Below are 121,896 nucleotides of genomic sequence, written 5' to 3' on the forward strand. Positions count from 1 at the left end.
AATCCAGCAAAAACAAAACTTAATTGTCATGTGAAAATGGTGAAGCTGGTGTTAACTAGTTCCTAATTCTTGTATTGCTCTTTAGAACGCTTCTACAAGAAAAACTACAAACTTTGTGCAGCCAGTCCAACATGATATGATCGTGGTGTACTGCAGGAAGCAACTGAGGGATGGAACTGCCCAAGGTCAGTGTTACGTTATTGTTTTACACCCTGTTAAAATTAAGGACGCCAGCATAACTGAGATACTTTGATCAACACTGCCTGACGTGGCGGTGCTGTCCCTCCCAAGCCTCCAAAAACTGATGCCACAAAAACTGATGCCAGTTGGAGCACCCCTAATGCTGAGATCAACATTATACAGAGATCAAAGCTGGGACCTTACTGGTCTTCATACTGCATCATGATCCACAGAGCCGGAGGATAAACAAACTTTAGGGAATCCTATTTCTAAAACAGATGCAACGAGGTCCAATTTCTACCCCTTCATATTTTCGCCTGGAACATGGACTACGCATTAAATCGCATATTCTTAATCTGAAATGATTTGCTGTCCAAGTACAATTAGAACCATAGAACCGTAGAACCATAGAAAAGATACAGCACAGAAGGCGGCCATTCGGCCCACCATGTCTGCTCCGGCTCAAAGAACAACCAGGTGCCCATTCTAATCCCATCTTCCAGCACCCGGTCCGTAGCCCTGCAGTTTACAGCACTTTAGGTGCAGGTCCAGGTACTTTTTAAAAGAGTTGAGGGTCCCTGCCTCTACCACCAATTCGGGCAGCGAATTCCATACACCCACCGCCCTCTGGGTAAAAAAGGTTTCCCTCATGTCCCCTCTAATCCTTCCGCCAATCAGCCTAAATCTATGACCTCTAGTTCTTGAACTCTCCGCTAGGGGAAACAGGTACTTCCTGTCTACTCGATCTAGGCCCCTCATAATTTTGTACACCTCAATCAAGTCTCCCCTCAGCCTCCTCTGCTCCAAGGAAAATAACCCCAGCCTATTCAATCTCTCCTCATAGCTGCAATTTTCAAGCCCTGGCAACATTCTTGTAAATCTTCTCTGCACTCTCTCCAGAGCAATTACGTCCTTCCTGTAATGTGGTGACCAGAACTGCGCACAATACTCCAGCTGTGGCCTTACCAGCGTTTTGATACATGGATCATTGCCCACTGTACACATATGGGTGGCAGTGCCATCAGCTGTCAGTGGAACCCTCTGCCACGGGTGGCCTGTGAACTCTTATCTCATCAGCAATGCATAAATAACCTTTCCCGTGACAGAACAAGAATCCGGAAGCACAGAGGTGCAATGCATATTGCAACACTCTGGTATTCAAATGTGGAACTCACAGGATCAAATAACCCTTGTGGGCACAGGGAAATGATTACAATCTTTCAATCAGTGCATCTTCGCCATCAGAGCCTGCAGAGATGCTTCTAGTTCACTGTAGGCATGGACAGACAGGCAAAGCAATGAAGTCTTGCATCTAATTACTTTTTTTCAGCCTTGGCTTATTGGTAGCAATCTCGCCTCTGAGTCAGAGGGTTGTGAATTCAAATCCCACTCCAGAGACATAAGCACAAAATCTAGGCTGACACTCCCAGTGCAGTACTGAGGGAGTGCTGCACAACAGGAGGTGCCGTCTTTTGGATGAGATGTTAAACCGAGGCCCCATCTGCCCTCTCAATTGGATGTAAAAAATCCCATGGCATTATTTTGAACAAGAGCAGGAGAGTTCTCCTTGGTGTCCTGGCCAATATTTATCCCTCAACCAACATCACGAAAACAGATTATCTGGCCATTATCTTATTGCTGTTTGTGGGAGCTTGCTGTGCGCAAATTGGCTGCCACATTTCCTACATTACAGCAGTGATTACACTTCAAAAGTACTTCATTGGCTGTAAAGGGCTTTGGGATGTGCTGAAGTCATGAAAGGTGCTATATAAATGCAAGTCTTTCTTTCTTTAATAAGTGAAGTAAAGACGCTTTGGGTAGTATAGTCCGTTCGGGCGAAATCCCAAGAGGAATAGTGGTGGAAAGGGTTTCAGGCCTGCTGGAAGTAACGTGGGTTGTCCCCACCTCATTTTCCAGGGTCAGTTTCATTTTAATATTGGAGGTAAGCTCCCCTGATAACACCTCTGATCGAGAGCTCACCCTTTTGACGGTGGGGAGTTTGTGGGAAGTTGCATGCTGATGTAGGAATAAAGGGCAGCAGCAACTTAAAGGGACCACGCTGGGGAAAATATTATTGGGATTGGAGATTTGAACGGTATGATTAGGAACATCGGGGGTGAAATTCAGCTTCGGTGGGGGTGCAAAACGGGCGGTAGCAGATCGGCTGCCTGTTATACAGCCTACTTTCCACTAAATGGGAAGGAAAATCAGGCGGGGTGTATAATGGGCAGCCGATCTGCTACTGTCCATTTTGTGCCCTGGCCTGGGTTGAATTCCACCCACATTCGATAACAAGAAGCAATACACAGGGGAAAGTTTCAATATTGGTATTTTGTTTGAGTGAAAGAATCGATAGAAAACAGCTTTTCAGGCAGATCTCTTTCCTGTTTCCTTTCTTTTAAACTTGCATCTACTTACCTCAGGTACGTCGGTAAAGTCTCCAGGAGGGCTGAGAGGTCTCTTGGTCCAACGAGAAAGCAGTGTGTGCCCTTCTTCACCGCACTGGGCAGTGGAGGGCTGCACTGGTCACAGAGATGCTTGTCCTAAAGGACAACATCAGTAGCAGCAGGTGGCCAGAGCAATAAGCACACGCAACAACCTAGTTACACAAAAAGGTTTAATAACCTTACTCGGGTAAGGGAAGAGGAGTCACGCTTCCCATTCCCCCCCGCTCCCACCCTCCTCCTCAATCCCCCACGAGAAGGAGGACAGTAACTGCTAGGGAGGGAGGTACTAAAGGGAGGTGGGGATGAGGGAGTAGGATAGAAGCAGGTTGTATAACTCATTGACGGCTTTTTTGGTTCAGTGCAGCCTCTGCAAGTGCTGGTCCTGTGTCAAGTGGAGGTAGAAGGTGTCTGCCCATATCTTAACTCACACCAAGTCCCGTTCACCCCATCAACCCTGTGCTCGCTGACCTACATTGGATCCCGGTCCCCGAATGCTTCAATTTTAAAATTTAAATTCTCGTGTTCAAATCCCTCCATGGCCTCGCCCCTCCCTATCTCTGTAACCTCCTCCAGCCCTACAACCCTCCGAGATCTCTGCGCTCCTCCAATTTTGGCCTCTTGTGCATCCCCGATTTTCATCGCCCCACCATTGGTGGCCATGCTTTCAGCTGCCTAGGCCCTAAGCTCTGGAATTCACTCCCTAAATCTCTCTGCCTCTCCACTGCTCATTTCTCCTTTAAGGCACTCCTTAAAACCTACCTCTTTGACCAAGCTTTCGGTCACATGGCCTAATATCTCCTTCTTTGGCTCGGTGTCAATTTTTTTGTCTGATTACGCTCCTGTGAAGCACCCTGGGATGCTTTACTATGTTAAAGGCGCTATATAAATGCAAGATGTTGTTGTTATATCCTGACAGATGGGTGCCATGCATCTCCGCTGCTTAGGGTTTCCAACCCTCCCGGAATGACCTGGAATTTCCCAGAATCGGGGGTTCCTCCCCCGAGCTCGGCCTCCAGCAGCCCAGGATATTCAGCGATTTAAATTTCCCATTGCAGTGCAACCTCCCTCCTCCCCCCACCGCCATGGCATCACCAGCTGCTGTTAGAGAAGCCTGTGGCTCAGTGACGTTACCTGGAGGGGGCTGGAGAGTCGGCAATTGGGAGAGTGTCGGCATTCAGGGGAGGGTCTTAAACGGTGGTCTCTGAAATGGGGGTTGGTCTCTGAAATGAGGGTGTTCCTCAGTTTCCTCTCTCCCCCACCCTCGGTTTCCCCTCTTCCCCTTCTCACAGGTGACCTCCTGGTTCTTGGAACTTGTCGCACAACAGCCACTGATACGAAACCAAGAGCAGAAACATTCAGCTACAGGGGACCCAACCCTTTAGAAGGTAAATGCAATAACATTTGTAGAATTCATGTGATCAAATCTCATGTGGTTAGATGTCATGTGATCATGCATCATGTGGTCAGGTGATATGTGGTTAGATGTCACATGATCAAACCTCCAGGCATGCCTCCAACCAGAATTAGCAACCCAACTTGTGCTGCCTCTCTCCATTGCTCCTCCTCCTCTTCCCCCAAGGAGCGAGATACAGGATATTCCCAATGAGAAACCCATTGCGTCCTCTTTAGAATGGATGGCGGGGGGGTGGTGGTGGAGAGATGGGGTAAATAAAAGCCCAACAGCAAAGACACAAAGGTAGATGACAAAACAGTAGTGAGAAGCAACGACTAAACTGGTAATAAAGAAAATCGGTCCACAAATGAGCCTGTTAAAGATATTTAAAAAGTAGCTGGTGGGCCCTTTAAATATATTTCCGTTCTTTTGTCACTGCCTAACAAACACGGGATGCCTGTATTATGTGACTGTTCTTTACGTCAGGTGTCCTGTACACCAGAACAGCGGAAACTGGCTAGCACGCCCGTTTTGAGTGGGTGTTTCCACCCGCCGAATTGCCTTGTGGGCGCGACCCGCAGTAAAAATTAGAAAGGCTAGCCTCTTGTAAATTAGCCTTTTGATTTTGGTTTTGATAGCAACCTCACTCAATCGTTAACTGCATCTCTTTTTGAGAAAAGAAAATGTTCTGACACCATCGTAGCTGTAAATTATCATCGAAGTTCATTGTCAAGGCTGCTGTTTTTTTCAGTTTCTAAAGAAAAACGGATGGAATTGTGGACTGTGACCCCTAAAGTATTGATGGGACTCCCATATCATAAAAACAGAATGTGACATATGGGGTAGAATTTACAATTGGTGAAGTTCAGATCTGACTGCTTAATCATTTGTATTATATTCCTACATTAGCGCTAATGTTACACAGACATTAACCCATTTACAATAAAGCTCCCGGGGCCTTTATTTCACTTACTAAAAGTAAGTAGATGCGAAACTCCACTGTATTGGGTTGTCATCCAGAACAGTCCATGCCTACATTGAACTGAAACTCATTAAGCATTCAAATGCAAAATTCACCTATCAGAAGTTCTACCCTATCCAGTCACTGTAAGCCAATAGCCCTGATTATCCTTTTCAGGACTGTTAATAGTATTTCTGTGCTAAATATAACCCAAGTGTACAGTTTTTGGTTTACTCAAAGCTAACCGGGCTGAAGAAATGTGTGGATTGCAATATCTTTATGACTGTAGTTTTTGTATTAGAATATTGCATTAATTCATTTCTGATGGAAAACTTGCATATTCTGAGAGCAGCAAAAGGTTAAAGATGGATAATCTTACCATAAATCATGGAGTTGTCCAGAAGCATTAACATGCTACACATTGGTTCGTTATGAAGCTACTTGCCAGAGCCCTAATTCATTGCATGCCTCCTGTCAAGATAATCCAGTGTCACCAAGGGACTAGGTACAACTCTGGGAATTAGGTCATGTTGCATCTTTAGTAGAGGATGATTTTTTTTCCTCTGAAGAGCCACTTGTGAATCCAGCAGTAATAATATGCAGAAAATAATGGTTGTCTGGGAGTGATTAGGAACAGTAATCTAATCGAATGGTTCAGATAATATAATAAACCTTGAGAGCAAAGTCTGAAATGCAGCATCTCCTACATTACAGTGACTTTCAACTTTCTGGTTTCTGTTTGATTCCTCCTCGCATAGATCAGAAACGACGCAACATAAGGGATCGAACAGGCGGACCACATCGGACCTACTGCCAACTGTTGGCAGCAGGACCTCAGACATGCTTTGCCTTGAAACCGCTGTGGGGTATCTGCTGTTCATTATAATAGCTGGCATTTTAAAAAAAATGATAGCAGCATTGACCATTGTCCTTCTAGGTGGTAGAGGTCATGGGTTTGGGAGGTGCTGTTGAAGAAGCCTTGGCGAGTTGCTGCAATGCATCCTGTGGATGGTACACACTGAAGCCACTGTGCGCCGGTGGTGAAAGGAGTGAATGTTTAGGGTGGTGGATGGGGTGCCAATCAAGCGGGCTGCTTTGTCCTGGATGGTGTCGAGCTTCTTGAGTGTTATTGGAGCTGCACTCATCCAAGCAAGTGGAGAGTATTCCATCACACTCCTGACTTGTGTCTTGTAGATGGTTGAAAGGCTTTGGGGAGTCAGGAGGTGAGTCATTCGCCGCAGAATACCCAGCCTCTGACCTGCTCTTGTAGCCACAGTATTTATATGGCTGGTCCGGTTAAGTTTCTGGTCAATGGTGACCCCCAGGATGTTGATGGTGGGGAATTCGGCGATGGTAATGCCGTTGAATCTCAAGGGGAGGTGGTTAGACTCTCTCTTGTTGGAGTTGGTCATTGCCTGGCACTTGTCTGGCGCAAATTTTACTTGCCACTTATGAGCCCAAGCCTGGATGTTGTCCAGGTCTTGCTGCATGCGGGCTCAGACTGCTTCATTATTTGAGGGGTTGCTAATGGAACTGAACATTGTGCAATCATCAGCGAACATCCCCATTTCTGACCTTATGATGGAGGGAAGGTCATTGATGAAGCAGCTGAAGATGGTTGGGCCTAGGACACTGCCCTGAGGAACTCCTGCAGCAATGTCCTGGGACTGAGATGATTGGCCTCCAACAACCACTACCATCTTTCTTTGTGCTAGGTATGACTCCATCCACTGGGGAGTTTTCCCCCTGATTCCCATTGACTTCAATTTTACTAGGGCTCCTTGGTGCCACACTCGGTCAAATGCTGCCTTGATGTCAAGGGCAGTCACTCTCACCTCACCTCTGGAATTCAGCTCTTTTGTCCATGTTTGGACCAAGGCTGTAATGAGGTCTGGAGCCGAGTGGTCCTGGTGGAACCCAAACTGAGCATCGGTGAGCAGGTTATTGGTGAGTAAGTGCCACTTGATAGCACTGTCGACGACACCTTCCATCACTTGAGAGTAGACTGATGGGGCGGTAATTGGCCAGATTGGATTTGTCCTGCTTTTTGTGGACAGGACATACCTGGGCAATTTTCCACATTGTCGTGTAGATGCCAGTGTTGTAGCTGTACTGGAACAGCTTGGCTAGAGGCGCGGCTAGTTCTGGAGCACAAGTCTTCAGCACTACAGCCGGGATGTTGTCGGGGCCCATAGCCTTTGCTGTAACTCAGCCGTTTCTTGATATCACATGGAGTGAATCGAATTGGCTGAAGACTGGCTTCTGTGTGGGTGGGGCTATCGGGAGGAGGCCGAGATGGATCATCCACTCGGCACTTCCGGCTGAAGATGGTTGCAAACGCTTCAGCCTTGTCTTTTGCATTCACGTGCTGGACTCCGCCGCCATTGAGGATGAGGATGTTTGCAGAGCCTGCTCTCGTAGATGGTGGAAAGGCTTTGGGGAGTCAGGAGGTGAGTCACTCACTGCAAAATACCCAGCCTCTGACCTGCTCTTGTAGTCACAATATTTATGTGGCTGGTCCAGTTTAGTTTCTGGTCAATAGTGACCTCCAGAATGTTGATGATGGGGGATTTGGCGACGGTAATGCTGTTGAATGTCAAGAGGAGGTGGTTAGACTCTCTCTTGTTGGAAATGGTCATTGCCTGGCATTTGTCTGGGGCAAATGTTACTTGCCACTTATGAGCCCAAGCCTGGATGTTGTCCAGGTCTTGCTGCACGTGGGCACGTTCTGCTTCATTATCTGAGGGGTTGCGAATGGAACTGAACACTGTGCAATCTTCAGCGAACATCCCCATTTCTGACCTTATGATGGAGGGAAGGTCATTGATGAAGCAGCTGAAGGGCCTAGGACACTGCCCTGAGGAACTCCTGCAGTGATGGCTTGGGGCTGAGATGATTGGCCTCCAACAACCACTACCATCATCCTTTGAGCTAGGTATGACTCCAGCCACTGGAGAGTTTTCCCCCTGATTCCCATTGACTTCAATTTTACTAGGGGCTCGTGGATGCCATAATCGGTCAAATGCCTGCCTTGATGTCAAGGGCAGTCACTCTCACCTCACCTCTGGAATTCAGCTCTTTTGTCCATGTTTGGACCAAGGCTGTAATGAGGTCTGGAGCCGAGTGGTCCTGGCGGAACCCAAACTGAGCATCGGTCAGCAGATTATTGGTGAGTAAGTGCCACTTGGTAGCACTGTCAATGTCACCTTCCATCACTTTGCCGATGATTGAGAGTAGACTGATGGGGCGATAATTGGTCGGATTGGATTTATCCTGCTTTTTGTGGACAGGACATACCTGGGCAATTTACCACTTTGTCGGGCAGATGCCACTATTGTAGCTGTACTGGGACAGCTTGGCTGGAGGCGCAGATAGTTCTAGAGCACTACAGTCGGAATGTTGTCGGGGCCCATAGCCTTTGCTGTATCCAGTGCACTCGGCCGTTTCTTGATATCACGTGGAGTGAATCGAATTGGCTGAAGACTGGCTTCTGTGATGTTGGGGATATCGGGTGAAGGCCAAGATGGATCATCCACTCGGCACTTCTGGCTGAAGATGGTTGCAAACGCTTCAGCCTTGTCTTTTGCACTCACGTGCTGGACTCCGCCATCATTGAGGATGGGGATGTTCACAGAACCTCCTCCTCCCGTTAGTTGTTTAATTGTCCACCACTATTCACAACTTGATGTGGCAGGACTTCAGAGCTTTCATCTGATCCGTTGATTGTGGAATCGCTTAGCTCTGTCTATAGCATGCTGCTTCTGCTGTTTAGCATGCATGTAGTCCTCTGTTGTAGCTTCACCAGGTTGGCACCTCATTTTTAGGTACGCCTGGTGCTGCTCCTGGCATGCTCTTCTACACTCCTCATTGAACCAGGGTTGATCCCCTGGCTTGTTGGTAATGGTAGAGTGAGGAATATGCCAGGCCATGGGGTTACAGATTATGGTGGAATACAATTCTGCTGCTGCTGATGGCCCACAGCGCCTCATGGATGCCCAGTTTTGAGCTGCTAGATCTGTTCTGAATCTATCCCATTTAGCATGGTGGTAGTGCCACACAACACGTTGGATGGTATTCTCAGTGTGAAGACGGGACTTCGTCTCCACAAGGACTGTGCGTTGGTCACTCCTACCAATACTGTCATGGACAGATGCATCTGCGACAGGTAGATTGGTGAGGACGAGGTCAAGTAGGTTTTTCCCTCGTGTTGGTTCTCTCACCACCTGCCGCAGGCCCAGTCTGGCAGCTATGTCCTTCAGGACTCGGCCAGCTCAGTCACTCAGCCAGCTACCAAGCCACTCTTGGTGATGGACATTGAAGTCCCCCACCCAAAGTACATTCTGTGCCCTTGCTACCCTCGGTGCTTCCTCCAAGTGCTGCTCAATATGGAGGAGGACTGATTCATCAGCTGAGGGAGGGCGGTAGGTGGTAATCAGCAGGAGGTTTCCTTGCCCATGTTTGACCTGATGCCATGAGATTTCATGGGGTCCGGAGTCAATGTTGAGGACTCCCAGGGCCACTCCCTCCTGACTGTATATCACTGTACCGCCACCTCTGGTGGGTCTGTCCTGCCGGTGGGACAGGACATACCCAGGATGGTGATGGGACGTTGGCTGAAAGGTGTGATTCTGTGAGTATGGCTATGTCAGGCTGTTGCTCAACTAGTCTGTGGGACAGCTCTCCCAATTTTACATAAGAACATAAGAACATAAGAAATAGGAGCAGGAGTAGGCCAATCGGCCCCTCGAGCCTGCTCCGCCATTCAATAAGATCATGGCTGATTTGATCCTAACCTCAAATCTAAATTCATGTCCAGTTTCCTGCCCGCTCCCCGTAACCCCTAATTCCCTTTACTTCTAGGAAACTGTCTATTTCTGTTTTAAATTTATTCAATGATGTAGCTTCCACAGCTTCTTGGGGCAGCAAATTCCACAGACCTACTACCCTCTGAGTGAAGAAGTTTCTCCTCATCTCAGTTTTGAAAGAGCAGCCCCTTATTCTAAGATTATGCCCCCTAGTTCTAGTTTCACCCATCCTTGGGAACATCCTTACCGCATCCACCCGATCAAGCCCCTTCACAATCTTATATGTTTCAATAAGATCGCCTCTCATTCTTCTGAACTCCAATGAGTAGAGTCCCAATCTACTCAACCTCTCCTCATATGTCCACCCCCTCATCCCCGGGATTAACCGAGTGAACCTTCTTTGTACTGCCTCAAGAGCAAGTATGTCTTTTCTTAAGTACGGACACCAAAACTGTATGCAGTATTCCAGGTGCGGTCTCACCAATACCTTATATAACTGCAGCAATACCTCCCTGTTTTTATATTCTATCCCCCTAGCAATAAAAGCCAACATTCCGTTGGCCTTCTTGATCACCTGCTGCACCTGCATACTAACTTTTTGATTTTCATGCACTAGGACCCCCAGATCCCTTTGTACTGCAGTACTTTCCAGTTGCTCGCCATTAAGATGGCACAGGTCCCCAGATGTTAGTGAGGAGGAATTTGCAGGGTCGACTGGGCTTGGTTTGTCTTTGCTTTTGTCGTGTCCCATGCCTAGTGGTCCGTCCGGTTTTATTCTTTTTTTGACTTTTTGTAGCGAGATTGTACAATTGAGTGTGGCTTGCTAGGCCATTTCAGAGGGTGATTAAGAATCAACCTGGCTCTGGATTCACATATAGGCCAGACCGGGTAAGGACAGCAGGTTTCCTTCCCTGAAGGGCATTAATGAACCAGATGGGTTTTTGCGACAATCCGGTAGTTTCATGGTTACCATTACTGATACTAGTTTTTTATTCCAGATTTTATTTAGTTAATTGAATTTAAATTCTCCAGAATTACTAGTCCGGTAACATAACTGCTATGCTACCGTATCTAGAGACTGGAGAAGACTGTGAAGGAAAACACTCATGATAGGTGGGTCAGTTATACTAAATAGAAGAAGATGCTGAGGTTTTAGTCCAGCTCTCCACATACTGCTGACCGTCTCCTCAAGAGACTCTTCTGTAGAATTTTAAATTGCACCTTGTTCCTATTATCAGCACATTCTCAACACTGCACAATATTGATTTACGATCTCTGGTCTAAGCCAGCCTTTCATTTATGCTGAACACCAAATGTACTATTCCTAAAATAGCAAGACAGCTGTTAACGTTTGACAGAACTGATGTTCTTGTGATCTTTTTTAGCAGAATTATGAGGGAGCTTATCCAACCGTAGAAACACTTTAGATACCCCAAATTACAATGTTGACAATATGCTTGGTATATAATACCAGTCCTGTAACTTCCTTTTTGTTTGACTGGAAGGGGAATCTCTTTGGTTATTCCTGATACCTTGTATATATAATAAGATAGTTCACCAAACATAAATGCACCAAAACATCCACATTTCATTTCATTTAAAAATAACCTAAGCAGGGATCCCAAAATGGCCCTTGGGTGTAGTATATTGTGTGGGAATGAAGCTGACAGATCAGAAGGTGCCAGGTTTAGTATGTGATCAATGCTGAGTTAGGCGATTTCAGCGAGGCTGCAGAGGGAGCTTTGGTGCCCCTCGGCCAGGGAGACAAAATCAGTTTAAACTTTTTTCTCTATAGGTAGAATGGACACCTGGGCACAAGGAATAGTGGAAGGCTGCTGACATGAGTAAGCACCTTGTGGAAGAAGGAGGATGGCGGGGGGGAGGAAGTTGAGAAGAAAAGTTGCCTGAATAGTCATAAGGAATCTGCAAAATGATTTTGCCCATCGGCAGAAGGCTAGTTTTTCACTTGAGTGCTAGCCTTTTGACATAATGCCCCACTGGGCTCCATAACTCCTCCAAGACAGTTTCCACTGAGTACAACTAAGTTTAAATGAAAATATTCAGAGTTGAACCAAAAGTTATCTCGAGTTCCTTGTAACTATTTAAAAATATTGATATTCAAAATGGTTTTAGGCAATGACAAAACAGATAAATTGACTTAGTAGAAGCTAGCTACTTCACTTAGCGGCAATTCAGATAAGAGCAGGTTTGATTCATTTTCCTGTTTACCTCTCAAACTGTCTACCTAATCACTTTCTGCAGCTTTTAGAAAGAAATTCCATTGTGCCTTTAAGATTGCTTGACTTAAAGGGCATGATTTTACTGGGGAGCCGGGAAGGGTTCGGGGGGGGTGGAATTCCTGACGGGAAACTTGGAAGTACGGGTTTCCTGGACATCCTTACGATTTTGATGTAAGGAAGTCTTTTTTTTGATGGTTTCCTGCTCGACAGGCCAGCCCGATTGACAGGCTTAGTCATCGGGGATCGTCGGGGGGGTCAGTCATCGGAGGGGAGTCAGTGATTGGAGGGGAGTCAGTCATCCGGGGGGGGGGCAGTCATCAGGGGGGCAGTCATCGGTGGTCATTGGGGAGTCAGTCATTGGGGGTTCAGTCACCGGGGGGCTCAGTCATTGGGAGTCATCGGGGGGGTCAGTCTTCGGGGGTCATTGGGGGCTCAGACATTGGTGGTCATCGGGGGGCTCAGTCATTGGAGGGGATCAGTCATCGGGAGTCATCGGGGGGCTCAGTCATCGGGGGTCATCGGGGGCTCAGTCATTGGTGGTCATCGGGGGGCTCAGTCATTGGAGGGGCTCAGTCATCGGGAGTCATTGGGGGCTCAGTCATCGGTGGTCATCGGGGGCTCAGTCATTGGTGGTCATCGGGGGGTCAGTCATTGGGGGGCTCAGTCATCGGGAGTCATCGGGGGGCTCAGTCATCGGGGGTCATCGGGGGCTCAGTCATTGGTGGTCATCGGGGGGCTCAGTCATTGGAGGGGCTCAGTCATCGGGAGTCATTGGGGGCTCAGTCATCGGTGGTCATCGGGGGCTCAGTCATTGGTGGTCATCGGGGGGTCAGTCATTGGGGGGCTCAGTCATCGGGAGTCATCGGGGGGCTCAGTCATCGGGGGTCATCGGGGGCTCAGTCATTGGTGGTCATCGGGGGGCTCAGTCATTGGAGGGGATCAGTCATCGGGAGTCATCGGGGGGCTCAGTCATCGGGGGTCATCGGGGGCTCAGTCATTGGTGGTCATCGGGGGGCTCAGTCATTGGAGGGGATCAGTCATCGGGAGTCATCGGGGGCTCAGTCATCGGTGGTCATCGGGGGGTCAGTCATCGGGAGTCATCGGGGGGTCAGTCATCGGGGGCTCAGTCATCGGGGGGCTCAGTGATTGGGGGTTCAGGCTTTCACTGACCGACCCGCCTCCTAAGAGTGGGTTGGTCGCCGGCCCCTCGTCCCTTCTCCAATAAAACTGGAAATGGGCGGGTTGGGGGTGGGCTGGGGGTAGATTTAAAATTTTTAAAATTTTTACTGTCCTCCCCCTCCCCTCCCCCAACCTACCCGTTTTTCCGAGTTAAAATCATGCCCAAAGTGTTTGGCTTAGTAGAAACGTATTGTTATGGCTCAGCTAAACAAAGTCATCGATGAAAAATAATCATTCCTGATACAAGCTTTGTCCATTTATCACAAGGTATAACTGTAGGACATTATTAGAATTGTGGATTTTCATGTTTTGAGTTCCTATTAAATAGGATTGTTTTCTACAGAGTTAAATGCTTTTTATAGCATCTAAAGCCCTCAGTATGGAACAGCATCATTAGGTTTCAGAGATATATTGATTTTTCAGGAAAGCAGCACTGCCTTTTCTAATCAGAGTGGCTCAGAGACATGAGAGTGCAACACAATACAAAAATAAATTCTTCATCTTGTTGAAACAGCCCTAAAGGCCAACTAGATATATATCCTAGGAACACTTAGACAGGCCACTTTGCCAGCCAGCACTCTTCCAGGGGAGATCGGGTGTGTGAGATCGTGCCCAGAAATTGGTCTCCCTCTACACCCGCTAATTTTTCACCCAAAAAAAAATATTGGACGACCTACTCAGTTGCGTTTGTTGCCAGTTTATGTCCTCGTTACATCCGTGCCGGATTATTTTTCAAGGTGTGCAAACTTATTTCATATTTAATGTTCATTCTGTGAGTGGCTTAAGACTGTCCTCTCACCAACCAGGACATCAACATACTGTGTGACAAGGCCGCAAGGAAAATGGTCGGGCAGGCAGGACATTTTCTCTACCAATAATGGCAGGGTTCAGAGGTTTAAAGAGGTGAACGCGATGCTGTTCAGGAGCTTGCAAGGCACGAGGTGGGGGCACAGAGTGGTGGGAAAGTAGGAAATTTAAAAATCCTGCTTCAGGAACGTAATGCCCAACCAATGTCATTTTGCTTCAGGCCACATCAGTGTTTTCGAGCAAGCAGTTGATTAAGTGTTTTCACAGGTGTCCTCACGTGTGTGAGAGTTCACACAATACAACTGAGTCGTGCAAGCGATGAGCTACAGCAAAATGCCTCGTCTAGACTTGATCTGTGAATAAACAAATATGTCCTTGATGTTGCTGAGGAAGCAGATAGGCACTGACAACATGACAACTAAATCACAGTGTTTGAGCTACAGAGAGAGTGCCTGTACAACAAGCTGGCGTCAAGATCTACACATAGTCATTCTAACTATTTTCAGCCTCATTAAACTATGCCGTGTGCAGTACGTTTTAACTCACTGTTGAAAGCAGTGGGGGGGGGATGTTGGAGCCTGTCGCAACTGTTTTATCGGTGTAAAAGGTAGCATTGGTGGGGGGTACGGGACACGCCAATTTCTGGCCGCTCTCCCCTGGAAGAGCGCTGGCTCACAAATTGGTAGCTGCCAACTTCCAGGTGTCCAAGACGGCCCGTCTGAAACAGGTGTTAGGCCCTTTGAATAGGCAAATCAGGGGCCTAACGCCTGTTTCACGACCCCACTCCCAAATTCAGCATAAACTGGGCGGAGCACGTGTCACGTGTACTCCATTCAGTTGTACTGGGTCTACAGCAGCCTAACCAGGGCTCTTAAAGGAATCCATTGGGGGCCGCTGAGCAAAAGGTAAGTAATTCTTTTTTAACTGAACATTTATGTGGAGCCAGGAGGAGCAGGAATACTGCAGGCCGCAATGCTCACTACAGCTCACCAGTTTCATGCAGATATGGCCTGAGGCCCAGTTTGCAGTGCGCGTACCAGGTGCAAGGCCTGGTTTCTGGTGCCAAAGAAATTTCTTGACCTGTAAGTCAGTTTAACTAAGCAGAGAGAGAATTCAGCAGAGAAATGAAATGACCTTGGCTCTCTCAATTCTTTTCACTTTATTGGTAATTGGTCTGTTAACGCACGGCACATGCTGTATGGATATTCCTTTCTTGTGACCTTGATTCATCTCTTTAAGATCCTGGAAGATCAAGTAGTTCAATGTGTCACTGGAATATTTGAGTCCAGCTTTTCAAAGGGCCCCCCTCGCTGAGAGTGAATGGACGGATTGCAAAACTGGCAGTGTGATCTAATCTTTGACTTGGCCAGACCTTTTTCCACAAAGGGAATGATATGGCAGCCTCTATCTTGTTTCCTTTTTCATTATATATGTGTAAGAGTTTTTCTTTCTTAAAAAGAAACGATATAAAAAACGGTGACAAATGTTTTTTTTTCTGGTTGAAATAGAAAATTACATGTCCGCCAGATGGAAGGACTCTGATTTGAAATGGAAAACAGTCAATGCTTGTGCTACTGATCTCTGCACTCCAGGGAATCTCTCATTGATCCGTCTGCACGCAGGAAACACAGAGCTCAATGTGATGGATTATTCCACGGTGGTGAAATTGGACCATGTAAGACACGAGTGGCAAAGTGACAAACTATTCCACTTTACTAAATATATAAGGAATGGCAGGACATTGTGCTATATTCCCTTTATAGAATGGTTCTGATCAACTGTGATTAAAATGCATTTTTTTTAAATTTAAAGCAGCACTCTCGTTCATGTTTTTTTACTAACACGGTACACCAGAGACAAACATCACAGTGAAACATACTAGCATGTTACTTTTGTGCAGTTTTGCGATGAAAATAATGCACAGCACTTCTTGGAGCTAAAATTCTTGCTGTTGATAATTGTACTGAAAAAGTAGGCTTGAGTACGAAATGGGAACTCCTGTTTTGTACTCGGCAAATTTTATGCTAAAATTATCAACAGGAAGAGGTCCATCCCTCCCTCCCTCTCTCCCTGTTCTTCTCTTTCCCTAAAAAAAATTGTTTTTCTGTCATTTTACTTCCTTTTCCCCCTCCTCTCCTCAAGGTAGGGTCTCTTGCTAGAGTACAGTTCCACTGCTGCAGACATTCTTCTGGGACCTTGCCTAAGAAACATTCTTCAAGTCTTGAGTGTAGACAGAGTGTCGAATGACTATTCAATCAAGTTGGATCATCACAGCCAAGCATATAAGGAGTGGCAGGACATTGTGCTATATCCTCTTTATAGAATGGTTCTGGATGACTGTGATTAAAGTGGATTTTGTTTTTAATTTAAAGGAGCGCTCTCTTGTCCTCATTTAACATTCACACACCGATTAAAAATGCTTTATTTCATTTCATCTTAGCCCAGTGTCCTTGAATCTAATTGTGGCACCCCAGCTGAGATCAGCTAACCTAGCAAGGATCAGGGGTCAAATCTGGAACCTTTCTGGTCTGTACCATATCATATGATAAATTTACCGATTGAGGTAGTGGCAGTAGGGATGCTGCAATGGGCTTCATTGTCCCTGGGTTAAGGATAGAACAAAAATTGGCTAATGTTTTGTATCTACATCACTATCTGCTGGCCACCTACTGGATGTGTGTGTGTATATGGACATCACATGAGGATGGGATCATGGCTGTGATGCTGCAACAGTCAAATAGGCCACTGGCGCCATATGACCAGCCAACACATGAAGAATGAAGGCTTAGATGAGGCACCAGTGGGCTGACGCCATCTGTGCAGATATTCCCCAGCATCAGTCGCTGTGCTATCTTCAGGAGAGAATTAGAGAGGGAAAAAGAAATTTAGTTCTTCTAACCCACCCTCTTCTCCCTCCCTTCACCCTTCTCCCTCATTATGAAAACCACAATTGTACCCAGTAGTCTCAGCATAGGCAATGTTTGATTCACTGCAGAAATCAGGGCCATTTTATTTTTGGTAGGGGTATCAAATGTGAAACGTTTCCTGGTAGTTGTGTGTGTTTAGGTGTCAGCCTTGGTTCAGTGATAGCAATCTTGCCTCTCTGTCAGGTCATGGATTCAAGCCCTACTCCAATTATATGAATACATAATTGAGGCTCACACTTCAGTGCAGTACTGTCGGAGATTCTGTCTTTCAGATGTGATATTAAATCAAGGCCCTATCTACCCTCTCAGGTGGATGTGAAAGATCCCATACTACTATTTGAAGAAGAGTAGGGGAGTTCTCCTAGTTTCTTGGCCAATATTTGTCCCTCAACCAACATCAGTAAAACAGATTATCTGGAATTTTATCTCATTGTTGTTTGTGGGACCTTGCTGTGTGCAAATTGGCTGCTGCATTTCCCTATATTATATTGGTGATTACACTTTAAATAAATGTAACCAACACATAGCCTGATCCAATTGAGTTATGGGTTCAGTTCCATTCAGCCATCTCTAATTAGCAACAAGCTCAAAATCTATTATCGTAGGGATCAACATGATGCAGCTTAATACTATGCCCCTCTGAGGGATCTGTAACTTTCCATTGGCTGTGAAGCACTTTGGAGTATCCTACGGTTGTAAAAGGCACCATATAAATGCAAGTTCTTTCTTTCTATCTTTCTTTCTTTTAGGTTTGAGATGGAGACATGAATTAAGGTTTTAAATTTAGGTAAGGCGGACTTTGGAGGGATGAAGCCGAAATTGACCACAATAGACTGGGCAGAACTATTAACAGATAAAACTACAGACGAACAGTGGGAGGTGATCAAAGAAGTATTTGGTACAATACAAGACCTGCACATACCCCTAAAGGGCAAGACAACCTTGGTCAACAAGAGAAGTGAGAGATAGTATAAAACAAAAAGAAAGGGCTTATACGAATGCAAAGAACAGTAGAGCTCCCGAGGACTGGGTGAGATATAAAGAACAGCAAAGGGATACAATGAAAGTAGTAAGAGCTGCAAAAAAGGAATACGAGAAAAAGCTTGCGAGGGCTATCAAGGACAACACGAAAGGTTTTTACAAGTATATTAAGAAAAAGAGGGTGGCTAAGAATAACGTGGGCCCCTTAAAGACAGACGCAGGTGATACTGTAATTGAAAATGAGGGAAATGGCAGGCTTACTAAATATTTACTTTGTATTGGTCTTCACAGTAGAGGATGAGGATAAAGTACTAGAGATACAAAGAAAAGTAAAAATAAATCAAGGGGAGGAATTTACTAGATTTAATACAAGTACAAAAATGGTAATGGAGAAAATAATAAGACTAAAGGTATACAAATCTTCAGGACCTGATGGTATCCACCCCAGGGTATTAAAAGAAGTAGGTGAAGAAATTGAAGATGCTGTAGTCATGATCGTCCAAAACTCTCTCGAGTCAGGAATTGACCTCTTGGATTGGAAAATTGCCAATGTCGCTCCACTATTTAAGAATTGTAAGAGTGATAAACTAGGAAATTATAGGCCTATTAGTCTAACATCTGCTCTGGGAAAGTTACTAGAATCTATTATTAGGGACAGAGTGGCTGAGCATTTGGACAAACGTGAACTGATCAGAGAGAGCCAGCATGGATTTGTAACGGGTAAGTCCTGTCTAACGAACCTAGTTGAATTTTTTGAGGAGGTAACCAACGTGGTAGCTAAGGGAGTATCTATGGATGTTATTTATGTGGACTTCCAGATACATAAGAAACTGTTAACAAAAATGAGAGCACATGGAATTGGAGGCAACCTATTGACATGGGCAGGGAATTGATTAGGAGGTAGGAGACAGAGAGTAGGGATAATAAGTATGTACTCCAATAGGCAGGATGTGACTAGGGATCTGTACTGGGGCCTCAGCTTTTCACTATATTTATAAATGACTTAGATGAAGGAATAGAGAGCCGTATTTCCAAGTTTGCTGATGACACCAAGTTAAGTGGCACAGCAAATAATGTAGATGGGAGAAAAATGTTGCAAAGAGATTAAGTGAATGGGCAAAACTGTGGCAGATGGTGTTCAATATGGGGAATTGTAAGGTCATCCACTTTGGATTTAAGAAAGATAGATCAGAGTATTTTCTAAATGGCGAGAAGCTAGAAACTGTGGAGGAACAGAGAGATTTATGGATCCAAGTACAGAAATCACTAAAAGCTAGTGAACAGGTACAAAAAATAATTTAAAAGGCTAATGGAATGTTGGCCTTTATCTCAAGAGGACTGGATTACAAAGGGTTGGAAGTTAAGTTACACTTGTGTAAAGCTCTGTTTAGACCCCATCTGGAGTACCACATTCAGTTCTGAGCATCGCACCTTGGGAAGGATATATTGGCCTTAGAGAGGGTTCAGTGCAGATTCATCAGAATGATACCTGGGCTAAAAGGGTTAAATTATAAGGACAGGTTGCATAGACAAGACTTGTATTCCTTTGAGTGGAGAAGATAAAGGGGTAATGTAATTGAGGTGTTTATGATTATTAATGGATTTGATAGGGTAGATAGAGAGAAACTATTTCCTCTGGTGGGGGAGTACAGAACAAGGGGGCATAACCTTAAAATTAAAGCTAGGCCATTCAGGGGTGATGTCAGGAAACACTTCTTCACACAAAGGGTAGTGCAAATCTGGAACTCTCTCCCCCAAAAAGCTGTGAGGTTAGATCAATTGAAAATTTCAAAACTGAGATTGATAGATTTTTGTTAGGCAAGGGCATTAAGGGTTCCGGAACCATGGCAAGTAAATGGAGTTAAGATACAGATCAGCCATGATCTAATTGAATGGCGGAACAGGCTCGTGGGGCTGAATGACCTACTCCTGTTCCCACGTTCCTTTCTTTCTTTCATGCCAGTGCTACAAAGCAAAGCATTACCATTCTCAGGCTGCATTTACACTGCAACCGTAGTGTTGTTGTGAGGCAAAATTGCTGCATTTGTAATGTAAATGCAGCTTTAAAGATTTGTTTTTTGTACACACTCTGATATTTCAATTGCTGACAATCATTAATAATAAATATGATTCACTTTTTCTGCTTAGAAGACAGGTTTACAGTCACTTTAGTTTTCTAAACCCAATAGATTTGCACCAGAGTATCACATTACCAGTCCTTCCCACCAGCTCTGTTCAACCAAATAATTTGATAAACATTTGAAAGAGTCATGAATCCAAGAATCCAAACCTCAATAAGCCACATCTGGTGTTACGTCAACGCTGTTATAGGTACACAGCAAGTTTGTTTTGATGTCAGAAGTCAGTAGATCAGAGGACTGGTTATTGTTCTAAAATCACTCTGAATAAATAAGGATGTAGTAAATACCCTGAAGCACTTTTTTTATTACACCATGAGTACGTACCAATTTGGAATTACATTTTGAATTAGTTTATTTTTGGTTAATGGAGTGCAGGACCAGTCTCTGGACTTTGACTTTTCCTGATGTTATATCCTCTACAAATTTTAGAACAGTACAATATTCTCCATTACTTGAAATTGATCCTCCTCTCCCCCCTGTATGTCATCATTTCTTGGAGAACTTTATAGGTAGTTGTAATTGTGAACGTGCAATGCTAAGATAACCTTCTTGTACAATAACACATAAAATATACATTTACCATTTGCAGAATTGTGATGTTGAAGTATGCAAATTATATTATAACACATCTTCTGTTGCACAGAGATGCCAAATATTGCTGTTTCAACAGCAGCACTGGGAAGGCTTCATACCCTAGACAGGTAGTGGAGAAATTTACTTCTCCCTCTATTATCTTCAAAATGTGACGAGATTAGGTAGTTTCTAGCTGGGCAGGAGAGCAAGTTGGCGCTGGTCTGTTGATTCCATTGTTTGCAGCCGACGATATCCCTTTAAGGCGAGGCTGTCTGATCACCGGCGAACCAGGAAGAGCAAGTTCCAGATTTCTGCATTTAACTGCACATGTGCAGTCACCAGAACAACAACAACAACTTGCATTTATATAGTGCCTTTAACGTACTAAGACGTCCCAAGGCGCTTGATCTTCCATTTCACCACTAATAACGGTGAGCGCTGTTAGGCTCACCATTATTTTTGTGGCAATTTCTGGGCCAATATAAACTGAAATATAAAAATCATAATTTATTTTTATATATTTAATTCTAATTGAGCTTGATTCCACCCAGCAAGTGATCTTAATAAAATTATCTGGGGATTGAATGGCACAACGAGGGAGCACAATGAGGTAGCCTATTGTGCTTACACCTCTGGAATCTGGATTGGAATCTAGCCCCGATTAATGGTATGAAAGTTTTCCCTCTGTTGGCTGTAATTGACCGGAGTGAAACAAGCTTTAGCAATTTCAATCGGGTTCCTAATGGCTGGGTAACCACAGCAAAACTAAACTGTCTATACTTCAAAATCAATTGGCAATCTCATTGAGAGACCACAAGGATGATAACCGTTCAACTGCGTCCAATCTCATTGTTTTTCAACCCTGCATCTTCTCCTCAAAATTCACAGGACTGTTCTGACAGGTGCATTATTTCCTGTCCCTTGTACTCATCTTCTCTTAATTTGACTTCATTGGCTGGCTATTTTTATTCCCCATATCTACACAATTCTACTGATGCTTTCTGCCTCTTTAAATTTCAGGGTCTTTGGCCCCAGTTATCTTCTTCTTCATGGATCTCCAATTCCACTACACTTCCATGTATCAGCAGGGCAGAGAGTGGGAACCCTGCAACAAATGGCTCATCTCCTGACTCCTCAAGATGTCTCTACCATCTACAAGGTTCAAGTCAAGGGGAAGATGGAATACTCACCATTCGCCTAGGTGGGTGCGACAACAACTTGCATTTATTTGTTGCCTTTAACGTAGAAAAACATCCAAGACGCTACGCAGAGGCATAATCAGACAAAAATGGACACCAGGCCAAAGAAGGAGCTGAAATGAGGGGTGACCAAAAGAGGTGGGTTTTAAGGGGGGTCCTAAAGGATCAGAGGTGAAGAGGCTTAGGGAAGGAATTCCAGAGTGTAGAGCGTAGACGGCTGAAGGCACAGCCATCAATGGCGGGATGAAGGGAGTGGGGTTACACAAAAGAAAGTCTGCTTTCTATGTGCTTGGGACAATCTACCATTGTTGGTTGAAATGAGGCCAAGGAGAAGTCATTTTTGTACAACGTATTTCTTTAGTAGTTTTCCATTTTCTAAATAATGACTGCTCCTCAGTCTTACTGCACTTCAGGAAACACTAGTGGTTGGCCCCAGCTATGTAGTGTTCATACCAGGTGGCGATTGTTCCATTGCCCATTTGGCAGTGCCTTGGCTTCAATGGACTTGCTATTTCTCAGTATGCATTCACTGTGTAGTACTTTTATTACAATATCTATAGTTGTACTTGTTTCTAGAGGACCGACTATGTTGTCAGCCAATCCTGTCACCTTTTTGACCTTGGTTTGAAACTAGCCAGAAGAGTCATCACTGAAGGCTGGTAAAAGTCAGCAGATAAATGAAATAATGAAATAGGTTGCGTCAAAAAGGTTTGGTTATATATTTTCGGCTTTGGAATAATTATTCCAGATAGAACTAAAAGACTTGCTTTTTATAAGCAGTCACCCTCAAACACAGATTATGACCATTCTTTCACATTCCAGTATCAAAATAATACTGTATAATCTAATAAAAACCTGATAATATCATACAACAATGATTCATGCCACAAATTATCATTTAGCCTGTGTAAAAAGGGGGAAAAAGTTCATTTTTCATCCCATTTGCTGCAACAATGTTAAAAATACTGAGCGTTGATTCAAGCTGTTTCAATCATCAGTCTCGTCGTGAGTTTTTACCCTGTATTTGAAATCGTCACATTTTCCAGATTCAAATTTGTCAACTATATGCAAAGCAGTTGGAATATAATACAAAATCAATTTGTGCATGCTTAGTTACCCAGAGAGAAATACTAATCTGAAAGGTATGAGAATTCATTGGGTCACATTTTAGCAGTGTTTAGGCCACTAATTGCACCTTATGTCATGAGCTAAGAATAGAGTTAGTTACGACAGGCTCTTTTCTTTTCTTTGCACAAACACCTCCAGGATAATCATTGTATTTCTTATTACTGATTAACATTGTTGCAGAAAATGGGATGAAAATTTAACTTTTTCTCCTTTTTTACACATGCTAAATGGTAATTTGTGGCATGAAGCATTGCAATATATTATCAGGTTTTCATTATGTTATACCATATTATTTTGATACTGGAATGTGTAAGAATGGTCATAATCTGTGTTTGAGAGTGACTGTTTATACAAGGAAGTGTATTTATTAAATCTGTTTTCTCACATAAAAATGAAATTGCACATTGAATGTGTGGGAGACAGCTTAAATATCTTTCATTAATATATATTATATACTACTGAATGATATATGTTGGAAAGACAAATGTCTATATGCTTGCTACATGCCTCATCACTCCATGTTATAGTATTTTAAATGCTATAAAAGTAGTCTGGGTGCAACTATTTTGGGCAAAACACCCCCCTCCCCCTCCCTTAATATTACAAGTGACATTATCATTCTTCACACTGCCCATAACTCCAAAACATTTTGTCAGTGAAACAGAACTTCATATCATATGAGGGGGGAGCTTACACAAAATATCTACTCTCAGAGGTTCTAATGCATAAATCATAATAAGAGAGACTGGCACACACCAGTAAGTGTTCACATAGCTCCCTTTACAGCCTTTAGGAATTGTAGAGTAGTTCAGTCAGATCTACTTCTCCTTTAAACCTTTGGTCTTTACACCAGCTGCCATCACTTTATCTACATATACTACAGGGCTGTCCCAATGAAGCACATATCTCTCGAAGCAAGAGTTCAAAGTTTAAAGCCATATTGTCCCTTTATTAGGTAAGATGAGTAATGCCAGTACTAATATGGTAATGATAAATGGGCCCAACTGCATCTAATCTGAGGTATGCAGAGTGGATCAGGATTTTCATGGTAATAGAACTGAAGCTAGTATAGTTGCTGCTATCAGTGGCAAAAGAGGAGCCGATATGGTTCCAAATTAATTCCTTTTGGCAGCTACATTGAGTGCATCTGAGGCTAGATTCTGATAAGTGCTTTCAGATTGTTTTGTGGACTAATGGGCTATGAATTGGAGCTAATAAGCACAGTGTTTGGGAATCCTATCTCTGCAAGCAGGCTTTCTAATCATGTATGCCTACTTAGTACAATCTACTTGTGCTACACAAGGAAAAGCACAGAAACTGAGGGATTGTGACCCTCTGTAACAGCAACAAAGGCCTGTCCATCATATTTTCCTCTCATATTATCGAGTTTGTTTCACTCTGTTCGCTAATATACTCATGTTGACTTTTTTGTTTACATTAGTAAATAGAGGAAGATGTACCCACCATTTTTTTTAAAAGCATTTGGAATTAACCTTTATAAAGTCCCATTACAAAAAAATTGTTTATATCAGCAATACATGCTTATGTTGAATAACACTCTGTTTTGTATCTAATCAATACAGTTAGTAAGATGATCATGGCTCACTAAAATTAATATTGCTGCCAGATAATGCACACATTAGCTCTGATTATTTTTTATCCAATGGTGCAAACATTAATTTTGGTGCATGCACAATATATCCTACTTTCCACTGGCATGTTTATATTCTCTCTTCTAATCTGTTATTTTCATTAAAGCAGACTGAATTCCTCGTAAATTTCAGCATAATGTACAATAATTACATGTAAATAATACGCATGGTACATTTGCATGTAATTTGCTGAAACTTTTTCTGAAGTATTAATGGAAACAGAGACAACTGTTGAGTACCAAGAAGCAACTTGTTTCTGGTAAATAGAAATGGATCCAAAAAAAATGGACAGAAGGGATTTGGGTCTGGGTGGCTTAATGGATTCAATTTTCTGCTAGTTACTCTTGAGTCCTATATGAATGAGACACACAATTACATAGAATTATATAGAATCTACAGCACAGAAACAGGCCATTCGGCCCAACTGGTCTATGCCAGAGTTTATGCTCCACACAAGCCTCCTCCTACCCCTCTTCATCTAACCCTATCATCATATCCTTCTATTCCTTTCTCTCTCATGTGTTTATCTAGCTTCCCCTTAAATGCATCGATACTATTCGCCTCAACTATTCCTTGTGGTAGTGAGTTCCACATTCTTACCACTCTTTGGGGAAAGAAGTTTCTCTTTAATTCCCTATTGGATTTATTGGTGACCATCTTATATTTATGGCTCCTAGTTTTGGTCTCCCCACAAGTGGAAACATCTTAGCAACAGTTTCAGAACTGATCGGTTTTGCTCTGTCAACAAAAAACTGGGGTTAGGACTGGCAAAGCTGATTTTGGTTGGGGTTTACAGTTTTCAGACTGAGGAAGCTTCCAGCCTACTGATCTGATCTGAATTTAAAATTAGCATATTTACATACACAGATCAGGAAATGGCACACTTGAATACAGTGGAATATGTTATAGAGGGGGTGAAATTGGTCTTGGGCGGTTGTGCGAAGCAGGCGACAGCGAATCGGCAGCCCGCCACATTTTCTTTATGAGCGCGTGCATAGCACCCGCCATATTGGACCCTTGGGCGTCCACTTTACGCCTGTGCATTGGGTGCAGTGCAATCCAATTTCTAGGCCCGTATCTTTATGGTCCCTCTGCAATATTGCCTAATTAGACCCAATTAGTGTTGCCCCTGGGTTTGCTATGGTTTGTGAATCATAGGCCGGGAATTTCCTCAGACCTGGTCCCACTCCGCCACTACAACTTTGCTAGAAGTGCGGGGAAAACCCTGTTAATATGCATCAACGGGGTTTTCGCATAATTCCGGCGAAGTTATGGGGGCAGAGCGGGAACAGCTCCAAGGAAATTCTGGCCCGTACAATCATATCATGTCACAGCACAGAAACATTTGCTCACCAAGTCTGCCGCAGTGTTTTTTTCTCCACGAGTCACCTAATCTAATTCCGATCTCCTGCTTGTTCTCCAGGCCACAGGAAGCAAATCTGGACTGAGCTGGTGAAACTAATTTCGGCCAAGACTTGTTTCAGGCATCAGAAAGAAGGACCTCCCTTTGCTCGGTCTCTTCAAAATGAAAAATGTAATTGAGAAACATCAATAAAGTACCTGACCCCAGAGTGCAAGATGTTACCAGCTGAAAAGAGTAGGATAAAAGATTAAATAAATCAAGAAGCTGTGATGAGCTTGCACCAAGATAAATGTTGTAAAGGGGGAAAGCCAAGGAATTGCACAGTTTTGAGGCCCTGGGAAAGAATGAGTTACAGTCAAAGACGGTGCAATTAATCTTGGTTTCAACACAGCGAGGATACTGGCCTGGATGTAAGTGAAAAGATAGTGTTTCAATGTGCTGTGCCACCAGGCCTTTTAAAATCAATCCTTGTCAGCTGAGTGAGCAGATCAGAAGGGAAACTCTTTAATAATACTGCAAAATATGCAGTGTATATAAACCCGTGAATGAAAATGTTAAAGGGAGGAGAGTTTTGAACATTTGCTGTTGTATTGCTCCAGCCGATTTTGTACATTTTCTCAATACCATCCAACTTCAATCAACCACAAAGCAATTTCTGTAATTGATTTTAAAGAATATTATATTTCAGCAGATGTCTGGGTGTATCCCTCTTTGTAAAATAAAATCTGAAATTCATTTCTAGACATTTTAGAACCCAAGAGACCAGGGAGAGATGTTTTGAAAATATTTTGTACTATATAAGATGTTGCTTTGAGATTAAAAATCTCAATATTATTAGAATGGAAAGAACAGATCATAATGCAATGTTTGCCATTCCTGTAGTCTAGCTTGTCTTTATATAATATCCTTTGGGGAAATGCAGCTTAAGTTATCTAATATATAATTTTCTACATATGTTTGTTTCTGAAGACCACTTTATTGTACCAGATGCTTATGTGTGAATCTGCATCTCGAATTAATTCTTGGGTATTTCTCAGCTGAACGAGTAGAGCACGAGGAGTGTTATTTTATTATCAATGCAATGTTCCAAATGCTGCAATAATGTCAAGACTAATTGCAGGGGAAGGAGAGAATAAAATCTTTCTTACTTCAGCATCTCTGGAGGTAATATGCTCTGCTATTATACAGCATTAGTCATTTACTGTGTACAATGTGGTACTCAGCATAGAGTGAATTAGTTTGTAATGTTGGAGGAAGGGGTCCATTTACTTCCAAATTCACTCTAGGCTATTTCTGTCACTTCTAGACAAGGGTACAATAAGCGACTAGTTAGAGCACCTTTTTTAATTTTCTTATGGGCTGATTTTAACTCGGTCCGCCCGGCAGAGTTAAAATTGCTATATACCGCTTAGTGCCCCATTGCTGAGATACTGAGATATGTAGAGGAAGTGAGGGGCCTTGGAGTGCATGGCCACAGATCCCTGAAGGTATCAGGACAGCTAGATAAGATGGTTAAAAAGGCATACGGGATACTTTCCTTTATTAGCCGAGGCATAGAATATAAGAGCAGGGAGGTTATGCTCGAACTGTATAAAATATTGGTGAGGCCACAGCTTGTGTTCTGCATACAGGTCTGGTCACAACATTACAGGAAGGATGTGATTGCACTAGTGAGGATACAAAGGAGATTTACGAGAATGTTGCCAGGGCTGGAGAATTTTAGCTATGAGAAAAGATTGGATAGGCTGGGGTTGTTTTCTTTGGAACAAAGGAGGCTGAGGGGAAATTTAATTGAGGTATATAATATTATGATGGGACTAGGTAGAGTGGATAGGAAGGACCTATTTCCTTTAGCAGTCAGCATCCAGGGGGCATAGATTTAAAGTAATTGGTAGAAAGATTGGACGGGAACTGAGGAGAAATTTTTTCACACAGAGAGCGGTGGGGGTCTGGAACTCACTGCCTGAAAGGATGGTAGAGGCAGAAACCCTGAGCTCATTTAAAAAGTACTTGGATGTGTACTTGAAGTACCGTAACCTCCAGGGCTAAGGACCAAATGCTGGAAAGTGGGATTAAGCTGGATAGTTCCTTTTCGGCCGGCACAGACATGATGGGCTGAATGGCCTCCTTCTGTGCAGTAACTTTCTATGATTCTATGAATCTATGCTGCTCCACCACTGGGGCCTTCCACTGGGTGTCCCAGGTGCCTGTCTGAATTGGGGGGATCCTCATTATTATATTCAGGTCGGGATCCTAGGATGTGCGTAGGACCCCAAATAAATTTCGAGGGACAGCTGGGCTGAGCGTGCACACTCCACCCAGGTAAACTAGACGGTGAAGGGGAGGAGGCCCCAAAAGATGTTAAATAAATAATTATTTTTTAGGGGCTAGGAGGAGCAGGAGTGCTCCTCCGGGCTCCACAACAATAATGTGGGCCACTGACGCACCGGGCTCTCCCCCACCCCCACCTCCGTGATCGCCCCCGCCCCCACACCCCTCCCCTGGACCTACCTGCCTGCTAGATGGGTCGATCTCCAGACTGCCTATAATTATGCCAGCCGGTGAGATGCAGCGGGATGCCTGTTTGGGGCATGGACCGGGCATCGAAATGGACCCGGCCTCTCGCCGGCAGAAACGGGCAGGCATTCCGCATGCCACCCACCCATTCTATGCCCAGAGTTGGAGGTCTATCGTTTACAGACAAAAGTCCTAATAGACTCCCATATTTAAAGTCACTCTACTAAATGTTCCTAGACATTCAACCAAAATGGACCTTAATCAGTAGAAAGCAAATGTGATTAGTACACCTGAATGTAAAAATTACAATTTTGTTTTTGAACGAACTGCTCTTAGTAATCTGTTTCTTCATGGGGAATATTTTATAAAGCATTTAAAAAAGAGGTTTATACCAGAATTGTAGATTTTGTACATAGTTGTATATGTGTAGAGTGCTTCAGGATCAGAGTATTTTATTGATTGGAGTGATGGGGCTTGGGAAAGAAGGGGTAGCTGATAAAGGAACAAAGGAAGATGGTAGCGGTTGTTGGAGGCCAATCATCTCAGCCCCAGGACATTGCTGCAGGAGTTCCTCAGGGCAGTGTCCTAGGCCCAACCATCTTCAGCTGCTTCATCAATGACCTTCCCTCCATCATAAGGTCAGAAATGGGGATGTTCGCTGATGATTGTACAGTGTTCAGTTCCAATTGCAACCCCTCAGATAATGAAGGAGTCCATGCCCGAATGCAGCAAGACCTGGACAACATCCAGGCTTGGGCTGATAAGTGGCAAGTAACATTCGCGCCAGACAAGTGCCAGGCAATGACCATCTCCAACAAGAGAGAGTCTAACCACCTCCCCTTGACATTCAACGGCATTACCATCGCCGAATCCCCCACCATCAACATCATGGGTCACCATTGACCAGAAACTTAACTGGACCAGCCACATAAATACTGTGGCTACAAGAGCAGGTCAGAGGCTGGGTATTCTGCGGCGAGTAACTCACCTCTTGACTCCCCAAAGCCTTTCCACCATTTACAATGCACAAGTCAGGAGTGTGATGGAATACTCTCCACTTGCCAGGATGAGTGCAGCTTCCACAACACTCAAGAAGCTCAACACCATCCAGGACAAAGCAGCCCGCTCGATTGGCACACATCCACCACCCTAAACATTCACTCCCTTCACCACCGGCGCACAGTGGCTGCAGTGTGTACCATCCACAGGATGCACTGCAGCAACTCGCCAAGGCTTCTTCAACAGCACCTCCCAAACCCGCGACCTCTACCACCTAGAAGGACAAGGGCAGTAGGCACATGGGAACAACACCACCTGCACGTTCCCCTCCAAGTCACACACCATCCTGACTTGGAAATATATCGCCGTTCCTTCATCGTCACTGGGTCAAAATCCTGGAACTCCCTTCCTAACAGCACTATGGGAGAACCTTCACCACACGGACTGCAGCGGTTCAAGAAGGCGGCTCACCACCACCTTCTCAAGGGCAATTAGGGATGGGCAATAAATGCGGCCTCGCCAGAGACGCCCACATCCCATGAACGAATAAAAAAAAGAATAAACAATGACAATCATATCTTTCTAGGTGTGCCATTGGGTTCAGTCATTGTTCTTATGGTGCTGTGGGGCAATTGCAAAGCACGTCCTGATTTTCCATGTTTGAAATGCCAGTGGAGATAAGGTGAATTGGATGTTGGTCTCAACTGCGAATTGTTGCTCAGAAAAAAATTGTCAGCGTCCCCCAGATCTTCCCTTCAATGTAACTGGAGTCTTTCCTTAGTGGGGCCTGCCTCCAGTTATATGTTCAAAGAGCAGTTTGTTTGGGGGGAAGGCAGAAAGACCTTGATAAGAAATATGTAATGGAACACTACAGAGGTTTTGTAATTGCGTATCAACAGCTTGCAACTCATTTAAGAAATTTGTCGGATAGTGATGCACTATCTCGCAGTAGAATCCCTGCCTCCCATTATGTACAAGCTTCAAATTCAGTCCTTTCACTCTTGACCTTCACAACAACATCAGCGACTTGCATTTATATAGCACCTTTAATGTAGTAAAACATCCCAAGTGGCTTCACAGAGTGTAATCAGACAACATTTGACACCGAACCACATAAGGAAATATATAAGACAGGTGACCAAAAGCTTGGTCAAAGAGGTGGGTTTTAAGAAGCATCATAAAGGAGGAGAGAGAGGTAGAGAGGCGGAGAGGTTTAGGGAAGGAATCCCAGAGTTTAGGGCCTAGGCAGCTGAAGGCACGGCTGGCAATGGGGGAGCGATGAAAATTGTGGGATGCCCATGAGGCCAGAATTGGAGGAATGCAGAGATGGGATCTGGTGCCATTGTTTCACCAGCTGAAGACTTGGCTACTATATTATTACCAAAACGTTAGCTGCTTATGAGCAATATTACAGACAGTTGACTGATGCTCGAATAAAGTCAGGTGTGCAGAACTGTGCCAGCAGCAAAGCAATGCAACGCAGAAAGCACCTGAAGTGAATCTGGATGTCTGTCATAGAGGCTCAAAACCATTCTGTATTGGTGCATAAAATACCTCTCAAATAACTGAAAGTAGCCCAGATACACTGCTTAGGAAAAGATGTTAGCAGCTTCTTAAAATCATAGAATCATAGAATGGTTACAGCATGGGAGGAGGCCATTCGGCCCATTGAGTCCGTGCCTGCTCTCTGCAATAGCAATCCAGTTATCCCATTCCCCCGCCCTATCACCGTGGTCCTGCAAATTTTTTCCCTTCATGTTCTTATCCAATTCCCTTTGAAAGCCATGATTGAATCTGTCTCCACCACCCCCTCAGGCAATGCATTCCAGAACACAACCATTCCTTGTGTAAAAAAGTTTTTTCTCATGTCACCTTTAGGAACATAGGAACAGGAGTAGGCCATTCAGCCCCTCGTGCCTGCTCCGCCATTTGATAAGATCATGGCTGATCTGTGATCTAGCTCCATGTACCTGCCTTTGGCCCATATCCCACAATACCTTTGGTTGCCAAAAAGCTATCTATCTCACATTTAAATTTAGCAATTGAGCTAGTATCAATTGCCATTTGCGGAAGAGTGTTCCAAACTTCTACCACCCTTTGTGTGTAGAAATGTTTTCTAATCTCACTCCTGAAAGGTCTGGCTCTAATTTTTAGACTGTGCCCCCTACTCCTAGAATCCCCAACCAGCGGAAATAGTTTCTCTCTATCCACCCTATCTGTCCCCCTTAATATCTTATAAACTTCGATCAGATCACCCCTTAACCTTCTAAACTCTAGAGAATACAACCCCAATTTGTGTAATCTCTCCGTTGGTTTACCTCTTTTGAATACCTCTATCAAATCTCCTCTCAACCTTCTCTGCTCTAAGGAGAACAACCCCAGCTTCTCCAGTCTATCTACATAACTGAAATCTCTCATCCCTGGAATCATTCTAGTAAATCTCTTCTGCACTCTCTCTAAGGCCTTCACATCCTTCCTAAAGTGCGGTGCCCAGAACTGGACACAACACTCCAGTTGTGGCCGAACCAGTGTTTTATAAAGGTTCATCATAACCTCCTTGCTTTTGTAGTCTATGCCTCTATTTATAAAGCCCAGGATCCCGTATGCTTTTTTAAACACTTTGCCATGCCACCTTCAACGATTTGTGCACATACACCTCCAGATCTCTCTGTTCTCGCACCCCTTTTAGAATTGTAGCCTTTAGTTTATATTGTCTCTCCTCGTTCTTCCTACCAAAGTGTATCACTTCACACTTTTCTGCGTTGAAATTCATCTGCCACGTGTCGGCCCATTCCACCAGCCTGTCTATGTCGTCTTGAAGTCTATCACTATCCTCCTCGCTGTTCACTACCCTTCCAAGTTTTGTGCCCTGTACACTCAAGTCCAAGTCATTAATATATATCAAAAAAAAGCAATGGTCCTAGTACCGACTCCTGGGGAACACCACTTTACACCTCCCTCCAGTCTGAAAAGCCACCGTTCACCACTACTCTCTGTTTCCTGTCTCTTAGCCAATTTCATATCCATGCTGCCACTGCCCCCTTTATTCCATGAGCTTCAACTTTGATGACAAGCCTGTAATGCGGTACTTTATCAAATGCCTTTTGAAAGTTTATATACACCACATCAACTGCATTGCCCTCATCGACCCTCTGTTACCTCATCAGAAAACTCAATTAAGTTGGTTAAACACGATTTGCCTTTAACAAATCCGTGTTGGCTTTCCTTTGTTAACCCACACTTGTGCAAGTGACTGTTAATTTTGTCCTAGATTATTGTTTCTAAAAGTTTCCCCACTACCGCGGTTAAACTGACTGACCTGTAGTTGCTGGGTTTAACCTTACACCCTTTTTTGAACAAGGGCATGACATTTGCAATTCTCCAGTTCTCTGGCACCACCCCCGTATCTAAGGAGGATCAGAAGATTATGGCCAGTACCTCTGCAATTTCCACCCTTCTTCCCTCAGCAACCTCAGATGCATTCCACCTGGACCGGGTGATTTATCTACTTTAAATACAGCCAGCCTTTCTAGTACCTCCTCTTTATCAATTTTTAGCCCATCCAGCATCCCAACTACCTCTTCATTTACTGTGATTTTGGCAGCACCTTCTTCCTTGGTAAAGACAGATGCAAAGTACTCATTTAGTACCTCATGCAAAAGTACTGCTCGTCTCAAGAGTTCCTAGAATTAACAACTCCAGCTTCTTTTGCCTGCAGTGTACTGGGTTAGTGCAGTTCTACACTTATAGTGAGCCTGAACCTCAAAACAGCTGCAGGTCTGTGAATGTTATTCTCAATTGAGTGGTATTAAAATACAAGCAAATTAAACTCACAAATCATCTACTACTTAATAACCCGAATAGATTGAAAGTGAGGAATGGGCAACAAAACAAATTTTCTGACTAGAATTACGTTCAAAAAAACATTTATTGTTCACTTGTGTACACGAATTAATATATCGTAGCGTACACTTAAAAGGTGTAGACATAGGCCAAGAAGCGATTGATCGGGGGGGAGAAAGCTGTATTGTCTTTAAAATAACGTTACTGGTTTAAGTTTGCTTAAAGGGACATTGTTGTTCAGAGTTTTTGTGAAAGGGAATAGATGCTGCTGCACAGAAATTAATTTGTAGAGAATTAAGGGGAGACAATCTTGTGATTCAGTGAAGTCTGCCATAAGCTTAACAATGTTTTGAATAGTTTCAGATGAGGAAAGCCATTTGACCCACCTTAGTTCATACGTCCAGAATAACCCCAAAATACCCCCCAATGCAGTATCCAATTAGTTCCCAACAGATTAGCATTTCCGATAGTTAATTGTGAGAATTGCATTTTAAAATATTCATATTGCACATAATACTAGAGTATCACATTTAAATGAATGGGGATTTGAGACTTAAGATCAAAGCAGTGCACTTAAATGGGACAGACAGTGCATGAAACAAAATCAATGCAATGCACAGTTAACCTTTATTTCTGCCACTTTGCTCTGAGTTGTCCAGCCTTCTTCTTGAAAAATTCTTAAGGGAGAAAAATATTTTATAAATAAAAAGTTAACCATGGCAATGTAACATATTAGTGCCATTTATTTTCAAGCAGATTAAGCATCAAATCAACTGAAAAGTAGGTTTTGATTTTTATTTATTCTTATCTAGGATTAGGAGTGCCAGTGCTGAAGAACAGAGTATTTTTATCCCCATCTTTTAGCATTCAATGTCAGTTTTGAGCACTCCTATGGCCAGATGCAGAGTAAGGGTTTAGCTAGCAATTTGAAGTTTGTACACACACCCAATGATACATTACTTTCCCATGCCTGTCCTCTCCCCCCAACTTGTCCGTTCCCCCCACCTGTCCACTCCCCTCACCTGCCCCCTCCCCCACCACCTGTCACTCCCCCCCCCCGACCTGTTCCCTCCCACAATCTCCCACGGCCAACACTGTGGCAAATGGATTGCAACGGTAACAGGTAAGTGCAAGGTCATCCATTTTGGACAAAAAAGAATAGAGAGCCGAGTATTTTTTAAATGGTGAAAAGATAGGAAAAAAGGAGGGCCAAAGAGATTTAGGGCTTCGTGTACATAGATCACTAAAATGTAAGGTACAAAAGATAATCAAAAAGGCTAATGGAATAGACCACATCTGGAGTACTGTGTACAGTTCTAGGCACTGCACCTTAGAAAGGATATATTGGCCTTGGAAGGAGTGCAGCGCAGATTCACCAGAATGTTATCAGGGCTCCAAGGATTAAATTATGAGGAGAGATTACATAAATCAGGCTTGTATTCCCTGGAATATAGAAGGTTAAGGGTGATTTGATTGATGTTTTTAGGATTTTGAAAGGAATTGATAGGGCAGACAGCGAGAAACTTTTTCCACTGATGGAGGAGTCTAGGACAAGGGAACATCACTTTAAAATCAGAACCAGGCCATTCAGGAGAGAAGTTAGGAAACACTTCTTAGAACATAAGGACATAAGAAATAGGAGCAGGAGTAGGTCATACGGCCCCTCGAGCCTGCTCCGCCATTCAATCAGATCATGGCGGATCTCCGACCTCAACTCCACTTTCCTGCCCGATCCCCATATCCCTTGATTCCCTAGAGTCCAAAAATCTATCAATCTCAGCCTTGAATATACTCAACGTCTCAGCATCCACAGCCCTCTGGGATAGAGAATTCCAAAGATTCACAACCCTCTGAGTGAAGAAATTCCTCCTCATCTCAGTCTTATATCTTATTGAAACATACAAGATTCTGAGGGGACGCGATAGGGTAGATGCTGAGGGGATGCTACCCCTCATGGGGGAATCTAAAACTAGGGGGCATAGTCTCAGAATAAGGGGTTGCCCATTTAAGATGGAAACAAGAAGGAATTTCTTCTCCCAGAGGGTCGTGAATCTTTGGAATTCTTTACCCCAAAAAGCTGTGGAGACTGAGTCATTGAATACATTCAAGGCTGAGTTAGACAAATTTTTGATCAGCAAGGGAGTCAGAGGATATGGGGAAAGGGCGGGAAAGTGAGTTGAGGTAAAAATCAGATCAGCATTGATCTCATTAAATGGCGGAGCAGGCTCGAGGGGCCGAATGGCCTACTCCTGCTCCTATCTCTTATGGTCCTATGGTCTTAAATGGCCAACCTCTTTACCTGCGACTATGCCTCCTCCCCACCACCCCACCGCCCTGGTGTTCTAGACTCTCCAGCCTCAGCATCTACCCTGTCAAGCCCCTCAGAATCTTATATGTTTCAATGAGGTCACCTTTCAGTCTTCTAAACTCCAGAGAGTATAGGCCCATTCTACTCAATCTCTCCTCAAAGGACAACCCTCTCATCCCAGGAATTAATCTAGCGAACTTTGTTGCACCGCCACTAAGGCAAATATACCCTTCCTTAGATAAGGAGATCAAAACTGTACGCAGTACACCAGGTGAGGTCTCACCAAAGCCCTGTACAATTGTAGTAAGACTTCCTTACTCTTGTACTCCAACCCCCTTGCAATAAAGGCCAACATGCCATTTGCTTTCCTAATTGCTTGCTGTATCTGCATGCCAACTTTTTGTGTTTCTTGTACGAGGGCTTCTTCGACAGCACCTCCCAAACCCACATCCTCTACCACCTAGAAGGACAAGGGCAGCAGGCACATGGGAACAACACCACCTGCACGTTCCCCTCCAAGTCACACACCATCCCGACTTGGAAATATATCGCCGTTCCTTCATCGTCGCTGGGTCAAAATCCTGGAACTCCCTTCCTAACAGCACTGTGGGAGAACCTTCACCACACGGACTGCAACGGTTCAAGAAGGCGGCTCACCACCACCATCTCAATGGCAATTAGGGATGGGCAATAAATGCTGGCCTTGCCAGCGACGCCCACATCCCATGAACGAATTTTTTAAAATCTCTCTGAACATCAACATTTAATAGTTTCTCACCATTTAAAAAATATTCTGTTTTCTATTTTTCCTACCAAAGTGAATAACTTCACATTTCCCCACATTATACTTCATCTGCCACCTTCCTGCCCACTCACTTAACCTGTCTATATCCCTTTGCAGACTCTTTGGGCTCGATTTTACACGTAAATTACGCATGTGTTGGGGGCGGGGGGACTGTGAAAATTGCAGAAATGCAGAGCGGGTTCAGAAGCCGGCTCCAACCCGCCAACTTCCAAGTTCCCCACAGAGGCACCTGTGTGAGCACGGGCGTCCTGAATCCGGAAGTCCCGCCAGCAATTAAAGCCGGCAGGATGATTGTTAAAGAGCCAAATATACCTCATTGAGGTACTTAAGGCACTTTACTTGTGACATATTAGGTAGTTAGAACGATTTTTATCTTGCCTGGGCAGCTTTCCCACGGCTTCTGATTCACGCCTGGTAAAACCAGGCATGAAGGGCCGGATCAGGGAAAAAGAAACAAAATAAATGAAATAAAAAAACATTGCACGCAGTTAAAACACAAAATCAACCTACCTTTCCGACCTGCTCCGATGTCCGATGTCTCCCTACCTGATCTCCCCCCACAATGTCCGCCCGATTTCTCCTCCTTCACCCCCCCCGATGTCCCCCTGATGTCCCCTCCTTCACCTCTCCGATGTCTCCCCCCGATCTCCCCCTCTTCATCCCTCTGATCTCCCCCTCTTTACCCCCCCAATGTCCCCCCCGATCTCCTCTTCTTCATCCCCCCGATCTTACCCTCTCCCCCCGATCTGCTCCTCTCCCTCCGATCTTTCCCTTTCTCCACCAATCTTCCCCTCTTCCCCCCGATCTTCCACTCCCCCCCACACTTGATCTTCCGTTCCAGCGTCGGATGACGTCTCACTCTCTCTCTTTCTCTTCCCCCCTCCCCCTACATCGTGTTGCAGCTCCTGACATCAGCCAGTCTGTCAATCAGGCTGGCTGCCGGGTGCGAAACCCTGAGAGCACGGTAATCACCATCAATTACATTGCAATTGCGTCGGAAACGGAAAGTTTTGTTTATTTGGGTTTGCCACACGTACCTTCAACCCCCACCCGCTGCCAACCCGCCACCATTTCAAAATTGAGCCCTTTCTGTCCTCCTCACAGCTTACTTTCCCACCTAATTTTGTATCATCCACAAACTTGGATACATTACACTCGGTCCCTTCATCTAAGTCATTAATGTAGATTGTAAATAGCTGAGGCCCCAGCAGCAATCCTTGGGCATCCCACTAGTTACAGCCTGCCAACCTGAAAATGACTCATTTATCCCTACTCTCTGTTTTCTGTCTGTTAACCAATCCTCTATCCATGCTAATATGTTACCCCCCACCCCATGACCCGTTATCTTACGTAACAATCTTTTGTGTGGCACCTTATCGAATGCCTTTTGAAAATCCAAATATACTACATCCACTGGTTCCCCTTTATCTACCCTGCTGGTTACATCCTCAAAAAGCTCTAATAAATAAACGCGATTTCCCTTTCATAAAACCATGTTGATTCTGCCTAATTATATTATGATGTTCTAAGTGCCCTGTTACCACTTCCTTAATAGTGGATTCCAGCATTTTCCCAATGACTGATGTCAGGCTAACTAGCCTGTAGTTCCTGTTTTCTCCCTCCCTCCTTTCTTGAATAGCAGGGTCACATTTGCTACCTTCCAATCTGCTGGGACCGTTCTAGAATCTAGGGAATTTTGGAAGATCGTAATCAATGCATCCACTATCTCTGCAACCACCTCTTTTAGAACCCTCGGATGTTGGCCATCAAGTCCAGGGGATTTATCGGCTTTTAGTCCCATTAGTTTCCCAAGTACTTTTTCTCTTCTGATATTAATTACTTTAAGTTCCTCACTCTCATCAGCCCCTTGGTTCTCTATTATTTCTGGTATGCTTTTTGTGTCTTCTACTGTGAAGACAGATACAAAATATTTGTTTAACGCATCTGCCATTTCCTGATTGCCCTTTATAATTTCTCCTGTCTCAGTCTCTAAGGGACCAATATTTACTTCTGCTAATCTCTTCCTTTTTACATACTTGTAGAAGCTCTTACAATCTGTTTATATATTTCTTTCTAGTTTACTTTTATATTCTATTTTCTCCCTTTTTATCAATTTTTTGGCTGTCCTTTGCTGGTTTCTAAAACTCTCCCAATCCTTAGGCTTACTACTCTTCTTGGCAACATTATAGGCCTCTTCTTTTAACCTAATACCATCCTTAACTTCTTTTAATTAGCCACGGATGGATCACTTTTCCCGGGGAGTTTTTATTTCCCAAAGGAATGTGTATTTGTTGAGAATATTGAAATATTTCTTTGAATGTTTGCCATTGCTTATCAACCGTTATACAATTTAATCTAATTTCCCAATCTACCGTAGCCAACTTGCCCCTCATACCTATGTAATTGGCTTTATTTAAGTTTAAGATTCTAGTTTCTGACTTAATTACGTCACTCTCAAACTCAATGTGAAATTCTATCGTATTATGACCACTCTTCCCCAGAGGATCCTTTACTATGAGATTACCAATTAACCCTGTCACATTACACAATACAAGATCTAAAAACGCCTGCTCCCTGATTGGTTCCATGACGTATTGTTCTAGGAAATAGTCTCGAATGCATTCCATGAACTCGTCCTCCAGACTACCTTTGCCAATTTGATTTGCCCAGTCTATATGAAGATTAAAGTTCCCCCATGATGACTGCGTTTCCTTGTTACAAGCTCCTATTATTTCATGATTAATATTCTGTCCAATGGTATAACTACTATTGGGGGGCCTAGAAACTACTCCCACCAGAGTTTTCTGCCCCTTGTTATTTCTTATTTCCACCCATATTGATTCTATTTCCTGATCTTCTGAGCCAAGATCCTTTCTCACCACTGTCCTTATGTCATCCTTTATTATTAGGGCTACACCCCCTCCCTTTTCATTCTGCCAGTCTTTTCTAAACGTCATGTACCTGGAATATTTAGTTCTCAACCTTGGTCACTTTGCAACCATCTCTCTGTAATGGCTATTAGATCAAACCCTTTTATCTCTATTGTGCAACTAGTTTGTCTATCTTGTTACGAATGCTCTGTGCATTCAGACAAAGAGCCTTTAGTTTTGACTTTTTAACATTTTTTTCTGCTTTGACCTTACTTGCTGTTGCACTATTATTGGTAAGCTCTCTGTCCCTTGCTACAACACTCTGATTATCTTTACCCACATCATTACACTGCTCTGTTGCCTTGACTTTTCTCATTAGATTTCTAAATTTCCCCTACCCCTCCCCCCTTTTTTAGTTTAAAGCCCTATCTACAGCTCTAGTTATTCAATTTGCCAGAATGCTGGTCCCAGCCGGTTTAAGTGGAGCCCGTCCCAACGGAACAACTCCCTCTTTCCCCAGTACTGGTGCCAGTGCCCCATGAATTGAAAGCCCTGTCTCCCACACCACTCTTTGAGCCATGCATTTAACTCTCTGATCTGTTTGACCTTATGCCACTTTGCGCATGGCTCTGGTAGTAATCCGGAAATTATTACCTTTGAGGTTCTGCTTATTAATTTGGACCCTAGCTCCTCCAACTGCCTTAGCAAAACCTCATTCCTAGTTCTACCTATGTCATTGGTTCCTACGTGAACCACGACAACTGGATCCTCCCCCTCCAAGTTATTTTCCACCCGTGAGGAGATATCCTTAACCCTGGCACCAGGCAGGCAACACAGCCTTCGGGACTCCCGGTCATGGCTACAGAGAACAGTACCTATCCCCCTGACTATACCAACCCCTACCACTACCACATTCCTTTTCACTCCCCCCACTTGACTGGCCTCCTGTACCACAGTGCCGTGGTCAGTTTGCCCATCCTCTCTGCAGCCCTTGTTGCTATCCACATAGATAGCAAGTACCTCATACCTTTTGGACAAGGTCAAGGGCTGAGGCTCCTCTATCACTGGATCCTGGGTCCCCATACCTGCCTGACTCGCAGTCACATCCTCCTGTCCCTGACCATTGAACGAATCTAAACTACTACCTAACCTAAGGGGTGTGACTGCCTCCTGGATAAAAGTGTCCGGATAACTCTCACCCCTCCCTGATTTATCGCAATGTCTGCAGCTCCGACTCCAGCTCAACAACTCTGAGCCGAAGTTCCTCGAGTTGCAGACACTTACTGCGGATGTGGCCTCTCGGGATCTCGCTGATCGCCACCAACTCCCACGTGCTGCAGTTACGGCACCACCTGCACTGCCATCCTTATCTCACCTTGTTTTTAATTAATTAAAGTTTCTATTCAATCGATTATTTTTAGTTTGAATAATTAGTTAATACGGATTAAATTATTAATTTAATAAACTAATAACAGGTATATTTTCTCAGCTCTTAATTTAACCCCCTGCCCTAAGTCAGAGAGTAAATAAAACAGTAAAAGAACATTACAACTCACCAATCAATCACCTACCTGCTCTCCTGTGACGGCACTCTTTGAAATGTCTGCCTGTGACAGAGAAACAGAAAAAGTGGCGGGGCCTCCCTCCACTCACCTCATGGACTCTCCTCTCAGCGCCTCCCTCCACTCACCTCATGGACTCTCCTCTCAGGGCCTCCCTCCACTCACCTCATGGACTCTCCTCTCTGCCTCCCTCCACTCACCTCTCGGACTCTCCTCTCAGGGCCTCCCTCCACTCACCTCTTGGACTCTCCTCTCTGCCTCCCTCCACTCACCTCTTGGACTCTCCTCTCTGCCTCCCTCCACTCACCTCTCTGACTCTCCTCTCTGCCTCCCTCCACTTACCTCTCGGACTCTCCTCTCTGCCTCCCTCCACTTACCTCTCGGACTCTCCTCTCTGCCTCCCTCCACTCACCTCATGGACTCTCCTCTCTGCCTCCCTCCACTCACCTCTCGGACTCTCCTCTCTGCCTCCCTCCACGCACCTCTCGGACTCTACTCTCTGCCTCCCTCCACTCACCTCTCGGACTCTCCTCTCTGCCTCCCTCCACTCACCTCTCGGACTCTCCTCTCTGCCTCCCTCCACTCACCTCTCGGACTCTCCTCTCTGCCTCCCTCCACTCACCTCTCGGACTCTCCTCTCTGCCTCCCTCCACTCACCTCTCGGACTCTCCTCTCTGCCTCGCTCCACTCACCTCTCGGACTCTCCTCTCTGCCTCCCTCCACTCACCTCTCGGACTCTCCTCTCTGCCTCCCTCCACTCACCTCTCGGACTCTCCTCTCTGCCTCCCTCCACTCACCTCTCGGACTCTCCTCTCTGCCTCCCTCCACTCACCTCTCGGACTCTCCTCTCTGCCTCCCTCCACTCACCTCTCTGACTCTCCTCTCTGCCTCCCTCCACTCACCTCTCGGACTCTCCTCTCTGCCTCCCTCCACTCACCTCATGGACTCTCCTCTCTGCCTCCCTCCACTCACCTCTCGGACTCTCCTCTCAGGGCCTCCCTCCACTCACCTCTCGGACTCTCCTCTCAGGGCCTCCCTCCACTCACCTCTCGGACTCTCCTCTCAGGGCCTCCCTCCACTCACCTCATGGACTCTCCTCTCTGCCTCCCTCCACTCACCTCTCGGACTCTCCTCTCAGGGCCTCCCTCCACTCACCTCTCGGACTCTCCTCTCTGCCTCCCTCCGCTCACCTCTCGGACTCTCCACTCTGCCTCCCTCCACTCACCTCTCGGACTCTCCTCTCTGCCTCCCTCCACTCACCTCTCGGACTCTCCTCTCTGCCTCCCTTCACTCACCTCTTGGACTCTCCTCTCTGCCTCCCTCCACTCACCTCTCGGACTCTCCTCTCTGCCTCCCTCCACTCACCTCTCGGACTCTCCTCTCTGCCTCCCTCCACTCACCTCTCGGACTCTCCTCTCTGCCTCCCTCCACTCACCTCTCGGACTCTCCTCTCTGCCTCCCTCCACTCACCTCTTGGACTCTCCTCTCTGCCTCCCTCCACTCACCTCTCGGACTCTCCTCTCTGCCTCCCTCCACTCACCTCTAGGACTCTTCTCTCTGCCTCCCTCCACTCACCTCTCGGACTCTCCTCTCTGCCTCCCTCCACTCACCTCTCGGACTCTCCTCTCTGCCTGCCTCCACTCACCTCTCGGACTCTCCTCTCTGCCTCCCTCCACTCACCTCATGGACTCTCCTCTCTGCCTCCCTCCACTCACCTCTCGGACTCTCCTCTGCCTCCCTCCACTCACCTCTCTGACTCTCCTCTCTGCCTCCCTCCACTCACCTCTCGGACTCTCCTCTCTGCCTCCCTCCACTCACCTCTCGGACTCTCCGCTCAGGGCCTCCCTCCACTCACCTCTCGGACTCTCCTCTCTGCCTCCCTCCACTCACCTCTCGGACTCTCCTCTCTGCCTCCCTCCACTCACCTCTCAGACTCTCCTCTCTGCCTCCCTCCGCTCACCTCTCGGACTCTCCTCTCTGCCTCCCTCCACTCACCTCTCGGACTCTCCTCTCTGCCTCCCTCCACTCACCTCTCTGACTCTCCTCTCTGCCTCCCTCCACTCACCTCTCGGACTCTCCTCTCTGCCTCCCTCCACTCACCTCTCAGACTCTCCTCTCTGCCTCCCTCCACTCATCTCTCGGCCTCTCCTCTCTGCCTCCCTCCACTCACCTCTCAGACTTGCCACTTGGGGCCTCCCTCCACTCACCTCTCTGACTCTCCTCTCGGGGCCTCCCTCCGCTCACCTCTCGGACTCTCCTCTCGGGGCCTCCCTCTGCTTACCTCTCGGACTCTCCTCTCTGCCTCCCTCCGCTCACCTCTCGGACTCTCCTCTCGGGGCCTCCCTCCGCTCACCTCTCGGACTCTCCTCTCTGCCTCCCTCCACTCACCTCTCGGACTCTCCTCTCGGGGCCTCCCTCCGCTCACCTCTCGGACTCTCCTCTCGGGGCCTCCCTCCACTCACCTCTCGGACTCTCCTCTCTGCCTCCCTCCACTCACCTCTCGGACTCTCCTCTCTGCCTCCCTCCACTCACCTCTCAGACTCTCCTCTCTGCCTCCCTCCACTCACCTCTCTGACTCTCCTCTCTGCCTCCCTCCACTCACCTCTCGGACTCTCCTCTCTGCCTCCCTCCACTCACCTCTCTGACTCTCCTCTCTGCCTCCCTCCACTCACCTCTCGGACTCTCCTCTCTGCCTCCCTCCACTCACCTCTCAGACTCTCCTCTCTGCCTCCCTCCACTCATCTCTCGGACTCTCCTCTCTGCCTCCCTCCACTCACCTCTCAGACTTGCCACTTGGGGCCTCCCTCCACTCACCTCTCTGACTCTCCTCTCGGGGCCTCCCTCCGCTCACCTCTCGGACTCTCCTCTCGGGGCCTCCCTCTGCTTACCTCTCGGACTCTCCTCTCTGCCTCCCTCCGCTCACCTCTCGGACTCTCCTCTCGGGGCCTCCCTCCGCTCACCTCTCGGACTCTCCTCTCTGCCTCCCTCCACTCACCTCTCGGACTCTCCTCTCGGGGCCTCCCTCCGCTCACCTCTCGGACTCTCCTCTCGGGGCCTCCCTCCACTCACCTCTCGGACTCTCCTCTCGGGGCCTCCCTCCGCTCACCTCTCTGACTCTCCTCTCGGGGCCTCCCTCCGCTCACCTCTCGGGCTCTCCTCTCGGGGCCTCCCTCTGCTTACCTCTCGGGCTCTCCTCTCGCTCTCGGGGCCTCCCTTTATGCTCATGCAAAGGGCGGTAGAAGTGTGGAAACTCTCTCCCACAAAAAGCAGTAGATGTTAACTCAATAATTTAAAATCTAAGATCGATAAATTTTTGCTAGCCAAGTGTATTATGGGATATTGAGTCAAGGCAGGTGGATGAAGTTTGGGTACAGATCAGCCATGATCTCATGAATGGCGGAACAGGCTCGAGGGGCTGAATGGCTTACTCCTGTTCCTATGTTCCTATGACCTGTCCCCTTCCCCCGGCCTGTCCCCTCCCCCTGGCCTAGCATTGATGGGACTTGAGCACAGACACCAACATCTTCCTATCCTCTGGACTGACATAAATACAATGGCAAGCAATAAGCAACACTCTGAATCCCTTCCCAACACTGTTGAGACAACACTGAAAAGAGTTAGCATACACGGCATAATTCTCTGATGTAGATCAGGAGAAAAATACTGAGAAACTGGATTCCATTCATTCTGGGTCAAACTAGGTCCTAAGGGGTGAAGCACTGCATTAAGTCATTACATCCTTGTTCCATTTCCCCTTGTTATGATGCCATCTTGTTTAGTTATATGTGGGATGACTTGCAAATGTGGAGATCTGTACCCTGGGGAGGATTGAATACCGACTGTCATAGTCTGTCATGGCAACAGCACTATCTACCCATTTTCTAACTTTATGCCTCTTCCCCCCACCCGCACCAGGAAAAGAATTCTGTTATTTCTTGATTCCTGTGATATTGCTAAGAAGTCTTTTTTGATGGTTTCTTGAATTTTTAAATAATATTCCTTAAATTTAATCAATTTTATATTTGTATACAGATAAGACAAATCCCTTACTGGCCTTACCTCTTCCATGGCCAATTGCTTAGCAGGTGCATAACAGTATCTAGTGGCCTCCTGCACTCTGTCAACCAACCTGTCGCTTCTACTTTTACTGGAGCACAACCTCTGTTCCACCAGCACCGGTGAAGGCAGGGGACAGAATGTCAGATCAAATTCAGTGGGCCTGCACTCCTGGGGAACAGCCTTGCTAGATCAGATTATAGCCCTGATTCTCTGACTCACAATCCTGTCTAGTGAGGCAACCAAAGGAACAATTGTTGAAGTTGGGGAGAGATTCAGCAAGTTGTAGAGGTTTAGGCAGGGAATTCCATTGTGTAAAGCTGGCAGAGCAGATGGAAGGAGAAATACACAGAGTTCTAGACACAGAAGAGTGGAGGGTATAATCTGAGACTTAAAGCTGGAGGAGATTGTTTCGATATCATGGAGCAAGGCCATGGAGGGATTTATAAATGAGGATGACTATTTTGAATTCAATGCATTCTGGAATAGAGGCCGGTGAGGAATTGGGTGGTGATGATCAGGACTTAGTATGAGTTAGGATACAGACAGCAGAGATACCCCCCCACCATGTTCATTGACTGTTCAAGGGTTTCCCTGTTGGGTCATCACCCATGGCTGCTGTTCACTCTATGTTTGCCTTGCAGGAACCATGGACTGCTGCATAATGAAGGTGTAATAGATACTTCCTGGATAATGGAAATTCACTTACATTCTGATGATCAGACATGACCTAAACATGAATTAAACAGAAGCCCCTTCTGTTGATGTAAGCTGCGTGGTTAACATGAGGAGTCTATTGCCCATATGGGTGCCACTTGTATGCCCTGGATTCTTAGCAACCCAGTGAAAGTTCTGCGCCCTATACAGCTATTGCCTCCTTTGCACAAGGAAGGTATTAACGGTGTTTCCCCTGCAAATATAGCACCTGTCACTTGCTTGAAGCATCTAATGAGTCCAGATTGGTTGATCTGACGGATGTCCCCCGTGGTCGCTTGGAAGAATCCAGTGATATGCTTAATGCTATGGTAACCTTCCATGGGAAGATACTGAGGTAATTTTAGCTCTGTTTCAGATTTAAAGCTGGCCAGCTGGGTTTCCCAGGCCTTGGGAAACCCGGCAGCTGAAGGGAGGCGAGAACGGCCAGATCTAGCAGGTAAATACCTTTCCAGCGCTGCTTGTGGCCCGGAGAAGCAGAAGTGCTTCGCTCCGGCCCACCAAATTAACCGCCCCACGATTGGACCCCGTGATCTCGCCAAGTCCTCCCCAATGTCTCCGTCCCCACCCTGAACTATTCACGCCCCCCCCCCCAATCAGTCCACAGCCTCCCCCGATCTATTCCCGGTCCACTTCGGATCTATTTACGCCTTCCCTCCCAATCTATTCCCATCCCCCCTGATCTATGCACGGTCCCCCCAGCCCCGATCATTCCATGGCCCACCCCTGATCTATTCCTGGCCCTCCCTATCTATTCCCGACCCCCCCCCCACCGATCTATTCCTGGCCCTCCCTATCTATTCCTGAACCCCCCCCCCCCGATCTATTCCTGGCCCCCTGATCTATTCCCGGCCCCCCCCAAACTATTCACTGACCACCCCCCCCCCTGATCTATTCCCGGCCGCTCCCAAACTATTCACTGACCACCCCCCCCCCCCGATCTATTCCCGCCCCCCTCCGATCTATTCCTGGCCCCCCTGATCTATTCACTGCCCTCCTCCGATCTATTCCCAGCCCCCGAACTATTCACGGTTCCTCTCCGATCTATCCACCCCGATCCACAATCTCTCCCTCCCTGCTCTCCGGTTGCAGCCTGGATCTGCAGGCCTTCCCACCTGACAGGCAGCCAGCCTCTCAATCTGACTGGCTGCAGCTAAGGAGTCCAAAAATTAGTTCAGGTCCTGCCGTTAAATTCGGCAGGACCTCTGGGAAACCTGTACTTCCGGGTTTTCCTGGCGCTGCACCTCCCCCCGCTCCCTCCTAGCCTCCCCGTAAATATCGGGGCCTTAGCGTCAGAGTCCATAAATGGGTACTTTGTCACCTTCAGACTTGACTATTCCAATTCTTTCCTGGCTAGCCTCCCATCCTTCATACTCTGTAAACTTCAACTCATACAAAACTCTGCTGCCTGTATCCCAACCCACTCCAAGTCCTGCTCACCAGAACTCCTAGCCTGGCTGACCTATATTGTCTCCCGATCCCCCAGTGCCTCCAATTCTCATTCTCGTGTTTAAATCCTTTCATGGCCTTGTCCCTCCTCATCTCTCCAGCCCTACAACACTCCTAGAACTTTCCATTCCTCTGGCTATGGCCTCTTGTGCATCCCACCTCCCTGTGTTTTCTGCAGTCTAGGCCCCACATTTTGGAATTCCCTCCCCAAGCCCCTCCACCTCTCCACCTCCCTCTCCTCTTTTAAGATGTCTGTTAAAACCCACTTCCTGTCACTCCTCCTACAATCTCCTTTTTTTGGCTTGGCATCCATCTTTGTCTGATTACGACCTCTGTGAAACATGTTGTGATGTTTTTCTACTTTAAAGGCGCAACATCAATGCAAGTTGTTCTTGCTCACGTATTATTGCACCTGCATTTGGTGACTTCCTCATCTAAATCATGAAGTGCTATGGGAACTTACGAACCCACGAACAATGACGGACAGGTTTGTCTGGTTCATCCAGCGTGTCCCACACAATTGTGATGCCTTGTGTATGACAATATATACACTCCCCACCCTACCCAAAACCACGTGATCTCCTGGGAGAGGGTAAAAACCCAGGCCAATTTAGCAAAAAAAATATCTGGGAAATTCCTCTCCAACCCCCTTAGGCGATCGAAACTAGTCCAGGAGATAGTCTGGCCCTGAATTCTAAGCATTACCTACCTTTTCTATAAGGTGATCTCCGCCCCTGCCAGAAACAGATCCAGCTGTCGCTTGAAGGTATTCAGTGAATCGGCGTCCACCGTACGAGCCGCAGCCTGTTCCAGAGGTCCACTCTCAAAGGAATTCTTATCATCCGCAGTTTGTTTGTTGCAACTTCAATTGCAGCAGCAAGTAATAAAATACGGAGAAGTCTTGTCAAAAAAAACATGTAAAAATGGCATCCCCCACAGTAATAGAAACAAATGAAGGGAACAAAATGCAGCTATACAATATCCTTTCAAAAGAAAAAACACACAAGTTTAATATCAACTTTTGCAACAGAAACCTAGCTTTAGGAAGCAAACTGCAGGAGGCCGGGCTGGTCAATACATTAATTTAAATGGACGAGGCTCTGTGTTGCCAGTTAAGCTAAGGTGTCTGGTCTCTCTGCTTTCCCAGGCATTTCTTTTCCGTCGCTCCCTGTGGTCAACAGAAAGTTCGGTGGCAACCATCTTTTCTTTTGTTGACAATCAACTTTGTTTCTTGAAATCGAATAGGATCAAAATGTTCTGTAACTTTGGCTGGCCTCAAAATAGAAGTGACCACTGCATGAGAAATTCATGGCCCAGCCGAAAGCAAGACTAAAAGTCACTGCCTTTTTGTCAAAAAAAAAACACCGGTACGTTTCATGGGCCAGACACTGTCTACATTTTACTTGCTTGATAAAAAGGAGCCCAAAGAAAGCTACTGTGGTAAGCAATTGTATTATTGCTAATAAGCTGACAGTAATATATTGTTGTTTTTAATGTAAAGGGCATTTAATGCAAGTGGGGATGGCAGTACTAATGCGGCCCACCATTCAGTTGTGTTGCCTCAGTAATAAGAAATCCTCACCCATGCGCAATTTTTTTAGATCTCATTAAGAGATCACAATGCACAATGCAGCTTTCTTAAAACAAGTACACATTCTCACAAATATTGCCTTGCTAAAACTTGAAATGCTGGTTAATAGGTGCTCATTGGCTTTGCTTCATTCGTATGTATGAATCAGTGAGCCATTGCATAACATGACTGCTCTCGGCACTACCCCTTCATTAGCATGCCTTGTTAGTAAAGTCTATGCATTTAGAATACTTAATGAGATCAGAAAGCGAAGTATATCTCCAATGTTTATATTATACCTTCTTTAGGTGGATAGAATATCTTTTTCAGCAACTGCTAAGGGGTAATCTCAAAAGTTCTCATTCCCATTCCAATGGTATATGTTTCATTTGGGTAGTTGTGATCCTTCCTTTCGTTTTGAGTCTTCCATTTTTAAATAATGCATAATTTATATTTTCTCTGCAGGTTTCCATATTAAAGTAATGCAAAATCCCACACTCATAAAAATTTAAAACACAATGATGCAAAAGTAAACCACAGTACACATTTTCTCACAACACAGAAGGAATGTGCTCATCTGCCACATGGTATTCAACATAACTTTAAAAAATTTCATTAGGGAAGGGAAGGTGATCAAAACTCATATTAAACTCTGCACTTTTAGTGTGGGAGTGAGAAATTTTGAGATGATTCGTAACGGATTTCTCCTTTTGTTCCGTGAAATTGCAGTGAAATTATGTGTAATTGGGCTAAACCAACACAATCTTACTTAAGTACTGAGGAAGTGCTGCACTGTCAGACGGGCTGTCTTTTTCATGAGACGTTAAACCGAGGCCCCATCTGCCTTCTCAGGTGGACGTAAACGATCCCATGGCACTATTTGAAGAAGAGCAGGGGAATTCTCCTTGGTGTCCTTGCCAATATTTATTCCTTAACCAAACGCCTAGAATAGATGATCTAGTCATTTATATCATTACTGTTTGTGGGAGCTTATTGTGCACAAATTGGTTGCCACGTTGCCTACATTACAACAGTGACTACACTTCAAAAGTACTTCAATTGTTGTAAAGCGCTTTGGGATGTCCTGAAGTCATGAAAGACGCTATATAAATGCAAGTCTTTCTTTTTAATGAAAAAGATATTCTACTCAGCTGGTAATTGCGTTGCAGATCACATCAGAAAGGTCCCAGGTTCTATCCCCAGTAGATGCTGAGTTAGCTGATTTGTGGTGGCAGTAAGGTGCTACAATTGGCCTAAGAATCCCTGCGAGACCACAGGCAAGCCTAACCCCTTTGGGATTCTTTCCAGCACTTCTCCTTAAAGGGGAGCAATATCACTAACATTCACAGAGGAATTGGCTATTCCAAACTCATTTAAATAAGAAACTAAATTGAAACAGTGTAATTGTTGGAAATTCCCAATGAATGCATGCCCAGGCTAGGAATTGTGGGATTAGGAATATTAAGTGCACTGGAATGCAAACAGGTGCCTCCTCTTAAGGCATCATTGGGGACCACAATTGAAATTAATCAGGGGAAGCCTGCACCACATCTTGGACGTAGGCTAGTGGATGGGTTATGATGAATTTGGAAAATGTAAAAAGATTTTGCTTGTGATTTATTAACCATTCACGAATAGTATCCAATCAATTAGAAGTTATAGCAAGGCTAATCAAATGCTGAGATGTGTCTCAAAGCATTAAAAGGCAAAATGGACTGTTTTGACCCTTTATAACTCAGCACGTTTAGAACAATGTTAGAAATTTTAGGCACCTTACCTCCAAAATGGCATTGGAGAAAGTTCGGAGAAGAGCAACAAGGATGATTCTTGGCTTTAGATCTCTAAGTTATGAAGATAAAATCACAATACTGATCTTGCTTTCACTGGAGAGAAGATAACAGCAAAGGGGCATGATCTAGGCATTTGAAGAAGAAGTGACATAAATGTAAGCAGGTTAGTTAACTTGACCTATGAATATATTTTCCTTGCTACTGAGACTATGGATGTGTCATCTGTGGAATGCAATTAGTCAAAGCTGAATCATGCCTATTGTAAGGTTGAATTGAATCCTGCAGTTAGATGAAGTAGGATGGGAGGAGGCTCGTGTGGAGCATAATCACTGGCATAGACCAGTTGGGCCGATTGGAGAGTTTCTATGCTGTATCATAATATCATAGTAGGTACAGCACAGGAGGAGGCTATTCGGCCCATCACACCTGTGCCAGCTCTTTGAAAGAGCTATCCACTTAGTCCCATTCTCCTACTTTTTCTCCATAGCCCTGTAAATTTTTTCCCTTCGAATGTTTATCTAGTTATCTTTTGAAAGTTACTATTGAATCTGCTTCCATCACCCTCTCGGGCAGTGCATTCCAGATCATTACAACTCACTGCGTAAAAAAATGTTTCTTCATGTCGCCTCTAGCTATTTTGCGATCACCTTAAATCTGTGTGCCCTGGTTACCGACACCTTTCTGCCACTGGAAACAGTTTCTCCTTATTTTCTCTATCAAAACCATTCATGATTTTAACACTTCTATGAAATCTCTCCTTAACTTTCTCTGTTCTAAAGAGAACAACCCCAGCTTTTCCAGTCTCTCTACATAACTGAAGTCCGTCATCCCTGATACCATTCTAGTAAATCTCTTCTCCACCCTCTCTAAGGCCTTGACATCCTTCCTAAAGTGTGGTGCCCAGAATTGAACACAATACTCCAGCTGAGGCCTAAGCAGTGTTTTATAAAGGTTTAGCATAACTTCCTTGCTTTTGTACTCAATGCCTCTATTAATAAAGCCCAGGACCCCAAATGCTTTTTTAACAGACTTCTCAACTTGTCTTGCCACCTTCAAAGATTTGTCTGTGTGCACCACAAGGTCTCTCTGTTCCTGCACCCCCTTTAAAATTATACCATTTAGTTTATATTGGGTCTCCTCGTTCTTCCTACCAAAATGTATCACTTCACACTTCACTGCGTTAAATTTCACCTGCCATGTGTCTGCCCATTTCACCAGTCTATCTATGTCCTCCTGAAGTCTGTTACTATCCTCCAAATTGTTTACTACATTTAATGTCATCTGCAAACTTTGAAATTATACCTCTATACCTAAGTCCAGGTCATTAATATATATCAAAAAGAACATTGGTCCCAATATTGACCCCTGGGAAGCACCACGGTATACTTCCCTCCAGTTTGAAAAACAACCATTCACCACTACTCTCTGCTTTCTATCCCTTAGTCAATTTTGTATCCAAGCTGCCACTGTCCCTTTAATCCCATGGGCTTTAATTTTGCTAACAAGTCTAATATGTGGTACTTTATCAAATGCCTTTTGAAAGTCCATATACACAACATCCACCGCACTGCCCTCATCAATCCTCTCCATTATTATGTAAATCTATGCAGTTTCACTCCATTACCTTTTGAAGGCAATTTCACAGACCTTATTTTCTGGGAGGTGTTGGTTGTTTGATCTCTTCCTGCAGGAGATGGAATGGGTTGGATAGGCTTCATGGTAGAGCAAGTTTTACATGGCCAATGGAGGAATCGTGTTTTGTGGTCCAAATAATCTTTTCTCAAGTTCCATTTACTTATGCTATCTATGGTGATTCTCACAGAATGGAGAATTCCACCTTCTCCCACCTGTGATAAATAGAGTTGATAGGAGAGACCAACTTGGGGAGGTCCAAAAAAATTATTGCAATTGTTGCAACTATTCAAGACTCTGCTGGGTAAGCACTCAGTGGATCTGACATGGGAGATAAAATACATATTTGAAGAATCAGAGCAAAATGGGAAAAGGCCATTTTGCCCATCAACTTTTACAGATTATGTACAATATGCTCTGTCATGGTCTGTACTCCACTTATTTTAATTATTTAAGGGGAAAATATGTAAAATTTCCTCCTGACCCAAAGAAAGTCAAGCAGAACTCCAAAATATTTATCTACATCTTTACTTCCATTCTTCAAATGTTTTCAACAAGTGACATTTCCATGGACCCAGCAGCACAGGAACCATTGTGTTCCATAGACTTTTCATCATTTCTATCCACACTTAGCCATATAACCTTCAATCTTGTTCATAACCAGATACTGACCAAGCTATTTTTGAATAAATTAATTCAAACAACATGAAGTGCTTATGTTGGGAGGTTCTTCAATATATCCACTATCGTGTGTGGGAGGGGGTTGGGAGGGGCAGAGGAGGGAGAAATCTTCTAATCACATTTACCCACCCTGTTCATATTCTTTTACCCCTTTTCCTTCATCCACCTATCCAATCTAATCTTGATATAGTTTCTGCTTCAACCACTAACATTGGAAATAAATTCCACACCCTCACAACTCTGTAGAAGGAAGTTTCCCTTGCTCTCTGATCTAAATTTCTTACATTTAATCTTGTAATCTAAGGACCTTCACCCTTGATCCCTCAACTAGTGGAACAGTCTGCGCCATCTACCCTGTCCCATTCTTTCATAATTTTAAACACTTCCATCATTTTGCCCCATAACCTGCTTTGTTCTAATGAAAAAAGCCCAAATTTTTCAAGTCTTTCTTCATATTTGTATTTCCTCATACCAGGCAGCATCCTAGTGAATCTGTGTTCCACCTTTTCTCAATCCTCAATATCCATCCTATAGTGTGGAGCCTAATACTGTACATAGTGTGCTAAGTGAAGTCTTATTAAGGTTTTATATAGGATCGTCATTCCCTCTTTGATTTTATATTCTATATCTTTTATGATAAAACCTATAATATCATTAGCTTTTTTATGGTCGTATCAACATGAGGTGCTGCCTTTAATGTCCTGTGAGCCTGTACCCCCAAATCCCTCTGTTCTTCTACGGCAAAATGTATCACCTCACACTTACTGACATTGAATTCCATCTGGTACTTTTTAGCTCATTCCCCCATTTTGTCAATATCTCTTTGCAGCTTCCTTTGGTCTCCTAAAGAATTAATTATACTTCCTATTTTGGTATAATCGCCAAGTTGCAACACCACAACCTATAGGCCTATATCATAAGAACATAAGAACATAAGAAATAGGAGCAGGAGTAAGCCATATGGCCCCTCGAGCCTCCTCCGCCATTCAATAAGATCATGGCTGATCTTTGACCTCATCTCCACTTTCCCGCCCGATCCTCATATCCCTCAATTCCCTTAGAGTCCAATAATCTATCGATCTCAGTCTTGAATGTACTCAACAACTCAGCATCCACAGCCCTCTGGGGTAGAGAAGTTAAAGATTCACATCCCTCTGAGTGAAGAAATTTCTCCTCATCTCAGTCCTAAATGACCAACCCCTTATCCTAAAACTATGTCCCCTAGTTCTAGACTCTCCAACCAGGGGAAACAGTCTCTCAGCATCTACCCTGTCAAACCCATATCCAAATCTGAATATGCCCAGTGAACAGAAGTGGCCGCAGAGCTGAACCCTGTGGGACATCACTACCCACTTCCAACCACCCTGAAAAACTGTCCTTAGCATTTACTCTCTGTATTCTCCTTTCTAACCAATGTTTAATCCAGTTTGCTATCCTTCCCCTAATTCCATACCCCTTAATTTTCTCTAATTAAAGGCTTTTGTTAAGTCGATGTACACTGCATTTCCCCCATGTATAATAAGAAAGAAAGAAAGAAAGACTTATAGAGTCATAGAATCATAGAATCATAGAAGTTACAACATGGAAACAGGCCCTTCGGCCCAACATGTCCATGTCGCCCAGTTTATACCACTAAGCTAGTCCCAATTGCCTGCACTTGGCCCATATCCCTCTATACCCATCTTACCCATGTAACTGTCCAAATGCTTTTTAAAAGACAAAATTGTACCCGCCTCTACTACTGCCTCTGGCAGCTCGTTCCAGACACTCACCACCCTTTGAGTGAAAAAATTGTCCCTCTGGACCCTTTTGTATCTCTCCCCTCTCACCTTAAATCTATGCCCCCTCGTTATAGACTCCCCTACCTTTGGGAAAAGATTTTGACTATCGACCTTATCTATGCCCCTCATTATTTTATAGACTTCTATAAGATCACCCCTTAACCTCCTACTCTCCAGGGAAAAAAGTCCCAGTCTGTCTAACCTCTCCCTATAAGTCAAACCATCAAGTCCTGGTAGCATCCTAGTAAATCTTTTCTGCACTCTTTCTAGTTTAATAATATCCTTTCTATAATAGGGTGACCAGAACTGTACACAGTACTCCAAGTGTGGCCTCACCAATGCCCTGTACAACTTCAACAAGACATCCCAACTCCTGCATTCAATGTTCTGACCAATGAAACCAAGCATGCCGAATGCCTTCTTCACCACCCTATCCACCTGTGACTCCACTTTCAAGGAGCTATGAACCTGTACTCCTAGATCTCTTTGTTCTATAACTCTCCCCAACGCCCTACCATTAACGGAGTAGGTCCTGGCCCGATTCGATCTACCAAAATGCATCACCTCACATTTATCTAAATTAAACTCCATCTGCCATTCATCGGCCTACTGGCCCAATTTATCAAGATCCCGTTGCAATCCTAGATAACCTTCTTCACTGTCCACAATGCCACCAATCTTGGTGTCATCTGCAAACTTACTAACCATGCCTCCTAAATTCTCATCCAAATCATTAATATAAATAACAAATAACAGCGGACCCAGCACCGATCCCTGAGGCACACCGCTGGACACAGGCATCCAGTTTGAAAAACAACCCTCTACAACCACCCTCTGTCTTCTGTCGTCAAGCCAATTTTGTATCCAATTGGCTACCTCACCTTGGATCCCATGAGATTTAACCTTATGTAACAACCTACCATGCGGTACCTTGTCAAAGGCTTTGCATTTATATAGTGCCTTTCACAACCTCAAGACGTCCCAAAGTGCTTTACAGCCCTTGAAGCATTTTTGAAGTGTAGTCACTACTGTTATGTAGGAAATGCCTGTTACCTCCTCAAAGAATTCTATGAGGTTTGTCAATCGTGATCGTCCCTTTTAAAATCCATGCTGGCGACTTCTATTTTCTCTTTATCTAGATTTGTGCCAATTTCTTCCTTAATTAGAGACTCCAAAATTTTCCCTACCACAGAGGTTGAACTAACTGGCCTGTAATTAACCGAATTGACTCTGCCTCCCTGGGCATTACATTGGTCACTCTCCAGTCCTCTGTCACATTCAATTACAACATTGAAATATAATTTCTAGGGTCTCAGCAATTTCTACCCTCAGGATCCTAGGACTAACTAATACCATTAGCGTATTTTAATAGTTCATCACAAACTGGCTATTTTTTCTGAGGGAACATTTTGAATAGAATATTATCTGATACATTAACATAGTGCCTTGACAACTTCCTGTGTTTTTTGTAAATGTTCTTTCTGCATTGACAATCTCCATTACAATTGCCACTCTGTACTCTAAACTAAATCATCACTGTTAAAATGAAACAAAATCCTTAAGAAATCATGCATATCATGAACTGGAGTAAAAGAGCAATATTCCCTGTTAATTGGATCCATGTTAAAATGTTATCTGGAATCTCTGTAATCATTACAACTCAAACAAAATTATATGTGGAGCATTAATTTTCCAATATTTGTGCAGTCAGCATACCTCAAAATATTGTATTAATATACAGCAGATCTCTCATGCAATATCTTTAAACCTCCTTTTTCTGTAGTTTAAAGTTTGGAGCTGAAACATTTATGCTCACCTATTCAGCAAGTCGCAGCTGTTAAAATCATATGTAGTAGTGAAATGCACTGAGGCACTGACATACACATAACCAGGTCTAAGCTGCATAGGTCCCGAGTTGTGTTGAATCTTTGGGCACATAACCTCCCCTAATCTTAAAGTTGTCCATTTAAACAAATCCAAAATCTACAAACAATGATCTATGTGACATAGAATTGTTTGAGAAGTGAGTTGTCAGTTAATTGATTTATTCAGAGGACAGCTGGCTGGTGAAGTGAATTACAATCTGTCTCTATACTCTAGGGGCCTGGTGGAGGATCCAGTGCAGACGGTTGAGAGGAAAATATCTTCTCTCTGATGGCAATTAAGGGACCTAAAAAAAAATTGAGTTCCGATTATCTTAATCCAGCTCCCAGAGGAGCCCATCTATCTGTAATTTGCCAACAACTGGCTTTAGTTGGGAAACTTCACTCAAAGAACTATTAACAATGGCTGCTAAAGAAAAGGAAAATGTCGTGCTAGTGCATTAAGAGTTTTATTCCGAGATTGCTTTAAATCAGACTGAAATAGCTAAACATCTGAATTGTGGGTCTGCAATGTAAACCTTCTTTTACATGTAAATTGGATATATGCCTCTTTTGTGCTATTCAAAAGATTTTGAATTGAGTACAAAATGTTTGTATCGATTTTATTTAGATTTTCTCCCTAATTTTCTTTGCCAATTTTCCTCCCTCCTCTCCTCTCCTGAAGATATCAACTTGCTGGGGTATACTTCCATGGAAGCCAGTCACCCTCCCATACCTCACCCAGTGGCCATTATTTAATTGTTGAGCCTGACAGCAAGTGTCAGCAGTTACTGAACCATGAGGGAGCCGCTACAGTTGAACCCCATCCTGTCCTCACCCAATATCACACTCATATCCACTTCTAACAAAGGTCCCTAAATAGCATTTAGGCACTGAGGCCAATTGGCATTTTCTCACCACTACCTCAGCTAATCCAGCACACAATCAGGATTAAACCCAGGATCTTCCTAGTTGGCTATGTTATGCTTTGCCTTGGGGGAAGCCTACATCAATTTGTTACTCCCTTTTATCATGTTTGCATTCACTTTATTTTCCAAAATTATAATGTAACCAATTTAGATATTTTTGCAACTGCCAGAGTTTTAGTTAATTTTAATAGTTAAATAGGCTTAATCCCTCTGTTAGCAACAACAACATACATTATATAGCACCTTTAATGTAGTGAAACGTCCCATGGCACTTCACAGGAGTATAATCAGACAAAAGTTGACACCGAGCCATAGGAGACATTAGGACAGGTGACCTAAAGCTTGGTCAAAGAGATAGATTTTAAGGAGCATCTTAAAGGAGGAGAAAGACGTGAAAAGGCGGAGGGGTTTAGGGTGAGAACTCCAGAGATTAGGGCCTAGACAGCACGGCCGCCAATGATGGGCCGAAGGAAGTGGGGGAGGCACAAGATGCCGGAGTTGGAGGAATGCAGAGTTCTTTGAGGGTTGGAGGGTTGGAGGAGGTTACAGACATAGTGAGGGGTGGGGTCATGGATGAATTTGAACATGAGGATGAGAATTTTCAAATCCCTCTGTTAAAAAAAGTAAACAAAGTATTCTCTTATGAAAGCATTTAATGTTCATATAGTAATATTGCACAGTGTGGTTTCCAAGCTATAGAGTTCAAGTGCAAATGACAGCCACACAGGCAGAACCCCTTGTGGATTGGCACTAATCCAACTTATTTCTCTCAATCATGTTTATTTTCACTTTGGTGCATTTTAAAACATTCGAGGTAGCACTTTTGGTTTGATAAAGATCCAAGCACACTATTTGCATTTCTGTCACATATCATACCTAATTGGGATCTTGGCACCAAAACAGTTTTTTCACTGCAGTCCAAGTATAGTACAGCACTAACCAATTGAGATATAAAACTGTACTAATCCCATCGGACTCTGAAAATTGTGCACTTAGTTTGGACTGTGTATGGGGAGCTCTAAACTGCAGCTAACAAAAACGAAATACTGCGGATGGTGGAAATCTGAAATAAAAACTGGAAACACTCAGACAACATTTGTGGAGAGGGAAACAGAACTCTGATGAAAGTTCATCGACCTGAAATGTTAACTCTTTCCCTCTCCACAGATGTGTATTTTCTATTTTTATTGCAGCTACTGTAATCTGCACTGTATACCTGACTGGGGACTGTTTTGTTCTGAAACTGCATGTAAGCAGAAAGTATGTTTCATTCCCCCTCGCTGATAATAGTCACTCTGATGAGTACAGATTTCACAAAATAAAGCTCTTCCCACACCCAAATAATTAAACAAATTGCATATGGCCTATGCAATAGTTTTATTGGGATGCATATGAAGCTTGACGAGGCTGATATCCCTTTAGTTTTTATGTTCATTCCATGTAGATCTGCCCTTAGATTCACAACACAGAGGGATTCTGTCGCATTTCAGACAAACCCAGGCCTCTTTGAATGAAAGGAGGTGTAAATTAACATAATTCATTCCACTTAGAAAAAAAATTGCATTTTTATTCCATTGTTTTCCAGCAATGAAAGTGACATGTCATATTCCAGTATAAATGAACAAAATCAAAGTGCAAATTTCTCAGTTACAGAAAATGCATGCAATCTACCAACCAACAGCTTGTCACCTTTCAATCTCCAAGTCACAGATCAGTGAGCCAAACATCTGGGAGATCTCACTAGTTTATAAGGCACGCTGCAAAGCCAAGCTTCTTAGCAACACAACAAATCGGTTCATATTTTTCCAGGTTAATACTTATTATCCGTGTCCTCCCATTTGACTTCAACATCATGGACTCAATTTTCAGTTTAAACAAAAGCATGTTTTAAAAATGGTGCGACTTATAAATAATGAAACACAATTTGTATAATGTTCAGATGGCAAATACAATTTTGACAGTATTCAGATGGGAAATTAAAGTAGGAGTTTTTTAATACAATGGTTTTGATTCCTGGATTCATGTTGAACCAATCACAGAGATAGAATCATAGAATCATACAGCACAGAAGGAGGCCATTCGGCCCATCGTGCCTGTGCCTGCTCTCTGAACGAGCTACCAATTAGCCCCACTCCCCTGCTCTTTCTGCATAGTCCTGCAATTTTTTTCCTTTTCAAGTATATATCTAATTCCCTTGAGATCTGTAACCAAAGCCAAGGATCAGACTGAGGTGACAGATGTTATTTATGACACATCGTCACTGAGCTCATCCGGGCACTCACTTATGCTTTGAGAAAGACTGTTTACATATACGAAAAGTCCATTCTTATGCATGCTCATCACTACTTCTCATTGCCCAGTCTGAATACAGCCCGTAGCACCGCTTATTAATACTTGTCTGCACCAACCAGTAAACTACATGTACTGCAACTGACAAAGCATTAGTTAACAGAGCATTGCCATTTAATCAAAATGCCAAAGGAACAATGTTGGACCATATCAAATAACGTTCAAATACAAATATCTCATGATTAAAGAGCTTGTGTCTTGAACACTCATGAGCTAGTATGTATGCTGAAAACTCTTATTCTGCCCAAATTAAGTTGGAAAACATCAGAACCATTGTATTACCTAGCAGAACAACTAACCAAACATCTGTCTTCGGTATTGTGACAACGCATACTAACAAAAAATGTTAAATTAATATAAAATGGTTCTATTTTTCCCAAAGAGCATCGTTGTTTGTGCCGAGATAAAAGGCATGAGTATTCTGAAGAAATCTTCGGTTAAAATCACTGAAACCGATGGCACAATGCTTTAAAGTCCCAACCACTTTGGCACCTAAAGTTTGAAAAATGACCACAGCAAAATAAATGCAGAGCGTCAAATGGGAGGATTTTTTCTCTCGTCTTTAAGGTTCCGATGCAGACTCAGGAAAAACATTCCAAATAAATGCTGCGACTTTAATATAAAAAGTCATTCAATTGACTGCAACACTTGTGATATAGGCTCGAAATTACTCACAACACACAAAAACCGAATGCACATGGATATTCCCAACCATAAATCTTCTTAACACGAGATGCATGCAAAAAAGTTATCAATCAATCCGTCGAATAAATAGACAAGTAACAAGAGTAGGAAGCATCGTCTGACAGAAGCCTGCCCTGCGGAGCAACACAAGCCCCCAGGCAATTATAAAATAGTGGTACCTTATTCCTGTCACATTTCAGCACCACGGCCAGTTCATCTGGACTGAGAACTTTGCCTTATCAAAAAAAAAGAACACAAAAAGAATCAAGTGTTACCAGAACGGTTGTACAGTCGAATGACGTTTGTAAACAGCCACGCGAAATCCCGTGATATACATTTGAACCAAGGCTTCATTCACCTCCTTCAAACAAGTGCATAATCTACATATCAAAAAAAACCAAAATCCAACCTTGTTCATTTCTTGCTGCTGAATGAAATAGGAGGTGTATAAAAATTCACGTCCTTATAAGATTTACTTAGACGGCTGCAGCCTCTGTTACTATTTTGGAGGTATGACAACTAGAGGTAGACCACGTTTGGGTCTCCACATTAAAACCTGGGCATCGTTTGCGTTGGGCTTCACCAAGGCATTTGGAGGTATGGGCTCCATCCTGGTTAATATCCGAGGCTGTTCCTGCTGTGTCCTTCCAACAAGTTTAGAGCGATAGCCCAACGGGTTCAATGGGTCAACTTCTATGTCAACGCGCATTCTCCATTTGATTGTCTGAAGTATAATCTTCTCTTTGCTGATTGTGTTCATGGCTACCAGCCAGGTAGTGAAACTTTGGTCTCTTTTAATCCTGGTTAGTTGTGACACGTTGCTCTCGCTCACAGGTACCGCCCATGTCACACTCGGGTAAAAATTGTCATTCATGCTCACTGAGAACCGAGACACCTTGTTTATTGGACCGACTAGTGTCACTGTTTCTGTGGTATTACCATACCAAGGATAGCTCACTCCATCAGAATCACTGATAGCTTTAACCCTGCCTTCTCGCAAATCAGGAAGTTCCCAGCTAGACCTGGATAAAGATAAATATATGTAAGCATTATTTGCAGGCAGCCGCAGTTAACTCCGAAAATATTCGTTCAGTTGATTTTGCCAACCAAATAAATAAAGTAAATAATTCAATAGGCAGCTGGATACTATAATGGAAGAGTTAGGGTGCTGGATAGATGAACTTCAATGGGCTGAATGGCCTTTGCTGATCTTTGACATTTTGTGTTATTAAATTAATTTTGTTTGCATTAATGAAAGATCATGAGGTGGAATTTATAGATAGGTTTATATTTATAGTTAGGAATAAATGTTTTGTGCAAAGATTGTGGTGAGGGTATTTTTGAAGGTGCTGTATAATCCAGGTTTATAATTGTTACCAGTAAAAAGGAAGGATCTCATTCTAACACCGCAGGTTTAATCAACCCCACCTTTCTCCGCATTACTTATTTGGTTGTATTTGAATTTCGAGGAAGTGATTACAATGACCGAACTGTTTTATAACATGTTGCATTTTAACGACAGTACTGCCGTCGAGCAGTGTGACGTTGTCAGTAATATATACTTACGTCTGATTTGTGATAGAGCTGAGTGCAGATTAGTTCTTTTATGTTTAGAAAGTACCGTTGATGAATCAAGTTGTGCTTGTTCAACAACATTCTCTTCTTTACTTTTAAACATGCTGAAGAGAAAGGGAAATTGTTTCATAAAAAATACAGTACTGCCTATGGCTGTATGCGTTCACTGCTTCTGAGAAATATATAATTCATTACTAAATCTGTCAATGGATTTAGGTTACAGCACTTGTTTGCTCTGCTCCTCGTGTGAGACAGTTTGAAAGCAAAGATAAGTTAATTCTACCAGTCATCTGTCTGCATCTTAATTGTTCAAGCTGCCTTCCAAAGGAAAATCTTACGATTCACCCTATCTCAGTAACCTCCTCCAGCCATACAACCCTCCGAGAACTCTGCATTCCTCAAATTCTTGCCTCTTGTGCATCCCCCCACTTCCTTCGCCCCAACATGGGCAACCGTGCCTCCAGCCGTCTGGGCCCTAAGTTCTGGAATTCTCTCTCTAAACCTCTCTCCCTCTCTCCTTTAAGATGCTCCTTAAAACCTATCTCTTTGACCAAGCTTTTGGTCGCCTGTCCTTCTTTGGCTCTGGGTCAATTTTTGTCAGATTACACTCCCGTGAAGTGCCTTGGGAGGTTTTACTACCTTAAGGGCGCTATATAAATGCAAGTTGTTGTTGTGCCAAAGTAACACCTCCAGGGTAGGCCATGGTTTTAAAAGAGCCTTGTACTAATGTATTTCCCTGGAGTGGCACTCATATCAGAAATTGTATAATTAATTGTGGTAGAACAAATCCAAATGAGTTTGTCAAGTACTATCATATTGGCACTTCATTAGCGAGAACAGTCCAATCCAATATGTCTTAGGGAAACGAGGAGGGAAAATGTAAAATGTAGTCAGTATCTGTATCTCGAGATTGCGTGAGATGAATGCAATTATTTCCCTAGGTAATATAAAGTTTACCCAATTGATCAATGATGGAATGAATCTTACATGGTAACTGACGTCGTTATAGAAACCAAACAACATTTTACACTATTCTAATAGATCCATCCCTTCTCTGTTTCTGATAAGGAAGGAGTTGCAGTTTACCTGCTGTCCCAGAGATCTCTATTGAAAACTTAAACCATAATGCTACACAAAGGCGGTTTGAAGAGGCGAAATGAAAACCGTTTTTAGAATATTTAAGGTTTTAAAGCAGATCATTCTTAGGAAAATAATTTGAGAAGGAGTCCCTAATTTTAAAAAAATAATATTGGAGGGATTATTTTGTGAAGCAAACTCGCCCTCTGGGGCTTGAATTTCAAACTTCCTATTGGTTGTAACGGTTTTACAAATCTGGAGCGTTTCAACCGTAATAAGTATAAGTCCACAAAACCGCTCATGATTAGCACCAGTTGACTACATTGACAATAAAGACGGCAAGCAGAGTAAAGGTGGGAAATGGAACGACTTCCACTGGTGCACTTGGGCTGCCTTTTTTGAGTGGGAGATCTTAAAAATACATTGCTGGGTAGTATTTATGTGCTTCTGCTTGCACTATATGTGAAGTGAGAGTGTCTGATGCTAACAAGGGATGTCAAAGTGGAAAGTTTGTTGTTCCCCAGCATTAGCATCTTTCATAATACAAACTGCCGATAAATCTAAAGTTTAAATCCTAACTTATTGCAAAATGTATATCGCTGATTATTGTAAAACTGTACAAAGCTGACAAACCCCAAAGAGACTAAAGATTTCAAGACATGATTTTGCAAGAAGAATATATATATATATAGAGAGAGGGCGTATATGAGTATATGCATGTGTGTGTTGGGGGGGGGGGAATATAAGGGTAAATTGTACAACTTTGCGCTCCTGGTGTAGAATTTCCCGTGATGGCAGCGCATATGGGGAATTTGGTCATATAGGTCAGTGTTCTCCATTTGTAACCAGCACCATTTTCCAGTTATTACCTTTAATGGATAGGAAATCATGTGAGCCAGGAGCAGAAGCGCTGACCTCTGCGCCCAAATTTCCGCTGTTCGCTCCCATTTCGTGTCAAAGTCATATCACTGACCCCGTAATCTTATCAAAGAAAGTTAACTGCCATGACAGTTAACTGCTTTAAAATGGATTGTGAAAGATTGATCCACTAGTTGGACTTTAGACCTGCTGGGCCTCTGATTAGTAGGACGGAGGTCGATTCCCGCTAGCTGTTTTCCACACAGTGAGTTCCTAAAATCAGCTGTGCCATCGAGACATTGCACGGAGGAGAAGCTGGGCACCTCCCCATAGAAAGGGAGGGAGATTTACTCTGGAGGGAAAGTGCGGCACTGGCGGAGATGCGGGAGCAGGTCACCTCCTCACCCCCGCAGCCAGAGGAAAAGAGAGAGAAATAGAATCCATTATGAGAAAAGGGCGAGGTTTATAAAATGTGCATTGTAAAGTTTAAACGCTAGGCTGATATCCTGTTTTGCTGGTCTTGGAATGTCATCAAGTTTTCTCTTTTTCGACGTTTTACCTGTGGCGAGAGTCACTGGCAGTACAAAGGGAATATAAATCTACTGGATGCTCTAATTAACTGTTGTCCCTCAATATTTTCTGATGTTCTTATATAAAAGTTTAATTTTACAAGGAAAACGGCTAGGGCGAAATTGGCTGCATGGTGTAACTATTAATGTGAAACAATAGGTTCATCATTAAACCTTTGTTTAATAATTTAATTGTTCCAAAAGACGGGGAATCGAAAATAACTGAATACTGTTTTAACTTCTAAGAACATCAAAAAAACTTCATAATATCTTATCTTGACCATGCATTTCACATACTGAAGAAGAAGGTAGCTTTATACAGAGCTTGCTGCAATAAATAGGACGGATCACACAAAGCTCAATACAATAGACAACCGATAGGAAAAGTTAAATTACAGCAGGGGCACTTAGACACTATTTATTTCATTTTTTTTTCATTCATGACTTAGATCAATACAAGAAAATTAACAGTTCACATTGAATGGGGTTACTTTCGAAGTAATTATTATTTTCTAGTTGCTGTTCCCTTCAGTGTGGCGCTTTTTATTTGATTAAAGCTACCCTTTATTGATGCTGCTATAGTGGAAACTTTTTTATGAAGTCTTTCAATTTGCCAACCATCTCCACCCAAAAAATGACAATAAGCTGAGCAAAAATTGTAGCAAGGCTTCACTCCAATAAAATGTGCTGTTCTTCATAGAAGTGGTTCTAATAAATCACCGTGCAATAAAAAAAATACCATCATGATATAGTAAGGTCGCTCCCCTAAGCAACTGACAATGGTCTTGCGGAGATTTTGAATACATGGTCAGTTGGAGAAATTGCATGTGACTGGTGTGAAAGCAAATGAAAATGATATGGCTGTGTACAAAGATCTAGTGTGAAGAGGCGAAACGTGCGGAAACTGGTTCTAAAAAGTTCCATTTCAAGATGAATAGGGTATTGGTGATTTATTGAACTGGAGCTTTGCTGGTGGGGAGTGGGGTGAAGAACAGGCAGCAAACCTCGGTAACATATTAAAGTAAGATTCGTTGTATTAGATTGGAGATGAAGTCTTTATTTAATCATCCAGAAATATTATCTTGATGAGAAAACCACAGTCGCCAGCAAAATATTTTAGTCCCTAGGCGCCCATCCCACTCCCAATAGATGCCATTTTTAAAAAGGGCTTATGAATTGACTAATGCCTGGCCAAATGTATAATTTAAGCAAACGATTGTTGTCGTTAATTGGGTGATGCGACATTTTACTAAGGGAAGGATAAATATAAAGTCGTTCTGGAAGGTTGTTGATGTACTTAATATCCATGGATATATATTTACTACAGAACTACTAGCAGTTATCTGTTGTGACTGTAAGGGCGCTGATAATATAACTAACGGGAGGGGGAGTCCGGTCTAAGCATGCAGGACTGTTTCCCCATAGATTACAAACAGCACACTAGCTGAATAGGGCAGTAAAAATAGTTAATATTCAACACCGCAAATGCACCTGTCTCTCTGTAAAAAGCTTAGTTGCTCAGGAAGGACAATCTGATCTTTAGGACAGATGAGCCAAGCATGATTCGGAATCAAGGATAGAAGTGTAATGTACCAAGTGGCTTACTGCTTACTCCCTGTATATTGAACCCTTGAGCCAGATACTGTCCTTAAATGCATCATCCCGATCTACAACTTCCGAATTACTCAGATTTCCAATGGTTATAATAATTTTATTAACCGATTATTTAATATTTTCTATGTACGCACGGAAGCAGGTTTGGCGAATTATTATAATGCTAGTATATATGGAGAGAGACAAAATAGTTTGTTCTTTTAAACTGGAGTTTACTGTAGAATCAATTAATTAGGTAAATTGAGTCATTTTAATATACTACACTCTGTAGAAACATTAACCTAAATCTAATCCCCATCCCTATGAAAATAATTAGGCAAAAAGTGCACTATGAGCTGTAATGACATTGGCAATTATACCCTTCCCCCAAACACGTGTTCTGTAAAAAAGTGTTCTGTAAAAAGTGGAACAGTCGGACAAATCGGTCCCACCAAAAGACGACGAAAATGCACGGCAGAATTGTAAGAAGTTAAAAAAAGAACTTTCAGCCACTGGAAAGGATTTTAAAAAGTAGAGTTTTAGGATGGGGTAGGACAGACAAAAGCCAGCAATAATGGGAGAGGGGAGCCTACAATAGATTTATCTATGAGGAATGAAGTCCAGGCTTCACAGGAAAGGTGTTACAATTTAGCTTTTAAAAATTAACAGATTAATTGCTACTCATCCATGTGTTCAAATCCCTCCATGGCCTCCCCCTCTCTATCTCTATAACTTCCTCCAACCCTACAACTCTCCAAGATCTCTGGGCTGGGTGCCTTCTGCTACCTAGGTCCTAAGCTCTGCAATTCCCTCCCTAAACCTCCGCTTCTCTACCTCTCATCCTTCAAACCAACCTCTTTGACCTAATATCTCTTTATGTGGTTCAGTGTCAAATTTTGTTTGATAACGCTCTTGTGAAGCGCATTGGGACGTTTTACTACCTTAAAGTGCTATATAAGTACAAGTGGTTGTTGACAGATAACCGTTATCTACTAACTTTTTGCGCTGTTGAAGTGGTTTGTTATAGTTGGATCTCAGCAACAATACGTTCCCTTTACAGGTTTAAAGATTTGTCATTTTTTTTGCTGAGGAATGTGACAGATACAGTATGATAATATGAAGGACAACGTTTTAAGGCATCTTCGTTGCAAGGACAATGAGATGACAGATAAGATAACAACAATCTATCCATATCACATCACTGGTCTCAGCTATGTAAAGAACTTGGAAATGTTCTATATTTGGCGCCTGCCAGAACTCTTGCTTGTCGGCCAGTATTGATTGGGATTTTCAACACAAAGGAAAAGATTCAGCCTACAGTGTCCCTTTTATGCAGTCTCCTGCACGTGTCCATTTCAGTTCAATTTCACGTATTCTGAAATTAACATTTTGGTGAGTCTGCTCAGTAGCAAGTCTGACATAAAGGCTACTGACGTTTAAAGCAGAGACAGTTTTTAATTGGCTGTCGCTATATCTTAGGATGGGTCCATGGAAAGTGACAGAACTTTAAATTTAAAGGGGGAAAGGGAAACCACTACAAAATGAGGGAAAGGTGTTGCCTTACCGGTTTCAAATTATCGTAAATGATTAGTGTTTAGGCTTTCTACAACGCGATTTTGACATTAAAAATATAATCGATCGCTTGTAAACTATAAGAACGATGTCATAGGTTCCCTGGAGATGTTGTGTGTTAAAGAGTTCAAAAAAAATTCCCAGACTGATTCGGAAAGATGTAATGGTTACCCCGCGACATATAAAAGCAGTATTTTGGAACTTGCAATTTTACTGCCAGCCGGACTGAACCGTTACATCCCGTGCTTCCAGCGTCTAACAAGAGAGCTCCAATCGAAGTCCAACATATTTCACTTTATTTTATTTTGCAGAGTAAAATGTGGCTTTTCATGATCATTAAAGATAATGCAGAAATTCGAGATGCAATATCCCACTTTGTCTGCAGTTTTAATACAAACATGTATTTAATTTCGGTAGCCTTTTCAGTATTATCATTATTTAAAGTTCGGTAGCAGCCGTCAATGACGATGCAACTTCAGATAACAGCCTAACTGCACGTTGATCACGGCCGGCGTGTTAAGTTTAATTTGAATTCGTGGAATTGACTTGAAACGGTGATGTGAATTATAGGGAAACCTGGCATTGTAGATTTAAATATGCACCTTGTTTTTTTTTAAATATATTTTTGATAGCGTGGTAGACAGTCAATTGCAAGACATCTGACACCGCAATTGCATGACTTTCATTCCCTGGAAAAAACGTGGGCGGGCAAGCATGTTTAGTCTGAAAGTGTTGGGCTGCATAGAAATTAACTGTTTAGCTACATAAATAAGCGCACAATTAATGACACTCCCATCACTAAATTTAATCATAAACCTATTAGCCATATACTGTGCAGCAAAGACAGAACAGGGGCGCGTTGAGTGACCATGCATTGATAAATTAATCAAAAACCCGCAGATAAAAATCAAATCTCCACTTTATTTGCACACTATGCTATTGAATGAATGACATACAATCGTCACTAATATACAGTAATAGTAATTAAGGTCGTTAAAGCCACAACACCTATTCACCCCAGCCGAATTGTACAATTGATATTTTTATTACCACTGACGTGCAAGTATATTTAAATAAGATGAGGTGTTATGTAAGTTTATTGGATTGCAATCCATTCTAACCAGTGATGGAAATTGTCTTTTTTGGATTGGTAATGTTGCCATACCCATTGTTGTCTGTTAATTATATATTATCATAGCCCGGTGCATTGCAGAATTAGATGTCAGTGTATTTCATATACTATACCGTGTTACATTCCCTTACATTCCGAGGTCGCTGTAAGTGTTGAAAAATTCCATTTGGTTGCAAGCTTGAATCCATCCAACTACCCACGTTTCGTTCCTGGGAACGGGAGGCATCACCACCCGAGCGGATGCCTTGAAGTATGGTGTCTTGTACCGTAAAACAATAGGAGAATTTTCTTCTATTATAGTTGGGCATTGATCAATCGTAGCAGAAACGTCATACACCACTATATTCTCTCGCCGTATCCTTGATTTACAAGTTATACTCTGAATGCAACCCATCCTTCCAGGGTTAAAATATATATATATATATTTTAAATGCAAAAGGTTGAAAATAGAGGCTGTGCAAAATTCAGCACTGGCACTAGTCGATCTTGCTGATCGTGTCAGTTTTTTGTACTGCCTTTTGTCTTCAGGTTGGGTTTTTTGTTTGAATTCTTCATTCGGGTCCAGACTAGTCCCTTCTTTTTTGTTTTTTTTTCCTCCTCCTTATTGTCATGTCACAAACGGCAGGAAGCAGGAGGAAGGCGAGGCAGCATATTGGCAAAAAGATAAGAGGAGCGAGAGGATATGCGGGTTTCCCGTTGAAATATAGTGGCACTGGAAGCAGAGGAAACGCACTGTAACCACTGATTCCAGCATAGTCTGCATTTGTTTTGGAGCCACATAGAATAACACAGCCTTTCTTCTGCCTTCATAGATAACGGTTAATAAACTGACGGATCCATTCCATGGTTGAAACAGAAATGAATCGACCGTGAGACGTTAAAAAATAAATCCACTCTTTTTTTATTATGCACGGTACATTTACTCGGTAAGTAGAGGGTACCTTCATTGTCTGCCTTACAGCACGCTGTCCATTGCTGTGTTGCTGAAGATGAATGCGATCGGTTGCGAGGGAGAGAAAAAAAAATCCTTTTTGTTCCTCCTGGGACCCCATAGGCTGGAGATCCCCAGTAAAGCAGGATCAAGAGAATGCTCTCCCACTGGCTCAGGATTCCCAGAGATGAGGCTATCGAGCGGCGCCCCCTATGCACGACCAATTCCTCATTCGTCTTAGATTTGTAGAGGGAAGAATCGCATCGTTCCGGTATTAAATCATGAATTATACGTCGACCAGATATGCATACGCTAAACTAAATTGTTCAAACCATTGGAATTAAGCACAAAGGTTTAATACTTTCAAAAACGGAATCTGATGTCGTTACAATGTAAAGGGATGCCTTTACGTCCACGGCTATTGTGTGTGCGCTCGAATGATACAGAATAACCCATATAAATGCAATCCCAGACATTTGCATCGCGGTACAAATCAAATAACTATAAATCTAAAATAAAAACCTAATACACCGCATGTGAAAAGAGAATGGGCAAGTTAAACCTTTCTCAGAACTTGAGATCTTATGAAAGATGTACCTGAAGCGTTAACCTTATCCTTCTCTTTGTGAATGCATCTGCTGTGTTTTTCCAGCATTTTTATTTCATCCGCACAACATACACCGTGAAATGCAGTAAATAATTTGCAGTTCAATGATTGAAATTTTGAATTTAAAATTATTTGTTAAAACTCCAGAATAAACTAACAATTGAATCAATAGAGATTTATATAACAAGATTTGTGTACATATTCAAACAGGTGCTTTGCTTACTAAAATGTATTTTGCAAACTTTCTTGAGAGGAAGAAAATCAGAAGAGCTACCTATCCCTTTACTTATCGTGACGTTGTGCATGAAGTGTTCCGATGACACGGTGTGTTTGTAAACAGGTTTGATAGCTTTTTTCTGAGGAGTGAGAGGGTTTGTGTTTATAGGTGTCAGCTGTGGCTCAGTGGTAGCACTCTTGCCTCTGAGTCAGAAGGTTGTGAATCCCACTCCAGAGGCTTGAACACAAAATCTAGGTGGACACTCTAGTGCAGTACCGAGGGTGTGCTGCACTGTCTTTTGAATAAAACGTTAAATCGAGGCCTGTCTGCGTTCGCAGACACATGTAAAAGATCCCATGGCACCATTTGAAGAAGAGCTGCGGAGTTCTCCCCAGTGTCCTGGCCAATATTTATCCCTCAACAAACATTATTAATTCAGATTATCTCATTGCTGTTTGTAGGACCTTGCTGTGCGCACTTCTCTGCACTTCAAATGTACTTCAATGGCTGTAAAGCGTCCTGAGATTGTGAATGGCACTATATGAATGCAAGTACTTTCTTTCTATGGTAGCAGTAATGCATGCATGTCAGTGTTGCAAGAAAAGTTGGCGAGTGCAAGGTTGATGCAGCAGTGCAACAAAACCTAAACCCATGAAGGTCTGATGTAGCAGTGCAATCAATGCAATGCATGCAGGTCTGATGCAAAAGCGCAACAGTGCCAATACATGCAGGCCTGCTACTGCAGTTCAATCAGTGCTGATATGTGCAGGCCTGATGAAGCAGTACATCCTATGCTAAAACATGCAGGCCTGCAGCTGTAGTTCATTGAATGCTAATAAATGAAGGTCTGTTGCTGCAGTTAATTCAATTTTAATACATGCAGGTCTGCTGCTGCAGTTCATTCAATGCTAAAACATGCAGTTTATTCAATGCTAATAAATGTAGGTCTGCTGCTGCAGTTCAATGCTAATACATGCAGTTCATTCAATGTTAATAAATGTACATCTTCTGCCGCAGTTCATCCAATGCTAATAGATGCAGGTCTGCTGCTGCAGTTCATTCAATGCTAATAGATGCAGGTCTGCTGCTGCAGTTCATTCAATGCTAATACATGCAGGTCTGCTGGTGAAGTTCATTCAATGCTAATAGATGCTGGTCTGCTGCTGCAGTTCATTCAATGCTAAAACATGCAGGTTTGCTGCAGTTCATTCAATGCTAATACATGCAGGTCTGCTGCTGCAGTTCATTCAATGCTAATAGATGCTGGTCTGCTGCTGCAGTTCATTCAATGCTAAAACATGCAGGTTTGCTGCAGTTCATTCAATGCTAATACATGCAGGTCTGCTGCTGCAGTTCATTCAACGCTAATACATGCAGGTCTGCTGCTGCAGTTCATTCAATGCTAAAACATGCAGGTCTGCTGCTGCAGTTCATTCAATGCTAAAACATACAGGTCTGCTGCAGTTCATTCAATGCTAAAACATGCAGGCCTGCTGCTGCAGTTCAATCAATGCTAATACATGCAGTTCACTCATTGTTAATAAATGTACGTCTTCTGCCGCAGTTCATTCACTGCTAATAGATGCAGGTCTGCTGCTGCAGTTTATTCAATGTTAATACATGCAGTTCTGCTGCTGCAGTTCATTCAATGCTAAAACATGCAGGTCTGCTGCAGTTCATTCAATGCTAAAACATGCAGGTCTGTTACTGCAGTTCATTCAATGCTAATACATGCAGGTCTGCTGTTGCAGTTCATTCAATGCTAAAACATGCAGGTCTGCTGCAGTTCATTCAATGCTAAAACATGCAGGTCTGCTGCTGCAGTTCATTCAATGCTAAAACATGCAGGTCTGCTGCTGCAGTTTATTCAATGCTAATACATGCAGTTCTGCTGCTGCAGTTCATTCAATGCTAAAACATGCAGGTCTGCTGCAGTTCATTCAATGCTAAAACATGCAGGTCTGCTACTGCAGTTCATTCAATGCTAATACATGCAGGTCTGCTGCTGCAGTTCATTCAATGCTAAAACATGCAGGTCTGCTGCAGTTCATTCAATGCTAAAACATGCAGGTCTGCTGCTGCAGTTCATTCAATGCTAAAACATGCAGGTCTGCTGCTGCAGTTCATTCAATGCTAATACATGCAGGTCTGCTGCTACAGTTCATTCAATGCTAAAACATACAGGTCTGCTGCAGTTCATTCAATGCTAAAACATGCAGGTCTGCTGCTACTGTTCATTCAATGCTAAAACATGCAGGTCTGCTGCTACAGTTCATTCAATGCTAAAACATGCAGGTCTGCTGCTGCAGTTCATTCAATGCTAATACATGCAGGTCTGCTGCAGTTCATTCAATGCTAAAACATGCGGGTCTGCTGCTACTGTTCATTCAATGCTAAAACATGCAGGTCTGCTGCTGCAGTTCATTCAATGCTAAAACATGCAGGTCTGCTGCAGTTCATTCAATGCTAAAACATGCAGGTCTGCTGCAGTTCATTCAATGCTAAAACATGCAGGTCTGCTGCTGTTCATTCAATGCTAAAACATGCAGGTCTTCATTCAATGCTAAAACATGCAGGTCTGCTGCAGTTCATTCAATGCTAAAACATGCAGGTCTTCATTCAATGCTAAAACATGCAGGTCTTCATTCAATGCTAAAACATGCAGGTCTGCTGCAGTTCATTCAATGCTAAAACATGCAGGTCTTCATTCAATGCTAAAACATGCAGGTCTGCTGCTGTTCATTCAATGCTAAAACATGCAGGTCTTCATTCAATGCTAAAACATGCAGGTCTGCTGCAGTTCATTCAATGCTAAAACATGCAGGTCTTCATTCAATGCTAAAACATGCAGGTCTGCTGCAGTTCATTCAATGCTAATACACGCAGGTCTGCTGCTGCAGTTCATTCAATGCTAAAACATGCAGGTCTTCATTCAATGCTAAAACATGCAGGTCTGCTGCTGTTCATTCAATGCTAACACATGCAGGTGTGTTCTCGCTGTTGAATCAATACTAACGCATGCAGGTCTGATGTGAACAGCCGCGAGCCGGTTTGAGTGACAGTTGGCGCGACGTTCCCGTGACGCCCTTGGAGCTGGAAGATGGCGCAATGGTGGCTGTGCCGCGTCCCATAGAGGAGTCGAACGGCCCAGCAGCGCTCCTCACTCTGACCCGGTGCCCCCTGAAACCATTGGCCTTCTGTTGGGGTAAGATGCCCGCTCACTCTCCCAAATCCAGGAGCCGAGACCTCAAAGGCGGCGGCGGCGGGGGGAGGCTGGAGTTCCTGGCGATGACCAGGCCGCCTGCCCTGCTCCAGAGACCGGGCTCGGAGCCGTCCTCACCCCGGCACCGAGCGGCGCAGCTCGACGGCCACGGCCTGTGCCGGGACTCGGGGGGTTCCTCTTCTTCCTCCTCCTCCTCCTCCTCTTCCGCCGCCGCCGCCGCCGCCGGTTGCCTGCAGTCCCAGCTGCCCGATGAAGACTGCATGAAGCTGAACCCGTCGCTGCTCGGCATCGCCCTGCGCTCGCTGCTGGCCATCGACCTGTGGCTGTCCAAGCAGCTGGGGGTGTGCGCGACCGAGGGCTCGTCCTGGGGCAGCGCCCGGCCCATCATGAAACTGATCGAGGTGTCCGGCCACGGAATCCCCTGGATAGGAGGCACCTTGTACTGTCTTTACAAGAGCGACAGCACCGCCGGCCGGGAAGTGCTGCTCAACCTGCTGCTGGGTGAGTCAAGGAAAGGAGTGGAGGATTTAATCGCCATCACAACTCCCCCCATCTGGCAGGAGGGTCGGTGACCTGAGGGCACACATTTAAGATAATTGGCAAAAGAACCAGGGGGGAGATGAGATTTTTTTTTACACAGCGAGTTGTTATGATCTGGAATGCACTGCCTGAAAAAGTGGTAGAAGCAGATTCTGTAGTAACTTTCAAAAGGGAATTGGATATATACATGAAAAGGGAAAATGTGCAGGGCTATGAGGAAAGAGTGGGGGAGTGGGACTAACTGCATAGCTCTTCCAAAGAGCAGGCACCAGCAGGATGAGTTAAATGACATCCTCTGTGCTGTATGATTCAATGACCTAAAATAAAAATATAGTCACCTCACAGAGGACTTGTCACTTGCCTTTAACCTCTCTCCACCTGAATTGTTGAACCCTAACCTCCTTCACTGTCAAACTTTACCCTGATTCAATTCCTTCAAGTATCTTGTTTCATTGACTCTACAAACGATTTTTGTTCCAATATACACAGTGCATTTCACTGTATAGTGCCTCTTAATTGATTCCTGTTCCTTATAGTAAAATAATTTTGTATTTTATGTTATTAGTGTGTATTTTGAAATCATTATTCTCTTCCAAGACTCAGTACTTGCTTAGCTCATGCATTTGGAACTTGATGCTAGTGGTCGCTGCTTTGTAGAGTGTAACTTTTGGTGCTGGTGATTTTGGACCAGTGTAGATTTAGTTACCACAAACTTTTACATTTTAAAAGTATATAAGTTATAATTCCATTCTGGTTTCCGATAAAGTGAATTTGAAACAGAAACAATGTGATAACCTTATGGTAACGCTACTATTCTTGTTCTTGCCTCCCAAGTAGAACAAATTTAGTAAATCTAATGACATGTATGGTGATTTTTGTCTAACCCTATTGGACGTCTTGGTACTCCTAGACTTCAGGACTGGTTCTTGTGACTTTTTTAAATCTCGGGGCTGCCCGCTAATAAACTCCCCTACTGCAGGTGGAACGACAGCTGTTTCTCTTTTTGAACTGATCGCACAAATAGAGGGTGTCTGTTAGCAAAGCCTACAGCCTGGGAAAAGGATATGCAGACGTTATTCTCATTCCATTCCAATTGCATGGTCTGGCAGCTGACCGCGCAGTAAAACCCAGTACCTTGACTGCACCAACCCAAGATGGAATTTCCTTCAAGATTACATTTATAGTGCGAGAAAATGAAACGCAGATATGCTGCTGGTGCAACAATTGAAAAGTCACAATTCACAAGTACTGTATGAAATGAGACATAGATAATTAATGTAAATATTTTTCTGCCTGTCAGGGTGATTGAAGCAGATTCAACAGTAACTTTTAAAAGGGAATTGGATATATACTTGAAAAAGAAAAACTTGCTGGGCTGTGGAGAAGGAGTGGGACTAATATTGGATAGCTTTCAAAGAGCCAGCACAGGCACAAAGGGCCAAATGGCCTCCTTCTGTGCTGTATGATTCAAAAGGAGCAAATTCATTTGTTTTTAGATTTAATTAACCCAAGGGGGAAAAAAGCATGATTAAAAACAACTGTCCACCTTTTCTGAAAACTAAACATTACTGTGAAGAAAAGTTGGGATAGAATTTGCAGAATACTACAAAGGCCTGTTTAAAATACTGAATTCAGTATTTTAAAAAAGTTTATTTTGAGTCATTTTATTAGGGTTGGTGCTGACATTGAACCATTGCACTTGTAGGTAATTCTCAAAAGTGCCTTAAGAAAGCTGATTACCAAAATATTGACAGTTACATTTTTTGGAATGTTTCCATTTTGATTAAAGGCAAACAAGGATATTGTTTTCCAGGTGATACTTCAGCCAGATTATAGTTCAGTGCTATGAAGAAAACTCCTTAATAAACATTTTGCACGCTCATCTGGTAAAAGGTATTTTAAAAACTAGATAATTAGTTATTTTGGATGCACAAAATATTTTAAAATCTATTATTGTGCTGGGAAGAAAATAAGAGAAAAGGCTACACATCACTCTAAATTTAGCTGAAGGACTCTGAACCAAATTTAAAATGATTTAAAAATATTTTTTAAAATTGTCACAGTTATCAGTTTTCAGGAGAAAATATCTAATAGCAAATCAGGCATATAACGTGGACATTTATCAGCAAAGAAATTAAGAACTTTACATAAAATGCATCAGAGAATATTAATTTGACGAAACAGTTTTAATTGAGTATTAAGGAGCCTTCCAAACTTTATCCAGCAGTTTCCAAAAGTTGAAGTTTTGATTTTAACACATTCCATCCTTTCACAATTTATATCTACCCTCTTGTATCCCAATATAGGGCAGCTACAATACCTTTGCACTGCTTCAGACAGAAGATTTAAATGTAATAAGCCCTATGTAGGTAGGAAAGCAAACTATATATGACACCAGTGTTTCCTAAAGTGGAAGTTTAAAGTAAATCATCTTTAAAATACTGTTACATGCTAACTCTAGGATGCAGGCTTCTTTACTGTGCTTAATTGATAGCCATTTCTGTAGAAACTCAAATGTTTTCTAGTTCCTTGGAAATGTGAAGGATTGGGCAGTGGAGATTTTGCTAGACTCTCATTAAATTTAGATTTCCTAATTTTTAAGTTCCACACCACAAAGGGTTAGAAACCGCTAGATGGTACTTCAACATTTTCATAAAGGACCTTCTAAATCAGATGTTTAAAAATCAAAACACTTGCAAAATATCGCTTTTCACTTTTAAAGAGTCCAATTAAGTAATGAGTGTTTAAATATACCTCAGTGATTGTGAAGTGAACTGCTTCTGATACAGAAAGAACTGGCATGATAACCTTTTAATTAGCTGATTGCACACAGACAGGGAGTTAACTGTTCGAAACCGCACTTTCGTTTACAAAAGCATGCTAGACCTGTTCTACTTGATGATCTGAACTGATTAAAGTGCTCTTGCTTTGCAAAAGTACGTGCTTCATAGCTATTTATATACGTACTCTGTATTTAAAATGAATATGCACATCAGTGATTGGACGTTTAATTCCACCGCAACTCTCAGCCCATGAGGAGCTAATTGCAAGCCTTATTTCAACAGTGTGAATTCTATTTACTGTGCATCAGTTTTTGTATAGTATATTAGTTTTATTAAACTATTAGTGAGTATATTTGAACTTGCTCCTTTGGAAAATGTCTCTCCTGAAGGTGCTGACTGTTGCTGGGGTACAGTTCAATGGGCATCAGCACTTCTCTGGGATTGTAGGCATTTTTTATGGGTAAATTTAAACCATGAATATCAGCAGGCTGTTTTGACTGTGAAGGGCTTTGTAATAAGGCCTGATCATGTCCTTGCCTAATGTTCACATTTTCCAGCAGGGGTCACTAAATGGTGAACAAGGGAGGGAACACTGGCATTGATTTTTTTTTTCTCTCTCCTTCCCTAACTGAAGGTGCTGAGGCCAATTGCGGCACCCTAATTGCTGACCTGGATGACATCAACTAACTCAGCGCAGGTCAGGAATTGAACATGGGGTATTCTGCTGTATATGGCTTAGTACTAACTGGTTATTGAGAGAGCATTTGAACATTTCTATATTAACTGAGTTACATTGGGCCATTTATAGTGCTAAATTGAACATACTGTGTTTATCCTTCACTTTATGTTGGTTTCAAATTATGCCAAAAGGGCAATATAAGTGGCATTAATCCATTTGATACCAGAACTGAGAGGGTACAACTATCTGGAAAGACTGAACAGGCTGGGGCTCTTTTCTCTAGCAAAAAAGAAGGCTGAGGGGTGACCTAATAGAGGTCTTTAAAATTATGAAGAGATTTGATAGGGTAGACATAGAGATGTTTCCACTTGTGTGGGAATCCAAAACCAGGGGTCATAAATATAAAATAAATCCAATAAGGAATTCAGGAGAAACCACTTTACCCAGAGAGTGGTTAGAATGTGGAACACTGGAACAGATGTAGGTCATTCAGCCCCTCTAACCTGTTCCGCCATTCAATGAGATCACAACGGATCTGTATCCTAGCTCCATTGTCACCACATGGAGTAGTTCAGGTGAATAGCATAGATGCATTTAAGGGGGAACTAGATAAGAATATAAGGGAGCAAGGAATAGAAGGATATGTTGATAGGGTTAGATGAAGTAGGGTGGGAGGAGGCTCATGTGGAGCATAAACACCGGCATAGACCTGTTGGGCCAAATGGCCTGTTTCTGTGCTACAAATTCCATGTAATCCACACCCCCTTGAAATTGACACTGAGGCTGCTGGACTAAGTGATCTTGGACTTCTTTTGCTGTTCGTTGGCTGTAATGCACGTGCAGGCAGCGTTGCATTGGGTGTAAATCGCCCAACACTTGGGACAGGAAAATGGGTTGCATTTCTGATACTGGGAAGAAATAGCATTAGCCTTATGTGCCTTATCTGGCAAGCTTAATGATGCAGATAATTTGGCAGAAGAAGTTAAAAGCCCAATGTACTGACTGGTCTTTTGGTATTCAAATGAGGGTGAAGTAGAATAAGAAATAGCTCTGTGGTTTTCAGCTCCAGTTTAAACAATTACTTGTGCAGAACTCTGATGTCAAATCTTCCTGCTCTCACCCTCCCCAAAAGTCACACATTGATACTCTCTGTTTGCACGTTGTCCATTTGTACAGCTCTGCCAACATCATAAATGCAACGAGTGGGATTGAAATTCATCTTTCTCATTGTCCTATTTCGGGATTTTTGATCATACCATTTTCCTTCACAGAAAGGATTTTGAGATTGAGTTTTGCTTTAAGTATTGTTTTGAAACAAAATGAATTTGTTTAAGTTTAAAACAAGAGGCCACGGGCTGCAGGCATAGAGAATATTTAGTGGTTATGTTACTGGACAAGTAATCCAGAAGCCTGGATTAATAATGTAAGTTCAAGTCCTCCCATTGTAGTTTGAGAATTTGAATTCAGTTTTACAAAAAAAAGGGCGCATTAAGCCATTGGATTGTCGTAAATATGACGGCTGGTTCACTAATGTTCTTTAGGGAGGGAAGCCTACCGTCCTTATTTGATCTGGCCTATATGTGACTCGAATCCCATACCAAGGTAGTTGATGCTTAAGTGCCCTTTGAAGCGTCCTAGCAAGCCACACAGTTCAGGACAATCAGATGGCCAGTGATTCCCACATCCCAAGAATGAATTTTTTTTTAAAAAAGAGCCAGGTGAGCCAGTTTGTGGAATGTCATTAGCTTACCTGGTTGATCCTGCCAGTTGCATGTGCTTGTCTCAAAGATTAAGCCATGCATGTCTGTGGACATAGCTCATACAGTGAACCTGCAAGTGGCTCATTAAATCAGTTGTGGTTCCTTTGGTCACTCCAAATGAATAACACTGGCAATTCTGGAGCTAATACATGCTGATGCACACATTCTCCAAGGTCAGTGCTCATTTATGAGACCAAAACCCAGTCTATTCCTAGCTGATTCAGTGATAGTCAATTATCTGATCCTAGGCCCATTAGCCAGATGATCTCTATTCAGTTTGAGAGGAGCTGATGTTTTTTCTTATACCCATGTCCCACGTGGGAAGGAAAGATAGCCAGCTTTGTTGACAGACCTACTGACTAATGACTAACTGGGAGAAAGTTAGCATCTCAGCTCTTTGCCTGGCTACTCATACTCTCAACAAGAGACAGCGAGGTGTAGGCCTGAGATCCGGGGCTGAAAGCTAAAAATGTGGGTCAGTTTTAGTAATTATTAGTCTGAAAGAAAGATAATGCCAATAACCAGTAATGATAACGGTTATTGGCATTATGATGACCAGTAACGGGTAAGCGTACTCCAAGGCGGCCTTCGAGACACACGACAACGCAAAATCGTCGAGCAGAAATTGATAGCCAAGTTCCGCACCCATGAGGACGGCCTCAACCGGGATCTTGGGTTCATGTCACGCTACACGTTACCCCACTAGCGAACAAATGTTATCTGTTTTTAATATAACGGGTCAGTTGCTGTCTTTTCTATGTTTCTACCTCTCTATCTCTTTTTTTTTGTTTGTTGTTTTTTTTGGTGATTTGTATATTCTGAGACCTGGCAGGTAACACCTGTCTGTCTGCACACTGATTGCCTTGGCAACGGGCAGTTGAAAAAACTGTCTATAATCACCAAGCATTGTTCTGTGAATTATAAATGCGATTTCATTTCGAGGATTTCATTTTCACATCGTTCACCTGAGGAAGGAGGTAGCCTCCGAAAGCTTGTGAATTTAAAATAAAATTGCTGGACTATAACTTGGTGTTGTAAAATTGTTTACAATAACCAGTAAGTCATCCCACGAGAGGGATAGAGCGCGTGGTTTATTATTTTTCCCCACGTTTTGGAGGAGAGAAGCGAGATTGAGATATGTAAATAGAATTTATTTTGACTGCTACTCTGTGAAATAAAGCAGTTTAATGGTTCATTATCTGGTCTTGTCTTACCTAATATTTCTCAGTCCATTTTCTAAAAGATTGGAGAAACACATACGAGGGCATGTGAAGAGGATCACAATTATTGTTAAACCCCAGGGTTACGCTATTGTACAAACTAGATATTGAGTAGTACGGCCACACTCTGGAATATGAAAAGCTCCGACTGTTTACTAGACTGACCAGCATTGCTGTACCTGAGAAAATATTTATGGTGAATAACACCCATAGCAGTTTCTTTCCTACCCCTAATGTGAAAAATCATTGACAAAACCAATTTGGGTCTTGGTTTGTTAATATGACCATGGATTTTGTTGCATCTTGAATCTCAATGAGCATTGCAACCTTCCGTGAAGTCCTATTCGACTTTGTGGATACCCAGGTGAAAAGGATTGTGCAATTCTTTCTGCATGGAAAATATTTCTCTTGGTAACATTTTGTACTCAATTAGATTTTGCTTGTAGAGCATTTTTAAAAAAATGTGTATTGAAACAAAAATAAAATTCTCTCAGGGTTAATTGGAAAGGCACGTTAGCCACTAAGTGGTTTTAAGTTCAAGTTCCAGAGCTGCCTTGTGTCTTTGCTGATATTTATTAGTCCTTGGCCAGACAAAACTGAGGCATTCACCATCAGAGGAGGAAGTTATTTTGTTTTCTCTTTTGCACCTTTTCTTCCTCTTTCCCTCCCCAAGGATAGCTTCCGTTGACTAGTTGCAGAATGGCACTACCTGTGTTGTTGTATAAAAATGGGACATCCCTCCCCTGACCACCTGCCTGAAGAAGGCTGAACAGAGGTAACCAACTCCTCAATGCATGGAAACAGGATTTTTTTAAAAGGCTGTAGAAGGGGAGTAAGCTACCACGAAAGTCAAGTCAGCATCACTTTATTAGTGAACCTCAGTTATGCAGATTCTTCATGCTTTATTTCTGGTCACAGTTTGTGATAAATGGAATATTCTGCTTTTGCTGTGACCTAAGATAAAATTATTTTGCAATTAGGCTCCCTCCACTAGACAGACCCTTAAATGTATTGCATTTGTTTATATGTTAATTAAACTGCTTTTCATTGTGCTGCATGCCCATGACTCTTTGTCAGAGCATATGTGGTCAGTTCAATTAGAGATCAAATGTTGTTGGTGAGGGAAGTTTGCATATTGGCAGGTCCGTGTAAATTTCTGTCTCCATACCTGAAGAAACCAACATGAAATGACTGCCTTTCTTTCTCTTTTTTTTAATACCTTTTGACACTTTGAAGTGTGATGAACTCAAATCATGTATAATTAATATATTACCGTTACATGTTCACAAGAAGGATTGGTAAAGTAGGAGTGCTGAGGAATAGGAAAATAGTTCAACTCGTAGCATCGAGGTGTATATCTATGTCCCAGTTCCTCGTATTCTGTTTGTGACACATTTGCGAATGAATTATAAATGTTGGAAGCAGCTGTGATGACTTGAAGTACAAATGTAGTGCTGTGCAGATTGTGGACTGGTTGTGGTAACATGCTTAACAGTTTGCTTGCAGTGCTACTTGTTTTTAGTTGCAATGCCACCTCTATGAAATACAAAATATTTTATGCCGTTAGCTTCATCGTGAATTGTAAACCAGTAGTCTTAAATCAGTGGACTATGAAGAGAAACTAGATTAGTTCTCATCAGAGAGAAGAAAAAGAGTTGGCATTTTTTAAATGATGATTAGTGGGGTGAAGATGGGGTGGGCAAATTCATGTATGGAACTCCAATAGAACCAGGCGTATCAATCTTGAGCTAATAACCACAAGCTGAATTTAGTCGCCGAATCCCCCACCATCAACATCCTGGGGGTCACCATTGACCAGAAACTTAACTGGACCAGCCATATAAATACTGTGGCTACGAAAGCAGGTCAGAGGCTGGGTATTCTGCGGCGAGTGACTCACCTCCTGACTCCCCAAAGCCTTTCCACCATCTATAAGGCACAAGCCAGGAGTGTGATGGAATACTCTCCACTTGCTTGGATGAGTGCAGCTCCAACAACACTCAAGAAGCTCGACACCATCCAAGATAAAGCAGCCCGCTTGATTGGCACCCCATCCACCACCCTAAACATTCACTCCCTTCACCACCGGCGCACAGTGGCTGCAGTGTGTACCATCCACAAGATGCACTGCAGCAACTCACCAAGGCTTCTTCGACAGCACCTCCCAAACCCACGACCTCTACCACCTAGAAGGACAAGGGCAGCAGGCACATGGGAACAACACCACCTGCACGTTCCCCTCCAAGTCACACACCATCCCAACTTGGAAATATATCGCCGTTCCTTCATCGTCGCTGGGTCAAAATCCTGGAACTCCCTTCCTAACAGCACTGTGGGAGAACCGTCACCACACGGACTGCAGCGGTTTAAGAAGGCGGCTCACCACCACCTTCTCGAGGGCAATTAGGGATGGGCAATAAATGCCGGCCTCGCCAGTGACGCCCACATCCCATGAACAAATTTTTTTTTAAAGTTAAAAGATTAACTAGTTAATATATCAACTAGATTGCTATATCATGCTGTGAATATGGACTTGGTTGAAGCAAATGGCATACTGTATATGTGAACAGACTTTTGATTCAACAGGAAGTACAGCAGATAACGTCTTGGCACTAAAGCAGGAGGAAGATGAAGGTGGTTTTAGCAAGTCCGTATCATGGATCTAAAGAATGGAGGTTCTGCTAAATAGCCTTCAGTTGGATCTACAGTCTTCCGTTGTTTTGTATTCGTGTGGGAAATATTTGACTTCTACCATAGATTTAAATATGTATCTGTGTAAGCACTTCAAAGATATTTGTTTCTGGAAATTAATCACCTATCACGAAGTGTTCTGTTTTGAAGAACTAAACGTGATTTTGCAGATTGATTAATAACATTTGAATTCTGAGCAATGGGGAGAACTTGGTGGAGCATCTTTGTTTTAACCTTTACTAAAACCAGTTAGCTAATGCCAGTTGGTTTTGCTATTTGTAACCGAATAACATTGAAGATTTGTGCTCTGGGATGGTCCAGTGTTACAGTTTTGGACATTTTTATTCTTATAAATCCTTGTATTCCTGGCTGGATTACAGTTTCAATAAACAGAGCAAGTCTTTATTCTCTGCTTGTCATAGTTCAAGTTTGTGCGTGTGTCAAAATAAAGCTCCTTCTACTCGGCCCCAACCTCAGAGGAGCACCAGTTACTGAACCAGTGTGATTGTTCTACAAAAAAAAATCATAATTTTGCACACCAGCGATCCTGTGGCCTCTGTGAGTAATTGGTACTGAATTAGTCCCAAATTCATAGTACCCTTGCAAACTGAGGAGACTTTTATTCCATTAGTCTAGGCTGGATTTGAACCCTGGTCCTAGAGATCAAAGGCTAGTGTGTAACCCACTGCACCAAGTTTAACAATTATTGCCAAATTGTGGTAAATTGATTACTGGAGAATATGTGGAATGTCCACCATATTTTCCAGTTCAGCCGGCAAAAAAAAAACATACCACTAGACCACTGCATACAGACTAAACTCTGTGGTGCATCAGTACAGCTGGGAAAAGGATCATTCTTGGGGGAGGAGAATACGCAGTGATGGTGCAAAAGCACCAGAATCAGTGTTAAGCTATAAAAAGACAGGTAAATCTTGGATGCAAACTCAACACTGCAAGCATGTAGTGTAAAAACTTGCTCTTCCACCGATTTAGAGATTCCACGAGATGAGGAAGTTGCACAATTTCTTTGGAGTGGGGGCAAAGGTGACTGTAGACATGAGGTAGTTAACAGTCCAGCAGCTGATTTGTTCCTCTATTTCAATAGCAGTACGGGTGTCAAGAGACTATATTCCAGATGTCGTGGAGACATTTTCCTATATAAACATTTATTCTGTATTGCCACACTGTGCATTTATAATGCAGCTGCATGCTTACACATGTTGACTTTAAGGGTGAAAATACAGTTCCAGGGATGGGCTTTGAGCTAGTATTATGTGACATCTTCTAATATAAGTGCCTATTGGTGTAATAGCTACCACAGGTAAATGTCGATGCTTTTGAAATAGGTTTTCCTATTGACAAAGCCTGACAGGAGTTTTCAATGTATTTTAAGACCGAATGTTGCAGCCCAGCATTTTTAATATATAACAGATTTATACATTCTTGAGACTACCTGTTTGTCACGCCTGTTACCTATTGTAATGATTTAATAACATCTCCAGTCCATTGAAATCTATGGGTAATGCTGTGATGTCCCCAGTGTAATGGTGCAGTGGTAACTAATACATACCTGTCCATACATGGTGCTGTCAGGCTCCTACTATCTTAACAGTTGTTCCAGAGGTGTTGCTGTGACATCTCAGCCTGCGACAACAAAGACAGCTAAAAGACATACCATTGGAGATCAGCTAGTGTGCATGTAAAATAAAAGACACAAATTACATTTTTGTCAGTCCTAGCAGGGCAGTTGAATGTTTGAGCATCTCTTTAGATAATATCTCAAACAGCATGTTTTGTAGTCCCACTGTGTTGCTTAATGTCTGAAATGGTTTTAGTAAGTTATTTTCTTACATCTACAACACCTGTGCTTACAGATTGTTATTGCACATATAAATGATTTGGTCCAAGTAGCTCCCTTTATATTTTCAGAATCCTGGTATTTCTGTACAGTCACGTGATGCAGATTTATTCCTACCCTGCTAACTTTTTTTAAATACAAATCTTGTGCATTGTTTGTAAAAAAAAAATACGGCCATTCTAACTTTTGCCCTGCTCTGATTGGAGACTTCATACTGACCTAACACTGGAGTTCCTTAGCTACCCATGTATCATTAAGTCACCATGGCTTCTTTGCAGAAGACAATCCTACAATGAATGGATTCTAAAATAAATATTGTCCATCAATATTTCTGCTCCTATACCTTTGTTTACAAATGCATGGGAATAGAGAGTTCAGTATTCTGTATAGTCATGGAATAGGGGTTTGTTCTGTGATTGAAGAATGCATTAACATGTGCATCTCCTAAGGAAGCTGTGCCCTACTGTGCGGCACCATCTGTACAGTGAAGTTATGGTTTAATTACAACAGTCTTTCTCACAAATGGAATTAAAACTCCTATTCGAAATTGCACATAATGGAGAGTCAAAAGTATAAAATGACCACTGCTTCCTGTCTGTAGCCCAGGAGGTCATTAATTCATGCCCGTCAAGCAGTTAGATGATATGGGGAACCATGGTATTGTACAGCTTGGTTTACAAAGTATATTAATCAGTTTGTTTCCTTGTTTAGCTTTGATCTTAGATCTGGTCCTGGTAGGCATTGTCAAGTCGCTGGTCCGCAGGCGTCGTCCCACACACAACAAGATGGACATGTTTGCTACGTTCTCCGTGGACAGATACTCCTTCCCGTCGGGCCATGCGACCAGAGCAGCAATGGGAGGCCGATTCTTCCTCAATCACTTGGTTTTAGCTGTTCCCCTGCGTATTCTGGTTGTGCTGTGGGTGTTCATCGTGGGACTCTCGCGAGTGATGCTGGGAAGGCACAATGTGACTGACGTTGCTTGTGGATTTATCATGGGGTATCTGCAGTATAGCCTGGTGGAGTATATGTGGCTGTCATCCAATAACCTGCAGATATTTCTGAGATTGTGGGGGCTTAAATAATTATAAAGTAGTGCAGAAAAAATGTTTTTAAGTATATGTGTTCCAACTTATAAGCATATTATACCGGTAATTATATGTAACTTGGTAGGGTTGAAGTGCACAATTATTTGACATTATATATGTTGTGACCTTTCACTTTGAGACAATATCCTATTTTAGTCAACCTTGGTTAATGTTCAAAACTGCCAAAACAACCTGTACTAAAACATTCTTGCTGCTTATTTCCCATTTCTTGCACATTTGTCTGTTTAGGGGAGAGGAGACGGGTTGAGATGAGTGTTTTCCATTCTTTGTCCAGTGACTGTGATGTACCACTCCGTTATATATGGTGTAGGTCAGATATACTTTCCATGCTTTTGTTTTGTGAGCCTCAAAACTAATATTAGACAAGCACCCTTACGACTAGCCCAGTGTGACATTACATAGCCTCCCAGGTTATAAATGGTAAATCAGTGATGTATTTCAGGACAGTTTTCCTAATGTGGACTCTTTGCCATTGGAACATGGGTAATCCTTCCTGAATTAATTTCAGTCCCGTTGGAGGAAGGAGACCTTCTGTCCCATCTATTTGAGCTAGATTTTGCCAGGTCCCAGAGGTAAAAGCAGTCTTAGCATAATGTTCTTTCTGATTCCTTTAATTTCTGCCAGGTACATTGTGTGCTAACCAGGAGCTTATATAACATGCAAATCTGTAGTTTTTTTTTTGTAATTCATGAATAACAAAAAGGGAAAGTTCAATAAAATGCAAACCCTTAACTGCCTTTATAGTTTTAATATATTTTTAAAGAGATCCTTTTTAATTCCTTTGCCGACTTAAGTGTGTGAGAATTTTTCCATTTTAAGTATGGTTCAGATAGAGCCGAAAAACAACAAGTCTTTGTTTTGGACAGATGCACATTCTGGATCAGTCAGAGCTATCAACCAACCTTAAGATTTTCCCACAGGGCACTGCTGCCATATCCTGATCATATTTTTACTGAAGGTAACACTTTTTCCCCTGTAGCTCTGCCTGTTCTTCCTGTGTTTACTTGAAAGTCAACCCACCAAAGAGAGAAATGTCTGTACTTCTGATGTACATACAGTATTTTTTAATGTATAAATACTCTGCTAGCCCAGCTGTTTCTCCAGCTCTTGCTTGTGTTTTCTCATCCCCTTTTGCTCTGTGTGTGTCTGTGTGTGTTCGCTTTTCTTTCCTCCTTCACTCTCGGTCCGGTTTTACTAGACAAACTTATCACAGGATGCGCTCAGGGCCCCGTGCAATTGCGCGGTCCTAACACTATCTCCCTCTTGCCCCACTCCATCTCTCGCACCCATGCTGATCCCTCCCTCTCTCGCATGCACTCTCTCTTTTGATCGTTTTCTCTCACCGGCCATCGGGGAACGCAGCTGGAGGGTGAGGCTGCTGCAGCGTCCTCTGCAATGATTAAGCAGACTATTTAAGGAATAGACTGTGCTCACATCAGTGAGCCTGGGATAATCCCACCTCCTGGTGGGACACTGACTGAAAATGGAAACCCCAGCAGATATTGCTTTGGTTCCCAAAGCTCTCTACCACTGGGGTTTTCCTCGTGTCCTTGCTGGGTCTGTAGTAGACTAATTGATAGAGATTGATTGCTATGATAAGTCAACAACTCCATTTTCGTTGTATTATGTAACTACCAAGGTGGTAGACGGCGAACTAGATGGACCTTGGTCTTTTCTCAGAGGCAGGTGAGGTGGGAGAGGGAAGCACATTGGCTCAGAATCGCATATATCTTTTTATCTTTTCCCTTCTCCCTCTTCCCCGAGCCCCTCGTTTCCATTCTGTATCTGAGATGCAATTGAGATGTACAAACAAAATTTATGCTATTACCATCACAGTGAAGCTTACTGTCTGCAGAATGACTTGACTGCACAATTTATCGAGCTATCTATTGTGGGGAAAAAACAGCAATATAATATGTAGTAATTTTGTAAAAATGAATTCCATTTTTTTTTCTATTTCCCTTTTGTTCCTGTTTCCTTCTTCCTATTATTTTCCCCGCCCCCGAAAAAGAAAAATCATTCCACTCAGGTTTGTCTGTATGTATTTGATTTTTTTTTTAACATTTTGTTGTAGGCTTTTCTTTCTCCCACCCAATGGAGTTATCAAGTCTCTATCCAGTGCCTTTTCCCCTGGCAGCTACTGGCATGACATTATGAATGGGGAATGCTGAACACAACCTACTGTTCCTATCTGGAGTAGGGAATGCTATAAAAATGTCTGCTCCAAAGCTGCCTCTGACCAGTTTCAAAGCATGCAGCAGAAATGCACTGATAAGTACAGGTATCTCCATGTACAATATTTAGGTTTGTATAGCTATTCCACAAAATGCACTTCTTCCAGAATTTTTTTTAACTATCAACTGGGAGCAATTCCTATACTTTGTAACTTTCTGTGCCATTCCAGAACCCATATCCTCCATACTCAAGATCCAGCTCCCTCCTGTCATTGTATATATATGTGTGTAAAATAGATGTTTTTAGATGTGACTATTGATCTATGACTTGTACAGCTGGTGTGTTGTCCATTCTGCGCTGTGTTACAACATGTCGTACTGGCCTGTGTATTATATGGGAGTTGTATAATGCTTCTGCAAAACATATGCACAGCTTGTACAGAAGTCCCATACCACTTTTACATGGGTCCCATCTGTGGCAGCAGTCTAATTGATATTCCCCAAAATCGCAAACACTGCTTGCTATGATCTTAGATATTAGTTTCTATTGTGGGTTTACAACATGCATGTACCATGTAGACTTACCAGATATTAAGGAAGTTGTTGCCTTTAATCAGCATGCAATGTGTGTGTGTGTTAAAATTAAACAAATTGCACAATTAAAATATTTTTTGCCAATAATTATTTAGACCAGTTTTGCTATTAAAGCCAACTGGTTTTTACATCCATATTTAATTCAAAATGTGGATTGTACCAGCTGTATACAGATGCAAATATGTCCAACATCAATTGCTGTAGACACTGTCTTGTAGTGTCCTACTGGAGTAAAGACTCCTTTCACATGCTGTTAGACTCATGGTTGTATTTCATCATATTCAAGACAAGACTTTGCATCTTTTAAAATGCATTTATTTACAAAATTATAAGAATATGTTGGCATCCTTTTGTAATTATGATCTTCAGTATGGCAGCTAAGGTGTCCAAATATTTGCTTGAATAGTATGATCTGTGATAGAACTGTGCAACTGAGAGAAAGAAGTTGTGCCATATAACTTGAATAAATCCTTCACTTTCCAAAGTGTAGAGCTACAGCATTATGAACCTGGTATTTGTGGTGTGTAATAATATTTAAATGTGTTTGTGCACAAATATAATCAAATAACTGAAATATATTTGTGGCTAATGTGTATGATTAGTTTGGGAATTATGATGAAAATGTGTTTTTTTTGGGAACACTGATTACCATAATAAATGTTTGTAATCGAGAGAATAATGTTCTATGAAAAGTTACACCTGTGTTGCAATGCAAGTTAGTTCAGGCTTTCTTAACAAACTTCCTTCACATAACAATTGCAAGTCTTAGGATTGGAATGCTATTAAAGAGTGATCCCTCCTAACCCAATTAGCAGCAGAATTGTTCATCACCAATTCTATTGCTAGCTATAAATAAAATCTGACTGTATAATTGTGTTTGCCATTTTTCCAAAAATAAAATGCACAGAGAAGCAGTAATTCTTCTTGCTTACTGGGCCTGTCACGTTTAATCAATGCCTGAGGGAGTTGGACTCGACCACTGCACTTTCCCATCTCTACCCCCTGCTCCTCCCCCCCCCAATATAGTCTGGCCACAATTCTGAATAGCCACGTTTTAATGCTTAGATTAGTAGTAGACTCTGGAATATTTTAGGCTCCCTGGGCTGGCCAGTCAGTTTTCACACACAATACTGGAACAAATACAAATATTAAGGTACTATAGCTACCCAGAGGTCAAGACAATGGCAGTATAGAGTGGAGTAATAACTAGACTACAGAAATACTTTAAAATTTAGTAATAAAGTTAAACACTTAGGCTGACCTTATCTTCTCTTCCCTATTTGTGTTTTTCTTTTAGCTTTTGATTCTATTCTGGACCTCGCTCATTTCATAAAATTGGTTTAAAAATACTTTCCTGTTGTCTTCGCTTCCTACTTCCCACTATAAATTTAGGAGGTGGGCGCCAAATCATAAAGTGGGACCTTTTATTGCCCAAAAAACAGCTTCATGGGGCAGTTTTTCAGGACTGGGTTGCTTTGGATCACATCCAATATGGAATTTGTAATTTGAGTGGTATGCATGCTTTTTAACTTTACGCTGAGGGAAGACTATGCTTTGCAAAATAACCCATTCCAGATGAGAGTCGGGCAAGCTTTTGGGGGAGTTAGGAAAGGAGGATGGGTTCCTGGTTAGCTTTCATTGAAATCGTTTTCTATCGTACTCATTGATTAGAAAGGATCCCGAGTGATATTGTCTGAGTACATTTGAAGATCAGATCAGAACAGAAAGTGCTTTACAATGTAATTTAATAAATGCAAAGCGTCGTGAAATTATACATTTCTCTGAAGAAGAGGTAATTGTTCAGAATGCAATAGCAATGAACTGTAATAATCCATCTTTTCAGATCTTTTGTAGGATTGTTCTGAATTTGGGAATTACATTATTTTTTGCTGGATTACCATGTAACAAGTAGTCTGTCACAAATATCTGTTCATCAGCACTTCTAATTAATATGCACTGTCGCAGCTATTCAGGAGATGTATCTAGTTTGAAAAGCTGCCATAAATTACTGTTTCTTTGTGATAAATTTAAACGGATGTTGGAAAGAGTATTACAATAATTAAGGATAAATCAGAGAGCTATTTTATGTTTGCTTTTTACAAATGTTTGTTCCACCTCTTGCTTGTTAAAGATTATTCCCGACATTGACGTCTATATTCTATCTTCAAAAATAATGAAGTGATATGTTAAAGTAACTTACTGCGTGTATATAAAAAAAATTGGTGAACAGACCTGGTTACAACTGTGCAATTGTGCTTAAATTATTTTGTGACTCCTAAATTATTTTCTACAATAAAAATCGTGTGTGTGAACTTTGCTTATTTTGTTCCTTTTACACATTTCACTTTCAGTATATAAACTGAGCTTTGGTATTTGGGCAAAATACTCTCCGATTAATGATCCCGGCGTATGCCTATTGTATCAATGTACTTCTATGACCCGTATGTTGCTCATCATGTTTCCAACTGTAACTCAAGACCCACGCTGTTCAGTTCCACATGTATATCTTGTTCACAAAATTGTCTAGCAACCCACCATCTACAACATTAAAAGCCTTAGCTACTATAATGTAAAGCCTCCAATTAATCAAAGCACAGCTAGCCTTGTATCTGTGAAATGTAAAGATGGAGATTGTATCAGGTTTCATGTATTAAAATTATTTAATGTGCATAAAAAGAAATATTGAAAAGGTTACCACTTCCTATTGGCTCATGCACTCTCCACTACAAAAATACTTCATTTAAAATGTTGTAATAAAGTTAAACACCTCTACTCACCTTCTCTTCTCTTTTCTATTTGTGTTTTTCTTCTAGCTTTTGCACTGATCTAGGGTAGTGTGGAGTCATACAGGTCAGAAAGATCTCTAGTTTGATTCATGGTACGCACTGGGTTATCCAGCTAGAGCTAGAGCTAGAGCAAGAGTGAGGATGCTGAAAATTGTCTTCATTGTCCCTGGACTAGGAAGGTGAAAATTAACAAGGATTGCAATTTCTGATCACTATCCCATGACTGTCCAGTCTGTATGTGTCCTTTTGAGGATAGGGCAAGGCACTACTATAACTTCCTCTCTTTTTTTTCCCGCCCTTTCTTTTTAAAAGATGCATTGCTTGTCAACACTTGCTTCCAAGCTCGCATGTCAAGAATGACCATTTGGCTGAGGTAGTAGAGGATTGTTGGCACATGTGAAGCCATATTCGAGCACAACTCATCACCTTTGCTTACATGATGTGGTTCTTGTTGTATGTATAATGCTTTGGGAGTTTTGAGAGATGTGATATGGTGCTATATAAATGCAAATTCTTTTCAGGAGAGGAAGAATAAGACAAAAAAAAATAAAAGGACTAAAGCAACATTAGGATTCTCAGTTTTTGTTGGATTATCTTTTGTTGGCGGGGGGGGGGGTGGTGGGATAGTGCGGGGGAAACAAATTGTTCTTTCACTGAAATAAGCAATCTGACTTTGAGAAGCACAGTGGTGCCCTTGGTCACTGCTGCTACTCCAGGTATCCTGTTGGTTTCCAAATAAGCATCTTCCTGCGCTGGCTTTGATGTTGTGGTTTACAGTTGACGTTGTTATCTTAAGAGCTGATTCTCCTTTGTGATACTTTGGCATCCACTCTTACTTTTGAGAGCTCCTGTGCCAGCTTTCACAGTGCCTCCATCTGCATTCTCAGCTTAAGCCTAGTCTGAAACCTCCCTCTTTGGTCTGTTGGCAACTGCATAAGCCCTGGAGTCTCATGCACCCCATCCATATGCATTAATATCAAACCTCCCACATACACATCACCGAAAATCATTTTCCACAATAAAAACTCCAAACTTACAAATAAACTGGGACTTCTACCACTGTCTGTCTCCAAAGAAAACAAAACGTAACCATATCTTTTCCTTTATATATTGGAGAGACTCTGCTTAATCCTCAAGTGTAGTATGTTTTTAAAGTTTTATGAAACTAATGAATAATAAGCCAGCTTGACTTTAATAACTATCTTTTCTGTATAGGATTGACAACTGTATAAATGCAGGTTTAAAAATAAAAGATGTGTAATAAAATTGAAGTATGCAGATAAAGCTAAATTAACAGTCAACATGGAAAATTCCCATTCTTGCATGCAAAATTACTTTGCATTGGGTGCCAAAATAAAGTTAACAAAGTTTGACCAGAAGGGGAGAGTTTCAGCTACAGTCGTGGAGTTTAAATTATCTGAGATAATAAGCCTCAAACTGCTTTAAAATTCTACTTACATTTCTTGTTCACTGAAGTGAAAACCCATGTTTTGATTGCTGTATTATGTAAGAATGTAACACCTGTTGAAGGCAGAAATTATCAGAAATAAAAATCCTATTTGAGCTAGTCAGTTTGCAATGATATTAGCAACAATTTTATTTGCTTAATAAATTTATTAAAATTATTTTGTTTGTAAACAAAACACACAACATAGATTGTCAGGTTTTCAAAATTTCATCAATGTAATCAAAGAGATTTAAGGATTCATTTATACTATGATGTTGCTATGAAAATAAATTTGGGTTCATAAAGGGTTAGCTCTCAAACACACAAGTTATCTAGGATTAGGTCCATTAGCTGGGGTACCACATGAAGTAGTTAACAGAATTGTAGATACTCCATAGTACTATTATCAGTTTGAGATAATTGGAGGGGAGGGATGGTTGTTACTAAATGGCAGAGGGGTTTGTGCCTGTAATAAACTTGCACAACAAACTCTGTACTCTTGCCACTGATTCCATCCCCCTCCTAAATCATCTTGCAGAACCAAGCCATTTGCATCCAGGACTGCCTAATTGGCCCTGAGCTCAGCTTCTGCCCCCGTATTGTCTCCATCACAAAGACCGGCCACTTCCATTTCTATAACATCACCTGCCTCTACCCCTACCTCAGTCCCTATGAAACCCTCATCCGTGCCTTTGTCATCTTCAGACTCGACTATTCCAATGTTCCCCCAGCTGGTCTCCCATTCTCCACCCTCCATAAACTTCAATTCATCCAAAAATCTGCTGCCTGTATCCCGTGCCAAGTCTCACTTAGCTGACTTACAAGGACTGCATTCCTTCAGAATAGGAATATAAAGAACAAAAAGAACTGTTGGATATAAAAATTACCCACAAAAAGGTGATGGATGGGCAACGTATACTAAAGGAGAGCATAGCACAGAGTCCTGATATACACCAAAATAAAATGTTAAAGGAGGTGGCAAATGGAATCGGGCACATTTTGACAGATTTCTTAACATCAATAAATATGGGAGTTGTGTCAAGGAGCTGGAGAGAGGCAAATGTGATGCCAATTTATAAAAAGGGACAGAAGGATAACAGAGGGAACTATTTGCCTGTAAGGTTGACATTGGAAAATTAATAGAAAGAATTCTGAAAAGTAATAGTAATCAGAACAAACAGAATAATTAATAAACTTGTGGTAGATCTTGCTTGACAAGTTTACTAAAATTCTTTGAGGATATAACAAGGGAACTCAGATGAAATGTACCAAGACTTCAGCATGGTGAAATTGTTTTATAAAGTAGAAAAGCATGTAATAGGAGGAAAGCTTTTAAAGTAGATAACTAACTGGTGGAGTTAGAATGTGCAAAGGACAGTTGTTAAGGGTGCAGCATTTACATGAAAAGGGGTGACTAGCAGGAACAATTCTAGGACCATTGTTATTTTCAATACATGAGTTGGAGGAAGGGGCAGTGGTAAAGTTTTCCCAGGACAATATCAGGTTGGGAGGGGTTGTAAACATCAGGGACAAGACCAGTTGCAGAGAGATCTGGGCAGATGGAAGGAATTAGACCAAAGAGTGAGAGATGTCTTTTAATATTTAGAAATGCAAAGCCGTGGAGCTGTGTAAGGGAAACAAACAGTGGGAATACAAAATAAATGGAGAAAAGTGTACGAGAAATGACACTGATGGGGTCCTGAGGATTTAAGTGGAAAACACACTTTAACTGTCATCACAATATGCAACTATGGTGAAAAAGGGCAATTGAGATCTTAGGGTGTACAACTCAAATAGAGCACAAATCTCAGGAAGAGATAGTTAGTTTCTACAAAGCACTGGCCTGCCCCCACCTTGGGGTACCATTCTGTGCACCCTACTTCAGAAGTAGGGGGGTTACATTCTGGTCTTGCAGAGAGTACTAAACAGGACAACTAAGCTGATAAATGGGAATGGACACCTGAGCTATGAGGAAAAACTAAAGATTCTAAGGATATTTATATTGGAGGGTAGACATTGCCTAGTGGTGACCTTTAAAGGTCTTTAAAAGAGTAGATAAGCTGGATCTCAGAATAATGATCAATATCTCTAGGGCAAGAAGACATTGAAGCAAACTTAGACAAGTTAAGATTAAAGCAGTTAAGATATAACTTCACAGAGTGGATTGTAAACCTGTGGAGTAGCCTACCTGTGGAGGATGTTTTAAATTTTAAAAATGCTATACATAGATTTTTGTCAGATAGAGCTATTGAAGAGTATCAGATGTTAAAAAGCCTGTGACCTTTGGCAGAAGATGGTCATTTCTGGTCCTCTATGGAAATTGGAATATGGGGAAAGGGATGGTTTAAGCATACTTAGTGATGGGTCACGAGTAGGCATGGCCTTCTGGAGCTTGATTGATTGCTCTTTGCAGAACGTTTCCTGAAATTGGCCTCAGGTGTTTTTACTTCCTTTTTCTGGCTCCCCCAAGATTTAGTATTACTAACTTGGGAGAGGGTGGTGCATGAGCTTGTACTGTCTAATGGATAGATTGAGCATTCATGGGCTCGATGGTCTATTTTCAGCTTCATTTTTATTGTATGAATTCTGAACTATGATGCTATAATCAGTGGTCTTATGTGCTTCTAAATATTTTAGTATCAGGAGTCCTCTGCTTTGGCAGTTTTATGACGAACGTGAATAGTTAATGGACCAAAACTGATCATGAACAACACTAGAATATGACTCTTTATTTCTGCATATTGTACACCACATCATCGCCACCAGCCAATCAGAGCATCACGTCTGTGGTGTGAGGAGACATATCATTTGGCACAAAGATGAACATCAGCTGTTCACTTTGCACTGTCCTTCCAAAAACATGAACCTAGCAATTTAACCAGCTGGTAGCTCAGCAGTTCGAGTATCCCAGCTTTCTTATTAATGCGGCATTGGATTTAAATACCATTATTATTGCAGTGTTACAGCATTAATATTCCTGTCTGTGTCTATGTGTGTGACGATACCGGATTCTTTACTCTTAGTCTGGTTCAGCAAAAACTGAAAGCGAATACACTTGAAAGTTTTAACACAAATTTATTAGCTGCAGCTGACCCTATCTATAGAATTGAGCATTTCATTAGAGGGGCACCTCGTAGGTATTCTCATGTGTGTCGGGCACAAAAAAGTATTAAGAGTGTGTGACTTATATCTAAGAGTGCTTCTACCTCTTGTTTAAGTAAGAGGGTTCGATCTAGCGCTGATTTGTGTGAACAATATAGGTTTACTTACTTTTTCTCCTGTTCAAGTCCGGGCTCTCTCCATTCACACTGTAAGCCACAGAGCTGCGAACATTGGGCAAATCCAATGATTTTTCAACGGTGAATCATCCACATACCTGAGGCATTGACTTGCACCCAAAGCACAAACAAGATTGAAAATGACAAGCTGCATGTGTTGCACAGATCAGTGGAGAGGCTACGTCCGAGCTTTAGTCGAAGTTTTTTGTTCCATCACTGCTAATGCAGCTGCTCTAACTCACTGACACTCTTCAATCCTCATTTGAGCAACTGAGTTATGTCCCCTAGAAGCTAGAGGAAGAAGCGCTTTCAGCCTATCAGAAATCACCCGCATGAAGTGGTCTCGCACCATGAAGGATGGGCATTGGCTGTAGTTTAAAAGCAGCTGGTGTGAAGCCTCGTCAAAAAAGGTAAGTTCTGACAAAGACCTGAAACAATGGCCCAGAAATTACTCACCCGAGGACGCCGTTCCTCAATGGCATCCTTTCTCTCTGCTGGCAAATCAATAGAGTAAGTTCATGAATGCGCACTAAAACCCGGAAATTGTGAACTTGCTCCCATTGGTTCACCGGCGGTTTGACAGTTCTGAATTAAAGGGCCACACTACTGTACAATCAATAAACATTTATAAACGTACCCATCTGCCCAGCTGGAACGAAGATACGTACGCCACCAAAAGGTACGCTGGAAAATACCAGCTCCACACTACTTTTTAAAAGCGCGATGACTATTAATGACTGCGAAACAACAAAAAATTTAATTTTAAAAATGTGGAATGTCATGTTATTCTTAATATTTTTTGATCATTAAAAAAAAATTTAAAATTAAAAGTTAAAAAAATTTTTTTTTTTACTTTTAACATCTGTAAGTTTCATTACATTAAATCATTTGCTTGGCTTTTTATAATAAGATTTGTTAAATTTTTATTTAACATACAGAAGTTTACTTTAAAAAATGAATGATTTCTCTTCTTGACAGATTCTGTGGGCGTGGCTACCATTCCCACAGTCTCTATCGGTTCCGAATAAATCTGCGCTGAATTCACTGCAAGGATGTGCGGACAGCCTTGACATGCCGGTCAGAGCAAGTTCCAGCCCGTTAACCAATTTACCTCTCTCCACAGATGCTGCCTGACCTGCTGAGAGTTTCCAGTAATTTTTTTTCTTTCAGATTTGCAACATCTGCAGCATTCTGCTTTTAGCAAACCACCCCTTATGTTTTAGCGGTTGATTAGAACCGACTCTCTTGTTAATTGTTATCAATCACTAAAAACTGCACTGATGGTGAGAAGCTGCCAACTAGCACTCTTTGAGTCCTGTACGTGAACCCCTGCCTTCCCCAACTTCACAATGATGCAAGTGGGCAGTGAAAATGTGCTCCTGGCTACATCGCTGTGAAAATACATCCTTTGATGCAGTACAAATATGGCATTAATATATTTTCTGTCTTGACTAGAGTAGCTGGGATTGTTCGCCTTGGAGAAGAGAAGGTTAAGGGGAGATTTAATAGAGGTGTTCAAAATTATGAGGGGTTTTGACAGAGTAAATGAGGAGAAACTGTTTCCACTGGCAGGAGGGTCAGTAACCAGAGGACACAAATTTAAGATAGTTGGCAAAAGAGCCAGGGGGGAGATGAGAATTTTTTTTACGCAGCAAGTTGTTATGATCTGGAATGCACTGCCTGAAAGGGCGGTGGAAGCAGATTCAATAGTAACTTTCAAAAAGGAATTGGATATATATTTGAAAAGGAAAAATTTGCAGGGCTATGGGGAAAGAGCAGGGGAGTGGGACTAATTGGAGTGCTCTGTCAAAGAGACGGCACAGGCACGATGGGCTGAACGGCCTCCTTCTGAGCTGTAAGATTCTATGATTCTGTCCAATTCTGTCTTCTCTTGCCTTTATCTGCACAGTTCACTGAAATGCAAGTGCTACCATCTTTCTCTTGTGCCTTCTCTCACAGCGCAGTAAGAGAGAGCAAGAGAACCCTATGGAGGTGAACTGTTCCAACATCCATAATGGTAGTGAAAATGCTTCGTTAAGATTATGGGCCCATCTCCAAAGCATTTTCTTGATATTTAACAAGAGGAGTACTGACAGTCATCAACAGTGTCAAAACAGGAGTGAAATCTTAAACCTGATCTAGGAGGTTGGAAGATCACAAAGTCATATACAAGACTCCTGCCAAATATGGAAGAGTCGGTAGGACTCTACTACTGGAGGTGCAAATGAAGCATCTGGAACGTGAGCTGTTCTACTATCTCTGATAGTAAGTGTCCAGAACCTGACTGGAATAGAAAACCAGATTGTTGATGCACACAGTCACATATTCAGAGGGAATTCTACACAAAACAGCGACCGGGAGTATATTGAGCAATGAGGAAGTCTAGTAGTGGACTTATTTGTTTTGTGGGGATAATGCATGAATCTCTTTTGCTTGCCGCCCAGACAGCCCTGAGTCATCAGATGGTTGGCCACCTCCCTGGTACATTTAGGAAAGGGTCACTGCCTGATAATCCCCTATTAAACCCCTCATCTGAATCATGTGCTGCAATAATCCCCTATTAAACCCCTCATCTGAATCATGTGCTGCAAAAATGTATACCAGTGAAAACAACACCAGTGACCTTCAGTCCAGGCTTTGGTTGTTCTTGTTCTATGTATCATATGGAGTGAGGATAATGGCCCTGATTTTAACTCTGGACGGGTGAGTAGCAGTGTGAAACTCACCCGCTGTTCCAGAAATGAAATCTGGGCTATTTTAACTCCCAGCCTCATTTAAATCCCGCCAGCCAACGTCCTGCCCAGTCTGGGAAGCAGCGGACGATCACGTGGCCCAGAGGCTGCCCACTGGCACAAGGTAGGTGGTGGGACCGGGTTCCAGGGGTGTCTCATGAGAGGGGGAGGGGGGAGTCTGAGCAGGGGAGGCCTAAGCTTTTCTTTCATCTTTAAAGTAGGGGTTAGTCGCAGATCACCTTGACGTCAAAATCAACATTGCTACCTGGTTCTTGGTTCTGTGAGTGAATGAACAAGAGATTACAAGATTAAAGTTGACAAGGCTCTAGGCAGTTTGTAAGCTAAGATGCTTATAACAATTATCGATTCCTGCTAGATACATTTAAAATACCCCAAGTTATTACAGTTGTCACATGCTATACTTTAAGTTAAATTCCTTGTTTATGGAGCAAAGAAGCTGTAATGTTGGCATTCAGAGGAATGACGTAGTTGCTTCTTGTCTGCAGAGCAAAAGATTCTAAAGCCAGGTTAGGGATGAAGAAAATGTACTGTTCATATAAAATATTTAGTACTTCGTTTATGGCTATTTATGATTTGAAAGTAAATTGCAAGTATAAGGATAAACATCATACTTCAGTGCTGAATTGACAAAGATCAGCTCTGACAATGACCGAATTCAGCCTAAGGCACTGCCAACCTAGATCTGAACATGCAAATGGTGAAAAAAATGCCTATTCATATATTGATCTGCATTCCCCAAGCATTTTTGCAGGTCAATCATGGTAAAAATGGAAGAATGTAATGGGAGTATTGCAAACATGAATGCCAAAACTATTACTGAATACAGTAGCTGAACTTTAAAAAAACATTTTAGGACTGACTGAGCTGTGTTTGCAGATGCTGTAGCGGCTGTGCTGGAATAGTTTGCATCAATCTACACATACCGGCACTTTTACAGCTGAGTTGTGTCAATATGGTGCTTACTACAAATCTAACCACCCTCGCAATAACCCTACAGGTAAAACGAGTACGGTGAGTCTCACTGAGTTTTGAGGAGCCTCAATTTCATTGCACTGTTTTTTCAATCCTTGAAATTTTAAATATTTTGACTTTCATTTTAATTGGTAAATTATGCCCTTTTTTCGCTAAGAGCGGGATGCGACCATGTGTTATAACTTCGTATGTTTTATACTATTTTGTTTAATTTTTTTTTAAAAAGAGATGTGAAATTCAGCATTGTTGCTGCTGAAATCTCTCCCATAAATGGAAATTGATACTGGTAAACAATTTGGATGCCTGTGAATCAAAGTGACTGGAGAAGATTATGTTGAAATGATTTAGATCAGGATCTGGAGAGCAGTGAGCAGAGAGCTAGCTGACAGCCTGAGCAGCTATGTATATAGATATGGATTTAACGCAGATATCAGAGGATAAATGTAAAGGATGGAAGCAATTCAACCCTCTTAGTTCATTCATCCAGGAAAAGCTGCTTGCATCATATAACTAGACCTTGAATAAATTCAAAGCCTTTACTTCCACTACTCTGCCCAGAAGACCGTTTTAAATAATGCTCAGTCTTTGTGTGAAGAAATTTTTCTTTACCTCTGTGCTAAATTGACATTTCACCAGCCTTGGCTACACGCCTTGTTCTACTGTTTAGGTTCAGTCATGGCTCCGTGGTAGCGCTCTCGCCTCTGAGTCAGAAGGTTGTGGATTCAAGTTCCACTCTAGCGACTTGAGCACATAATCTAGGCTAACACTTCAGTGCAGTGCCGAGGGAGTGCACAAACAGACCAGCTGGTCCATGAAGCCTGTCCCACACCTCATGATTGCTGGAGCATCATAACCCGCACTCCACCCACCCCCACCCCCACCCCCCAGCCCCCAGCCCCACCCCTGCTGCCATGTAATCTCCGAGAAAATTCCTCTCCGTCCCCCTCAGGCAACTGAAACCAGTCCAGGAGATCACATGGACCAAGTATTATCTATAAAGGCACTTACCTTCTATATGATGCGACCTCTGCCCCAGTCAAGAACCAGTCCAGCTCCCTCTTGAAGGCATATAGAGAGTCAGCACCCACCACACCAAAACTTCACAACGCCGATTTTTAATGAGAGACTCTTTGGCTGTCATAAATTGAAAAGCACATTGTTAGAACATGTATTTACGTTTCTAATTAAAGGATAGATTTTAGAATATTAATGTTCATAATTTGTACAAAATACAGCAAAATTCTCCACGAGTTGTTTCTTCTTTTGTTCAAGAAAAAGCAAGAGATGGCAGACCCAGCATCTATAAATCATTGATCACCAACACCTCCAAAGAGATGATGATCTACAGCAATGGTCCAATTCCTGCAAATTATCCAAGCTACTTGTATAACTCTAGGATTCTGGAGTATTTCCGCCTTTATGCCAAGCACTTCAATCTGGTGAAGTACATACAGTTAAAGGTAAGATTTAGAGTATTGGCAAAAGAATTATTCAACTTGTTCCTTTAAAAATAAGTTTCTATTGACCATTAAACATGATCTGCCCTGGGATGGCCCAGTAACTCTAACAGTACATTGTTAGATTCCTGTCCTGCAGAGATTTCCCCTGTTTGTATCTCCTCGTAAAATTGTAAATGCTTTCTTTATAAACATGTTTATGACTTTTCTACAAGTAGCACGGAGAGGAAATCCTCCCTCAGCACGAGTTCCAGCCCGAGCCTCAGTTAACATTTGAACCTGTCCAACTGGAGCTGAAATTTCCTCCAACTAACCGTTGGGAATACCAAAGCCAACATCATCAGCTCCCACTGCAAACTCTGTACCCTTGCCACCGATTCCGTTCCCCTCCTCAGCCACTCTTGGACTGAATCAGATATTTGCAACCACATCATCCCATTTGACCACAGGCTGAGCTTACAACTCCATATCCTCTCCATCACAAACAAGGCTTATTATATCTATGAACCAATCAGGTCACATACCAGCAAGATGAGGCTCCAAACATGCATTATTGTTTCATGAAGAAGCAAAACAGCCATGTGTTTGCATTATCTAGTGTCTTGAACCTTATGGTGACAATGGCTCTATCTCATAGAGTCCATGACTATACCTCATAGTGTCCATGAATGTATTATTGTCTGAAACTCAGAACGGTCTTTAATTCAGCAGCTAGAACAAATAATTGGAGAATGAGTGGATTTATATTTATGTGCATATAACATCACTACATGCTTACATATGTCTGTACCAGATCTTAATGAATCTTGCATGTGAATGCTGGTTGTGGCCAAGATCAGAGGTGGAAATAATAGATATTTGCTTCCCAAATATAGGAGGAGCTGCTGTGCTTTTTTGGCAACAATTTCTGTATGTAGAAAAGAGTAACTGGAAAAACTTGGATTGATGCCCATAATATATAATGAAATTTATTGTTTTATGTGCAGGATTTAATTGGATGGCCAGTTTAGTTCACTTTGAACTGCCCCACATGAATTGATGTAATAATAATTAAGCCACCATATTGGACAGCATGATTAAAATGCGATATTGGCTGAAAACCTTTTAATATCTATCTTGCCGGAGGCATCAAGAACTGAATAGACCACAAATACATATCACTGACAGCTACTTTAGTCACTATTTCTATGTATGCAAAAGTAATATAAGCATAAATATAATCACAAACAAAACAATTCATTTGTTTCAGATTTACCCCAGCTGCACATTAGCTGCAATTGGCTTGCTACAAAATTTTGCAGTTAGTTTCAGAGTCAGTTTTATCTGTTAATATTGCTACACTTAATGCATCAAAAATAAAATACTGCAGATGCTGGAAATCTGACATAAAAACAGAAAATGCTGGAAACACTCAACAAGTCAGGCAGCATCTGTGGAGAGAGAGTTAACTTTTCAGGTCGATGACCTTTCATCACACTGCAATACTTAATGCAGTATTTGAGTGTCACAGGTTCAGTTGATACAAGCTCATTATAACATAACTCAGTTCACCATACTGTTTCGAGGATTTCAATACATGCATCATGAAGAAACAGGCATCATTTTTTACGCTGCCCATCACTATTTATGAATTGGAGGATTACAATAAAATATGGTCCCTTCTCCAATCGGGCAGCTATGAAGGTGGACCAATAACATCTTAAAACTGGCTTGGTTCTTCTTTTCTCTGTGATGTGATGAGTTGGCTCTGCCATCCCGTTTATGCAATCGGTGACTTAAGCCGCACTCTTGTACTCAGCAGCTGTAAAGAACTGAGATGTAAAGTTGCAACAATTTATTCATGATAAATGACTCAATAATTAGTTTCTGGGTTAAAGTCCAGCCTCTAAAGATTGTAATCTTTCACCATTGAAGTTGATCAAAGTACAGTTACAACTTGAGATTGTTAACCTAGGTAACTATAGGGTGCAGTTGTACCACCCGTATTTACAGACTAAGGCTATTTTAGTGCAGCACCAAAGAAACATGTCAAATTACTAATAGATCCCCCATGATGTTACTCACACTGAGTCCTCTCCTCGCCTGATCATTATGTTATCTCATTCTATCACCATGACCTTTGTCTCTGTATCTTCCCCCAATCTCACTCTTTTCTCTCAGTGATCTCTGCCTTCAGCAATGTCTCTATCACCCCTCTTTCTTACTTTCTTTCTTTTGTTCTGTGTGTGTGCATGTGCTCGTGACCTGATCCCTCTCCCTGACCCCTTCCCTCCCCCTGCCCTCTTTTGATCCAGTTCATCCTGTCTCTTGCTGTCTGTCTCTCTCTCACTGTTGTTCCCTTTTCCCTCTCTCTCATCTTTCCTCTCTTCTCTTTCATACTCTCTCTTGCTGTGTCTCTTCCCCCTCCTTTCCCATCCCCATGATCTCTGTCTATCTCTCTCTTTCTGCATGTCTCTCATCTCTCCTTCCCTGTCCTGCTCTTGCTCTTTCTTGCTCTCTGCTCCCCCAGTCCCTCCGATTTCATTCACTCTCTCTCTTTTTCTCTCTTACCTTCTTCCCCGCCTCTGATTCTTTTATCCACCTTCTCCCCTTGTCCCCCTGGGTTTTAATGCACCTCTTACACATCCTGGGGAGGCAGGCTATCAGTGGTGTTGGAGATGGTGAAGTAGGAGAGCGTGTGCCAGCTGAGGGCTCGTCAGGGCACTCTGTTTCTCCTATGATTGTTCCCTTTATTAATTGGCTGAGAAGCACATCATGAAACCCTCGTGCTGTTCCTTTGACTGATGGTGACATGAGCACCAATCCTCAGGAATCCATTCTATCTTTGCTTCCAATAGATGTTCCACTGCATAAGAGAGACAGAGGCCACTCACCATCCTGTGACACAGCAATTAGCAGCATCCCCAGGGGATTAGACGGTGAGGAACAGAGGAGTGCAGTGGGTGGCACTCATAGCTCTGGGTGAGCAGGAACAGCTGATTTTGGCACATGATAAGGAAGAGGTTGCTGGTGGAGGAGAATCAGGGTCACCTCGGCGATGTAGGGTCTGGGGAGCTTACGGATCCAGCATTTAAAAGACACCAGTCCCATGACCTCGCCCCTCCCTATCTCTGTAGACTCCTCCAGCCCTACAATCCTCCGAGATCTCTGCGCTCCTCCAATTCTGGCCTCTTGCGCATCCCCGATTTCCATCACTCCACCATTGTCAGTCGTGCCTTTAGCTGCCTCAGTTACTACTGCTTGCTATTGTTTCCTTGGCTGAAGGAGACACAGAGCTCAGGCAGGTAACGAGGCTTTTGTATCCCTGTATGGACCTTCCTCCAACATCATCAAGGAAGTTCTGCGATCGGAAACTTGCAATCACAAATATGACTTTTGAACAATTGCACACAGAAGCGGACAGCTGTGTTTCAGTGCTTTCTGCTGGAGCTCTGAATTCTGGTTTCCAGCGTACATTGTGAAACCTGGTTCCGCAATATAAATATTACATTAATGAAAACCAGTGCCTATCTGTGCTTGGTATTGTAAGACGTGAATATTATACCATCTTTGCTGATTATTAATCTTAAGGCTTTTAAGCACAGTTTAATAGTGAAAGAGTGGTCAATTTCTTGAATGTGAATTTTCTGCCTTTGTATTCCGGATATTTGACTCCTTCCCAATGATGAAAGAATGTCCATGCCATATAGATAGTATAGATGGACTAGAGATTAAAAGTTGCTCCAGCTCAGCTGTTGCCTGGAGCAGCCGCTTTAATAAAGAATGGGTACCACCCTTACTGGCAGAATCCCCGAGTCTAAATTTAGCCATCTAATCATTTTCTGTCTAATACTTTCAAAGTGATGTACGACCGCAGAGTTCTTTAAGCATTGCCGATTGGTCACATGGTCAGCTTGGATCAATCCAGTTAAGCATAAAAACAAAGCAACCACATTTGTTCCAATACCAGCCTCTCTGCTCCCTCGTCTGCAGCCAATCTCTCCTGCCTGTTCCTCACCCCAACTCTGCATGGAGCTTTCTACTGCCTGCTCAGGGTCCAAACTGCTGCTCCCGGCCAGACCACAACCCGAGGCCCAGAACATTGTCCACCATCAGGAGTGGGAACCTTGGCAGATTTTCCCCTCTATCATTCAGGGACTGTGAGGCCAACTGTAGTACCTTGTTGGTATCCTGCTGAGACCAGCTTAGACTGGAGACTGAACATGGAAAGCATCCCTGTCGCAGTACCACACTGATCCATCAAATTCATTATTTTTAACAGTGGCCGACACAGTTATTTGATCTATCATGAACAGTACAAATATGCTGCAAACCTAAGTATTGTGCTTTTTTTTCCAAGTCTCACTTAAAATCGTTCTCTGATTTTAACACATCAGTATAATGGCTGTTGACAGTTTTTGGACTACAGTGAGCCAAGAATTGCAGGTTAGCATTCTGGTCATTGTTGCCTATAAATAGATTGGAACACTTAAGCACAGCTGCTGATATTAAATGTCAGTAAATTGATGCTACACAAAGCAGTCCTGGTTCATGTGTGCTTGTTGCTATGGAGATGTGCCTAAGTATTTACTTTTCATCTGTGGTGCAGTTACCCTTTTGACTGTTGTGCATCCTTTGCAAATTTACAAGTCCACATTTTTTTTTAACACGGGCATATTTCCCAGCATGCTAATGGCGAGAAGAGGAAGTAATGTTTTCCTGACAGTATTGTCTATTTTTTAATCTATTGTGAAGTAGCTAGGGGCAGTAATGAACTTCTGTTTACAGCTAAACAATTGGATTGTGTGGCAGTATGGGCTCCAAAGGGTATGTAGAAATGAGCTTTAATTTAGTAACATTGAAATAACATTTAGATTAGTGTTTGAAGTGGTAATAAATTAAGTCAATTTAAACATGAAAATATTAATGAAGGCTTAAGTATAAGTGCTTTTTTTATAAAGAGAGAAATTACTGGGTTTCCCAGCAAAGATTGAGGGAGGCACTGGGATTGGTATGGGGAACAGGGCAGGGTGGGAACAGCGCCTATAAGTGCTTTTAAAAGAAGAAATTACCAGTTCCTGGCAGAGATATGGGGCAGTAGGTGAGGGAAGCTGGTGACTGAAGGTGAGAAGCCAGAGCCCTAATGTGAAATGGGCAGATGGCACTGGAGGTAATGTTAACTGTCTATGTAAACTTGTCATGCTGTGATTACACCATCCTCCACCATAATGCTGCAGTGACTCCACGGGCAGGAGAGGGACATTAAAGTGTGACAAGTTTACATGGGCAGTTAATGTCATAAATGCGGAGCTAGGAACATATCATGGAAAACATTGACAGGAAGTGTGTGTAGTTGTAAGATTTGTATTACTAGTGAATCTTCTATGGCATTGCTCCCAGTGAGACAGAGGAGTCTCATTCCTGCGTTACTGATCTTAGCTGGGAAATCAGGGAGTCACTGAGCAGTTGAGGGAAGGATGAAAAATGTCTCGTTAGCCCATACTGCTCTCTCACATCATCAGCTTCTGGACCCAGATTGGGCTGGGAGAGGGGCCAGTCCTGATGTTCACTTTGCTGCTGATGGAAACTGATTGAAAACTTTAATAGCCTCAATAAGTAAAGTCTCCACATCAAAACTAATGTGAAGCAATTTATAGAAGATGGCACAGTGGAAGACATCAATGTTGTTTTTGCAACAGGATACACCTTCTCTTTCCCATTTCTGGATGAGTTTTTTGTTAAAAGTTCACAAAAACCATGTTTCTCTCCACAAGCATGTCTTTCTGCCTCAGCTGGAGCAGACAATTCTAGCCATCATTGGTCTTTTCCAGCCAGTGGGAGCCACTGTGACAGTATCTGAACTTCAGGCACATTGGGCCATGAGAGATTTTAACGGTAGAAGGACACTTAAAATAAAAGTGAAGGGTATAAAGCATTGTATGTAATTTCCATAGACCCGAACAAGGTAGTCCAATTTGTAGGGTGTATTGCTGAGGCAATGTCATTATGTGGATTTCTTCTTGCTAAGGTGAAGGTGCCTTAATAGAGCTTCTTGGATGGCCTGAAAGGTAAATGGATCACACAGTGTGGTACTGAGCCATACAGACCAGAAGATCCCAGGTTCAGTTCCCAGCATGTATTGTGTTAGGTCTAATTTATTTCCTCCTTTTTTTCTCCTTCTCGGTTGGACAGCTATTGGGGTAGCACAATTGACCCTGAACTGGAAGGGGAATAATTAGCCTGGTTTCACATTCCTGATCGCTGGGTAGTAGAAATCACTGGAAACAGTTTGTATGAACGTTGGAAGAGAACAGGATCAGGGTGACTGTGAGGTTGCCACAGTTGAATAGCCCACCAAAACTCACTATCTAGACTCACATATGAAGAACTGCCATGAGGATGCTGGTGCCCAGCAGTTGTCAGTAACTTCAGGAAGAAATTGGAAAAATAAAGATGATTTGTTAGATCATTGCCTGTACTCATTGGTACTGCTTATAAATTTACCTCATTCTCTTTTTTTATTCCTTTCAACCTTGGTGTTGTCCTGCACCTTGGGCTTTGGCCATTTATGTTGGTTTCTTAATTTTAAAAAAACCTCACAATTGGTGCAGTGATTTTAAAGCAGGTCCTCATGACACAATTATCCCCCTCCTTTGTATAAATCCCTGCCAATTCAATCACTGGTAAAACAGCATGATAAAACATATTAATTTCTGTCAAATACAGCACTCTGATACTGCAAGTTGGATGTGCATTTGCCTTTACAATATTGATGAGGTAAACCCGATTCCCTAGGTTTGGCTAAATTGCCTTCTGTCAGCACCACGATGGCAGACATATTGGAGGAGAAAGAAAAAATGTCCAAAAGGTCTGTATATTACACATCAATACTGAAGATAATTAATTTGACATCTCACATTAATCCACTGTCTTGATTAGGTTTTACTAACTATTGTTGAAAGCTCCATTTCTCCTCACACCATTTGTTTTTCATTAATGTCAGTAGAACTTAATGAGTACCTTAAAAGAGAAGAAAGAAACCTAGCAGTTGCACGTAAGACCTGTCAAACTGTTGAGCAGTAACACAAGACCGGCTGAACACCTTAGGGGTGGTGCACAAGAGTATTAAACGCGTCAGCATGGACTTGGGAGACCCATTAAGCTCGTGAATATTGAACAGTGATTCATAAGAGTCACTAAATCCTCAAGCATTGACCCACAGGATCCATTCATTTCATGAGCAGTGGCACGCAGGACCCATTAAATGACTAAGCAGTTGCCCGTTAATGGGGACCCATTAAATCCCCAAGTGGTAGTCTGTTGGACCCATTTAAACCCCTCCCATCCTATAGTATCAAGCAGGAACCATTAAATCCACAACTGGTAGACTGTGGGACCCATTTAAACCCTTCCCATCCTATAGTGGCATGCACAGTGCACTATTGAACATATGTTGGTATGGAAATAGACGTGGTCATCCCGCAGCTAGAGATAAATACTGAGGCAGAGGAAAGAAAATGGGTGACCATCTCTTGGGGAAGAAGGTGGGGAAGGATTTTGGTAAAGGCAGCGCAGGGAACCCCGTGGGGATCTGAAGTTGCCAAATAGGGATATAGGGAAGGACAATCACGAGCAACATATAGCACTGTGGAGAAAGTAGTTATTTGGTGGGAAGAGGGGGAGAAATAATGTTGAGAAAAGGAAAGTGGTAGCTCTAGAAAATGCTATCCTTAAATGGATAGATAACCTTTTCTACCGCCACAATTGAAAGTCTCAAATTGTCTGGTCATCCAGTTGCCAGGATAATGGATCACATTTTGGAAAGAGAGTTGGAGCAGCCTGAAGTTCTAGTTCACACTGAAACCAATGACATTGGGAAGAACAGGATGGAAATCTTGCAAAGGGAGTTTGAGCAGTTAAGTGTCAAATTTCAGAAAGAGGGCCTCCAGGGTTGTTATCTCAAGATTACTCCCAGTGAAACATGCTAGGCCAGTTAGGGAGAAACACATCGACACACAATAGGTGGTGTAGTATGGAGGTTTTCAGATTTCTATGGCACTGGGATGAGCTTTGAAGTAGGGAATGTCGAAGGGCATGATGGACTTTGCCTAAACTGTACCAGTAACAATGTCCTTGCACTAAGGATAAATAGAGCAGTGGGGAAGGATTTAAACTAGCAAGACTGCGAGAAGGGACAAATCTTGGGGCACGTGCAGGATGGGTAAGAATAAGTAGAGTAAAGGGAAACCATACTTCGGGAAAATAGGAGAAAGATAGTGAATAGAAAAACAGAAGGGAAAAGGAAACTAAGGAACATAAATGTGTCAGGGTTATATTGCTTACTGGAAATAAGCAAAGCATGAGAAATAAAGTCAGGGAACAAGAAACCCTTATTAGAATGGAGGGACATGATGTTCTAGGACAAGAAGCCAATTTAGGTCAACGAGAACATAGGAACATAGGAACAGGAGTGGGCGTAGGCCATTCAGCCTCTTGAGCCTGTTCCGCCATTCAATTAGATCATGGCTGTTCTATACCTTAACACCATCTACAGATTAAGAGTTAAGGTTCCATAACTCTTAATATCCTTGCCTAACAAAAATCTATCAATTTCAGTTTTGAAATTTTCAATTGACCTAGTCTCAGCAGCTTTTTGGGGGAGAGAGTTCCAGATTTCCACTACCCTTTGTGTGAAGAAATGCTTCCTGACATCACCCCTGATGAGGAGGGGGAGACATAATAAGATTGGGGTGATGGGTGAACAAGACTTAATATGGGACAAAATATGGACAATTTAGTTTTGGAAAAATTTGAGTTTATGTAGGATGAGAGGCCAACAAAGTGGGCATTGGAAAAATTGCGTCTGGAGGTGACAAAAGTGAAGATAAGGATTTTGGTGGCGGTGGGACTGAGGTAGAGGTGGAAGCAGGCAAGGTTGCAGAGCTGGAAGTAAACAGTCTTAGTGATGGACAGGATGTGGAGTTTGAAGCTCTCCTATAGGTCGAACACAATTCCAAGGTTTTGCATGGCTGGTTTGGCCCGTGTGAGTGGCCAGTGAAGTGAGTGGCCAATGGTGTCAGTGGCAAAGGTATGAAGTTTATAGCACAAGCCAAAACCAATGATTTTGGTCTTCATGTTCGGTTGGAGCAGATTTTGACTTAATCATGACTTGATGTCAAGCAGGTTGTTTGGCAATACAGAGCAGGTCATGAGATTGGTGGAGAGGTTGAGCTGGGTGTCCCCAGCATATATATGGAAGCTAAACCCTTGGCTTTGGATAATATCACCAAGGGGCAACATGTAAATGAGAAAAGGGAGGGGTCAAGAATAGAACCTTGGGATGTTCAGTAGATGACCTTATGGGGGCAGGAAGAGAAGTCACTGCTAGAATGAACTAACTGTGTTCAGACAGGTGGGAGTCATGATCATAGCCACAGAGGATACAATTTTTAACTTTGGTCTGATTAATGTTAGAGCTGTGAGTAAGTTTAATCCGGATTGAAGTGATTCAAACAAGAAGTTTTTGGAGAGATGGACACAGAGCTGGGTGGCGATGACATGTTAAAGGACCTTAAGAGAAGAAAGGGGGCAGTAACTGGAGACTATGGACAGGTCAAGAGTGGGCTTTTTTTCAGGGATGATAATTATTGTTTTAAAAGAGAGAGGGACAGTGCTTGAGCAAAGTGAGCATTAACAATGTTGGTTAGCATGTGGTTGAATGGTCAGAAGTTGAGTGAAGAGGGATTGAGGGAGCAGAAAGTGACTTTCATGGATGATATAAGCATAGACAGGGTGGGAGGAAATGGGTGAGAAGCTGCAGTGTGACGAAGGATTGGAGCTAGAGTGGGTGGGAGACTGGGGTTTGGTTGGGAGAATGGGTCGGGGAGGGGCAGAAGAGGGAAGACAGGCAGAGGCAGAGGTAGCTGCATGGGTGGCCTTGATCTTAGAGACGGTAGAGGTCCATGAGCTCCTCAAACTTGATATTAAAGAGGAGGGGCAGGGGAAGGTGGTTTAAGGGGGTGATTGGTCGTGGAGAAAAAGAGCTTGGGTTGTTCGTGACTTCCAGGGTGACCTTGGGGTACATGGAGGATTTGGCTGAGGGGAGAGAGGCTCGGTAATGCTTGGCGTGGTCAAGCTAAATCTGGCAGTAAATGACTCAGCCAGTTTTGCGCTAAGTGCGCTCAAGTTGGCAGCCCTCTGACTTACATGAACAAAGATGAGAACTGTACCAGGAGGAGTGACAGGGGTGAGAGATGGTGAGTGATTTCAAAGGAACGAGGGCATCAAAGGCAGAGGCAAGGGAGCAGTTCAGCAGATCAACAGTAACAGAGATGTGATGACAGGCGGAGAGCTAGAGAAGAGGCAGTTAGGAATTTGAGTGAATTATTGAGGGAGCTTGTAAGATTTTGGCTTGTGCTTTATCTTATTAATTAATAGGCCCAGGAGTCTAATATAGTCAGCAACTTTAATACTTTATTAAGAAATATAAAATTAGCAGCTTTTCTGTCCTCTACCTTATCTTGATACATCAATCATAGTAAACACGCATGTGACACGCATCTGCATACCTACATGTAGACAGCCTGCTGGATGAAACCTTGGATGCCTTGAACTTGATCACTGGTATCTTCAGTTCCAACTGCCCATTGGCTACCAGGGTACCATAACCTTTGTATCTCTTTGATTACACACCTACTTTTGGTCATAGGATATGATGTAACCATAGCACCGTGTGCTATTCTCCTGGAAAAATGGTAGAAACCAGTTTTGTCGAGTTCTGCAGTGCAGACATTCAGCCTCCTCTCCTATCTCTTCAAGATTTCTCTGTTCAGTAGCTTTTCCATTAGGCCACACCTGGAGCCTGTCTTTCCAGGACACTGCTTCAATCGTTTGATTTCAACCCTTTCACCATCAAAATCTCAGTTAAGCATTCTACTTATCTATAGTTATCTTTCCTTTTGTTAATTATGTTAGTTCTTGTACTCTTAAGATCATATAATACTCTGATTTTATTCTATTATTCATTCTTGATTTAGGTTACATTGTGATTAACCATAGACAGTCACATCTTCTCCTGTTTCTACCTCCTCACATGCTGTCTTTGCTTCTCTTGTTCTTTTTCAGATGGTTACAGTTTCTTGCCTCAAGGTGTCTCTCTCTCTCTCTCTCTCGCTTGTTTTCTCCCTGAACTCATTGTTGTACCTTCAAGCTAGACTGGCCCATAGTAACCTTAGCCACCCTCAAGACATTCAACCGTAATGCTTTCTGCTCATGTCAAGTTATCCTAACTTAGCCATTTTCAATGTACAGATTCCAACAGAGTTGTGGGAATTTTTTTTCCCCCTACAACAACAGTTAAGGAAAGGTTTTATTGGTGGTGGCATTTAGAGTTTCATATGAAGTACAGGAATGAAGAGAAGTTTTATGTATTTCATATTGCACCTCATATCAAAAATAATAAATTATGCAAACTCTGTCCTTTATATTGGCCTACTTCACTTTTTCAAGTCAGTATCACTGAACTTAAGAGAGTTTTCTTCCTTTCTCACTCTGACTGTCCTAACCCAAACCTTCTGCAGACTCTCCTTTTCCAGTGAGGAAATCGAAAACTTGATCCCTGTTTCTGTGTCACTCAATATGAATTTTACCTCAATAAAGCATTTGAAGTTTGTCCTCTAGCCTTTCCTCAAGTCATTTTGAAAAACATTTGAACAGAAACTGCTAGAAACTGAAGAAAAATATATTCCTCAGTACAGCTGACCGATACTGATCCATCCTGAGAAATTAGGTACGCTGCACATGCTCAGACTCCTCAATCCAAATTCAGCTCGCAGCATCACAGTTCTGAGCAAAAATATCAAATCCAAGCCCAGGCTTTTGGCAGAGGTCGAGGCCTTCAAGTAAAAACTTTATTGAAGACATTAAAGACACTAAAGACAATTCAATGGATAATTTTAATCCCACAAGCTACATTTTGGAGATCTATTCTAGCCCACCCCCTACACTGAGCAGCATTTTGAACCCTTGCCAGCTCTGGTTGGGTGTATTCCTGGAGGTTTCATCACATGACCGCCCGCCTCCAATCACCCTCCCCTGTCAAACAGCCTTTTCTCCCATCTCCAATATTTTTATAACAAATAAGTGAAGGTGCACAAAGAAAATGAAAAGAAACCCATTTTTTTTAATGCCCCCCCCCCCACCCATGATTTTTCTTCTGGGTGTTGCTCGCAGCAGTGTCCAAGAGATCAATCTTTAACTCCTGGAGACTCCAGGACAATCCTGGAGGGTTGGCAACCCTACCCTCCACCGAACAGTATTTCCATGTTTCAATCACTCCCTATCCCATTGTGCACCCCAAACAAGTTGATCCTCATCATGGCAATGCACCCAGATCCTCCTGCATGCCGTCACCTCTCACACGGCAAAGTATAATGCAGCTGGGCCAACCCTGAGAGGGGGAGGTGAGGAGAAGGGGTAGTAGAGGAGGGGGAAGGTGAGGGAAGAGGGCGAGACAGGGGGAAAAAGGAATATTAAAATGACCCTGACTCTTCTTCTCCTTTTTGGACTACCAACTCAATCCCTGTATCCTTCACTGCCCACTCTTCCTTCTGACCCCTTGCCTTTCTCTTCCCCTCCTTTCTTCCCTAATTACACTACAGGAGTGTGTAACTGTTTGTGACAGTCATTCTTAGTGAATAGTGTGAAAATTCAAAACAGTACCATTAAAGGTTGTGTGTCAGCTCCCCCAATGGTCAATAGTGGATGGTTGGATGTAGCACTGAGTCACATAAACCCTGTTTCAAACCCCCCAGTCTGTGCTGAGTTAGCTGGTTTCAGCTTGAGGAGCAGTAGAAAAAAGCTAGGGAAGAAAAGTTCAGGTTCCTATTCTTGATCAGGGTCCAGTGACAATGTACATTTGTGGACATCAGGTGAGGACAGAGTTGGGATCAGCGGCGATGCTTCTCATGGATGAATAACCTTCTGACATTCACTGTCTAGGCTTACACAATAAGACTAGGGTAGGGCGCTGCCAGCAGTTCCTCCTCAGAGATCCACAGTTGGCGTTTCATGTTTTCTTCAGCCCCAGCTCACCTGACCAGTTACCACTGACTGGGCCTAGAAAATGGCCGAAAGCTCGGGAAACCATCCTCAAACCGACCAAACCGCGTGTGATCACTGGTAATCAGAAAGGAACCTCTTTGCCAGTGCTGCAGAAACTGCTTGGTTGCTCTTGGTGATGTTTATCTGTTTCTCTAATTAATTGAAAGGCTTTCCTGAGAAGTTTCTCTCAGATCTCCCAGCCTTTGTGTCAGCCAAATATTCATAAGATGCAGATTCTGATTGTTTTTAATAATAATATTGATTACCTTTCATGTGATGTATTTTGATTCCTGTGGATTTTGTTCCTAAAGACCCAGTGCCTTGATCGAATCAGGTTCTACGTCTGGCTCAGCTGTTGTTTTTAATGGGAGGAACATTTCACCAAGAAGCAGCCTGCCAACTGTGGGTGCTTATTTAATGAGCCAAATGTTCCATGTGGTGTTAATAATTACTCATTTACAAACTGCGTATCCTTTTTTATTCATGAGCTATTAGCATTCCATTAATTAGAGTCAGGTGATTTACAAAAATAGAAATGAATTTTTTTATAAAAGTATGCTATGAAAACTATATGTGTTGATGTAAGGTGTCGCTGATGGAATTTTCTAATAGCGGATGAAATCCATTCCAGCTAGTTGCCAATCATAATGACTGCAGGACCGTTCAGATGTGCTTACACTTGATGAGTCTAATTGTGGAGTGTAAGATAACTAATATTGCTGGAATGATTGCTGAATGCCTTTGAAATGCTGCAACACGTGTTGATTATAAGTGCAATACGATAGCTTCTGACAGAAACACTGACCTCCAGTCACTGCAGAGTTGAGAGGAGTTAGTATCGTGCACCACCAAGTGGCAAATGTTAGGAACCATTGCGGCCCTGGATGCTCCGCACATTGCGGCCCTGGATACTCCGCACATTGCGGCCCTGGATACTCGTCACATTGCGGCCCTGGATGGTCCCCACATTGCGGCCCTGGATGGTCCACACATTGCGGTCCTGGATACTCGTCACATTGCGGCCCTGGATGGTCCCCACATTGCGGCCCCGGATGCTCCGCACATTGCGGCCCGGGATGCTCCGCACATTGCGGCCCGGGATGCTCCGCACATTGCGGCCCCGGATGGTCCGCACATTGCGGCCCTGGATACTCGTCACATTGCGGCCCGGGATGCTCCGCACATTGCGGCCCTGGATGCTCCGCACATTGCGGCCCTGGATATTCGTCACATTGCGGCCCGGGATGCTCCGCACATTGCGGCCCTGGATGCTCCGCACATTGCGGCCCCGGATGCTCCTCACATTGCGGCCCCGGATGCTCGTCACATTGCGGCCCCGGATGCTCTGCACATTGCGGCCCCGGATGCTCCGCACATTGCGGCCCCGGATGCTCCTCACATTACGGCCCCGGATTCTCCACACATTGCGGCCCCGGATGCTCGTCACATTGCGGCCCCGGATGCTCCGCACATTGCGGCCCCGGATGCTCCGCACATTGCGGCCCTGGATGCTCGTCACATTGCGGCCCTGGATGCTCCACACATTGCGGCCCTGGATGCTCCACACATTGCGGCCCTGGATGCTCCACACATTGCGGCCCTGGATACTCGTCACATTGCGGCCCGGGATGCTCCGCACATTGCGGCCCGGGATGCTCCGCACATTGCGGCCCCGGATACTCGTCACATTGCGGCCCCGGATACTCGTCACATTGCGGCCCCGGATGCTCCGCACATTGCGGCCCCGGATGCTCCGCACATTGCGGCCCCGGATGCTCCGCACATTGCGGCCCCGGATGCTCCGCACATTGCGGCCCCGGATGCTCCGCACATTTCGGCCCCGGATGCTCCTCACATTGCGGCCCCGGATTCTCCACACATTGCGGCCCCGGATGCTCGTCACTTTGCGGCCCCGGATGCTCCGCTGATTGCGGCCCCGGATGCTCCGCACATTGCGGCCCTGGATGCTCGTCACATTGCGGCCCTGGATGCTCCACACATTGCGGCCCTGGATGGTCCACACATTGCGGCCCTGGATACTCGTCACATTGCGGCCCGGGATGCTCCGCACATTGCGGCCCTGGATGCTCCGCACATTGCGGCCCTGGATACTCGTCACATTGCGGCCCGGGATGCTCCGCACATTGCGGCCCCGGATACTCGTCACATTGCGGCCCCGGATACTCGTCACATTGCGGCCCCGGATGCTCCGCACATTGCGGCCCCGGATGCTCCGCACATTGCGGCCCCGGATGCTCCGCACATTGCGGCCCCGGATGCTCCTCACATTGCGGCCCCGGATTCTCCACACATTGCGGCCCCGGATGCTCGTCACATTGCGGCCCCGGATGCTCCGCTGATTGCGGCCCCGGATGCTCCACACATTGCGGCCCTGGATGCTCGTCACATTGCGGCCCTGGATGCTCCACACATTGCGGCCCTGGATGCTCCACACATTGCGGCCCTGGATGCTCCACACATTGCGGCCCTGGATGCTCCACACATTGCGGCCCTGGATGCTCCACACATTGCGGCCCTGGATGGTCCACACATTGCGGCCCTGGATGGTCCACACATTGCGGCCCTGGATGCTCCGCACATTGCGGCCCTGGATGCTCCACACATTGCCAGATGAAAGCAGTTGACTTAATTTTAGGAAAAATTGAACCCGAAATGCCGCTGATGTGTTTGAAGCAGATCTTATAAAAAAGGGTGTCAGCAATCCCAGTAGTTAAACTATTTTCACCTGTGGCATTTACAAAGTTACAGAATAGATGCTGACTACGGGAGTTAAAAATGAAATCCAGGGGGTGCTTTGTGGTGGCCTCTGTGATGGGGCTTTATTTCCATGAAATCAGCGACCCACTGACAAAAGTTTGTTGAGTTCCCCCAATGATTCAGTTGATGAAGGCGCTGCACTTTGGAACTGAACCAAGAAATTCCCAGGCTTAGTCCACGGACTGTGCTGCTGTGCTGTGTAGCTGATCTCAGCTAGGGTAGTAATAGAGGCACACAATTTTTATGTGTGTTTGGCTTTTGGGTGAGGATGGGGTTACTATTGACTGTGGTATCTTCCTCCTGCCCAGATGCTCAACAATAACAACTTGCATTTATATAGTGCCTTTAACATAGGAAAATGTCCCCACGACGCTTCACAGAAGCGTGATCAGACAAAAATTGACTCCAAGCCAAAGAAGGAGATATTAAGAAGGATGACTAAAAGCTTGGTCAAGGAGTTAGGTTTGACTCACTGTCTGGACTCACATGAAGAATAGTCACTTGACTAAGTTGGCGCAGAGTGCTTGTAGGCCTGTGATCCAGCAGGAGTTAGCAACTTCAGAAATGGATGGAGAAAAAAAAACAATTTTCAAAAACTGTATGACTGATATTTCAAAAAGTTACATAGTCTGACCAACAAGTGGAAATAAAACCCACAGACCCTCGAACTGGCTGAGTTGGTAGCACTCTTGCTCCAAATCATATGTTTCTGGTTTAAATTTCACATCAAGCACACTGAATGCCCCAGTGCAGGACTTAGGGAGTTCATCCCCGATCCAGTGATTCAGGTGAACGTTAATAATTCTGCTGCTGTATTCGAAAAAGAGCAGTGAGTTCTCGCGATGTCCTGGCCAGCATTCTTCCCTGAACCAACATTACCAAAACGGATTCACTATTCTTTCATCTCTTTGCTGCTTGTGGCGTCCTGCTTTGCACAAAATGGCTGTGCATTTGCCAACATAATAACATTGTGTGTGAAGTGTTGAGGCAATTTTGAAAGATTTGATAGTGCACTGTATAATTGGTTTATAACATTCTGACATCCAATTATGTAAAAGCTGCAACTTTTTAGTTTTAAGATTGGAGTAAATCATTGGGTGATGCTTCATTTTGTGTAGGATACAACTTACTTTTTCTATTCATGTACTTATGGTACATTGAGGCTATTATAAGTACCAATATATGACAGATGCCAGGTTGATAACACAAGTGAGAACCAGGCAGAATATAGAAAGTTTAGAGGGGAAGTGAAAAAGGAAATAAGAGGGGCAAAGAGAGAGTATGAGAATAGACTGGCGGCCAACATAAAAGGGAATCCAAAAGTCTTCTAGAGACATGTAAACAGTAAACGGGCAGTAAGAGGAGGGGTCGGGCCGATTAGGGACCATAAAGGAGATCTACTCATGGAGGCAGAGGGGATGGCCGAGGTACTAAATGAGTACTTTGCATCTGTCTTTACCAGGAAAGAAGATGCTGCCAGAGTCTCAGTAAAAGAAGATGTAGTTGAGATACTGGATGGGCTAAAAATTGATAAAGAGGTAGTAGAAAGGCTGGCTGTACTTAATGTAGATAAGTCACACGGTCCAGATGGGATGCATCCTAGGTTGCTGAGGGAAGTTAATGGTGGAAATTGCGGAGGTACTGACCATAATCTTCCAAACATCTGTGGATACAGGTGTGGTGCCAGGAAGAATTGGAGATGTCACACCCTTGTTCAAAAAAGGGTGTAAGGATAAACCCAGCAACTATAGGCCAGTCAGTTTAACGTCAATGGTAGGGAAACTTTTAGAAACGATAATCCGGGACAGAATTAACAGTCACTTGGACGAGGGTGGATTGATTAGGGAAAGCCAGCACGGATTTGTTAAAGGAAAATCATGTTTAACTAATCTGATAATTTTTTGATGAGGTAACAGAGAGGGTAGATGAGGGCAATGTAGTTGATGTGGTGTATATGGACTTTCAAAAGGCATTTGATAAAGTGCCGCACGAAAGGCTTATCATCAAGATTGCGGCCCATGGAATAAAGGGGGCAGTAGCAACATGGATACAGAATTGGCTAAGGGACAGGAAACAGAGAATAGTGGTGAACGGTTGTTTTTCAGACTGGAGAAGGTGTACAGTGGTGTTCCCCTGGGGTCAGTGCTGGGACCACTGCTTTTCTTGATATATATTAATGACTTGGACTTGGGTATACAGGGCACAATTTCAAAATTTGCAGATGACACAAAACTTAGAAGGGTAGTGAAGAGTGAGGAGGATAGTGATAGACTTCAAGAGGATGTAGACTGGCTGGTGGTATGGACGGACACGTGGCAAATGAAATTTAACGCAGAAAAATGCGAAGTGATACTTTTCAGTAGGAAGAACGAGGAGAGGCAATATAAACTAGAGGGCACAACTCTAAAAGGAGTACAGGAACAGAGAGATCTGGGGTATATTTGCACAAATCGTTGAAGTTTGCAGGGTAGATTGAGAAAGCGGTTAAAAAAGTATACAGGACCCTGGGCTTTATAAATAGAGGCATAGAGCACAAAAGTATGGAAGTCATGATGAACATTTATAAAACACTGGTTCAGCCACAACTGGAGTATTGTGTCCAGTTCTGGGCACCGCACTTCAGGAAAGATGTGAAGGCCTTAGAGAGGGTGCAGAAGAGATTTACTAGAATGATTCCAGGGATGAGGAACTTTAGTTACGTGGATAGACTGGAGAAGCTGGGGTTGTTTTCCTTGGAACAGAGATGGTTGCGAGGAGATTTGATAGAGGTGTTCAAAATCATGAAGGGTCTAGATGGAGTAGATAGAGAGAAATTGTTCCCATTGGTGGAAGGGTCCAGAACCAGAGGACATAGATTTAAGGTGATTGGCAAAAGAACCAGAGGTGACATGAGGAAAAACTTTTTTATACAACGAGTGGTTAGGATTTGGAATGCACTGCCCGAGGGGGTGGTGGAGGCAGATTCAATCGTGGACTTCAAAAGGGAACTGGATAAGTATTTGAAAGGAAAAAAATTGCAGGGCTACGGGGAAAGGGCCGGGGAGTGGGACCAGCTGGATTGCTCTTGCATAGAGCCAACGCGGACTCGATGGGCTGAATGGCCTCCTTCCGTGCTGTAACCTTTCTATGATTCTATGATTCCAATTAGTAAACTGCTCCAGTACCACTGTAACTGGGATGTGGGCTGTCCAGATTCAGGCTGTTGTTTGCTGTTTTGGTTTCACGGTGTGATTGACTAGAATGTAGTTTCCTGGCAGAGGCGTTCCAATGATCACGAAAGTCGGGCAAGTAGAATCAGGTATAACCATTCGGAACTTTGCTGACGTAGAGGTGGATCCTAATGCTGGCTGGAGACTGGTTTTACACCTTTTTCCAGTAGGGTGAAAACTATTTTTTTGCAGAGGACATGGCGGTCAGAGCTTCCCGAGCTCCTGGGCACGGGGTGCGCAACACTGTCAGGCTGACCCCAAGGACGGGTGAAGGAGCCTCGCTGTAGCAGTGGGACATATTCACGAGGAGGTTCTTCTCGGAGCCTGTGGATTCAAGGTCGCGGGCATCTTCTGCCTGCAGGACTTTATGAGGAGCGGATACTTCGACGTGACCTTCAGGGATGTCGCAGGATGCCTAAAGATGCTCCAGGCCTTTGAGGAGAAGGGAAGGAAGTGCCTTTGTCACTCCTCACCGTGAAGCTGCTCTTCGGGCTACTGCAGGAGCTGGAACAGACGCTGATGATTCACATGTTCGACCCACATGTGCCCGTCATGGATGTGTTGATGTTCCTCAAGAGATACATGGACAGAGCGGATCAGAGCATTGACATTGTGGACATGTTCAGGATCTGGACCAGCAAGAGGAGAATTAAGGAGTTGCTGTGGGAGGATGATGAGGGCAACATCATTCACCTCCCTTCAAGTTTCGCGATTGGGACGAGTCGTAGGTACGTGGTGTACCTGGGGCAGCCCAGAGTGTGTCGATCCTGCAGCAAATCCAGGAATGGGACGATCTCCTGCAAGGCGGTGATCTGCAGGAAGGAGGGCCACCAGACACTGGACTGTCAGGAGGCCAAGTGCCGCAATCTGTGTGGAGAGGCCGGTTACCTGTACAAGACCTGCCCAAACCGCAGACACAGCTACGCACAGGGAGCGAGAGTCAGGAGAAGAGAGCAGCAGTCGTGGCTGCCCCAAAGGAGGCCAGACAAACCCCCCC

General features: G+C 43.1%; 2 protein-coding genes and 1 long non-coding RNA gene across 3 annotated transcripts; 1 reads left to right on the top strand and 2 right to left on the bottom strand.

The window, feature by feature from the left end:
• Nucleotides 1–58,909: 58,909 nt before the first annotated feature.
• LOC137325511 (protein FAM78B) lies at nt 58,910–70,399 on the bottom strand. The gene is made up of 2 exons (XM_067990687.1): nt 68,885–70,399; nt 58,910–61,399 (listed from the first exon to the last, which is right to left on the bottom strand). The coding sequence occupies exons 1-2, from the start codon at nt 69,145–69,147 to the stop codon at nt 60,877–60,879; spliced, it is 786 nt and encodes a 261-aa protein (XP_067846788.1). The 5' UTR covers nt 69,148–70,399; the 3' UTR covers nt 58,910–60,876.
• A 3,174-nt stretch (nt 70,400–73,573) lies between these two features.
• plpp6 (phospholipid phosphatase 6) lies at nt 73,574–91,451 on the top strand. Its single transcript, XM_067990686.1, has 2 exons — nt 73,574–74,232; nt 85,974–91,451. Exons 1-2 carry the CDS (start codon nt 73,617–73,619, stop codon nt 86,345–86,347), a joined length of 990 nt encoding a protein of 329 aa, XP_067846787.1. The 5' UTR covers nt 73,574–73,616; the 3' UTR covers nt 86,348–91,451.
• Nucleotides 91,452–93,382: 1,931 nt separating this feature from the next.
• LOC137325055 (uncharacterized) lies at nt 93,383–115,265 on the bottom strand. The gene is made up of 3 exons (XR_010963794.1): nt 115,179–115,265; nt 101,384–101,509; nt 93,383–93,446 (listed from the first exon to the last, which is right to left on the bottom strand). It is a non-coding gene; the product is annotated as an uncharacterized lncRNA (long non-coding RNA).
• Nucleotides 115,266–121,896: the final 6,631 nt, after the last annotated feature.

The sequence above is a fragment of the Heptranchias perlo genome, chromosome 9 (genome assembly GCF_035084215.1).
Source record: "Heptranchias perlo isolate sHepPer1 chromosome 9, sHepPer1.hap1, whole genome shotgun sequence".
NCBI lineage: Eukaryota > Metazoa > Chordata > Chondrichthyes > Hexanchiformes > Hexanchidae > Heptranchias > Heptranchias perlo.

What these genes read in the sequence shown, in the direction of transcription:
- plpp6 (XM_067990686.1), top strand. Translation starts at nt 73,617, where the DNA reads ATGGTGGCTGTGCCGCGTCCCATAGAGGAGTCGAACGGCCCAGCAGCG. An exon ending in GCTGCTCAACCTGCTGCTGG is followed by an intron (nt 74,233 to 85,973) that starts GTGAGTCAAGGA and finishes TTCCTTGTTTAG; the next exon opens with CTTTGATCTTAGATCTGGTC.
- LOC137325511 (XM_067990687.1), bottom strand. Translation starts at nt 69,147, where the DNA reads ATGGGTTGCATTCAGAGTATAACTTGTAAATCAAGGATACGGCGAGAG. An exon ending in ACTTACAGCGACCTCGGAAT is followed by an intron (nt 61,400 to 68,884) that starts GTAAGGGAATGT and finishes ATCTTTATCCAG; the next exon opens with GTCTAGCTGGGAACTTCCTG.